This window comes from Ammospiza nelsoni, chromosome 2 (assembly GCF_027579445.1).
Source record: "Ammospiza nelsoni isolate bAmmNel1 chromosome 2, bAmmNel1.pri, whole genome shotgun sequence".
Classification (NCBI taxonomy): Eukaryota; Metazoa; Chordata; class Aves; order Passeriformes; family Passerellidae; genus Ammospiza; species Ammospiza nelsoni.
Genome location: NC_080634.1, coordinates 31,175,906 through 31,300,873, shown reverse-complemented (window position 1 = coordinate 31,300,873; position 124,968 = coordinate 31,175,906). Strand labels below are relative to the sequence as shown.

The window sequence follows — 124,968 nt, the reverse complement described above, 5'->3', positions numbered from 1 at the left end:
CAGCGGGCGGGCGGGCTGGACGGGACGGGACAGGTGCGGGCGGCGCGGGATGCGCACGGAGCGGGGGGCGGCGCGGGGCCCCTCCCGTCCGCCGGGGGAGCGGGGCGGGCACAGGTGAGCGGCGGGCGGTGCCGCAGGCCGGGAGCGGAGGGGGGAGCGGGCAGCAGGCTTGTCCCTGTAAGAGTAAAGCAAGTGGGGACGGGGGGAGGTGGGTGAGCAGCTGCTGCGTCCCCTTAAGAAGAAGCAGCAGCAGCGAGGGGCTGGGGATGGATGGTTGCATGGATGGATGGATGGAGGCGGGGCGGGCGCGGTTTCCCGGTAACTACACTTGCGGACCCGACTCAGTTACCGGCAGCCCCCCAGCGGCCGCGCCGCGCCTCCCCCGGGGCGCTCCCGCGCGGCTGAGCCGGCCCGGCGCGGTGCCGGTGTGGTGTCGGTGCCGCCGCAGCCCGGCCCGCAGGCACTGCGGGAGCTGCCGAGGGGCAGGCGGCCCGCGGAGCCGCCCCAGCCGCCATCCGGCGGGAGAACGGCCGTTCCCCGCGGTCCGATCTGCCCCCGGAGCCGGCCGCGGGGCTCGGGCGTGCGGCGCCGCCCGGCCTCTGCCCCTGGCCCCGCACGACCGCGAAGGAAGCGAGCCCAGCCGTGAGGATGCTCGCTGAGGCCTTTCCCAGGTCCTCCCCGCTAACACGGCAGTGAGGAGGGATCTCTGCAGATGGAGAAGGTGTGGTTAGGTCAGTTCCCTTCACACCCTAAATTCTTCTCACCTGATGGCACCATCAACAGGCAGTGTCCTCCTGGCCCGCTTCCCCAGCACCAGGGACTCTCTCCAGTCTGGTCCGTCCACCTTCACACTCTGAAATGCTCACTATTTCTCCCTGATCCTTTGTGTCTCCTTCGCCCAAAAAGCCTCTCTGATCTCACCAGCATCCTTCCACTCATCTCTAGTAATGGCAAATTTTGAATTTTGCTGATCCCATATGATCCATTTTGATCTCATCCTCGTGCTTGGAGAATTCAGTTTTTGTCAGCATTGCTGAGAAGTCACTCAAGACAGCTGATCATTCTTCGTTAACAGCAGTTCCAAAGAATAGGTAAGTTCATTCATTTTTCCATTCACACCTTACAGTCAGCCTAAGGAAGGAAAAAAATAAGGAAAAAAAGGGCTTCAGACAGAACACATTTTGCCTGACCCTCTGAAACAATAAGCAGGAAGTATACTCAGATAAAGTCAATTTACAAAATAAAATCTATGCAGGAAAGATAAAGGCAGAGAAAAAACCCCAAACCACGGTCTGAATATAGGCAGCTCTTTTATCTTTTTCCTTCTTCATGATATTGAAGTTATTACTATGTATGGTGAACATGACGCTGCTGAAGTGTAAGAGATCAGAGTCCCCTCCTCTCTGGTGCCCGAGGCCAGTCTGCTCTGCTGCTACAATGCTTATCACTGGGTACAATTCATTAGATCCCTGATGAGGCTGAAGTTTTTCCACAGTTAGAGTTCTTTCCCTATTTCACTCCTTCCACCTCCCCCATATATTTCCAAACCTATCAGTTTTCATCTCGTTTTTCTGAATGACTTACTAAAGATACTTTTCCTGACATGTCTACACTCTTCTAGCCTGGGTTGTAAAAGCACTGGGAAACAATGGGCTTGGCAGTATGTTAACTAGAGGTGTTTCACCATCTCTAAAAAGCAGATCTAAAAATGTGAAGAAAAGGGAAGCAAAAGCAGATTGCAATGGGAAGAGTGGTATATTAAGACAAAAGTCCTGTTTTGGGTAAATGTTTTTTAAGCTGGTGGCTGCCCAGCCAGCTGCTGTCACCCACAGTCTCCTGTGGACTGATCGATCAGGACAGCTGTCCTCAGCAGTTTCACCAAACCCCACCAAACAGCATTTGCACCTCACCCTGGCCTAAGAAGATGTATTACTGACACAGCTGTGGGCAATTTCTTTTCCTCTGTTCAGAGAGTCTAGTTTCATTTTAATCCCCTTCTCCCTCTCACCCACCCACCAAATCTAAATCTGTTCCTCTGTGAACCCTTTATGTGCACTGAGTGAACTCTGCTGTGGTTTCCTTTTCAGTGAAGATTTCAGACAAGTCACATTGACTCTTCTTTCTTTATTCCCCCTGAGCTTGTCTATTGCTTTATCTCAAGCTCAAAGTCATATCCCAAGTCCTAGAAAATGCACATTTGGCTTTCCTTTCATTAAGCTACAATATCATCTACATCAACCTGCTCTGACTTCTGCCCCAGGGTGTGATTCCACAGGCAGGTGAGCAAGTCCTAGCACTTACCCTGCCTGAAAAGCTGCTTTCCAGTTCTTCATGGGTTTGTCTGCTGCTGCTTTAGTGAGGTGGTAGTTTACACAGGATTTGGCAAGCACCCATGCTGCTGCCAGACATGCACAGCAGAAAAAAAAAGAACTGGAAAGAAGGATTATACTCAAGTGTCCATTCATTCACTCCACAGAATTATTGGTCTGTCTTGTGGCTGTCTCACATGTCCTGATGCCACCAGCTCCCTCATTTTTTAAATTTGAAATCAATATCACTTAGCTGCTGGAAGCAATACCTGTCTTGGCACCTAGAGCCATGCTTCATCTCTCATTTTTAATATAGTCAGCTTAATGAAAGGGTAAACTCTTCACCATCTTTTGGTTCTTAATCACACCTTTATTTATCATGTTTACATAACATTATGTGTTATTTATATTTACATAAATCTCCATATTAAAAGTCAATTTCATTCTCATTAGAAGTTGAGAAGATTTCGTTAAGACTCAGCTTTCACTCAGTTGCTCAGCTCTTCTGTGCAGTGGGTTCTATGCAATAGGGAATTCATCATCAGTGAACAGTTTCTAGTTTTTATCAAGACAATAACAAACTTTTTAAAATCAGTAAAGATGTTTATCATATAGCACCAAAAGAAAAGTAGGCATTTTACATTTTGAAGAAATACATGGTTTAATAAGAATGTGATTTCATAAGAATTATCTCGTAGGAGGGAAGTGACAAGACTGAATCTCTGAACAAGGGACTGAAACAGAACATAAATCTAACTGTGCCCCACAGTTTTTGTCCTTGCACTTTCATGAGCAACAGCATTCCCACTGCTGCTTAAAGGAACTGGAGGTAAATGACAGAACATAAACAGTTTTGTTTTCTTTGAAATACACTTTCTGACAGGCTGTGGATATTTTCTCTGAGCATTGTGGGTTGGTTCTTAAACAACGAGGCTGCAATTTTGTGTAGGAAATTGTGTACAACATTTTTTCGATAAGTGCTGATTTAAATGCTGGTCTGAAAGATCTTCACAAATCTAAGTTTTTGTACAGGTTTGGGAGAAAGAGGTATTTAAATATCTAGAGAGAAACATGGATAGATCTTTTTACAGAGCTGGGTACCTCAGAAGAAAGGAGGAGTAGGAAACAGCCCCTTGCAACTTCCTAATTTATTTTTATGATGGATGAAATTATGTGCCCCTCTGTTTATTGCAGATCTGAAAATCTCCCCTTCCACAGCCCCTGTTGTGAAGGGCTGTGCTGGCAAAAGGGAAAGAATGTTTGACCTGTTGTGTTCTGTAGGTCACTGCCATTAGCAACTTCTGTTTGCAAAACAGAGCTTCAGTGCTGCCCAAACTAGGTCAAGGATGCTGCTGGAGGAAGTGCCACATAAAGATCCCTTGACTTCCTTCTTCCTCTGTTCCTGCAGTTTTGCAACGAATTCAACAGAGAAATTGAGAAACCATAAGCATTAAGCATGTGCTCCTAGGGGAGGACCACCTATTTCTGGGGTTGTATGCCAAGGTGAATTGGGAACAGACAAGGATCCATGCCTCTCTTCCCCCATGCCCTGCACACAGAGTGGTCACTGTAAGTCTGGGCAGGGATGGGTGGGGAGGAAAACACAATTCCAGCAAATCTAAAAATAGTCACCTTGTGACTGATGGTCACTAGCCTGATAGAGGGGCTGATAACAGCACAGAGCAAAGCGGTTTTAGAACTAGTCTGGTTCTTAGCAACTTGTTCTAAACTACCCTGAGGCTTCCATCATATCCCTGAAGAACAGCTTATGCTGTAAATTAACTGTTTGTTTGTGTTTTAAGAGACAGCTGTTCATATTTTCTATAAGCCGTTGATGAATCTATTAAACCTGTTCTACCAGATGTTCCCTATATCTCTATATAAATATAAAGATCTTATAAATACTGGAACAGCATCTTCCAAAGAAACACTGCTTATAAAATACAAAGCTATTGTCACTGTCTTACCTGCTGAGTAAATATATTCTTTTCATCAATTAATTATCACGGATGCAGATTATATCACAGTAGGTAATGTGTCCCTGTTATCTTCCTTAGCTACCACTAAAACCAGCTAAAATGAAAAGAAAAAACAATATATGTCTTGTCAACTAATGTCCCTCTTTCAAGTAAACATCACCAAGCACCAAATAATGCAAAATGTCTTCCTTTTGCCTATTCCCCAGAGGTATCACTGGCAACCATATCTGTCGTCCCATGAAAAGACTCTGGAAAATGAATGTCCACCTTCTCCTTCTTTGATCCTTTTAAAATCCTTATGTAATACCTTGTGACCAGCTACTATCACAGAAGACATGGAAAAACTTCCTACATGCTTCTTGCACGATCTGTCTTCAGCTGTGGAAAATATGCAGAGGCCTGTGAAGTTCATGAGTAGGAGATGTTTACAAAAATAGAATCTGTATCAGATCCATAGAGGCAGGAATCGTCCTGCAGGGGCTGTTGCTCCAGTGTGCTTCAGCGCTGGCCTCCTGCCACTGGCAGTTTGGATTCCCCAGTAAAAGCTACTTCTGGCAGAGATCTCAGTAATTGCTTCATGGAGGTAATGTAGTAGATGCCATAAGAGTTAATTCTACATCAAGCTGTATTAGCTACTGATAGGATTTTCGTGTGGACCGAAAAGGAAATGAGATAGCAAAATGACTCATGCAGTTCTTCTTTCTTCAGAGCTCCTTTGCTGCAGAAGACAAACAGAAAGGTTTTTTATGAGGTTTTAAAGAAGGAAAAAAAGCAGTGCCAATGTAGTTCAGATCCTGAAAGTGGTGCAACTTATCTCACGTAAGTGAAAGGCTGGGTCCTTTCAAGCTGGGAAAATATTTGAGGCTGTGTGAATCAACTGAAGGGATAACAGGTGGAGAGAGGTAGGTTGTGTTTGCATTACATATTGTGATATAAGCTCATGCTTACCTACACTCACACCCCAGCAAGTTTGATCTTGTTCTTCCTGCACCCAGAGACCATAAAAAACTTTAGGGGAGCATATTAGTTTAGTGCTGAGATAGAACTAATCAGTCCATACCCTCAATAGTGCATTTATCAAAAACTCCTCCTGGGTATTTTATCCCATATGGCTGAAGAGATGTAATGGTGAGCACCATTATTTTCTCCTCTTTCACCATAAAATATTTTCTCCTCTGCTCTTCATGGTGAATTCTTAAATTAGCCTATGCTGCCACAGTAGAGACACATGCCTGGGACATCCTGGCATCCTCTATTGGAAACTGAACATTTGGCAGAGCATCCCAAATTAAGGACAATCTTACCCAGAGGAATGAAATACTTTGATGTTTGTAAGATACCTTAAAAACACACTTATTTCAACACAAGGTGAAATTTAAAAAAAATTTCTGAAAAAAATTAGAATTTCTGCAGTAGGGAGATCTTCCCAACACATAAAGCCCTGGCAAGGAGTGGGCCACCTGTAACTTAACAACAGACAGGACTCACATGCGTGCTTTGCTGCAAAGATCCTGCTGTGTGACCTTGCTTAGTTTGGCAGTATTTCATTAAAATGCAATCAGCTTTCTGTATAACACCTGGATTTGAAGTATTGATACAGAAATGAAATTTCAATACTCAAGTGTTTACAATTCTTTTCTCACCTTACATTGATATTTGCCTTCCATTTGTTTTTCTTAAGAATTTGTAGCTTGTTTTTTCAGAACAACAGTCCTGGCTTGCAGGTTTTTAGGAAGTATGATATTCTCTCAGCATCTTCATCCCTTTTTGGTCTTTATGCAGAGTCATGCAGAAGTGTCATGCTGAGTTCTAGATATATTAAGAACTCATTTTTGTACAGTTCCCATTTCAAGGCTTTATGGAAGACATGGGACAGGAACTTACCATCTGGAGCTGTGGTGGTGCAGCTTGCTCTGGTAGCATCTCCCCCACGCCTTCGTAGCACAGTGACCTAGTGCATGTGACCATGCATCACCTGCCACTCCAGCAGGAGACCCAACACTCTCTGGAACTGCAGCTCAGCACCAAAGAACTAGCAAGTCTAGGCTGCCTCATCTGTCACAAACTTCACCCACTCAGCAGCCCCCTCCTGGCAAGTGCCTTTCATAAATCCATTCTGCATCCTCGTGTGTCCTTACCTTGTGTCTGAGCCAGCTAAATGCCTGCTCATACAGAGTGAGACTGGAGGTAGGCTGGGCTAGGCTCTGAAATTCCAGTTTCTTCTGCCATGGCCTGGGGCTTCTCCAGCAGCAAGGGAAATGGGAAGATAGTGAGTTCGGATAAGGGACTCTCCCACTCCCTGCCTGCCAGGAAGGGCTCAGCAAATGCCAGTGAGTGAGGAGGAGAAAAGAAAGAAACTTCCAGGAGTGTGAAAAAGGAATTTGTTGAACCTCTGGCAGTGACACTGAGACTGTGAAGGCTCCTCATCATCAGGTAGGTAGTGACAAGAGGGGAGATCTGAGGAGGTTTCTTTGGAAGGTCAAAAAGGCTTCTTGATATGCATTCAGAAAAGAGACACCCCCAATGACATAAATGTGAGATGTATATTAGGGTGAGAATATCTTTGGTACAGTCTGAGTCTTATTTTGCCTATTTTAAACATTTACTTCATCCTCTACTGAATGTCTCATTTCCCAGCAGTGAAGCTCCTTCTCCTAAATGTCAGTTGAATCTATACTAGTGGTGTTGCTCAAACTGCATTTTTAAAAATAATCTGCAAGCGGTTAATGTGCTTTTTAAATTCCCAGTGTTATGTAAAAAGGCACAATATTTTTAGCCTTACAAAATATCAGTTGTCATCTCCTCACTCTCTCCCTTTGATATATTGGAGATGGGGGCCTAGAAGCTCAGCAAAACTCTGGATACTAGCTGCTTTAAAAATCAGGTGGGGAGTTTCTTTCTGCAATGTGGTTTTGTAATTTTACAGATCTTAATAAAAACATACAAAAATACCCCAAACCGTAAAAGCAAGCCTGAACAAAGAAACGTACTTCTTATTTTAAAAGCTACTGATTCTGTCTTCTCTGCCAAATTTTCATGTCTGGAATAATGACAGTATTATGTATCCTGAAGCAAAATATCGACTTAAAACTGTTCACTCATGCACTGGCAGAATGGCCCTCCTATTTTAAAAAAATCTCCAGAAATTACTCTCTAGCATGGAGCACACAGCTGTTGTGAGTAGGCTCTGGCAAATCAACATTGACTCAAACTATTTTTGGAATCAAGTCAGGCCTGCTGCTGTTTCTGGAAGATGTGAATACATCTACCTGCTCTGCTCTGCTCTGCTGTGCTGCAGTCCATAAGGAATATGGTGGGATCCAGGATGCTTCCCTCTGTGCTTATTTGGAGGTGACCTTTCCATTCCCATCTGTTTACAAGTCTTCTGAGGTCTGATGTTTTTACCTGCTGGCAAGCACCTTGATAAGCACATTGGGACCTTGCTGCTCTCTGTGTTCTCCACTGAAATTGAGGAACAGGCTCTCAGAAGGGGCTGCTTCACTGCTTTTTCTTCTTGCTGTCTTGTAACACTTGACATCCTGATGGCACTGCTGGCAAGGAGGCATCACCTATCAGAAGCAGCTCAGGAAAGAGCACCCCATCCTCAGACTTGCTGGGATCATAGCTGATTCTTGAAAGAAATTCACCAGTGCAATTCAAGAGATGGCTACTAGAAAATCTTGGAATGATAATGTTTGTTGTTACACCACATGGTCTGTGCAGGTGCTATGTCTCACTACAGGGCTAAGGCAAAGCCTCTTAGCTTTTATCTGCTCTCACTGAAGGCTGCTTTTCCTTTCTGTCTCCCCAAAATTCATCTTAATCTGCAATAAGTAAGATAACATTTATAACTTTTTATATTTACCACTTCTTCCTCAGTTTACTGTCAGCTGGGAGAAAGAGTTGAAATTATTGTAGATGAGGAGAGTTCTGTTCTCATGGTCCCTGGAGTCACATAAATAATTGCTATGTTTAGGAGAGTGGAATTCTTCAGGCACCAACTATGTAACTTGAAATTCCATTCCTTGCTTGGAGGTGCAGGGGATTTGGAGAACAACAATTTCTGAGTCAAAAGCAAACACAAGTGGAGACTCTTGGACTCTGGTATAATGTGCTAAGACAGCAAAGCAGGATGCAGCATACTGTAGGCTTCTCATCAGTGTAGACTGAAAGACAAAATGAATTCTGAGTCTAATGAGGGAGTCATTCCAGCCTCAAAACCAAGCCAGGGACCTGAGAATATGCAACATTAAAGAGTAAAAAAGTCTACAATTTAGTGTCCCTCTAATCTTGACTGCAAGCTAAGGTCATTAAGTTGAATTTAGGCTTTTGGCACCAAAGGGCTGATATCTGTCTGCAGTGATATCATCTAAGAAGTTAGAGGCAATAAACAGTATCAACCAGATCATCATATTCTTCACAGATGAACTGTACCCTCTACCTTTCCCAGTCTCCTTCCTCAAGAAGACTGGCAGTGTGTAGTCTAGCCCCTGTGGAATGCCTCTTTCTGAAACTTCAGAGGGAGACAGCATCCCATATGTGCGTTTAAATTTGGACCTCTCTGCAGATTTCCTCTTTCTTGGATCAGGAGAAAATAGGAGCTGTTTTACTGCATTGGAGAAATGCAGGCTGTCCAATGTGTCCAGAGCGAGTGACAAGTGGAACTAAGGCAGCTCCTTCTCTTTCAGGGTGTCATATCTGAGGTTGCAGTGCCTGTCTGTACATTGACTGGATGTAATATGTGGCTCTTGCACTGCTTCAGATTTGACACACCCTTACACAAATACACAATATTTTCTCATTTACTTCCAAACAAAATATAGCCCTCCTTTTACCAGATCTCTCTTTTTTAAATATTCTTAAAGATAGAGGCTTGATGACCACCTTGGGAGGACAGAGTTTTTGGTAAGCCTGGCCACAAAGGCTAAATAAACAGGAAGCAAAAGGATTAGTGCTGGTGGGACTCAGTAATTCTTCTCATGGCATTGAACACTATGTACCAAGGTGTTGGAAAGAAAGCTGTTGGTGAGAATCCCAGGAAAAGCAACACTGAAATAGCTTTGTAAACATCCCGTTCATTTCCTCTGGCAGCAGCAAGTGTACCACTGTCTCTGAGACCATCAGTCACTGCAGAAAATGTTTGATAGGGCTCTCCTCATAACCTGACCCTATTTTCATTAGCACCTTGGTGAGATTCTGCTGGCTTAGTTTCCAGGCATCTTTCACTGCTTGCTGCTCCCAAGTTTTAGCCAGCACTGTCACAAACATTACCTGGGACTCAAGAATCCCAAGGAAAAAGTATATTTGTAGATGAAGCCTAAATGCAATGACCTTCATGTAAATTACATCTAAATGCAATATCTAAAGTGGCTTGTAGGGAAACGGAAGTCTTTTGGGTAAGGCTGAAGGTTCCAAATGACTTTTTTTAATGAGCTATGAAAGCAAAGGGTCAGGTTTGCCCAGTAATATTATCATATCATATAATGTAATATTATTATATCATCATGTTGTAATATTATTATATCATATTATATCAATATTGTAATGTTATTATATTATCATGTTGACCTTCATCAAGGCAGCTGAAGAATGCCTTCATTGAAGGAAATGCACCCCCAGCAGAGTACAGAGTGCAGATGGTCAATGACTCAGTAATTCAAGATGAAATGTATTTTGGTCCTCCTTTTTGTGGACTTCTCCTGCCTTTTGAGCAATAGCTGTGGCTGCTGATTTCTCAATATCACTTGGATTAGCTACTGTCCACTGGCACTGCTACTACCCTCTCCTCAATGGATTTCATACCATGAAAGTGGCTTTCATACCATGCTCGATCACTTTGCTGCAAAGACTTTCAGAAGGAACTTAGCACAGATCTTTAGAAAGGCCTCTTACGGTTTATATTTTCAACCTACTGAAAATCATACTCTGCTTGAAAAAAACAGCTCTCTCTCATAAGCTGTCACTTGTCACAGATTCCTAGCTGCCATGGGAAGGACTATAACTCTACTGCAAGGCTCTGCTGATTTTCCTGAAAACCCCATGAAACAGTCAAAGATTTTTGTCTGGTCATCCTTCTATTCATACTGTCAGTAAATTATCTAGCAAAGGCACTAGTAGCCACGTGCACTAAACCTGGGAACTGCAAGAAATTTCATATAGACCCACACTGTTTTCTTTTGAATAACTGTAAGGCAAGGGCTTGAGGCGCTACACCTCTTAAAGCTGTACTCAAATGGTATTTTACTGTACAGCTCGTGGATAACATTTGGCTTTTTTAATTTTTTCCTTTTTTTTGCAAGCAGACTGTTGGACCATATGCCTGTATTGTCTGTTTGGTTGGTCTGTTGTTGCTTTGCTCCAGGGCCTTGGTTCCATGATCATCTACACTGTGTACATACTAGATTTTGCCAGGACTGCAGTCTGGAGTTAAATAATTACTTGGTTTTATGAGAGGCTGGTTTGCTGCAGGATCCACACCCTGTAGATACACACCCCATGCAGGCAGGGACTATATCAAGCTTCATTCTTCTTCACCAGAGCAATCTGCTTGTGTCTTCCTAATGTGCTCTCAAGTCCAACTTGCCCTGGCAAATGCAAGGCACATCTTTGTGGGCACACTTCAAAGTCTCCAGAGCCTGTCCCTGCTTATTTGGCTAGCTCAGTTCTTATGCAGGAAAATAGTAGCACTGGGACAGACTGGAGGGACCAGGATCTTGTCCCAGGTTAATGTTACTGGGACTGTAGCTTGGCATCTCTCTCCCTCCAGTACCAGGTGCTGCCCTGGGAAGCCACAACAAGATTTCTACTGCACCACATGCAAGGAGGCTCAGTTTGAGACCAAGAGAGCTGAGCACCTGCTTTTGTGTCTCAGCTATGTCCAGGGAGGACGGGGTGAAGAACCCTTTTCCCAGGAAACAGCACCCTTCCCCTGACACAGACACACTCTGGCATTACTCCTGGGAATTTCTGTCTAAATTCACCAGGTTACAACATCCAGGAGTACCTACATCTAATGAAACTCCTTTGTAGGACAGAGCATGGGTTGTTTGTGCCATGCTTACAGCTCTACATAAGTGAAGAAAGGAGACTTCTACCATGGGAGCGTGGTACTTGGGTGGAAAGAGGCTTGCAGCACACACAGGAGCTCTTTAATTAGCAGGCTGACAGATGTGTTTCTTTGACAGTTCTGACAAGCAGCAATATTTGCCACAGAACAGCCAAATACATCACTGCTTGTCTTGCTGGTGGCAAGGGCTGGGGAATACAGCTGAGGAAATGGCAAGGGTGCCTTGGAATGTGGATATGGCATCTTTCGGAGCAGAATGGGCTCTGGCGGCCATCCACCCTCAGCCACACAAATGGGCATGCCCCGGGAGCCATCTCACAGCTCCCCAGAGTTGCAGAACAGGTCATGCAGCACCTGAGGGAAGAGATATCCACTGGGACAACCTGCTTGCATCTCTTTCTTTGGGCACAGAGCCCAGCAGCAGAGAGCAGGAGGTGTGGGAGGGCTGTGTGAGGGGAAGGAAGCCTGCCAGTGAGCCAGCCCCAGGAGCCACAGAATTGCAGGCCACTGCCTGCTGAGAAGCAGCAGGAAATTTTGGTGGAAGGAGATAAGGAAACAGCGGTGGTAACTCATCTGGGAGCTGCCCCAGAGCCCCTGTCATGGCTCTGTCTAGGAGAGCCCTGCCAGCTTTGCTGGAAATTGAGCTTGTTCCCTGGATAGACATCACCCCAGTCCCCTGTTCTCCTGGCTGCTCTGATGGCCAGTCATATCCTGGCATGACCAAGGTCATACCACAGGGATACTTTGCTTCCTTTTATGTGTATATGACTGATTTGCCCCACTAAAGAAGTGTTTCATGACACAGCAATGGTTTGAGGGTTTTTTTTCTGTTTACAGTTTTTGGCCTATTCTGGTGTTTCAGTCAGGACAATCTAACTGTATGTGTGGGTGGGATGCCTTTTGAAGTGTGTACATATGTGCATGTGCACCATGCAGCACCTTCACAGTGGGATTTGAGCACCTGCAGTGGCCCTTCTGAGAGATCACAGAGGCTCTTTGTGGCTGCTGAGCAGCTCCCCTTCTTGGGGACCCACACTTCTGATGTGTGCTTTGCACAGCAGACCTGGTTCTGAAGAGAACCAGCAGAGAGACACTCCAGCTGTATATCCTGGCTCGCTGGTCAGCCAGGGACGTCTCCAGAACTCATGACCTTTGCAAACAGTGTTCCTGAGTGTGTGCCAGTTGCACAGAGCAGGGAGATGATGAGGTTTATGAGGACTGCTGTCTCACAAGGCTCTGGTGTCCCCAGCACAGCTCTCTGTGTGTGCCACTCAGCTGTCAACACGCGGCCCACAATGGCACTGGGGCATTCCAACTTGAAGCTGCTGTTTGGTCAGAAAAAAGACAGCTCTGCACGTGTCATGGCCTCCACAAGGGGTGTGAGCAGCAGCCTGGCAGGGGACAATCGGGGCCAGAAGTTGTCTTTCACACAGAGAACACCCTGCTCAAGCGAGGGAGCGAGGAGCACACCAGGAGAGGCTGTGCCGTGGGAGCACAGCCGATCCCAGGAGACCTCCTGCCAGGGTGAATTACAGAGAATCACAGAATTGTTCAGCTCAGAAAAGAGCTCTAAGATGACCCTTAGATGACTCTTGGCTGTAACATCTGTTGTCACATGTGGATGCAGGCAGTTTGCTGCAGGTGGCCCTGCCCTGGACAGTGCAGGCCCAACTACTTGGCCTGGAGACAAAAGCAGATCCATTATATATTCCCAACCCTTCCAATTGGCCCAGACGTAGCATTTAATACAGCATGGGGAAAGCTGATTAAGTAGCAATTTAACATTAATCAATAAAACGTGGTTAGACTAAACAGAAGTTATGTGATTAAAGAAGCATCAGAGATTCAACACAGACATGAGTCAGAACTTTTTGTTGCTTAGGAAGAGCATGGGCTCCTGCGTGGCGTCACTAACTGCTAACTAACTCATGCTGAGATAAAATGGCACTAATTGATCTGTTGATATAGATGGAAATTATACAGATGCAGACATTTTGCATTTTTAACAGAAGTAAAGCACTCTGTCCAGATTCCAGATTGCTTTCCTCTGACCTTGAACACGTATTTAACACAAAGATTCCCATCTGCAGCTACCTAAGCCATACCTGGCTATCAAAAAAATATTTTCTGCCCAATAAGTTTAATTCCCCAGTAGTGTTCTTGCAAATAATTCTTCATTTTCTAGTCAAGGACTTTTTTTTTTTCTTGCATCAATTTTTATTTTCATTTTATAGGCACCTAACCAGTGCTAGCACATACCTCATCCCAGTGCAGTACATGAATTTGCCACACCACTCCTGTGTGGTCTTATTCTTTATTTACTCATTGTGTTACAGGACTGAATTGCCAGCAAAGATTCTCTGTAACTGTCTCCATTAAAACTTGGTCTTCCTGAGATGGCTGCCTTGAACTCTCAGCATTTCTAAGCTTTGATTTCATGGCCAGTAGCAGGGCTTGCTTGCTGTCACTTGCCTCAAAAGAAGCACTCAGCCAGAACTGTGTGTTCTAAATCCCTCCAACACCTCCTTTGTAGTGGGCTGTCACTTCACCCACGGTGACAGTAGCATTCACACCACAATAAACTCCAAAGACCAGATCACTTTTATTCATGGCATGGAAGAGCCAAAGTGACTTATGCAGAGGACAGCTGCTAATTCCAGAAATAACAAGGTCTGGCGCAAGCCAAGTATACCTGCTGATCCATCTCTGTACCCAGGTAGCTAAATGCCTCTAAGACTAAGATTTTGCTTCAGCTAATGAATGTCAGTACAACTGTGTGTCTCTCAAGGCTCTAATTTTCATTTGCAGCAGAAAAATGCCTACTTTTTCAAGCCAATAATTGCATGAAGGAAGACTGCTAGCATAAGGAGATTGTTATTTTCTTTCTGGAGGGATCAGAACTAACAGGGAAGTCAGTTAATTTTAATTTCCAATTACAAAAGCACAAACTTTAAATTCACTATGTGGCAAGCACAAAATCAGATTAGTTTCCCCATGTATTCTATGTATTCTGATTTGAGAATTCTAGCTTTCACACATGCAACCTGGACAACATGTGTTTTGCATTTGTTTCCTGTAGTGAGGAATTCATACAAAATGTCTAAGAGGGCAGCTTTTCTTTTTCTTATTCCCACTTTCCTTGATCTGCCTTCATGAGCTTTTAACATCAACAGACTGGTAAGAAAATGCAAGCATCTGGATTTATGGGGACGTGACCAGAAAGTATGAAAGCATAGATTTATTTTTTTTCATATTCACTCAGCACTTTTTTAATCTCAGTCTGAGACACTCTTTGTTTTCTCTGAAGTCAGAGCTAGCCCAGGGAACAGTGGCAGAGTTCTCTGACGTCAGGCTCATTGTGTAGGGTGTGTTGTGATGTTCCAGAATTTGGTTCGCAATTACGCAGTGAATTCTTTTTAGCTCTGCACTGACATCTTTACCTGAACAAGAGGGAAGGTTGTCTGCAGTAGAAAAGTGAGTGCTGGAAGACCCCTCACAGAGATACATTCTTTATCCTACATAATTACTTTGTGCATTAATCATGGGAGATAACACAACTGATGCCATGCCTACAAAAGCAGCAGTAAACAGGATTATTTAGCAGCCACAGAAGACCTATATTTCTCTAAGAAATTCAGAGCTATAGATCAGTGGTTCAGTGGTTGCAGCTGTGTAAGGACTGAGATGCTCAGTGCTGGGCGCTGCTATGGGTGGCATTTTCAAATGGTATGTAACACTGAAAAACCTAGAGAGACTTTTCCCAATTGTATCACCTGGTTAAATAAAAGATACGACCTCTTTGTACAAACTTTACGTGTGAAATTAAAGATTTGTTTACACTGGATTTAAACCTTGGACGAATCTCTTTGCATAGCTCTCTAATGTGAGAATTCTGCAGCAGTGCAGACTGGGAGTGTCGCTGGTGTGGTTTGTGGCTTACTCCCTCAACCTGCAAGTAAATTAGCAGTACTGAAAGGTACCTGTGTTGATAGATAAGTCTTGGGAGCAGACAAGCCCCAAATCCCCTGAGCATTACCAAATACAGTAATTCTCCAGGGAACTTGCAACAGTAGGTGTATTAACCCTGAAATTAACGCCAGATTCCAAAGTCAATTGCAATGATTGCACAAAGCACAGGAAATATCTTTATTGGTGTTCCTCCTTCGTGAGAGGCTCTGAAGCAGGGAGAAGCAGCAAAGGCTGGGGTTGAAAGTCACGTTTTGTTGGGCTGGGTCAGGTTGTCCCTGTTCTACAGCGGGCTGAGCCCCCAGCGAGCACTGGGATAAAAATAAAAGCGATGTGCAGCGCTGGCAATCCAACAAAGCAATTCATGTGCATAGTGTTTGATATAAACCAGCTAATAGTGTTTGCCTTGCAGCCAGTACGAGGAGAACAAGTCGCTTTTCTGCACGGTGGAGTCATCTGATGTTTGCTTTAATTTCTGGCAGATCGGGGTAGCGTGAGTCAGATGCTCTCACAGCTGGCTCGGGCGGGGAGGAGGCCAGCAGGGACCCTGACTCACCAGAGCCGCCGCATTCCTTCCCAAAATCCAGCTCAGCGACTGGAAGTGAAATCGCGGCCCGGGGGCAGCTCCAAGGTTAGGCGAGGCGGGAGGAGCGGGGCTCTCCGTGCGGGGGCCAGGCAGCGGGCCCCAGCTCCGGGTGGGCGCCGGGGCAAACCCCGACAGACGCGTCTGGCTGGCGGCTGCCGGCGGGCACAGCGCTCGCCCCCTCCCCGCCGGCGGCAGGGCCCAGGGCCGCTGCCCCGGCAAGCCCCGGCCCCCGTTACCTCATTGCCACATTCCCCAGCGAGTGAGCTCAGCTGTGCCGCGGCCTCGCGCCTTTTATGGTCAAACAACTTTGCCTGGGCGAGGCTTTTTTCGCGAGTTGGGAGGAAGCGCCGGGGCTCGGCAGCTCCTCCGCCTCTCGCTGCTGCTGCTCCCGGCGGGCGGGCCGGGGCAGCCGAGCAGCCCGGCCCCGACAGCCGCAGCTACTGCCACTGCCGGGGCGGCACTTCCCGCTGCCCCTCAGGTGAGTCCCTTCGTTCGCTTGACGACAAAGCCCTTGCCTTCTCCCCGGGGGTGGTGCGGAGGGTGCGGGTTTCCTGCCGCTCCCTCCCGCACGGCTCTGCGCCTCGGACACAGCCCTTCGCTCCTGGTGCTGGCTCGGGGTGGGGCGGTGGTGCTTGGCCCTCCACAAAAACAATCAGGTTCGTGTGTATGTGTGCGTGTGTGTATGTATGTGTGTGTGGTGACTTTTCTTCCCTGCCGGTGGAATGGAGGTGGACTCGGCGCTCCCGCACAGCCCCAGCAGCGGGGGAGAAGGAGGGGGTGCTGCTGCCGGGCTCTGCTCGGGACAAGCTCTCTTTTGTGTGAGCTTGGATGACCGAGACACCTCGCTAGCCTTTTTCCAGATGTGCTCGAGAGAGGAATCTGGGGCCCTTTGTGCATGAAATTTGCCTAATTTATGAGTTTCTGGCTCCCTGGGAGTGCCCTGAGAAAGTGTTTGCAAAGTCGTGGAACTTTCTAACGTTTTAAATATGCTTGCATAGCTTTTTGGAGTTTTTCTTCCCTCCCTTGCGTAGGGAGGAGGCAAGCCCAGCATCTGTGAGAGAAGTTATTAGCTCCGAATAACCCCCTCCCCCAGCCCGGTTGCTCCGAGGCTTTACCTTGCAGCTTGCATAGCTGATAGACTTTGCTCTCTTTGAAGCTTTGTAACTTTGGGGCAGGCTGGGAGAACTCTCTGGATGAAAAGCAGTATAACTCCTGAATCCGTTTAATCTGTTCTTAATATTCTTGCTTGTTTGTGGGGATTTTTTGTTTTGGTGGGGGCTTTTTGTTTTGTTTTCTTTTCCCCCCCTCTGACTCCCCTCAGTTGGGAGGAAGTTGGCCGATGGAGAAGTGCAGATGTGGTGTGCAGCTGTAGGGGCTTCCAGTGTGGCTGCCGCCAAACTGCTCTTACCAACAGAAGTGAAAAATGTCACTTGACTGTCTGCTTCTTCAGGTTCCTCCTGCTTTTGCTACCCCAGGAATGGAGCAGAGCTGTTGAGAGTGGTGTCATGGCATCAAAGTGAAAGCTGTCTAGACGTATAACAGGTGGCAGACCCACCATGAGTCCTGGGAATTGACCCTCTTGCTAAAGGAGGTGTCCCTTGGTTCTGTCCTCCTACTTCTTCCTGCTGTCAGAAAGAAAAGGTGTATGAGTCAACTTAGGTATCCTGCCTTTGGGGGCATCTTTCTTCATAGCTCCACTTGAGTCATCCTAAATGCTGTTAGAGCAAGTAGAAAAATCTCTCCCCTCGGGGTAAATGTGAGGATGAGAAAGATTTGAGATTACTTCTGTTGGCGTGACACTCCCTCTCCCACAGCTCTCCCAGACTGCGCCACAGGACCTGTGTGAGCTGTGTGTTTCTGGTAAGGCTTAGATGGCATTGGCAGCACCCCAGGGCTGGAGGGGGTGACTCTCTGCAAGGCCAAGCTTTCTCAGCCAGGTTGGTCTGTGTGGGTGGACTGATAGCCAGCAGTGAGGATGAGCAGGGGCAGCTGCAGGGTGGAGACAGCCCTGAGCAGCAGGTGCCCTAAGTGCGACACAGCGTACCGGGAAATGGGCTGCTTTGGGTTCAGGGACATGGCAGGTGCTGGTTGCAAAGCCAGTGGGTTGTTTTGTGAAGCAGCCAATGTCCTCACACTGTGTTGACTAACCCTGTGATTAGAAGTGACATTGTCACTGTAGTGTTCTGCTCATAATCCTGTCAAATCTGGTAGAGCTACTGCCAAGTGGTTCATTACACCCTAGTGAAATAATGGAGTAGGAGGCAAAAGTCTCTAAAGAAAGGCTGGAGGTGTTTTTAACAGCTTCTGAAGCTTGGTGAGAACTGCAGAATGGAAGGGAGTTGGTCAATCCCTTCTGACTGGCAAGTCTGATGACCCCTAGAAGTTTGGAGGAATGAGGACAGACCTTGCTAATTACTCTTCTGCCTTGGCCCTTTCCAATTCTGAATCCAGGGGGAATGCTCAGCACAGCTTTTTGCCTCCTGCTTATTGTTGCGGCCTCATTCTCCTTCCGAAACTCCCAGAAGAGTTGTCCAAGTATGCATCTTATCAGCACCGCACAAAGGGAAGGAAAGGTTCAGCAGCATGGACTTTGTTTGTCTGTGTTGCCACACGCTTGTGACCTGGGGAGGCTGGGACAGGTTGCTGCTGTATTGTGCCACACTGCACCGAGCCGTGGGAGCGCTTAGGACGGGGCAGGCAGTTCTTAGCAGCAGCCAGGGGTTATCGGGGCCGGGCGGATGTTTGTGGCACCAGGGCTGTCTGTGGCAGCAGCTGTTATTGTCCGTGGCAGAGGCCGGCAGCGCGGAGGGGCGCTGATTCGGACATGCCAACGCGGAAAGCTGGCACGGAGCCCCTGTGCTGACGGCAGCCCTATTGTGCTGGGGTGTTAGGAGGGCTGTGGGCATGCCAGGCTTTACAACAAAGCGTCTGGCTCCGTGGGGGCTTCTAGCACGGGTGAGCTTGCTGGCCTGGATCGCGGGACCGGGGCAGCCGTAGGGATGCGCCTCTCCTCGGGACAGCCCCGTTCCCCTCACAGCCGGCCCGGCCGGGCACCCTGCGCTCGCTGGGCCCGGGGCTCGGCCCCGCGGGCGGGGGGCGGCGGCATCCGGGGAGCGCTTCCTGGCGGGGGCGGGGCGAGCGGGCGGCGGAGCCCGGCCGGGGCGGGAGGAGACGCAGGCTGGCATCGCCCAGCTCCAGAGAGCCTCTCCCGCCCGGCCGTGCGGCTCCGGCGGCATGGAGGGGCCTGGAGGTAAAGGTGCGGGGTGCCGGGGGAGAGGGGCATGCCACAGGCTGAGCTCGAGAGGAGCCGGCTGGCGTTATCGGGTAAAGGGGGACAGGAAAGGCTGATTCCTCTTCTGGGGGCATCCTTTGGGGTGCGGGGGATCACCCTCCTTCGGGTCACCACAGGTGCAGGGCTGCAGTGCAGTGGAAATCTGGGTTTTCTCTGTTGCAAGAACCCATTTGTGGTTAATGCCATCCTGAGTTGAAATGGTGAAGTGTGATGGCTCATTCGAGCTGTCTGCAGTTTCTGTTCTTCCTTTTTCCTGTGCTGGTCTTGTAAGTGCACTGCTCAGGCACCTCAGCCTCTGGCCTGAGTTAAATTCCTCTATCCCTTTGTTTCACATACTCTTCTCCATTAATTTCCACTCTGGCCCAAGGATGATTTTATGTGGGTTTCCTCCCTCTTCTCCCCTGCCAGGTGCTGAGAAGATGGCCTCCCCAGGTGCCCCAGGGACCCGCATGACGTCCACAGTCAGCATCAACATTTCTACGCCTTCCTTCTACAACCCACAGAAGAAGTTTGCACCTGTGGTTGCCCCTAAGCCCAAGGTGAACCCCTTCAAGGCTGGGGGTGCGTCAGAGTCGTCGCTGCCTCCACCTCCTGGTCCTGGTGCCCAGCGTGCTCAGATGGGGAAGGTGGGGGAGATTCCATTGCCACCCGTGTCTATGCTGGCAGAAGGTAGGTCAAGGCTGGCGTGGCAGATGTGAATATGCATTTCTGACTTCTCAGGGTGGGAGGTTTGTAGCTGGACTGAATATGAGAACAGGAGTGTAACTGCTGCAAGTGATGGATATTCTTGCTGTAGAGACTAGCAGGTTCCATAACGAGACAAATGGATTGGAAAGAGGTCTCAAAGTACATAGTGTCTCCATTAGGAAAGGAGGGAGGAGACTGTCCTGCACTGCACTGGTGCTGGAGGAGGGATGCAGTGGATTTTTCACAGTATTCCCTGGGTGCACAGTTGTGTAATTGCAGTCAGTTTTTGGCCAGCGTGTCTGAGAGCAAGTATGTTGCAGAGAAGTTGACCCTGATAGTGATGAATCACTCTGTTCTCCTTGTTGTTGATTGGTCCCAGCTCTTAACTTAACCAATAAGTTGGTTATCTCTGACTGTCCTTCTTGTGGGCTCTGCAATTGCTACCTTTGATGCTGGAAAAGAGAGGGAGAAATAATTGCGTGAAAAAATAGTGGCAGGGATGATAAACAGGAAGTGAGACTCAGAGTTTAGTTTGTATGGCTTGTACAGTTGGTACTTTTTCCTAGTGGTTTGGGTTGGGTTTTCCTGTGTAGAGGGACTTCTTGTTTCACTGTGGTTTTCTTACTTCTTTCTTTCTTTCTTTCTTTTTTTCTGTGGCCTTTTTTTGTTTCCTGCAGTGGTACAGTGGGGTTTTTTGTTCCTTGTTTTGTTGCCTGGTTGGTTTTGTGTCCTTTTAGATGCAGTTTAGAGGCTGGCTATGTTACTCTGTAGTTTGAGCATTTGGTCAACATGGGGCCACCAGAAATTTCTGTAGGGACTGTTTGCTAATGCTTGATACTGCCTATTTCCCCAAGGCTCTGTCGAGTAAAGGGTGTGCCTCAGTCAGGATACACATGTTCAGAGAATGCTAGCTGCTGGTTTAAATTTCTTTTCTTTCACTGTTTAGCAGGGACTTGCAACACTGATATTTTCCAGGTTAGTGTGCTAAGTTGGTGGGCAGCTGACCTGATGGTAGGAAGACTGGTCCTGTGCTTGCAGGAGAAGAGTGATTAAGCCATTTTTCCCATTTCTGAAGTCACAAGGACATGCTGGTGCTTCTGCCTCCTAAAATTGTACCAGCAAGGTGTATTTCTTGTATGTTCTTGGCTGGAGTCTTGTGTCTGTGGAAACCAAGGTCCCATCTTAGGACTTATCCTTTTCTGCTGTAGTTGTCTGGATTAGGGATGTGACTGTCAGAAGGTCTCAAACTGACACAAATACTGCCTGAAGTAGATGGATGGATGTTAAAATTTACTTTTCAATATAGAGTATGAGTGGAGTGTTAGGTGTTACTTGCTCTGCTTCTCCTGTTGTTAAAGTGGGCATTATGGAGTAACTAGACAGAAAATCTAGCAGAAGAACCATTTGTCATAAGCTGCTGTGTCATCATTGGGTAAGGACTGCCAGCAAGACAGCTGATGCACAGACGAGCCACCAAAACTCAGTCATGAGAGAAATGCATCTGATTTGATCCTCCTCTGGTGCATATCTTCAGTCCTTCTGTGCCTTTCTTACACACTCCCCAAACAAATGTAGTATGATACAGAGCTGTAGCAGTTGGACTGTCTTAAATGATAGGATGGCTGAGTTAGTATTGCTGTAGGAATGTTATATTTAGTATTGATTACTCTGTAAATCTGGTGTAACAACTTCGTGGGGAACTTTCTTGTCCTGTGAATAATTCATAAAACAGGCTTTTAGTGCATCTGGAGCAATGTGACAGCAAATCAGAGTTTTGTTTCTTAGGGTTTCGATAAACCAAAAGGCAAGCACGTACAAGCTTGATCCCAAACTGTAATTTCAAAGAAAAAAAACCAACATACTATTACTCCCTCCCCCAGCAGAATTTCTGCAGCACAAGAAGGCTTGCTTGGAGGAGGTGTTGCATACCAGGGCAGTTTATGCATTCCTCAGGCTAATAAGATTTTGCCTTTCGTTTTCTAAAAGGGCAGTATCGTCTCCCTTAGGTTACAGATGAGAAGTCCTTGTAAAGCCTGTTGACAACAGCTGGATATAAAGATGAGACTATTTGGTTACTGCTGGTAAAAGCTGCGCTTGGAGTAGCTGCAGTGAAAAGTTTGGTCTTTCACTCTACTGCTTATTGGGGCTAGCTGGGAAGAGAGGTGGGTGTCTGGAAGAAGGCATGTGGAAGTTACACCTCCTCATCTTCAATGTTCTTTGCTGTGTGGTTGATAAGAGGATGCTTTCTTCCCTACGTGGTGAAGGGAAGAGGATTCACATTTATTTGTCCGTGTTGTAGTAGAAAATGGTTGGTTTTGCCTGTTATGCATCTTTGGCAAATAGGAATAGGTAGAAGCAGTGGGCTTTTTTAGAACACGGAGGTGCTCTGGTGCCTTGCAGCCTGCTTAAAAGGATTTTGGAACATTTCTCATGTCATAATGTCTGTTGAGTGTGAAAACATACTAGCCTCAAAAATCAAAGCTGGTTTTGCCCCCCAGAAAAACAGGCATTTCAAAGATTGTTCATACACATAAGGGGTAGTTGGTCCAGCTTGCTTTTTTCCCCCCACTTGTTTCTTGTAGTGCTTACTATGCTGCTGTGAGATGCCAGCTTATTTTTGTGTGAAAACACAGTCTCTCCAGGGTGTCTTGGGTTGTCCACTGGCATTCCATGTTTGCTACCCTGTGTTCAGTAACCTGAGCCAGTTATTGGCAAGAGAAGGGTGTGCTGGGGACCAGGGAGTGAGACAAGGAGCAAATGAGACAAATGAGGAAGGAATGAGACAAAGAGCATAGCGAGATATATTTCCCAAATGTACAACAACTCTGCCCAGTGACTAGTAACAGCAGCTACTGAGGACAGATTACATCATTATGAAAAGCTTTGGACAAGGTGAAAAACAGCTTGTGGAGTTCAGTTGTCCTTGATGGGTGCTGAGATCCCATTGGTACAGGGGAACCAATGTGCACTCCCTGCCCAGAAGGCTGATGGAGTCCTGAGCTGCGTCGAAAAGGGTGTGACCAGCAGATGGGAGAGGGATTCTGCCTCTCTGCTCCACTCCTGTGAGACCCCACCTGGAATGCTGCTTCTGGCCCTGGGGTCCTCAGCACAAGAAAAATGTGGACTTGTTGGAGAGAATCCAGAGGAGACCACAAAGCTGATCCAAGGGTGGGAGCGCCTCTTTTAGGAAGACAGCCTGAGAGAGCTGAGGTTTGTCAGCCTAGAGAAGAGAATGCTCTGGGGAGAACTTATTGTGTCCTTCTACTATCTTAAGGGGATTATAAAAAAGAGGGAGATGGAGATTTTATGTGTACAGATAGTAAAAGGACAAGGGTTTTATACTGAAAGAGGGCTGGTTTAGATTAGATGTCGGGAAGAAATTCTTTACTCAGAGGGTGGTGAGGCAATGGAGCAGATTGCCCAAATAGGTGGATGCCCCATTTCTGGAAGTGTTCAAGCTCACACTGGATGGGGCCCTGAGCATCCTGATTGAGGAGTGGTGTCCTTGCCCATAGCAGTGAGGGCAGAACTAGGTATTCTTTGAGGTCTCTTCCATCCTAAACCACTCTGTGATTCTATGATCCTGCTTGCTGCAATACCTTCAAGAACCCTCCTGGCTAGTAGTAAGAAATGATCTGAAGTCGCTTTTATTCTCATTCTTCCCCACAGACCTGCCACTGCCACCTCCTCCTCCACCTGGGGAGGATGCAAGCTTCTCCTCAAACTGTGCATTTCCACCACCCCCACCACCCTTTGAAGAGCCTTTTCCACCAGCCCCAGATGAAGCTTTTCCTTCTCCTCCTTCTCCACCTCCTCCTCCTCCACCAATGTTTGATGAAGGACCTGTGAGCAAGGTTCCTGCCCCACAGGTGAGTGAGGTCCAAGGAAGTGTGGTGTGTGTGTGATGCTCTGTGAGGTGGGACAGCTTCTCGCTACTGTCTGAGCTCAGCAGCAGGAAGCCCTGAGAACCTGGGAAAGCAGGAAATGCTACCAGCCACCCGACCAGCACAGTTTAGGGTCAGCTGGCTGGGCCACAGCTCTGAGGGGAAGGACCTGGGGTTCCCTGTTGACAGAGAGTTGAATGCAAGCCAGCAGTGCTCCCCTGTGGCAGTGAAGGCCAGCCACACGCTGGGCTCTACCTGGGAGAGAAGGACAAGGACAGTGAATACTCCTCCCTTCTGTGCTGGTGGGGCTGCATCTTGGAGGACTGCATCCGGTTGGGCTCTTCATTATAACCACCCCTCTGGAATGCTGAATGAGAAGCAATCCAGTCAAAGGTCACAGCAGCCTTTGGGGTTGGAGCAGAAGAGGCTGCCAAGGCAGAGGTCTGACTGGAGTCTGCAATACCTAAAGGAGGGCTGGAGAGAAGACAGATTGTTCTTACTCGAGCACAACAAGGGACAATGGACAGAAGTGGCAAGGGAAGTTCCCTTTGGACAGAAGAAAACCCTGTTCCACTCCAAGGGTGGCTCATTGCTGGCATGTGTGCCTAGAAAGACTGGGGAACCTGCATCCTTGGCAATGCTGTGAAATCATCTGTGTGAGGCCTTGAGCAGCCTGGTGTTGCTTGGGAATTAGCCTTGCTGTGAGCAGAGTGTTGGACTACAGATGTCCAGATGTCTTTTCCCACCTAAATCTGAGAGCTTCCTTGGGCTGTGCATTTTCCCACTGTTTGTAGACCTTTGAGACTGTATCCTCTTCGTCCTCGCCAACTTTTCATCCAGTCAAAGCAAGGAGCAGATCTGTACCAAAGTCCAAAGTATCAAAATGTGCTATTGGAAAGAAATAATACACCCATTTCTGTGGCTGGTCCATAACATGCTCTGCTCCCTTTTTCCTCACGGATGGCTGTGTAGGTACGTGGCAAGATGAGCAGCGTTGATCTTGAGATTGAATCACTGTCTGTAATGTTGGATGACATGGAGAAGAATGACCCCTTCAAATCCCGGGTGAGCTGTCCAGAGTGTTGCAGGTGGAAGAGGAGGTGCCTGGTTTGTTGAACAGAGGTAGTGAGAAAGGTGCTACTGAAGATTAAAATATGTGGATAAACCATAGCACACAGGTGTTGGTGAAGGACTGGAAAACATGGATCTTGCAACTTGTCAGTATTGCTAAACATGTCAGTGTGGAAACCCCTCGTGTTCTGGGTCTGGGATAGCTGCTGGCTGATTCACTGCTATAGATGGCATATTTTCTCTTCCACCTTGCTGATACCTGCCTGTTTTCTCTCTGCTGCTTCTCTTTACAGATAACTCCGGGATCCACAGGTTCTCTGGAGAAACCATTGGCCCCAAAAGCCCCTGTGGAAATACCATCTGCACCCAAAGATGCTCCTCCTTCCTTTCCTTCCAAATTCACGCCAAAGCCAAGTGGAAGCTCACCTTTCAAGCCCCCTGGGGTGGATTTGAACCCCACCCCAACCCCATGGGCAGCCCCACAGCAACGCAAGGAGCCCCAAGCACCAGTCCCCCCACCCCCTTCTCTCCCTTCTGCTCAGCCTACCCCTAAATTCACCCCGTCTCCTGTTGCTGGCTCTCATAAGTCTGTGTCCAGATCAGGTGACAATGTTCCAATGGCTCCCTCAAATTCTACGAGATACCCTACCTCCCTTCAGACTCAGTTCACAGCCCCTTCACCTTCAGGCCCATCCTCTCGGCCACAGCCCCCCAGTTTCACCTATGCCCAGCAGAGGGAAAAACCCCAAGTGCAGGAGAAGCCATGCCCAACAGAACAGCCTGCTGCTGCAAGAGACACGGTGAGGGAAAGAGCCCTGGGACTGGTGTCTTTGGGCAGGCACACTGGGAGTGAAACTGGGAGGATGAGGGTGGATCTGCCCAGGCTGTAGAGAGGCTGTTACCTCCTCTGAAGGAGAGATGTAACTATGGAGGTTGTAGTGCAGAGGGGTAGGGCACTTCATGTGAAGGTGGGAAGAATCAAGCACAGTGGATGGCAGATTGTTCCTAGAGATGAACAGAGAGGACCTATAAAGGCTAGGGAAATAGGTTAATTAGGGACAAGGTGGGAGGGAGTCTGTCTTTCGGGATTTAATGTTCCCTCTTCCTGCAGCATAGACCCACAGGTTCCAATGCAGACCCACCTAGGGGGAATTCCTGTCTGACAATGAAGGAGGTAGAAGAGCTGGAGAAGTTGACCCAGAGACTAATGAAGGATATGGAGCATCCACCCCCAGCAGAGGCTGCAACTTCTGGTGCGTGCTTTCAATGGACAGCAGTAGGATCGAGACTGTGATGGGTTTTCATCTCTCCTGATCCCTTTCCTCTTCCATTGACAGAGCTCTGTGGCTTCTGCCGGAAGCCCCTGTCACGAACCCAGCCAGCTGTGAGGGCCCTGGACCGCCTCTTCCACATGGAATGCTTCACCTGCTTCAAGTGTGAGAAGCAGCTGCAGGGGCAGCAGTTCTACAATGTGGATGAGAAGCCCTTCTGCGAGGACTGCTATGCTGTGAGTCACTGGGGTGAAAGCTGCTGGAGGGAACTGAGCTCGCTGTGGTTGTTCTCTCTTGCTTTCCCTTCCTCCTTCCATCTTTGCCTTCTGTGGTGTAGCCTCACAGGGGTGGCAGGTTGGATTCATGTGTCTTACTTGTTTTCCTTGGGCTCAGAGCACCTTGGAGAAGTGCAGTGTCTGCAAGCAGACCATCACAGACCGGATGCTGAAGGCCACTGGTAACTCATACCATCCCCAGTGCTTCACCTGCGTGATGTGCCATACCCCCCTGGAAGGGACCTCTTTCATTGTGGACCAGGCTAACCAGCCTCACTGTGTGGATGACTACCACAGGTATGGAGAGAGCACGTGCATGTGGTGTATGAGAGAGGGCAGATTCCCTCACACCTGCTTCTCTTTGCTGCAGCGTGGGGGTTGGTTGCCCATGTCATCTGTCAGACATGAGGTTAAAAATGAGTCAGCAAAGTGTGAAGATGTCTTTCCACCTAAACATTTATTATTCCTCTGCTGCTAATGCCACTGAACAGCACTGAGAATCTTCCCTTGAATGTCACCATGGTGGTCATGGTCTCCTCCATGGTTCTGTGTTGCAGGAAGTATGCTCCACGCTGCTCAGTGTGTAGTGAACCTATCATGCCAGAGCCTGGAAAGGATGAGACAGTGCGTGTTGTTGCACTGGAGAAAAATTTCCACATGAAATGTTACAAGTGTGAGGTAAGCCTGGTGGCCCCATTCCTCCCATGTTTCCTGTGCCCATCACCAGCAACTGGACACCTTTGCTGTCTAGGCTGACCCAACACTGAAGTTGTTTTGAAGGAATCTGGAATGTTTTTGAAGCATGTTCAGAAAAAGATTAGACATTCACAGGAATGAATACAGGGACTGTGCAGGGTTGTTGCATTCCATAACACTCCAGTACATCAGCTGTTTTATAGGAGGGGAACTTGATGGAATTGCTCTCCCCTCAAAACAGCATCTTCCATTAGCACCACCAGGGACAGAGCAGTGGGCTGTGAGCGATCCTGACCCTGTGGGGGCATTTCTTATGTCCTTGAATGCCTTCATCTGTTCTTGGTCATCACTGAGCTTCCTCTTCTTTTCCTGTTTAGGACTGTGGGAAGCCCTTGTCCATTGAGGCAGATGAGAATGGGTGCTTTCCTCTGGATGGGCACGTGCTGTGTATCAAGTGTCACACCGTTCGCGCAAAAACCGCGCGCTGAGGAGCTCGGAGGGGGCATTCCCTCAAGATCCCCGCACTCAGTACTCCTCCCCTCTCTGCAATCGTCCTACCCCTCTGCCTGACAAGGCAGACTGCTACCAATGGAGACTATGCCAGCACAGTTTTTCACTCATGTAGGATTCACTGCTCCTAGACTTCACTCTGCACACCCACCAAGAAAGGACCTCTTCTGCGCCGCTTCCTGGCCACAGCGTATCCCAGGCTGGGGGCTGTCATCAAGGTGAGTGCACAATCGCTGTTCCCTCAAGACTCTGGAGGAGAAAGATCAGCCCTCCACCACCGCCTGGTGGAAGAAGCAAGAAGGGCCTGGTGTCAGGTGCTGGGAAGGGCTGAGAGCATTCTTCAGTTCCATGGAGCCAAGAACGATGATTTGACTTGAGAAGGTGGAAGCCTGCATCTGGGCACCACTTCTGTCTTTTATTTTATATCTTGTGACACCTCATTATCAGGATGTCTTCCTCTGCCTGCTCCCTCACCTGGGTTTGAGTGTGGAGGCATAAAGTAGTCGGAATCTGTTACTGTCGCTGGAAAAAGCTAACTTGCTATAGCTTTTCTGTCTCTAATGGATTTTACTGGTTAACTGTCTTGTCTTCTTTTCCCTTAGCCAGATTAAACTGGCAGTGTTTGAAATATTACTCTGTTTCTGAGTTTGGAAGCTTTTTTTAAAAAAAAATCTTCTTCCCCTTCCCAAAATTAATTGTTTCCCAGTGTGGTTTCTGGACAGCCAGGCTGGGAACCAGAGTAGCAAAGCAGTCCAAAGAATGCATGTTTACAAATAGAAACCGTCAGAAGGACGGGCAGCACATGGTGAGGAGGCGTCTCAGTGCGTGGATGAGGATTCAGCAGACTGAGGAATGTCTCCTGTTCCAGTAGGGTTTCTTTCACTGCTGTCAGTGAGAGCCGCAGTGTAATTTGTAATTGCAATGTACTGTCTAGCTCTGAGCGTTACTGCACCGAGCCCCATTTCCTGAACTAGAAACTGTCTCAAACTGAACAAACATTTTGAATAACAGCACTGTCCAACCACTGTTTGCATTCAATAAAATGTGTGGGTTTTTTCCATTAACCTGTGTCTGCTGTGTTTGTTCAGCCACCCATGGGAGTTGCTGTCTTTGGCAGTAGAGCTGCCATTGCACAGCTTTTTTATACATTGCCAAGTGTATATAAGGCTATTCCACCCCGCCTCCAGAGAGCAGGAGTCTGAACATGGCCTTTCTCTCTCCACCTCTTGGTCTCCTTTCCAGACTTCTATTTTCTGTACCTGAAGAGTAACTCTTGTTTAAAACAGTGCAAGACTGCAGTTCAGTACAGCAATATTGTAGTCTGCTTTACATATCACTCAGAGATGGGTATTCCAGTGAGATGGAAGTGGATTGTAATAAAAGTGCACTTTGTTTGCTTTGTCCCTAACTATTGCCCCTCAGAAAGTGTTTGTGGTTTATGGTTCTAAGCATGGTATTGTGATGGTCCCTGCAGATGAAACTTCTCTTTGTGGTAAGCACCAATGTTTCTACATTTCAGAGACCTGAAACCTACTCTTGATCTCTTGCCAGTTTGGGGAAGATCTTTAATGACTCCTTGTAAATTGATCCAGTAAATGTCTTGATGTTTTCTGTAGAATGAGTAGAGAATAAATCATCCATTTATTTTTCTTACTGTAGTTGTTGCTAGTTTGTAGGCATTGTTGTGAGAGGCTGTTTCTAGACCATGTTATCAAAAGTTTGTGCCCACAAACACCAAGAAGTGCAGGGAAGAACAATGCTGGGATAGAGAAGCAGTAATTCTGCTCCTCCCAGAACTATCAGAGCACCATAGCCTTGGTGTCTGGGTAGGAGACCTATCCAGTGGAGTTAATAGGATGGGATTACCTTGTGGGTTAAAGGGAAGTTTCCCCTCTGAGGGGCATGGGATGTGTAGGGGGAAGATCAAAGGCAGGAAACAGGAGTGATCAAGGATGGGAAGTGCCATGGGGAAAAACTGACAAGAAGAAGGCACAGGAGGAGGTGGCTGCATGTACACAGTACACTTGTCTGGCCATGCCCTGTGTGTCATCAGTGCAATCTGTCCTGCCTTCATAGTAGCATTTTTGTTGTACTCTGTATGGGATCTATTCAGTGCAAGTGGATCTGAAGGCCAGCAACTAGACAGACCTGAGTGCATGTATCCTGTGTGGGTGTGTATGTCCTTGTGTTACTGCCACAAAATCAAGTCAGAGTAGCTAGTGTGTAAGGTAAGAGATTTGAGAGCCAGGACGTGGTATGGCTGTGGGTCTGGCTAAATGCTGTGAAGACGTGTGGGAGTGAGCTGCTCAAGCTCTTAGGAGCCACTCGTGGGTCTGGAGACCAGCTGAAAGAGAATTTGCATCTGAGTGTGAGGACACTGGGAGACCAGGGAGTCCTGGAGCCAGCTGCTGGCTAGAGCCAATGCCTAAGGCTAACTCCTGGAGGGCCCCAGGGTGTGTGTGTGTGCATGTCTGCATGGGCTGCAGGCCTTGAGGATTTGCTTATCCTGGTGCCAGCAACTGAGGAGAGCAGCTCAGGCTCCAGGGCTTGGAGCCAGCTGCAGGATGGCTGGTCTTGGGCACTAGAGGGATCCATTGTGTGCTTGTATGTGTTTCCCTCTAACAGGTTCATCCTGATCAGCCAGAGCTGGGAAGAGGATTAGGCTGTTTATGCTGTGCTTGCATGTCTGCTGTGCTCTCTGCCTCCGGCCAGTCATGCACAGTGTGTGCGTTTATAGACATGCACCCATTATAGACTTGGGGATTTTCTGTGCATGAGTGCCTATTGGGAATACGTGCTCAGGCTTGCTACCGGCTGTACCCTGAGGACATGGAACTGAACAGCCTTTTCACTACCAGGCCAACTGATTCAGCAGCTTCTAACACTTGAAGCTGGAAGGGACCTCCCTGCCTAGAGCAGGGTCAACCACAGCAGGTTGCTTTTTAATACCTTAAAGGATGAGATCTGGATAATCTGTTCCAGTGTTAACAACTCTCACTGTAAGTTTTTCTCACCTTCAAACAGAATGTACTGCATTTTGGTGTGGTCTCACAGCTGCTTCTTTCGCTAGATACCACCCAGGAGTATCTGGCTCCTTTTTTACTCCCATCAGGCATTTATACACAATGATAAAAGCCACCCAAACATTCTTCTCTTCAGGCTGAACAGCTTCCAGCTCTGTCAGTCTCTCCCTGTTTGTCAGATGCTCTAATCCCTTCAAAACCACAGTAGCTTTTCACTGGACTAGTTCCATTAAGTTTATATCTTTTTGTACTGGGAACTCCAAAATTGGACACATCACTTCAGGTGTCTGACCAATGCTTAAATAAAGAGGAATAATTGCCTCCTTCCAGTTACTGGTGATGCATTAGTTGAAATGCAGCCCAGGTACTGTTGTCTTGTTTTGCTAAAGGGCTCAGGTGCAACTTGCTGTTCACAATGACCAGCAAGTCCTTTCTTCCAAAATTGCCTTCCAGTCCCCAACTTGTACTGGCACCTGTGACTGTTTTTCCCCAGTCATGAGGCTCTGCCTTTCCCTTGGTTCAACTTACTGAATCTCCTCTCTTCTCATTTCTCCCCTGTGTTAAGGTGCCTATGTGTGGCAGCACAGTTACCTGATGGATCAACCACTCCCACTTCCCTATCACCTGCAGTGACAAGCCAAAGTTTACATGTGCGTGACACAAGCTCATAATCTTGTGTCAGCCTCATCAGGGCTTATCTGCTAACCCTGGGTATCTGCCAGGTAGCAACTTTACTGGCTACCTGTACTTCATGTTAAAGACATCTATTGCTAAGACTGATATTAAAAACTAGAGCTGAATAAAGACTGATACTAAAAACTACTAAAAACTCAGAGCTTTGCTTTTCAGCTCTCTCTCTTGCTATAGTTACAGTGACTTGAGTAGCCATGGTCTGTATTGAATGGAAACCAGGTTGCAGTTCTTTGGATCTCTGCTTCCTAGCCCTCCTGTCATCTATGGTTAAGCAAGGCCTTCCCAGAAGCAGCACTGTTAATTTATAGCCTTAAGAATTTAGAGCATTATACAGTTATGGAAACACTGTTATCTCTAGCAAGTCACATTGCTGAATGTGTAGCACTCACCATCACCAACCTAGACTTGAAAAATAAATCTTGAGGTAGCTACTCTTCCCGAGTGGGAGAAAGAAAAATTCTCACTGATGTTCCTGAGACTTTCTCCTGGACAGTCTAGTCTGCAGGAGAAAGAAGTACTACTCACATGTATTTCATCAAGCACAGCAGTAGTTGCTAATATTTATGATTTAGGAATAATCACAGGATCTGTAAAACAATGGACTCAGAAAGATATGCCTGCAAATGGGTTGAAAAACAAATCTGAAGTGATCAGCTGCAAAGGTATCCTTTAATCCTAATGCAATTGCACTTCCATGTTACATCTGCAGTTAAATGGACAAAGACCATTGGCTCAAACAACTAAACATGTATGTAAGGACCCTTCTGGGACTCATGATATGTATGCTAAAGGTCTCAATCACATTTGAAATAAGTCAAAGAATTCCAACACACCCTGCTCTGCCACAGGTTTATTTACAAAATATTATTTACAGACTATAACTGTCTTGAGATCTGATAAATAATAACATTTCCTCCACAGAGAAGGAGTAAGACAGACCACCTACACATTTTTCTGTTACAAATACCCTATTCCAGCCAAACAAGACTAGTGTCTCTCAAAAAGGGGCAGAGAAAAATGGATATGTATAGGGTTTTCTGTCCACGGCATAAGAAAAGGTATTAAGCAGATTGGAGAGATGTAAATGTCCCCACTGAAGTGTGCATGTGCAAAACAGCAACATGCTGAGGTGATGTGATCACACAAGTTACAGCGGGGTGTGCTTCTACTCCCAGTTTCTCCTCCAAAGAAAAAAGTACACCACAGGATGTTGTTCAGGCAAGAACAGCTGCATTAAAAAATATATGCCTTACCAGCAGCCTTGTGAAGACTGAATAGTTTGTTCCTGATGCAAAATAAGAAAGACAGAAGGGTGCTGAAGTGAGAAGGAATGTATGCCAAGGAGTGCATGAGCCCTGTTTCTACCTGTCTGTATTCTTGTGCCTGCTCCCTGAATGTCCCAGTCTATCTTGAGCCCTCATCTCCAATTTAAAACATTATCCACCACCCTCCACCCACTTTGTATTGCATGTGATGTACTGAGGGTCTGAAACTCCAGTATGAGGACTACAGAGCCTAACTTAGTCCTGCACAAAGTGGACTGCAGAAAACAATATTTTCTAAGACCAGTGCTCTGAAACGTACTGATGGCTGCTGTAGAGCTAAAGCAAGGAGGAACAGAAATGAGAGCAGGTGGTGTTGCCTCACGAGCTTTATCAGTTCTGGTTGTTTTGCTTTGCTTGTCCAGTCACTCATTTGGAAGCAATTGCCATAGGAATGATTCCAAGTGATATCTGGTAAGGATGGGCATTTTTCAAGCTTAAGAATGCAACAACTGATCACTCCTTAAAGCCTTGGATGCTGCACAAGATCCTCTTCTGGTGGCCTGGAAGTGAGACTCCCATCTGTTTCAAGTCCCTGAAGGAAATAGGAAAAGAAAGGAAAAAAATTAATTGCTATTCTTGTTCCTTAGGGACAAGAGTGTGGTAAGGGCAGAAACAGTTACCAAGCATTAGTTCAGACAGCTTCCTTTTCCTCAGTGCCTCCTAGTGCACCTACCTTTTCTCTAGAGGGAAGAAACTTCTAGACATTCCTGCCCTCCCCTGACTATCTCTGCCCACCCAGTCAACTGACCTCTTCTACCTCGTGGCTAGGCCTGTGCTCCCAGTAAATCAGGACTTGTGATAGGGGCCATGTCTCAACCATTCAGCAGGTCTGCGCCTGCTCATTTGTTTCATGCAACTGCCCTGGTTGGAGTTGGCTGAACATCCCTGACAAAATAACACAGCTGTGTTCTGAGTCCTTCTGAGGAGCCCAGAAAAGACTTGCTGTATGACACAACAGTGCCTGGCTGATGGAGTGAGGGGGATATCACTAGTCTATATGGAGTTTGTGGCAAGGAAGTTAACCTACAAAGTCCTGTGAGAGTGGGGAGACGATCAAGTTAGAGATCTGTTTGTGTCTCACATGAGTTCAGAGCAGCTGAAGACCCCTGAAGAGCCTCAAGCATGGACATGGATAATTGGGGAATTTGTCTCATAGTTTGTGCTGCTCCCAGTTCTGGGTTGATTCTTCCCTTTTAGGTCAAGAAGCCAGTCCACTTCCATTTAACTGCATGGAGAAGGAAGGAGAGAAGCCTTCCAAGTAAATATGAGTGCCTGTTGAGATCACACAGGGATGAGCACAGCACCTTGTACGCAGCCTGAGGTGCTCTGTGGGAGCCTGGCGTGCACTTACTCAGCAGTGAGCTCCAGAATGGACTCCATGGTGTCCAGGCCGGCAGTGCGGAAGTTGGAGATGTAGCGCTTCATGCGGATGGATTCCAGCCACTCGGGGATGGACCGGTAGGGGATCCCATCAGATCCACTGCAGCTGGGGAGACGGAGCGTTACCCTAGGGACACAGAAACCCTTTGTTAGCCAGACAACCACCTGAAATGGACAGCACTAGGAGACAGTAACCAAAGGGGCAGCAAGTACCCCCCACCAGGGCTGAGCCAGCTAATCTGCTCTCTGCACAGTGAGGCTCTGCCCTCTGTCACCAGGAGACAAAGATGACCACTATCTGCTGCACACAGAGCACTCAAGGTGCATCTTTCCAGTCTGCATGGCCCTCACTGCCACTCCTCCTGCTGAGGACAGGGAGGTGAAGTGTCCCAGTTAACCCCTCCTCCTCTGGTGACAGCCTCCTTACCTGGGATCAAAGTCTGCAACAGGCCGGAGGAGCTGGGGACTTGAGATGAAATGTTGCAGCTGTGCCCGGATTTCCTGAAAATGAGGCCGCCTCATCCGATCGTGTGACCAGCAACTCTTCATGAGTTCGTAGAGGATAGATGGGCAATCCACAGGCGGGGGGAGCCGGTACCCATCCTCTAAGCTTTTCATCACCTGCACAGAGGTCACAGAGAAATCTGGCCAAGAGCAGAGAGTGCAGAAGAGGAGCCAGAGGCCTCTGGGAGCAGCCATTCCCCACTTCACAATGTGCAGCCAGGGAGGGGTTGGTGTAGATTACACACATATGACACAGGGTTTGGGCAGCACAGCACAGGATCAAAACACTTAAGGGATGCCAAAAATTTAAGTGGCATATGCATGTTTTCAGTCCTTTACTAGTTTAGCTCCCATTTGCTTCTCAGGACATGTTCATGAGAAGTGAGGAAAAGTGAGGACCAAATGATCCTGGCACAGTGAGAGAAGGGGAACCAGGCTCTGAGGAATAATTTAAGCAGCATGTGCTGAGCCTAGAATAAGACCAGATATAATGCACCAGAGCCAGAAGAAGGAGAAAACAAAAGCAATAGAAAGTATCCCCAGATCCAAATGCCAAGGCCGATTTAAACTCTCTTTAATCTAGATTCTTGCTGCTGTTGACACCTCAATACTTATTGCCCTTGACTTGGTTGCACTGATTTTAAGCAGGGAGGGAAACATAGTAGTTATGTGTTCAAAAGAAAGTCAAGACTGCAGGCTGAGGTAGATCTACAAGAGTTTTTCCCACATGCCTCATTTATCTTTTAAATCAGCTCTTGAACTCAATGTCTGTTACCTCTTGATTGGTCATGTGCCCATATGGCTTGTCACCAAATGACAGCACCTCCCACATGACGATTCCAAAGCTCCAGACATCACTAGCTGAGGTGAAAATGCGATGAGCAATGGCCTCTGGGGCTGTCCATCGGATAGGAATCTTACCACCCTGTGAAACAGCAGAAACATAGTGTATCCAGCATATATCATTGTGTTGTATTTCTCCAGTGTTTTCATGCAAGGACCTTACAAAGTGGTTCAGAGATTGAGCCCACTTCATTTGAAGTGACATGTAACCACCCCAGGGAAATTTCTCAAAAGGAGAGAAATATTCTTGGAAAGTATATGAGTTTAAGCCCTCTGTTCAGTTGAACGCTACACAAAACCTCTGTGGGAGTAAGAGCCTGACACCAGTCACAGCCCTGCTTTGAAGGACACCATGCATTAGAATTACTGGAACTTTCATTGAAAGAGACATGGAGATGACTCTAGTCCAAAACTCTGATCACAGTGAGGCTATCTTCAAAGCTAGATTTAGTAACTGAGTCAAAGAGATTATACCTCTTATTTTGCTTCTCATTTTAACACCACAATCCCTCCGAATTTCTTAGCAAACAAAATCAACCTGGACTCCAGAGACAAAAGCACCACCTTCTGAACCATCCACACCATAACTTGCAATTTTATGACAGATTTTCCTCAGAGCCTACAGTTAATTTACAATACATGAAAGATTGGGTTTGCATTACCTTGGTTTCATAGGTTCCCTCTGCATCATTCTCCAAAATTCGGGAGAGACCAAAGTCAGACACCTTGCACTGGAGACTGCGTGTTACCAGGATGTTGCGAGCAGCCAGATCCCGGTGCACGTAATTGTGTTCTGAAAGGTAGGTCATGCCAGAGGCTATTCCCTGCAGCATGCTCACAAGCTGCACAGGGCTAAATTTTTCCTCATTCTCCTGCATGGAAGAAGAAGAAGTGAGAGAACTGACATTGATCCGCTTGGTTTCTAGTCTCTGACCTTATCAACATACAAAAGTGGGCAGTGGTGAACAAGCAAAAAGGCAATGCTGCAGCCCAAAGGCCCCAACAGGTTCTCACTAAGAGACTGGTGATGGTCTCCAGTCATCATTAAGCAGTTGGATTTCAATTACCAAGGATGCCACTCTTGTCACTGAACAAACTGGATGGCATTAAGCTTCTGCTGCTGACAGTGGAATTCTCAGTAAGCAGAAAGGAAGTGGATGTCTGGATCTTCTAGTTTTATTTTAGGGCCCTAAATCCAGGTCAAATGCAAGTTCTGGCAGTACACAAGCCTATTAGAGATTGGACTTTCTCACCCGGAGGAAGGTATCCAGTGCTCCATTTTCCATATATTCAGTGATGATCATCATCGGCCTCCCTTGAGGAAGACAAGAAGGTTTCAGCCTTTTTCTAATTCTCCTACTCATGCCTTTCAATGCTATCCATATTCCCCTACACAGGGAACAATGTCCAACCCCAGCTAACACCCCCACTCCATTGCCACAGCTGGCTGCCCTTCTCCTTACACATCTCCCAATGATCTTGTACTCCTCCTTGTATTGCACATATGACCCTGCAGCATCCCTCGCTATCCATCTACTCACTGGCCCTGAAAGACCTCTCCTAACACTGCTGCAGGACTCAGTTGGAAATCCATACCTCTCCTCCTTTCCTCGTTCTCTGACATGACAATGCCCTGTCTTCTCCCAGAACAGCCTCTTTGACAGCAAATTCTCTAAGGCCTGAGAAATGTGCCAGTTTCTGCTCTCATCCCAGGACTCTCTCCCACACACTCTTACTTACTTTTGGTGACAACTCCCTCCAGGCGCACAATGTTTGGGTGATTGAACTGCCCCATAATCGTCGCCTCACGCAGAAAGTTCCACCACTGTGAGTCTGAGTATGTTGACTTCAGAGTCTTGATGGCAACCACAATACGTTCTTTCCCTGGGAGTCGCAGGGACCCACGATAGACCTCCCCAAACTCCCCTGAAGACAACCAGAGATAAAATGTCACAGATGAATTCAAAGATAGGCAGCAAAACAACAGTGTGGGGAAACTGAAAGACAGGGAGAGCAGTAACTCACCCTCTCCAATCACATTCTCCATAGTGACGCAAGAGACATCCAGTTCCTTTGTGAATTCCAGCACGCCTCTGCTGGGGTCATCATATGGTTGCAGGTCTACATAGGGTTTCAACCAGACCTTCTCTGTGGTAAAGGAAAACAAACAAGCAAATTAATCAGTCACCTCTTTGGACAACCTTTTTAAAGCACAACTACAAAGGCAGAAGTGAATCCATGGACTTCTGACAATGGCAGTAAAAAAATTTACCAAACCAAGGCTGAAGATTAGAACTGTTGGAGGAAGAGGCACATTACATCAGAAAAGCCATGCCAGTGTCTGCTTTCAAACTAATGTTTCTTTTCATTCCTTCCAAAACATTCTAGGCTTCCCCCTGGTTTTATTACCCCTTTGAACCTCACCTCTCTCAAAGCCCGAAGTACTGTATTCCGGCCGTGCGTGTCTCCGACGAGCCCTCCTGGAACATCAAAAACAGTCGTGAAAATAAAATGGTCAGCAGATAGCAAAGGGAAAAGCAAGACTTCCAAGGTGTCTGCCCTAGCTGATTAGGAACAGAGTTCAGGGTAGCACAGACCAAAGTGGGACCAGACACTGCACCTACTTGGAACAGTACAGCTGGCAATAAAACGGGATGCTTCATTAAGAAATAGAGCTTTGTTTTCATGGAGGGAGTTTTATGCTGAGTTACAGATAAATTTCTGATTATTTCATGTTTTCTGTACACTTTTAGTAGTATATCTGATCTTCTTAAAACCAAGCAACAGCAGCCTTATGGACATTGAGGAGGAAAGTAGAATTCTGTATATGGGTAAAGGACCCCAACAGTAATGATACATGGAAAATGGTTTGAAATTAGTGGATACATGGATTATCACTCAACTGGTCAGCAGCTATAGAAATGATTGTACCATAACAATGTTTTTATTCCTCTGTCATGATAACAATATGATACTGCTGGATTATAACAAAACTGAGAAATCACAACACACTCCTCTGTTCCCAACAGCAAACATTATCTTACAATATCAATCCCTCCAATCCTACTAATCTAAATTATTTACTGAGACCCTTTCCATCTTGCTGCAGCATGCTGGTGTTTTTCTTCTCTAACCAACCTCTACCTATACAATATCCTGTGAGAAATCCAGGCCTCCCTTTCTCAAGCTCCCATAGCTCAGCTATTCCTACATCTGTACCTTTTTCAATACCAAAATTCAATACTTACTTTTGCCGAAACATGAGAAATCCCGCAATTAGACCAATAAATAGGAGAACTCCAAAGATAATAGAGACTATGACTCCACCAGACAGAGCTCCAGTGTCTGCAGAAAAGAAAGAGAGAGGCCATATCACTTAAAAGACCACTATGTATTAGTCTGGAACATACCACCCAGCTTCTACCAGCTAATGGCATTAGGCAAGTTACAGCCCCTTGTCTTCCAGGCAGCAGAGCCACCAGATGGGAGTCCTATCACACTGTTATTCATGTGCATGGAGCACCTTCTGGTGGTTATCTGGTTGACTCTTATCTACAATCTTGGTCTTCCAGTTGAGTGATTTATCCGTATATCTGATTTCTTACTTAAATTCCTTGACACTTTCAAAAGTGAAGAACAGATGTTCCTTCCCCATCCCCACTCCTCTCCAACAATCCTTTCAGATCAGGCCCTTCTTCCAGCTCAGTAGCTGATTTAAACTATGGCAAAGCAAAGACATGATTTTCCCCAACAGTCTAAAGTGACTCTCTTCTTGTTTATGAAATTAATTATACCCTCCCCTCCCATCAATATCTGGGGCTGGTTCCTTGCCTAACTACCCTAACAAAAGCCCCTCACTGCTTAGGACTCCTGAAACAAGTACTGACTTACAAACTTGCAGTCTATCATATTCCTATGTTCTCAAAACTGAGCATCAGGTGGTTTCATTCTGTGATTGGATAGCTTTGGGAGAGTTCACATAACACAGGTTGTCTCCTTCCATTTAGGTTCTCAAGCTAAAGCTAGGCATTTCCACAAAGTGCATTTGAATTCATCAGAGAAAATGCTATATTACCTCTGCTGGTCTTTTTAAAACTTATTTCTCATAAATAAAAAGAAAAACCAAACCAAAATAAGGAACTTAAAATGCATTAATGGAGAAGTAATGACAATCTACATATTTTTAATATTTTCCCAAAAGAGATTTAGGAAAACATCCAGAAGAAAGAAAATCCTCAAATAATTTTTAAATAAATTAGAAAATTTTAAAGCAAGGAACAAATGATACACAGACCTGTGTGGGGAAGCGTTTCCTAATATCTAGTCAAATGGCCAGCATCCATAAAGCCTAATTAACACTTGTTATTCTTCCTCTGACTCATCCCACTAAAATTACTAAAAATCATCAGCTTACTTAATCAGAAATCAAGAGACAGAGCTAATGTCCTTGTTTTGTCAAAATCAAAAAGCTAAAATTTGGAAGGTGAAATAGTATCCTTCTTAATAAAATGGAGAAGCATTTAGATGCACAGAACTTCTGCAGGAATTTAAGGCATCTAAATCATCAAATTCAGATTTAAATACAAAATTGCCATTTCTTGCAAATCCTGCTACACTAATATTCCTAGACTATAATAGCTAAAAAATGCTCCTAGTATCATTAAACAAGAACTCTCATCAAATGAAACCTTGCTGGCACTTCTTTTTAATCCCTTTCATATTCGAAATACCTTTGTCTTGACATGATAAGGTGATCAATTTTCATTTGAAATAAAACATAATATTGATGAAAGTATTTTCTAACTTATTCTGTCTTAATCAAAACAATTTTGCATGATAGTTTACATCTTTTTCACAGGGCCTGTGTAGTATATTATTTAATTGGTTAAACATCATTTTTGTTATCATCATTTGTCACTGTGACTTCATGAAGATTTTACCAAAAGCCCCTGGTGCCAAAAAGGGTCCAACATTTACATTCCAGTAGTGATATCCCAACTCCTTATCAGCTTTTACACTGTTAATTTAACTATTTAGTTACATTAAGGTATGCCTTAGCTTTCTTCCTTGTGTCCTTATTTCATTACAATAAAATTAGTCTTTCAAATGCAGCGCTTCAATACATGTATTTCTAAAGCTATCCATAGGGTCAGTAGGAGTCTGTGGAATGAAGAGAGAGCAAATTCCATTACAGAAAACTTTAGATTAAGGGGAAGCTTCTGGGTGACCCAGGGAAAGAGAAGATTGGGTGTCAGGCCTATATAAGATGTTCTTTGACACAGGAGAGAGGTCTTCTTGTGGCCCTGACAGCTTGGCCTTCTACACATTGTACTTTGGTGAAGAACTTTTTTCAGTGGTACATGCCATCTCTTTGAGCAGAGCTATATTCAGGAGCTGGACTACATACAGTGGAACTGAAAGCTGGAAAAAATAGTGCTGAGGTCCTCTGAGTTCTCATTCTCACTAGTAACTGGCACACAAAAGGAGGCATATGGTAATTATTTGACCAGCACTCAAACTTAAAAACATTAGCCAAAATTAAAATGTCTCAAAAACTAAATGAAGGTCTGGTTAAATATTGTGCCAGTATAACACAATAAACTGAGACTGATCAGGTCTAAAGGGGAAAGTACAAGCAAATTTTGTAAGATGGCAAGGAAGCAACAAAAATATCTTTTGTCTTCACAAAGCAACAGGCAAGGAACTCAGGAGAGTGGCATCTTGCCTTACAGCCTGCAGAACACAAAAAGAGATCCATGTACCATGAGAATACACCATCTGATGGGGAAGTGAGTTTCTCCCAGATGAGATACCAGTGCTTGCCCTTTACCTGGTGGAAGGGTGCGAAATTCCTGCTCTGGGGAGTAGGGCCCAGGCCCCAGGGGTGTGATGGATCTCACACGGAGCAGGTAGGCTGTGTCTGGCTGCAGGTCTCGCAGAGTGACATTTGGCTCAAGAAGGTGCTTCACTGTGTAACGTGCCTCCTCCCCCTGCAGGAACCAAACAGGATCAAGTAACAAATGCATGCTGAACAAGAGGACACTTCCAGCCCTTTGGGTGAAAGGGGGATGAGCAAATCAGGCAGGCCTTACCTTCTCAAAGAACATGACCTCATACTCCACTGAGGTCCGGCTGCGTTGCCGTGGGGCAAGCCAAGAAACAGAAAGACTGCTGTCATCTCTCTGTGTCAGAATAAACTGGGATACTGTCACTGGAGCTGCAGTGGGAGAGAACAGAGAACATGAGGGGGAAATACAAACAAAATGCAAACTATGTCCTCTCTCTACCAGAAGCTCTGGTCATACCATTCAACTGGAACTGAGTCTCATTGCCACTGTCATTTTTCTCTTGTGTAGTGGAAGGGAAAGGAGGTCTCTGGTTGTAATTAATTGCGTTCTGTGAATAGTGTGCTTCTGCCCAAACAGTGGAAGCATAACTGTGTTTGGCCCCCAAAATAAAATCCACCTTCCAAGAAATTACATTTATTCCAGGACTGCACTGAAAGTGTCCAATTTGAAATTAAAAATGTTAGGATTTTATGCTCCTACAGCAGCAGTAGCACAGCTCTCCTATGTAATGATTTATGAATGCAGCTGCATTGCATAAGGGTACAGTGAAACTCAATGCTCAAAATCTCTCAGCTGACTGCAAATGCATGCTGCTCATGAATAAAAAGATAATTCTCAAGAGCCTGCAAGGACTGAGGAGTTAAGCCTGGTTGTCTCCTTGTCCTTCATCATCATCAGGAAGTGATGAGGCAAGCCAAAAGTAGCTCTGCTTTTCTAGCTCAGAGTTGTGCTGCCCCCGCATAGCATCAGGAAGAAAAGTCATATTTTGTTACTAAATTACAATCCAGGGAATGCACCAAGGGCTGTTGAGGGCTGTGATGTCACCTTTCTATAATCACATTTCATGGTGCTCTGGAAAGTATTTACAGGACAGCCAAACTAGCCAGATTGAAGCTAACCTACAGAAATGTGTCAAGATTTAACATCCTCACCCCTCCATGCTTTCAAAACCTTTTATTTTCCAGTTAAACCAGGGTTTCTGTTGTGTTTGGTGTTTTGCAATATCTGAGTCATGGGAAATATTTCATGACACAGCCCTCATTCTTCCTGTCACACATACTTAGGCTGTGTAATAGGGAGGGCTTCATCCTCCTCATCTCTGTTAAGTTCTGGTGGATTCATAGCTCTTGATGGATAACCATTACTGCTACATTGATTTGTGAGGAATATGACTAAAGGACTTTACATGTCAGAGGCAGAGGTACTTTAGAACCCTTATCATACCATACCAACACGTGTCAGGCAGAAGGAAAAGATGGAGAAAGCTTAAGTATTCACAGAGATTCCTCTTCCTTTTCATGATGAGCAGGAAGAAATTCTCTCTGCTTCTGCTAACCTGCATGTCCAACTGAGACCCAGACAGCTGGAGCAGTTCTCTGTAGAGCAGGTCCCATTCCTGAGACACCATTATGGGCTTCCACAGTGAATGTGTAATTGGTGTAAGCTTCTAGGCCATCCACGTCCACTGCAGGTTTCGTGAGACCAGAGGCACTGGGGGAGAACACCACGGCAGCCTCACAGGGCTCACAGGACAGGAAATGGCAACGCTGGCAGAAGACTGTGTAAGTCAGGTCCTTCCTCCCGCCGTGGTCACTGGGTGGCTGCCACCACAGGCTCAGCTGGGTGCCAAGCAGGGAGAAGCTGACATTGCGGGGAGCCGAGGGTGGGCCTACAGGGAGCACAGAAGGAAGTGTTAGATCCAGCTGCTGGTGCCCAAAGTTCTGTGACAGCTTCCCATCTGCAGATGCATTTCAAATGGAGCCCTCTCTCCGGCCCAGCCTCTCCCTCTCTGATCTCTCATCCCCATTTTCCAACCTTTTATTTTCTCCCCCGTATCATTGTCCATGGAGCCACAGAATGGTTTGGGTTGGATGAGGCCTTAAAGACCTTCTAGTTCCAACCCTCCCACCTTGGGCAGGACACCTTTCACTAGAGCAGGCTCCTCCAAGCCCCATCCAACTTGGCCTTGAACACTTCCAGGGATAGGGCACCCACAACCTGTTCCAGGGTCTCATCACCCTCTTCATAAAAAATTTCTTTCATGTGTCTCATCTAAATCCACCCTCTTTCAGTTTAAAACCATTGTCCTTAGTGCTGTCTACAGGCCTTAGTATAAAAACCCTTTCTTCATCTTTCTTGCAGGTCCCACTAAGTATTGAAAGGCCACAAGAGTATCTCCCCAAAGCTTTCTCTTCTCAGGCTGAATAACCCAAACTCTCTCAACTTTTCCTCATTAGAGAGGTGTTCCATCCCTACAATCATTTTTAGGGCCCTTCTCTGGACATGATCCAATAGGTCCCAGTCTCTCTTGGCTTTCTGGGCTGCAAGTTCATGCTACCAGCTCATGCCCAATTTTTCACCCAGCAGTACCCCCAAGTTCCTCTCTGTGGTGATGCTCTCAGTAAGTTTACCCCTCACACTGTTTGGATATTGTTCTTCCTTTCTGTGTGCAACTCACGGGTACAAGCAATGTTCTGGCCCTCTGAAGGTGCTCGGTAGAAGCCCGCATTGCAGGGGCAAGATGTAGCCCCTGACTCGTTGGACAAGCTGTTGGGGGGACACTTCAGGCAGTGTTTAGCATCCAGGGAGTGGCGGTAGAACCCTCGCTGGCAGGCTGTGGAAGGACAAACATAAGCCAGCATAACATAACCAATAAACCCAGATCAACAAAAAAGCTTCTTGAACACTCCTTTATATGCCTCCATTTTTTTAGTTCAAAGAAATATTTAGGTTGGAAGGAACACCTGGACACCTGGCAGTCACCTAGATCAATCATCTCAGAGCAGACAGAGAGAAGACGCAATTCAAGGTAGCATCAGTATTATGACAGGACTTGCAGACTGAAGAAGGAGGATCTAATCCTCAAAGAGGCTGCATGAATACAGAATCCAGTCAACCTCAGAATCTTCCTCCAATGTAAACCCAGACTGGTCCTCACCTTGTCCTTCAAGCTTTCCACACCACAAATAAGAACCATAAAGAGTAGCTACAAATCCTTGCACTTCTCACAGTCTTCTGCTTGCTGACTCCATAGAGGGAGCCAGTAGGCTTTTTGGCAGAAGCATCTTTGCTGATTTCAAGTATTGTACCAGAGCATCATCTGGCAGGGCCCTGGGGAATATCTAGGAAGCTATCAGTTCACCTCACAGCATTGAGTGGAACTGGCTATGGAGCCAACACAGACTGCAAGAGAAGAGGTGTCACTGTTTTCTACTTCCAGTCCTACAAAAAGGAGCAGCCACACTCTCTCAGTGTAACATCTGACCACCTGTTTTTGCTGTGTTACTATTAGTTCAATGCACAGAAGCACTGGTCAGCTTACCAGCTGTCTCAAGGTCAATGCTTCACTCCTACAGTTGTGTAGCAGGGAGGACAAAATCAGTGACAGAGCTCAAGGCAACCTGTGAATTTAATTGTTTGCCAGCCTGTGCTAAATTAATCAAAAGTTCTAGCAGCTAAAGAAACAACCAACCTATTTCTAATCAGATGGTAGAGAAATGCATACACTAATTTTCTGCCAGAGCTACCACTTTGCATTTAACGTGCGCATTAAGGGAATGACCCTTTTTATATTGCACTATAAAAGCAACAATATCCTGTGTAATCCTCAGGAGATCCCAATGGAGAAAACCATCTGTTCAGCAGCTTCACACAAATGGTTTGCTGTGGTGGAGCATAGTATAGGAAAGGATTCTTCATCCAGAAGACAAACCCAGCCATTCCTACTATGTGACAAAGAGGAACATCTGACGGACCTTGAAAACTTTCCGCTAACACAGGCCAAACAAGACAACTCATCATTAGTCTGCAGAAGGGATGCTTGAAGAGCCCAGAAAAAAAATAAATAATCACAAGTAGGAGAAACCAGCACCTTCTGATTCCATGAAATGACAGAACCACTCAGGAAAATCTATCATTCTGAGATACAATCATGCAACTATGTGTTTAATGATAGCAAAGGCCATTGAAAATAATTACAAGGCTCAAGTATTGATTGTCACAGCCCAAAGAGATTCCATTTATACTCCAGATCAAATCATCCCTTTGAGAAACAGGCAGTAAAAGTTACTTTGATCTTCAGGCTGCTCACAACTGAGAGTACTTCTACATGCAGGACTGAAGATGAAAGTTTTGAGGCCTCCTGCCACTTTGCTCCAGCATAAGATTTGAGAGTTCCTGACATTGGATCAGTTTGGGCCAGGAGAGCTTTGACATGAAAAGCAAAGGAAGCACATGGCCACATTCTTGTATAACACAGAGGTTCTGATGTCGCCTGTATAATACTACCTGCCACAGATATGACACAACATACATACACTCTTATCAGGCTGAGACCATCTGCAAGTAAATGATAGAAATTTGGGGTTGGGAACCTTTGCAAGAATCACGGAATCAATTAGGCTTGAAAAGATTCCTGACATCACCGAGCCCAAGCTGTGACTGAACACTACCATGTCAACTAGACCATAGCACCAAGTGGCATGCTCAGTCTTTTCTTAACTACAGGGATGGTGACTCCACCACCTCCATGGGCAGCCCATTCCAATGTCTAATCACCCCTCCTGTGAAGTTATTCCTCCTGATGTCCAACCTAAACCAGCTAAAGACTATGTCCTCTTGTCCTGTCACTACTTGCCTGGGAGGAGACTGATCCCCGCCTGGCTACACCCTCCTTTCAGGTGTTTGTAGAGAGGGATAAGGTGTCCCCTGAGCCTCCATGCTCAACGCCCCCATCTCCTCCAGCCGCTCCTCATAAGACTTGTGCTCCAGAACAAGTAACTCTGACCCCAGGAGCGCCTCTGTTCCTCCAGCTCTGAGCGCCACTCCAGCCCACCGGCCACACCTGCTGTGCCGAGCCCCTCCAAGCAGGAGATGCCTTGCAGGGAGCCCACAGCCCGGCAGAGAGGCCGCAGGGCGGCAGCGGCACGGGGTGCTCGGCTCGAAGGGACACACTCAGGAGGCGAGGGCAGCAGCGGGGACACTGGGGTGCTCGGCTCGAAGGGACACACTCAGGAGGCGAGGGCAGCAGCGGGGACACTGGGGTGCTCGGCTCGAAGGGACACACTCAGGAGGCGAGGGCAGCAGCGGGGACACCGGGGTGCTCGGCTCGAAGGGACACACTCAGGAGGCGAGGGCAGCAGCGGCGACACGAGCTGGCGGCGGCGGCCGGCAGGGGGCGGGAGCGGCCCGCGGAGCCCGGCCCGGCCCCGCCCCGGGGCGGTGCGGAGGGGCCCCGGCCCGGCCCGGCCAGGCGCTGGGGCCGGCGGTGCGGAGGGGCCTGCCGGTGTTCCCGGCTCCCCCCGCTGGCCCCGGGGGTGCGGAGGTGGAGGGGCGGCTGCCCGCGGCCAGCCCGGGGGCGCGGGAGGCGGGCGCGCAGCCAGCAGCCTCGGCATCTGCCCAGCCCCGCTGGCCCCCGGTTTGCCCGGGCCTTGGGCACCCGCTCCGGGCGGCACGATGGGAAAAACGAGTCTGGGAAAGGGCCTGCTCCAAGCACCAGAGGGCAGAGAGGATGGCTGGGGCCCTTCCTTCATTCCTTATTCCTTCATTCCTTATTCCTGCAGGTGCCCCCCGTGAGCTGCCAGCTAGGCCGGGAAGGCTGCGGGCACCAGAGTGGGGCTGGCGGGGAGCTCGGCTCACCTGCCGCCCTGCAGAGCACTGCAAGGAGCCAGAGCACAGGCCGGGGCACAGCAAATTACACAGTTGAGGAAGTTAATCATGAGCTCTGCGTTTATGGGCAGCAAAGTCTGAATGCTCTGGAGCAGGCACAGCTTTTCTGGGACTCTGAGGTGGCTGAGCCATTCTGCACCCAGCAGAGCACTATACAGCAGGGAATTCACTGAGAGATTGAGGGAACTAGGTAAGGACCTGATCCTCTGGCTGTCTGTTGTCTCCTGTCCTGTAACAGAGGTCAGGTTCTTTTCCCTGTTAAAAGGCAAAGGTGCAGCCTTCCCTTTTTTTTTGGCTCCCTACTCCAGGCAAAACTCAGAATCAAAATGACACTGCCAGGTCTTCCATCCTGTCACACTTTACATGTCTGAAGAAGTCCTTCTCTGTTCTGAGGACAAAGTAAAATCTGTGATTTCAGTATTTATCCTGAGCTGGATTACTCCCAGTCCATTGCACAGTCTGGTCTTTTCTGCTGAGGGAGCAGATCCTAAGATATCCTCCTCCTGCATTCACCTTCTCCCCTGATGCTCCAATAAGACACTATTCTGGTTGTGAAGTACCTCTCCCTACTCCTGCTAGGTTCTCCCCTCTTCCCTTCCTCTCCTGGGAGCCCTCCCCAGTCCCTACTAATCCTGCAAAACATACTTCTGGCTGCAGCTGTACTTGGGCGGAGTGGGATGAAAGCACAGATGTAGAATGAACCTGTGCTGCGATAGCAGTCGAGGCTTGTCCAGACATGACAGCTTCCCTGCCCCTTCCCAGAGGAGTGCTCTCAGGAGGGCGGGGAGAGCTCTGTAGCACCTAAGTGGAAAAACTGGCTGGGCTGTGAGAGGAGAGGGGATTGCTGGAGGAGGCAAGGATCTTGTGCTTCAACCTTCTCCAGCTCCCCAAGCAAAATGAGCAGCAAGCAGTAGGGGTTCATAGACGCCAGCTCCCTGTAGCAGAGCAAAGCAGAGACATGGGGCACCTGCTGAATCTGAGAGCACTGCATGGATCCCTATGGCCTTAGCCTTGTGCCACACAGCTTTGGCAACGAGAGCAGAGATCTGCTGTCTTTAACCTGTCTCCCTGCAGTAATACATATCCCCCAAAACAACACGCGTGTCAAACTAAGTTGCCTTAAGAAGCTGAATCTTGTCCCCTCTGCAGCCAAGGGAGAGCCCTGCACTTCTTACTCCAACAACCCTTGCTTGCTGTGACTCCAGCATCCTGGTGACTCTTTTGCTTGCTAATTGCTCTTCTTCAGAAGAGCAGGCACCACACTATTGTGCAATATGCTTTACATGGTTTCCCATGGCAGAAAAGCCATCCCAGTCCAAGAAGAATGAGGGACAGAGGAGAAACCTGTCCCCTCTGCCTCTCAGCTTTCTAGTCACGGGACAAATACCCTGCTCTGTGTGTCTGACCCATCTGCCCTGAGAGAACAAGGCTGCTGTTCAAGGGTTGAGAACCAGTTGTTGAGTGAGTCAGTGTCAATCACACAGTTACAGCTCGCAGAAACTAGCTCCAGAACTGAAAGGTCCTGGATGAAGCCCAAGAGGGAGTGGAGAGGTGTGTGCAGGTCTTACACCTGACACATGAGGAGAAAAATCCCAACTGAAAAAGAGAAGCCAAGGAGAAGGAGAAGGAAAGATATAAGATACAGAGGGTAGGCAAGAGAGAGGTAGACCACACTAACTCTCCTGATCCCACTTTCTGCTTACAGATACTCTGATCTCTAGCTCTCTGGAACCTCTCCCATGGCCTACAGCTAGTGTCTGCATACTCACCTACGCAGCTCCCATCGACTTCCTCAAACCCCACAGCACAAAGGCATCGGCCCACAGGCACCAGCCACTCCCCGTCGGTGCTGCAGTGCATCCTGGGGGGAGAGCCCACTTCTTCAGCCGCGTCCTCCACGCAGACCCCAGGCACTTCTGTCAGCCCCTCTGACCCTGCCAGCGTCTCTGGGAAGCGGGCCAGGCCCCGCACCGCTTCCGGGCAAATCTTGTAATACACTCGGACAGACACCATGGCTACACAAGCCCCAGAGTTCTGGAAAGCCAGGTAGAAGCCCCGGCGAGAGAGCTTCCCAATGGGGCACACTTCTGTGTTCAGCTGCATGGCCCCCGACTCGATGTCTCTGCTTGTGAAACTCCGATCTGCTGCCACAGTGTTGAGCTACATGAAAAAAAAGAGAAAGACAACAGCTTTACCATCTGAACAGGCCACAGCAGCTGAGATACCCATTCCTCTCAGGCCTTTTTTATACTAAGGCCTTCTAGGGACTGTCTAGTCAACTACTTCTAATGCCACTGCACTGCATGCTTTCTTTGCACTTGAAAGATGTGTTAAAAATGGGGTGGGCATATTTTCCTCCCTCTGTACTTTCCATCCATCATCTCCTTCAACTGCTTTGTAGTCATTCACTGGTCTTCTACAGTACCCTGAGTTCCGAGTCTCTGACTTCAGAGGTGTTCAAGAGATGCCCCTTTTCTGTCATAATATTCTTTGTTTGCAAATTGCATGCAGTAAATCCACAACACCACTTAAGAGCTGTGCTTTGAAACCACCCGGGGAATTACAGCCACTTGTTTTTAGGCTGTAGTTGCTGCAGTTCAGATGATCTACTGTAAGGTGCTCCTTGTGCAGCACTCAACATATTTCAGCACTGTAGGTACTTGGGTGAAAAATGCTCCCATGCTTTTGCATTCCCACTGCCTCTGCAAACAAAGGTTAAGAGTGAATGAGTGAGTGAGAGTATTTTCCATGCTTGAGCAAGTGGGAAGGCCTCTGTGACACCCTGTGACATGGAAGAGCTGGACTGCAGGTGGGGTGGCCTTTCTTCTTGGTGGGAGAGCCTGATAACTGATCCTCTCCTCCGCAGGCCCCTTCCCATTGTACAACACCACCCACTCCTTGTAGTTGGATTGGAGATGAAAGGCTCTGTAGAGCAGCTGCATTTGGCAGGGATCATAAGGCATGTTTAGGAGTTGTGGAGGTATCGCACAAATTCATGTTGTAGGCTGCAGGGGAGATGGAGGAGCACTGGGGAGGGAGGGGAATCAGTTACCAGAGTTCTGCTCTGCCTGTGGTAGCCTTTACTACTCTTTGTTTCCGTCACATCCCATTTAAACTGCAAAGGAAAGGGCAGTCAAATAATTCAGGTCTTTGGCTTCTATTAGAACAGAATTGGCTTAGAGAATTTCCTCTGAAAAAAAAAACAAAAACCAGAGGTTCTCTATTCTGCAATTCTAATGTTTCCATGGCAAGAGAGCACAACATTGAGGAAAACAGCAGGTAAAATACAGCAGTGCTAAATAGTTTCACACATGGGAGAACTTCACTGTAGCAAGCCATCACCTCCAGTGATGAAACAAGACCCTATACCTCATGGCAATCAGAATAAATAATCAGGACCACTGAGACCTGAACTGGGTTCTGTTTTTTGCTTGGTCTAATCTTGTTTTATTCCCTAAAGCAAGAAAAATACCTTTGGTCTCTGCTTTACTATTTCTAAAAATTGGTGTAACCATCCAGCCCTGTCACAACCCTTTAGAATCCTTACCTACATGGTGTCTTGTTAAATAAGAGGTTACGCAGAACAGCAGGTCTGATCTCATTTGAAACCTCCTATGCCTCCTGTGGCAAAGACTGCTCTGAGCATCACAGAGGGCACCAGGGGTAAAGTTTACTCTAAGGACAACACTTACTATCCATGCCCTTCCCCACATGCTGGTTCTCCTGGCCTGTTCCAGCCAGCAAGACACACCTAGCTTAAGCTGAAAGATATGACAAGTTTAAGCTGAAAGATATGACTCAGTTTTCACCCCCAGCAATACAGACCTTGGTGAACAGTGGGCGGCGAAACTGGATCCCAACATCTTGTTCAGACTCCATGTAATAGAGATTGAAGGTCTCTTTGCAGGTCACCACTTCACCTTTGAAGCTCTTGCAGTCCCTCACAGTAAACTTTAGCTCCACATAAACGCGGGAGGCTGCCTCACCCCGGTAAATCCAGTTGGTGCGAAGCCAGTGATCGGTGTCACCCTCGGAAAGCACACTGCAGTCCTGGTACATGTAGATTGGGGTACCATTTATCATCTGCTGCACTTCACTCCACTGCTCCCAGGGGAGAAGAAAACACATATTGTTAGATAGGTGAGGGAAATAAGTTTCACTTCAAATATGACAAAATCTTGCCTAAAAATCAGTTCTTACGCAGGGTTCGGCGCTCAAGGCCTCACCAGCTAAAAAGTTTCTTACACTCAGCAAGAGCTGCATCTGGTGTAGAGCCCCTTGGCTGCCTAAACCCTGTACATAGGGAGGAAAAGAGGATCCTGCAATTAGGATCTGACTTACATAGAACTTTTTACATCCCTTTCATCCTATCTTGGTTCCAGTTTATTCTTTCATGCACTGCGTATCCTAGAGATTGAGAAAAAGACCCACTACTTCTGTATGTTGGCCACTTCTCTCTGCCACAGTTTACATCCAGGGTGTACAGTAGGACCTACCACACCAGGACTATTATCTGTCCCTGGAAATAATGCACAGCATTTGGGAATAAGAGAAAAGAAGGTCTGGCATAATGGAAAAGTAAATTGCAGAAAGACTGTTCTAGAGCAAGCACTCATTAACTTGGAGTTCACGCTTCTTTAAGTGGGATATTTTGCAAAACCTAATTTAACTATTAAAACTCAGTTGATTTTCCTTACTTCATATTGCATTAAGGTTCTGCATCTTCCCCAGGCAAATAATGGCCAAGAGGAGGACATGGGCCCAGCTGGTTATATGGCCTTACTAATACTATTTACATGAATCTAATAAAGTTTGATACTGATTTTAACATATGCTTTTGTCAAATTTTAGGTGGCTCTAGTTTTTCTTTCCTTACCACAGGTCAGATACAAAATGCAAAGAACATTCTCTTTTGAGTAATTCATATATGAGAACTGAAAATTTGGAAAGCAAGGTCTTGTCCACAGGGAAAATAACTTACATCCTTTTTCCTCCAATGCTAAGACTGCCTTTCTCATTATGCTTTAAATGTTTAATCAAATTAAATTGAAACAAGTGCCCACATAAGTACTGGCACAAGTTTAAGCATCTGGGTTTTAAATCACACCCCAGGTTAAGATGCAATTTAAACAAGGCCTCAGTCTCTGTGTTACTCCAGACTTGTCAAATCTCATGGGCTGAGCATGAGATTCACACATTTCTTCAGCACCACCACCTCCTGTGCTCACAGCACAACAGCTTTTCTCCCCACAGACCAGGTCACTCTGTTAGCGGAATACAGAGATGGACCCACAGAGTGCCAAAGAGGCTCTGCTTTTACGCCATGATTTAGAGTATACCTCTTACCCAGTCCCAGTCTGAAAAGTATTGGAGAGCCTTCTCCAAACTAGCAAGTCGTGCTGATAGCACAAGCTCCTCTCTGCATAATTTCAGCCTTTTACCTAAGTGCATACTAGCAGTCTCCTCCCAAGAAGTTCTGGGGATGATATCTATGTGTCCCTTCTTGTTCCCTTTTTTTTCCACATAATTAATCCCCAGTGTTACCCCACCCTCTTAATCTGATCCAGCTGGCATAGACCTGCAGCACACAGGATTTACACTTATTTCACTCACTGGAGGTGAAAAGATTTATGATAGCAAAACAAAGAAAGAGACTGATGGATCAATCACAATTGATCAAGCAGAAGGGATAATCACTTAATGACCTCTTGCAGTCTTTAACTGAAAACCTTCCAGAAAATGTTACAAACTGAATTTACAATGCATCCTGAAATAGACTGAAGTAGAAGAAAAGAAGTTAGGAAGGAGAATAAGAGCAAACTGGCTTTCATACACTGCCAAAGTTAGGACTGGCTTTTAGAAGCATTTTTCAATGCGCGTCTGCCTGGGGAAAGCATAATTGCATTTGGAGGCTGAGAGTTAGACTACTTTCCATTAGCAGTTTATCCTAAGGCAGTACCACAGACAAGTGACACCAGAAAGTGGTTTTTGCATGTCTCACCGAACATGAGCTGTTGTGGTGCCTGTCAAGAAAATACATTTTCAAAACTTACATGATAGAGGACCAAAGTTTTATTTTCAGTGGTGGCAACTGTAGCAACAACAACAACAAAAATTCCTTTAAACTATACTGCTGGGAAAAAAATCCAATTGCTAATTCCTGTATTTCTTAGCTCATCTCAGCCCAGCTTCTCCCAGACTCAGTTCTTCAGGGCAAAGATGCTTGGCACTGACAATTGCACAGTTTCATATGCAGTGTGGTGCAAAGAAATAACAAGGGAGTCAGACATGTTTTTTCTAGACTCTACTGCTGATGGGTAAAGGAAGTAAAATGAGGATATTATTTATGCTAACAATACAGAACTATTGTTAAATATGCTTCTGACTTCATTATTCAGTGAAGCTTTTAAATTCAAAGTAGTAGAGGAAAACTGTTACATACAACATTTAATGAAAGGGTGATGAGACCAGAAGTTGCCAGGCAACTGTCTCCCATCCTCAAAGAATCTGCTGCAAAATCAAAATGTGTGCCTCTGACTTTTAATGTAATGTTCTTAATAAACATGTGTGGTAAACTCTGGCTCAATCAATATTAATTACTTGCCTCTGCAGTTTGTCTGCCAATGACATTGAATCAACCTCCTTTGATAATGTAACTTTTTACCCACTTCATTCCAGACTCTGTTTCCTTACTCCAGTTGGCCACAGAATAGGTAACATTCTTCTAGAAGTGGAGAACAGAGTTAGTCAGACTTTCTTATTTTAGCAGTGAGTGAATTTGTGGGTTTTTGATGCGAGAGAAAACTTTCTCATGAGATTCAGAATCATAGAAAGATTTAGGCTGGAAAGGACCCTTGAAAATCATCTAGCCCAATTCCCTGCTCCAAGCAAGCTAAAGAGTTCTTGAAGTCTTTGCATGTTATTCTTTAAAATGTCTTTTAAACTCTCTTATTTTTTAAGTTAGAGTGTAAACTGTCCTTAAACTAGTCTTCAAACTCTTAAAATCTTTCAGAATTCTTTAAAAGTCACTAAGAAAACAAATGCTAATGCATTCAGGAGAGTGCCATAGGTTAGTAGCTTGGCTTCCTAAGAAGTCTAAGTACATAGCCATTGAATTTGAGAGCAAACGGGTTTCCTGTGCTTCTCAGAAATCCATATACTAACACAGGCACCTTGTTCCAGAGGTTTGTTCTTGAAAATCTTAGTGTGGTGGTGCAATACAAAGCAAAATTATTCCAGCACAGCAATTAGAGTCAAGTGAAAAACAACCTCAAAGCAAAGGTATATGTCAGTAACCTCAAAACACTGCAAGTTCAGAAAAAAGCGAAGAAGGAAAGCAACTTTCCTTGTATTGGTTTGATTCCATATAAAGAAAGTTGTCTTTATAAAGGCCATTCAGAATGACTTCAATGACAACCTGAAAGGGCACCAATAGATATTTGTAGTAAACAGTATTGGTTTGGTCTCCCATGCGAGTAAAAATCCAAAGATAAGGTGTGCCTTTTAATATCTGCCTTTATTGACTCTGAAATGATTATACAGTTTGAAGATCTGGAGCCTATGGAATACTTACTCTGCTTTTTCTGTATAATAAGCCTTCTCTAGATTAAGTTTGTGTCAAGGATCTTATCTAGGACAAGCTATGATTCCTTCATCACAGGAAGAGTACCTGTGGGTTACTCTTCCTAGGATTTACCATCAGGTATAAGAAACAGTTTGCACACCTTGGAGCCATTGTCTCAGGCTTTGCAGGCATCAATGGTCTCTTTTGGTTTTAGCCTTTTTTAGTAGGGAAAAAAAGGAAGGAAACAAGCTTTTAACATTGACAAATACAAATTTCATCCCTGCTAATGGAGAGGTAGGCTAGTGGCAGAGGCAGCAGACTGTGACAGTATTGCAAATTGTGGGCTGAGACTGGAGTCATAAGAGCTTGTGACTCGCAGTAAGAATACTGTCTCCATCTCCAGCTTGCCAGGGACTTGCCCTGTGTCCTTTCAAAAAAGAGCCTGCCTGCCTGCTGTGACCTCTATCTCATTTGCTTTCACATTACCTCAGCACAGTGACTTCCAATCTGTGGTCTGCAGCCCCCCAAGGAAAGGCACAGTGATACTTTTAAGAGACTTACAGAAGCAAAAGCTAGGCAAGGCTAGCCAGTAGGTTAAAGTTACTAAACTAAGATGCATGTTTCCACTGGAAAAGTTAATAAGAATTCCTACTGGAAAAGTCTAAGTGTTCATATGCTGAAATCTAATGACTTGTTTAACTTTGGGTTAGAAAATTTCACTAAGACGAAAAGAGCACCTATGTTAATAAAGCCAGCTACAGTGTACCCGTGCATAGTAAGTGTGTCTCAATCTCATTTAATTTTCAACAGAATTGAGAGGTCATTAAATCTCTTTATGAAGAAAAATTGCAAGGCCCCAAAACAGCAACCTTTTTCAGCAACAATACATCACTGGTGTGGCAAGCCTAAAACTGCCTAGGAAAACATGTGCCACTGAACACTCTTTATCCCTTTTCTCTGGCTGCAATCTTGCCTGTGGAGTGTCTTGACTTTTGTATAGTATAGCATTTGCATGCTACCATGACCAAAAAATCTTCCTGGAACAGATTCAGCATTGAAGGTAATTACAGCTGTGCTACAATCATAGTGTAGTTTCCTCAGAGCAAAGCCGGTGACAAGAGAGGCACCTTGCTGGCACCTGTTTTAATACATGAAGATCTTCTCTTCAGTTGAAATACATCTGACAAAAATTTGTCAGGAGGCAAGCCGGACCAGCCAACCAAAAATAGCATCACCACAGTGGTGTATTCTAGAATTGAAGCTTCTATGACCCTTTACTGAATGTTTCTCAATACTCTTTGAAGTTCTTTTGCTGGTGTGGAAGACAATTTAGATGACGATGATGAAAGAAGCGTGGTGACATCTAGACACTTCATGAGTCCTGTAACTTTAAATCTGAGAACAGCTGAGGCTGCTCTTATTTCTTTGATCATTTGGCTATGGTCAGGCAATTTTAATTTCATCACATCATCATGGAGCCTTTGAAACAACTGAACACAGAAGAGATGTTTGCTTATCTACAGTATCTTTATGGGTGGGATGATATGTTTTTTCCCCACAATGATCCATTGGTTATTTTCAGGGAGGAGCAACTCCATTATGTAATTACTCATTCTTTAGGGCACTAGCACACAGGTCTCCATCCCACCCATGTCATTTCTATTTAACTGGTACTCATACTCTTAAGGGAAGATAAGGTATTCATGTGGGACACCGAGCGCCAGTGCATCGATTACAGAACCTGTTTATCAAACCCAGGTTCTGCTGTCTGCTCATTCTCTGAACTGCCTGACCACATTAAGGTCTTGCATGAAAACAGTTCTGGTCATAACAGATGGTGCTAGATGAGTGATAATGATACTCTGGTCCAACATTTCACCTAGCTGGTCTGGAACACTTCTTTCTGTACCACTCACTAACAGTACCAATAACTACAAAAAGGACAGGAGTGAAAAATCAGATTGTGCATCTTAAGAGTTCAGAATTTATGGCTAAATGCACATTACCAATAAAGCAAATGTTAGCTCTTATGTTATTTCTGCATTACATTGCATAGGATCCATTGTAAATGGAAGAGATTTTTTTTTTTCATTTTTTCAAGGTAAAGGGCTTTGTATTGTGAGCTGTGGTTTTGTATGGTGTGTCAAGTCTACTTCTAGTGTTTACAGAGAAGCTGGAAATTAGTCTGATGGTGATGGGCAATACTTGCTCTGTTTGTATAAGTTTCTTTAAAGATGGATCAGGTGGAATCCCACACAGGGATGGGGTAATTATGCCTTGATGATGATGATCAAACCTGCCTGGAGAAAAGAAGCTGCAGGAGATGGCAGTCTGAAAGTCATGTGAGGAGCTGGCAATATTCAGATCAAACAAAGAGAAGCCAGAAACTAGGCCTTGGAAACAATGGAAATAGCCTTTTGAGAAATAAATAATGGGAATGTTTTTGTGCAGATCTGCCTCTGAGATAGTGAGAATCACAGTTCAAAGCATAGGTTCATCCTTCGAGGACACAACAGGCAACAAAAGATGTAAAGCCTTTTCTTTCTAATTGCTTGCCTGCAAACTCACCAGTATTTTAGTTAGAATTATAATAGAAGTTGTTTTGTTTGGGTTTTCTGTTTGTTTGGTTGGTTGGGTTTTAATACTATTATTATTTTAAATAGCCTGTTAGTCTTCTTGGAGGACCATGCAATAGGCAGGTTAATCTCCAAGCTCCAGCTGACTTGTGCTGCTTTTGTGTTGACATGAGGAAGTTCAGTGAACCTTGTCCACTCATTCAACAGCTATAAAAGAGTGAAGCAGCTTTCTGAAGCTGCCAGGCAACGGGGCTGTCACCACCCCAGTGCCCGAGCAGCTGTGGTGATGAATGTCATGGCTGTACAGCATCTTCAGCTCACAATGTGCTCTTTTCTGCCCTTCAGGTCACAACACTGAGTGCACTGGCCAAGACTGTTACTTGGGTCTCTGGCAGTGACTCCTTCCTAGGCTGCCTAGTTGGTGGCTCATGCAATCTAGCCTTCCCTACAGCTATTAATTTACACTTCACTCGTTCTCATCTCACTGGTTTGTATTCCCTCTTCTCACACTTCTGAGTAAAGCATATCTGGATATGCATAACAATTTTTTTCCTCCTCTCCCAAATTGACACAAAAAATTAATTTTCAATTACCAGGATATCATTAACAAATATCTCTCCACCAGTCCACAGATCAACAACAGCAGGTCATGTCAGGATACAACCCTGAAGCCAGAGTTGTTCCCATTTCCAGGTAGTTGTTGACTTTACTAAGCATGTTTCCCTTATTTCTGTACAGATCCTGTTCACTCAGGGGAGCTAATCCCCTATGCCTGATACTTAACTGAGAGCAGTGAGGTGTGCACTGCTGCTCTACTCCAGCTTCAGAAATGATGGCACTCCTCTGAGTTAGCTCCTAAAGGACATGCATGAACAACGGTTGCGGGAAGACGTGCACAGAACAGCTTTTCTGATGGCTGTTTTTCACACCACCTTTGGATGCTACAAAAAGCTGACTGGCTGAGACTCTTCCAAGTAAGACTATCTGAGTAAGAGATCATCAAGTCTGACTAAGTGATCATTGAGTCTGACTCAGTGAACTGCCCAGGTTTAACGAGATAGGAGTGCTGTGCTGGAATTGCTTGCAGGTTGAAGGCTGTGTGCCCCATAGCACCATTTCCTTCATGACCAGGACTATCTGTCTGACCAAGAAGTGGTGGAACAGAAAGCAGCCATCAGCTGATACTGAAATCTGGGACCGCTGAGTCTGGTGGAACACAACCTCACCTTGCTAGAACCTGAAGGCATGCAAATGTTGTGGTGTGGTCAGTGATATAGAAGTTGCTGACAGGTCACAGGTACTTGATCTAGTCTATTGCTTAAAAATTTATCAGTGTAGAATTTGAACTATGCCTGGACTTTAATAGGACAACAACAGCATTAAAAAAAAAAAAAAAAAAACACAAAAAAACCCCAAAAAACAAACAAACAAAAAACCAACAACACAACAACAACAAAAAAAAAAAAAAAAAAAAAAAAAACAGATTTTTTTTTGCTTAATCAAATTGTATTCACATAACTTTGGCAGTTGCTGTGGTCATAATTAAACTTTCCATGGAACATGAGGTGCAGAACTCAGAACTCTTTTTCCTGAACAAGAATCACCAAAGTAATTTCCAAAGTTTTCAAGTGGTTTTGGAGCCCCAATAGTTGTAGTTAGTGGCTATTCACTGATAGCCTTTGGTATACTAATGCCAGTTAGGCCACTGGTGTTACTGTCCTTAATCTTGTTTGAAAGTAGACTTTGGGAAAGCTGAGCAGATCAAGGGCCATGCACACTGGGAAACTGGTAGAAAGCTTGAAACTGATAGCAATGCTTTGAAGTATGTGTGGAAGCAAGCAAGAGTATGGAATAGGCAGGAAAATAATTATGTCCTCCTCCTCCTCACTGTGAATAAAAGGCTGAGAACAATAGCAGCCTGGAAAGGAGACTAAGAAAGTCATTGGGAAGCTTTAATAATGCTATGATCCAAGCAGGAATATAAGTTGGGAAAAATAGGCTCCACAAAGCAGCTACCAGCTGAGAACTGAGCCTTGCCAAACATTTTAATATGTAATAAATATGGCACAATTTGGCAGCAGTGGAGTAAATGTGATTCCTGAAATAACATACATCCAAGTTAAAAATGAAGTCACCATGAAAAAGGACCCTTTTACAAGTAAAGACTGGTGAAAGCACATATCCTAAGAAAATGTAGCAGCTAAAAAAAATGAAGTGTGTTTAATTTACAATTCATTCAACAATATATAGAGAGAAAGTCATATTGAGAAGCCCAGTGTGCAGCATTCTCCAGCACAAATGGCTTGGAACTTAAGTAGTCACACACACTCATGGGAGTGTGACTGGATTATGCAAATACTATTCACATAAACAAAAACTGGAAATTGTGGATAAAAGGAAAATTTCAAGATAGGCCCACAAGCTGGGAGTGAGATAATCACAGCATTAAAGACAAATATTGGATCGCTCAATATGTTGTATTGTAGGTGCATATAAACTGATACAGAAAATCTATAGGAATAGATAGTACATAAAATCATGAAAAATAATCAAAACATAAAATCATGAGGACCTTTTGTGCCTCAGCTAAAAATTCAAACTCAGAATTCTAATGAACAAACAGTTCTAAATTATCACATGAACACAAAGATTTAGGTGGGAAAGGACCTTTGGTTCTCTACTCCAATCCCCTGCTCAGAACAAGGCTGACTTCAAAGCCAGGCTGGGGTGACTTAGGGCCTCGTCCATTAAAAGCAAAATGCAAGAGGAAAGCATAATTCCTTATCACAATCTGTTCACAGCTGATGCAACTATCTTTGAAAGCAAATTAGTGATTAATAAGTTTTTATAATGTCTTTTTGCAAACTGCCAAGAAGCAGTGCCACTATGCCTGATAAGTGAATTTGTTCATGATTGGATTTGAGAGGTCCTTTTTGAAGTTTCAGTGGTATCTGAAACCAGTTCAGGTAGCTAGGCTGTTTGTGCAGCATGAGGAGTCTTTAAGAAATGTGAGAGCAAGCAATTTCTGTACTTCTGACACCTTCAAAGTGGCCATCATTGGCTCTCTAATGTATGTTAAAAGGTGGAAATCTTCCACTAGTACTGCAACACACCTCTCTGTGCCCACCTGGTGTTGCTGTGGCAGAACTTCAAAGCCAAAAAAGAATTATCAAGGAATATGTCAGAGGAGGGGAGTGGTGGGTGGTAAGGTAGATAAAAGGGGGTTGTAGGAGCTACGGTGTGCCTCTTTAAAAGCCTCGTTTCCAATAGTAGCCTAAAGTAATGAAACCCTTTCTAAATAACTACTACAAAGCACGCTAGCACAAACCTTTTAGCAAACAAAACTCTACAGACACTTTACTTAAAGTAGAGAGACTTTCACTCAAAGACTACCCTTAAGCTTAGGCGAGATGCCGGCTAATGTGGTGCAGAAGTCCTGAACTACGGAAGTGCAGCCCAAAACTGAGCGGTGTTCTCAGGCTGAGCCCGTGTGTTAATGGGAGCATTGTCTGCCTTGGATACAGCCATGGTCTGACCATGGAACAACCACACCTGGCAAGCCACTTCATCCTCTGTCATTGGCTACAAGTGAGGAGAAAACAAAGGTGTAGTTCTGCCTCCACAGACTTAGCCAGCCTCTTCTGGGCTATGCCTCGGGGGCCTTGTCCATATAAAGCACGTAAATTCCCCACAGCAAATTCCTCCTCTCTGCGATAAGTATATTGACACAAATCCAGCTCACTGATGGGAGATCTCCGGCATCTGAGGTTAGCTACAAGTAGCAGTGTTACATGAAGTACACCCTTCAGCTCTGTGTGCAACACAGCTCAGACGTTTCCAGCCTGTTACTAATCAACCTAGTCAGATTATTCAGTACTAATCTTGGCCCTTTTTTGTCATAAAATGTTCTGAATTCATTTCCGTTCTTTTTTGAACATACTTAATCCTTCATTTTGAAGGAATGGTTTCAGAAACACCTGTTCAAAGCTCTCACTACAAGAGAATCAGCCATTGTTCCCTTTTTGCTTGTGGCAATTTGTTGGACTTCCACCTAACAGTTATTGGGAAATTATGTAATTAGACAAATCTCCTCAAAAGACTTGCTCATGAGAAGTCAATGGATCTATTCTTCATCCTCTGTTGTTTTATCGGTCATCCATATCCTGATCTGTTATTTTGATTTCTCTGAGGCCATGTTCCCCTTAATTTCCAACAATTCTCAGTTACAATTACATTGTGAATATATATATTTTGAAAAGCAAATGTAGCACAAGCAGAAGGATTTGCCAACTCTGAACTTCCTGTGCAACACTCAGATGTTTTGTAATAAAGGTTTTATTTTCTATCAGATTTTGGTACTTTATCCTGAACATGCCTGGAGCCTAGAATTGGGGTAAAATTACCACACAGAGAGTTGATTAGACAACAAAGGGAACAATGAGCAAAACATGATCTACATGTATGTCTCACTAGGGCACCTGTTTTGAGCAGGATTTAATAATACTACTAATAATAACCAAAACAGCTTTACTAATGAAAGAAATGCAGCTTTGCCAGTACAGGAGAACCTCACTGTCTGCCTCTACTCACCCAGCAATGCTGCTGGGAAAGAGGAGGAGGCTGGGGTGGATATAAATCAGCCACAGCACATTACAGAGGAAAGTCATGGAAATTAGTTAGAAACAGGCTCTACTCCATCAGGTCTGCTTTAGAGCAGGAAGGGTGAAGACTCTCCATTGGAAAGCTTGGGACTTGCTGCAAACACAAGAGCATGGATGAGGAACTGAAACTGCATATTAACATACGTGCTAACTACCACAGCATAGTCCCTAAATTCCCTTTTCTTTGTGCCTTCCTACACCACTCCCACAGCACTGCTGCTACAGAGGGAACACCTTCACTGATGTAGGTTGTGACACCAGAGGGACTGCCCAACTATGCTTCATACAAAATAGCTGTACTTGCACAAAAACAGCTGAGCTCAGCTCTCTTTTGGGGTACACCATTGTTGCAGTGGTTTCAGGAGTACGTTTTGAAGCACTTCCATCAACTCATTTTTACAGTCACAAAACAAAGGGAAATTCCTCTCTCATTGTCAGCTGTGTGGACCAAACACCACAGCTTGGTGTAAAGTCTTGCAGCCCACCCACGCAGGCAGATTGCTGCCCTATGAGTTATTTCTTCAGTCAGCTGCTGAATTAAAAAACCTATAATGTGTTTCTAATTTCTTGAGAGACTGAGACAGAAATACTTTTGTTCTGCCTATTTTACTGGGGAAAAAAGAGACATTGGATTTATATGCAGCATGACAGAATGAAAAACTGGGGGGTGATTTGATTTTTTTCATTTTTCTTCATTGCTTTATTACTTCACGAAAACAGTATATTTCAAGGTTACGTTTAATCATACTGGGAGTCAATAGGCATCAGTCCTTAAAAAGCTGGCTAGGGGTGAGTTTTCACAGGTGAAGGGAGAGAGACTTATAAAGCCTAAAATGTCCAGGAGGAGGTGGGGCCTCAGAAGTTCAGTTTCCAGAGGTAGGTTGAAATTTCAGCATGGATTATATTTTCCCATCATTTAGTACTGCCAGTGGCTCCCCTTCCTTGAATGTGGGTACTCACCCCTACTTCCGGAGGGTCGGGAAGCCAGCCCAGTTCACCCTGTGCAGTGCTTGTGTCAAGTAGATCCACTGAAAACCAGAAGAGAGGGAAAAGATAAATCGGTGTCCCAACTCATGCAGCCCACGGAATGGTTTCATCCTTGTTTTGTCAAAGAAGGTAAAGCCTGCATTTCCTCTCTCAACCCCCCCATCCTTTGAAACCCTTCACGTTCAAAAAGCATGACTAGAGGAGGGACGAGACAGGGCAGTTAGTCAGGAGTTAAAAGTTTTTACTAATATATGAGGCCCCTTCCTATACACATCCAAAAAACTCAACCCTGACAAATTTTATCACTTCCTAAAACTGTCCCAAAAAGGAAGAAGGAGGCTGAAGCCTATTCAAATGGGTACCCGGCATTAGCAGCTGAACACATATCTTTCCTTGAAATAGGAAGGCAGCAAACTAAACGGCTGAAGAGGAAGGCAATCAAATAAATTACCAACACAAAAGATCAATCAGTGTCGCCTGGAGGGACTATTCAGTACTTGAAACGCAGTGGGAAAGTACAGAGGCAGTGTGAAGTTGTAGAAGGGACTTTCCATTGTCACGGTACCCAAAAGCCCGGAGATGCACCACTTGTGCAAATTGATGAGCCCCCTACTTCTAACTCAGACTGTCCACCAGCTGACGATGGCCTACAAATCGCTTAACCCTCTCCCAGGCTTCCGACTTTTTTGGCCGGGACATCAAGAGAGAGTAGTGGCTCCGGCGAAAGCATCGCCACGTCCCGCGGAATTGCACGGCTGCTTTAAGCCTCGCTCCTGGAGTCGTGTGACAAAGGAGAAAATCATTGGTATGTTCATTTTTAGCCCTCAAAGGAATCTGAAAACGCGATCACAGTTTGGCCTAAAGTCTTGATCTGAAGACACGTTTAAAAATGTGTCACTTTGTAGGCAAACATTGGGAAAGCAGAGGAGTTGACATAAAACACACTGTGGGATGTGCAGCTTCGTGCCTGCTTTTGGGTCTGCCGGTGCTGCCAGAACAGACTACTGGTTTCTGTGCACCTATCGAAGTCCCAGCTTGGGAACATAGGAAACAGGAACAATTCTTTGGATTCCCTTTCAGATTCCTGTGGGTGTATTCAGAGGGGTCGTTTCTGAACAATCTCAGAGAAGAATCTGGGGGTGAAAGGTAGGAGTGGGGAGATTTTTAAATGGCATTTAAATAACCAGGTTTCCTCCCCCTCATCTGACTGTTTTACAAATACTCCCTGCCAACTATAAGTAATAGTGTAAAGTGCAGATCAGCAAGAGTCCCGTGGAATGAGGAAGCAGGCTGCGGGCCCAGAATGAGAGATAAGAGGGATTGCGCTGCTGTTCTCACCTCTGAAACACCCTTTCAGGATTGGGAGAAGGGAAAAGCAGGAATCCAGGTTTTGCAAGTTCCAAGGGCTCACAGGATGGTCATATGGCAAAATCTTCCTAGCCACAGACTCCCTGTCCAGACAAGGCTCCTCATTCACTTCCCCTCTACTCTCAATCTCTCTATTTGAGATAATATTCTTTTGTGGTTAGTTCCAGAAGCTCAGAGGGTGAGGTAGCCTGTCTTGCCAGAACCATCACCCAGATAACATCTATGCCATCCCATCCTCTTCAGGACTGAAGCAGCAATGTGGAAGTGAGAGGGGCTGCATGGCATGCTCTAGCAGAGCAAGGGGAAAGGAACTTGGAAGTGGCCAGGACAGGAACCTGGCAGAGCCCTTGTGCCATGCTCTGCACTGCCAGCAATGGCAGCTCCTTCAACTGCTGAGTGCCCACTGGAGGGACAAAGCCCATTGCCAAGAAGTACTTCTCAAAGTGATCCCACAACAGGGATTCTCCACGGAAAGGATGATTGAGTCAGTGAGACTACAGAAGCAGAAGAATAAAGTCCTCGGGGACTACTCTGGTCCACAGCTTTGCTGCTAGGAGCCTCACGTGGCTGTCCAGCCACAGGGGAGGGGTAGGTGTCCCCAAAAAGAAGAAAGACTTCAGATAAGAGAGGACGCCTGGAAAATGAGCTGTTTCCCTGACAGACAAGTTAAGGAAGAGTGGATCACAGACACAGCCCAAATGAGATGGCTGAGATAGGGGAGAAGCGGGCAGACAGGTCCCTGACTGTTACTGCCAACTACTGGTCACACGCTTCTGGAAGCCGAAGCCTGCCCGGTGCCACCCGGTGCTGCCTCTCACCCAGGCTGGCCCTCTCCACTGCATCTGCCAGCTGCATCCATCCCGCAGCTGGATCCTTAGTGGAAACTTGCTTGTCAAGGACCCTTTAAAAGATCACTGAGCACTCGCAGAATCAGAGCCGAGCCCATGGCTGAACTTCCAGTCATGACAAAGTCCCCTCAATCCAGAGCCTTGAGAAGCGAAGGAGGACTGTCCTTGGGATGGAAAAGCCCCAACACCTCTTGCTGTACAAAACAGAAGTCCCTAGCAGGAGTTGACTGCAGGAGGAGGTAGGAAACAGAGCCGAGATTTACACCTCCCTCACCTCTCTATTAAAAGTTACCATTCTCCCACGTTTCATAACCACTGTGCAACTACCAAGATGGAAGGGAAAAAAAAATCACTGCATTTAATAAAAGGGAGTAAGTGGTACAGGGAGGGGAAACATGGAAGCCTTAAGAGGTGGAAGAGGAAATTTTAAAGCCCAGCTCCGTCTTCCAGCAGTAGGGTAGATAAAAGACTCTGATAAAATTACTGTCCGCTTGCTCATAAGGGTTAACTCCTAGGAGGGCTTCCTGAGGAAACTGCGGGGGTGTTGCCAGAGGAGGGGAGAAACTTTCTGAGTTTGTGTTTAAACTTGTTATCTGCAAGGCCCTTGTTTGAGGGGAACAGGGGCAGAATTCTCTTGGATCACTGGATATGCCGAGACATTTGTGTTTCAACTAGGAGGAGGTGAAGGAGGACGAGAACACACTGAGCCACCGAGATTTGGATGGCATTTGCCAGGCCGTGGTCCCCACACCCGACTGCCCTTCCCCGACCCCCCGGTCCCTCGGAGGTGTCCCAGAAGCCCCAGACGCGTGGACCAGGTCCCGTTCCCTGCCCCTTAGCGCGGTCGCTGTCGCTGCGTGCCCCAGCCCAGCCCTGCAGGCAGAGGGACCGGCGGCGGGTCCCACGCTTACCTTCCTTGCCGTGCGCCTCGGGAGGAAGGAGAGCCCAGAGGAGAAGGAGCCCGAGGGAGGGCTCCATGCCGCCGCTGCAGGTGCTCAGCCCCAGGCTGGCCGGGGAGGGGGCCCGGCTCGCAGCCCCCGCCGGCTCCGGCCTCCGTGCCCGGGCAGCTGCGGGCAGCGCATGGGCCTCTCCCGCAGCCTCCGAGCGCGGCGCGCACGTTGCACAAGCGCCCGCCTGGCCCACGGTGGTGATGAAAGATCAAGGCGAGTGGGTGGAGAAGCCTTACTGCCTTTACCTGTTCTAAGGGGCTGGTCACAGACTTCCCATCTGGCAGGCAAATAAACCCACCTTAAAGGCAGCCACCTCTTTCCTGGGAGCCTCCCTCCACCTTTGCTCCACTCCCGTAAGAGGCTCCCGATTGCCACCTCCTGGGCGGCCCTCGCCATCCTTCCCGGTCCCGCCGGCCCTGGCAATGGCTTTAAACTGAAATTTTAGGAAGAAATTCTTCAGGGTGGTGGAGTACTGGAGCAGGTTGCCCAGGGAGGTTGTTGCTATTCCATCCCTGGAAGTGTTCAAGGCCAGGTTGGATGGGACCCTGGAGCAAGCTGGTCTAGTGGAAGGTCTCGTTCCAACCCCCATGGCAGGGCAGTTGGAAATGGATGATCTTCCAGATCTCAGCCAAGCCATTCTGTGATCTATGATAATGGGGCTAAAACCACTCAGCCATCCTCACTGAATATGTTTAGGAAATCCATCTGTACACGGGGACAGCAGCCCGTTTCATTCCCAAGTATGTCACAGAGCGACAGCGATACCACTTTGTCTGGCAGAATTACTGTTTTTCATTTAGTATGCTCCTCTGCATTGATTGACAGTGCCTGCTTTTCAGCAAAAAAAAAAAATCATGGGAGAGGAAGCAAACTAGAAGGATTCTTTCTCTGTGTAAGAAGACCTCATGGGACTTTTAGTTTTCTTCCTGAGGGACACAAATATGAAAGAACTTGCCTTTGTTCTGTCTCTTCTGGCATTCATCAAGGATGTAACTCCCACCTATACACAGCTATTACGCCCCTCCCTGTAAAAAACAGATGGTATTATTGCACTTACATTTGCTGTACGGCTGCATTCCTCCTGCTCTCTTCCTCCTCCTCCCCAAGGAAGGCTAAAGAAAGGACCTTGTCAGGTTGCTTAGAGGCTGGGGGATCTCCACCCTTGGAGGTGTTCCAGATTTGCCAGGACACAGCCATGAACAACATAACCACCTCTGGAGTCAGCCCTGCTCTGGGCACCATTTGGGAGTGTGGACTCTCTGAGGGCCCTTGCATTTAATCTTTCAGTGAATCCTGTGGTTCTCATACATCTTGAGAAAGCAAGATCTATCCCAAGATGTCTGAACATAGGCAAGAGAAATTTCAGAACAAATGGTTACAATACTAAGCTTTAAATTTTATGTAGCACATGAAGTAAAATATAGCTGCAAATAATTCAAATGTAAATGGCATTCAGAGTAGTTGTACCTTCAATTTGTTACAGTTTAATCCTGTCTGAAGTTCTCTTTATCAGTCTACAGTGCTAAGTCCCAAACTTTTATGCCTGTGTTTCCCCCACAATTGAAAGACTCCCATTTCAGGAGTCATGTAAGATTTTTTGGTCTGCAACCCATACCTTGAGTTTGTGGTGGGAGAATGTGTCCATTTAGGGCTTCGTTTGGACAGTTCTGTGCCTTCTTCAGTCTGTGATGTAGCAGGGGGGCAGACAGACCCACAGCTAACTTCTCTGTGATGGGATGACATAGGCAAGGCCTAAATAGATGTGAAATGGGGAAGAACTATTTGCAACTGGAGGATAAGGCTCTAGGGCAGGCCAGGAGCTCATGTCCTTCTTCAGAAAAAAAAAAAAATCAATGTTGAGGCCTGACATTGGTCTCCTCAGGGCTAACAGAGTTTGCATCTGTAAAATCCCAGAAGTAACAAGTTCTGGAGTGAAGATCCTTGGGAGGCTCTATCTCCATTTCATTGGTGTGCAGATACTCAGAACATTTGATCTAAGGAGTGGGCAGGAAGCAATTTACTAGGACTTACTGGAGAACGTGGCCTAAAAAAAAATCCTTTCTTTTTCTCCCCCTCAGAGTGTGACCAGATGGGGATCAGCAATTGGGGTTTTCCAGATAATGGTGGTCAGAAATCGGATTTATTGCTTTGTGTTTTTTCAGATTGGAGATCTCCTAGTGTAGCTCACAGTCAGAATGTGTATTATGATAGTGAAACAAAATACAGTGTAATGTTTCAGCAGGATCAGGACATGAAGAAAATTTATAAACAAGTGGGAGCAGACAGAAGTAAAAACACAAAATGCATAGAACTTTGCTGATACCTGTAAAAGCTCTGCAAGATTGCTTTCCCTTGTGTCCTCTGCCCCAAAATGCAGATCCAAAGGGAAAAAGAGGGAATATACACAGAGGCTGTAGCCAGAAGAGTGAGTACCACATGTGCATTTTCATACTCAGTATTTCATTGACATTGTTATTCTGTTTGTGCATCACAAGCTTGGATTTTGTCTTTGGAAATCGTTGGGCAAAATTAATTCTCTGACTGTAAAAAAAACACAAACAAAACCACCACCACCAAACAACTAAAACAAACAAATCCCAAACAAACAACAAATAAGCAAAACTGAAAGAGCTTAATTTAAAAAGTCTTTTTATGTCTTGTTTACAATCATATTCTATGATTCTATAATTTACATCTCCACAGCCTCTCACTCTCATGGCTTCCCAGTGAGCATCCCATCTCTGGCATGCATCTTGTGTTAAGAAGGTAACTGTGTCTTTTCAGCTCACTCTCGGCATGTCTTTGGGCTGATTCTCATAGTCTCTTTCTTGGCCCTCTGAGTATTTCTGAATTGCAGGGCACATTTTTTCCTTCCATTCCCCAGAATCTTGTTTTGAGTATCTCTGTGATTAGGTATCCAGCTGGAAAATATCACCACACAACACACCTGGGCTTTCCTCCTACAGCTATGTGGGCTTGTGGTGAGGGAAGTGAGGAGGAAGGCTGTACACCAGGTCTTGTTTTGATGTGCTGTTGGAAAGTCAAAGGGCACTCCCAAGGCTGAGTTGGGACGTGCTTCTTTTGAACTGCAGTTCAGACAGAACTGTCTCATATGATTCTTACAAATTGTTTACTGTGTTTGCTGCTCCTCATGTTTTAGAATGAGTTTCACCATTGTGCTGTTAAATGTCCTTACAGATGATGAATGAAACAGAACCTAAGATTATTAGAAATAATCTTTGGAGTTTCTCACTTGATATGACTTCCCTAATTATCAAAGCATCCCTTTGGTACTGATAACTTGAATCTCTGCATTCTGAATGGGCTTTCAGTAAGGTATCATAGTAACATAGATGTATAGGTCCCCCAGAGGCCTCAAATCCATTTTGCAACAAGCCCCGTTTCATTCTGAAGGGGGAACTTGCTCTTGTTCTGTGGTCTCTGATTCACTCCTTTTATCCACTATTTCTACAACTCTAGAAATAATCTATGATGACAGCTCTGTAGAGCCTAAGATATGCTCTGTATGAATGTCTAATTCCCTATATGAAAAATTGTGCTTTCTGTCCCTTATTCTCACCTGCATGACCACAGTTAAATATTCTAGTGTTTTCATGTTTATCTTAGAAGGTTTTCTGGCTCTACTCCACCAGCAATTATCTTGGAATATTTCAAACAGCTGACTTCAGACTGTTTTTCTGCAGAAAACAGACTCCTACCATTTAGTGGTTTAAGCTGTTAAATTAGTTTTGTATACAGACATTTTGCATTCAGAAACTCAGATTTTGTTTTAAGTAGATATTTTAAACTCCTATGAGGAAGCACAAGTAGCTCCTCTGGATCACAGAGCAGCCACCCCTGTGTTACAGACCTGAGGATCTGACTGCACAAGTAGCCAAGCTGGTTATCTTTCTCCCTTGCGAAGAAGAACAAGGGCAAGGGTATGAATGAAGCTGATAGAGACAAGGCGTAGGTCTGAGTTTTCATACACAGAAGAAGCAGGGGACACTCCCTTGTTCTTCCTCACATATGTGAGATAAACACCCTTGGAGATGTACAAGCTTTGCCTGAAAGGCCCTGAACAACATGACATAGTTTTGGTGTTAACCCTGCAGTGAGCCGGTATTTGGGCTAAAGACCTCCAGTCATCCCTCCCTACATCAATCTTTTGCTCGTTCAGTTCATCATTGGTGGATGAGCAATCACATCTTCTTCCACCAGGAATGTAGACAGTTCCTTACTTGGGCTGCAGTCAAAACAGGAGGGTAGCTTCCCAAATATATATTCCACCTGACTGAAATGTTATACAGTAGATGAACTAGAAGAAGCCCAGTATTCCTGAATAAAATTCCACTTACTTGATCATCAGCCACGCACTAATAGGTGTTTCTCTACCTGCTGATGCCCTGGCTGAACACCTGATCAGGCAGGGAAGCGTGTTTGCACTGCTGCCTGAACTGCAAGCTTGCTGGCTTTTGTCTCTGGATAAGCTTATCCTGCCATGGTCTGCCATGCTCTTATTTGGCTTGCAAAACAGGGCTCAGTTAAATTATTACACCATCCTGCAAATGAGGGGGAGGACCTTGCTTCTCCGCAGCAATCACCTGAGATAACTCTCTTGCCGTGTTAACCCAGCTCTGCTCCCCCTCGTGGTCCAGCGGCTGTGGAGCCCCAGATGTGTCCGGGAGAGCGGCCAAACGGGGCTTCGCCTGGGCTGAGGTGTGACTTTTGGTATAGACAGGAGGAAACCAAGGAAAACCAAGTCATAATAGAATCTGATTCATTCTCCTAATCATAAAACTTCCCTAAGTGGTACAAATCTGGGTCACAAGAGTTAGTTACTTTCTATTATACTATTGCAGCACGTTATATAATTAGAAATCCAAAAAGTGCAGTTCTACATTTAACACTTCTCTTTGAGAGCACATTCTTCTTGGGCACCTTTAAAGATATTTATTCATCTTGGTGGCATTAAGATTTCATGAGACGATTCAGTTTCTCTTTGAGCATTACTAACACAACTGTTTTGACACTGAATATGTGTCAAAAACGTAAAATCTGACCCAGATAAATTTGATTTCTGGTAGAGAAATGACTGATTACTTATTTCTAGTAGAGAAATGCTGATGACTTATTCCACTACATTATAGAAAAGTATAGATTATAATATTTTTAGTAGCTGAATCAAAGCTCAAAATATAGCAATGGTAACCTTTGCATGGCAAACACATACCTCTCTGTAATTTGTAATTTCTTCATATTTTCCAGCTGTTCTTCCCCACTCTTGGATTAATTATGTTCAAGCATGGAAATATCTCACTGACACTGAAAAGGCTTTACTAATATACAATAAAAACCAAACCACTAGTCACTTAGATAGTGTGATTTAAAATTTATTTTTTCTGCTCTTACAGGTGAATGTGTGAGTTAATAAATCTTTTCTTTTTCTGGGAGTTTACAACAAATATTTTAAAGCTTTTATGTCTATTTCTAATATGTTTTTTCAAGATATTTTTATAGTCCTCTTCTTAACAAATTACAGTTGCCTCCACAATCTAAACACAAGAAGCTTGCCCGTATTTGTTGCTGTTGTAGCTCGATCCTGATGTTGAAGAGTTGCTGTCCAGTGCAGAAATGAAATAGTTTCCACTGTTTACTGTGTTAGCAAGCAGCATTCTCCCTGAGAGGTCTCAAGGTGGACACCAGAAGAAGGTATTTGAAGCAGACACCTTGCAGGTGGAAAGAGGGCAGTGAACGTGTTAACATCTTCCCGACTCACTGCCAACTCTATTCTCAGTTCAGCCTCCCACTTGATTTTTTGAAACTTGAACTCATTAATTAAATCAAAACATGAAAACTGAAATGAATGCTGAGAGCAACTGTACAGCAAAACCACAATGAAACACTACAGAGATTTTAGGAGACCTGATTTTCAGCAGTGACTAGGCTAGAGGCCATATGCTGCTGAGCCATCAGGTCTTCCCTCAAGTTTACATGCCAATTTGTAGAACCAGACAGTCTTACATCTTTACATACCGATTTGTAAAACCTTGCACTTATGCAGGTAAAGCCAAAGGTACACACTGGGTGGGTATCGATCTTCCCATTCTCTTTTCTCTGGACTTGCTTGGAAGACAACTGAGCTCAATAGGATCTTTAGAGCCAAGAGCTTTAGGTTAGGGATACACTGCTGGAATTGTTAATAACACCTTCAGCCAGCTTTTTGATGTGGAGGTACTTGTAGGGCAAGGTGAAACTAATTCTGAAACCAACCAGCTGGCAGGAGCTTCACCTCATTCTTCAGCTCCACTTTGGTCTCCTGATTAGTTTTGTCCTATGTTCCTCGTTGCTTCCTGAAACAATCCATTAAAGGAAACTGAAGGCTTGTGCAACAGCCAAGTTGATAAATAAAAAGCTTGTAGAAATGTTTAATTCTGTGGAGAAATGGCAGATTATTGAAGTATATTTAATTGCCATTAACTTGTTTATGGGGGTGTGGACTATATTTGTTTTATATCATATTGAACCTATCAGATTTTATATGCTGAATACATAATTTCATATAATAGTAAAAAACAATCTCAGAAAGACTCATCTCTCTTCTTTTGTAAATCTTCTATCTATAAATATCTGCAAGAGAAATTCCTATAGCATTCTAGCCTTTATAATAGTAAAATATGTTAATAGTAAAGTAATAACACTAAATATTGCTCCTTTGGCATGTTCATAATAAACTTCAAAAACAGAAGCTTTTTCTTAATAAAGAAAATCTTTGACAACTTTTCACCCTCATGATATTAACATCTATTTTCTAGGTTTGCTACTAAGCCCATACCCATTTCATTTTACAACTCCATTATCGTAAATAGCTGTATTAATTTCACCTTCCGGCTTCAGATCAAAGGATAAAAAACATATATTTGGGTAAATATAGGATTATTTGCAGGTTTTCTAAGCTTTTAAGGAATGGGAAAGGAAGAAAGGAAGAAAGGAAGAAAAAAAGAAAGAGAGGAAGAGAGGAAGAGAGGAAGAAAGAAAGAAAGAAAGAGAAAGAAAAGAAAGAAGAAAGAAAGAAAGAAAGAAAGAAAGAAAGAAAGAAAGAAAGAAAGAAAGAAAGAAAGAAAGAAAGAAAGAAAGAAAGAAAGAAAGAAAGAAAGAAAGAAAGAAAGAAAGAAAGAAAGAAAGAAAGAAAGAAAGAAAGAAAGAAAGAAAGAAAGAAAGAAAGAAAGAAAGAAAGAAAGAAAGAAAGAAAGAAAGAAAGAAAGAAAGAAAGAAAGAAAGAAAGAAAGAAAGAAAGAAAGAAAGAAAGAAAGAAAGAAAGAAAGAAAGAAAGAAAGAAAGAAAGAAAGAAAGAAAGAAAGAAAGAAAGAAAGAAAGAAAGAAAGAAAGAAAGAAAGAAAGAAAGAAAGAAAGAAAGAAAGAAAGAAAGAAAGAAAGAAAGAAAGAAAGAAAGAAAGAAAGAAAGAAAGAAAGAAAGAAAGAAAGAAAGAAAGAAAGAAAGAAAGAAAGAAAGAAAGAAAGAAAAAGAAAGAAAGAAAGGAAGGTTGGTGGACTCACTTTCCATGTAAGCCAAAACAGACAGAATGTTATAACATGTCTTTGTCAAGGGAAAATAAATACACTGAAATGTCTTCCTAGCTCTTAAAACTGGACTTTTGCGAAGTTTTCAACTTTCCTTACCCATAACAGAAACAAATCCCCTAGATAAACTTTCTGTATTTATACTTCTATGAAAATAAGGATATTCTTTTAATGCAAGTACATTTATTTCTTTTAGGAGATTGATTATTTATAGGAACAACTTTTAGGAAATGTCTTACCTGGCTTGCCAGCAAAGCATAATGTGTGCAAAAAAACCCCCATAATGAAACAAAAAAACCCCAACCAAACAAAAACAAACAAACAAAAAACACCAAAGCATTTTTGTCTGGTTTCTCTCTATACTGAAAGGGAGGTTTCACTTGTATCCTCCCAGAATATCTGGTACTGGCAGTAGCTCTCAAGGAAGAACCTTGAAGTATCCCCTTAAGTGGAGGAACCTTTCAGTGGCATGTACCATTCAAGGTGCTGGACTTAGAGCATCCTGAATGCCCAAATCTGGGCCATTATCCTCCAAACTCTCTTCATTTTTGAGAACGTGGACAGCTGATCACTGATGTGATCTTACAGGTTGAACTCTTACAGGCTGGGCTCTGGTGCTGCACCACTGATAAGATCTGTGTTCTTACACAGTGCTTGCTCAGGGCCGCCTTTATGAAATTAATTGCAAGGGTGAATACTCTGTTTGTATGGCTGTGTAAACCATAAAGTGATTCTTAGTGATGTCCTAATTGGTTTCACTGGAAAACTTCATGACATCTATGTTCGCCAGATCTCAGGTCTCGGCAAATTTGGGAATGCAAGCATTCCTCTTCCAAGAATGGACAAGACCATTTGTGAAATGCAGGTACCCAGCTGTACTCATTCACTGGGGACTCTTGAATCTCTACCCAACCCAAAAAACTACAGCACCCATGGAAAAATCTTTTCCATACCCATCTTTGTTTGGAGGTGGAATGTGCATTTGTCATAATCTGCTCTGCCTAGCTGAATCCTGCTGTTCCCTATGAAGGTCTGAAAATAGCTTAGAAATGACCTTTTAAAAATTATTATTCTGTGCTCATGCCTACATCAGGGATGGTGCTGCCTTACTTCACTTGAGCACTCTCCAGCTCTCAGCACACAGTGTGCTGAGTCAACAGGACTGAAACAGCCAGTTGTTGAGTGGAAAGGGACCTCAGACAGGTCCGGTCAATTAAAAGATAACATTTTAGAAAGGAAATGGTTGTGATATCTCGGATACATTGCTGCTGCTCTTACCTCATACTCTCTACATATCTGTACAGTGCACAACACAGCTGGCAAGGGTTGAGGAGAAAGGGTGCTGTGAATGAGTGTGGCAATACTGATGGGGCTAGTCTTGGACTTGTGGGTGTGGGAACACTGGTGAAGATGGTCTTGGGCTCTGGGATTTCTCCTCACTCTGTTCATCTGCAAGAACATTGGGTAGAGAAAGCGTCTTCTCAGAAAGCCTCCACTGCTTGTCGTACTTCCACATGTATCTCAGGCTGGGAGTCTAGCCTGACTGCTGTTTAGGTCATTTCATCCCTTCCAAAGGCATCATCTGTATCCTTGGGGTGAGGAGAGGTCTGTCCAGGTGCCTCTGTTCTGCAGTGGTTGGTGAGGAACTTCCTGCTTCAGGGGACAGCCCTGCTATCTTCCCACAGCAGGTCACAGTTATCTCTCTGCTATCCCACACCCACAGCTGCCAGAAATATGTGAGGGCCTCTACCAAGGCTTTGAACCGTGTCATAAACCTCAGTGTCTGTCTGTCCTTCAGTTTTATTGCCAGGCATTTGGACAGAAGGCAGGTTAGAAACCTCTGATGCAAAGTTGTGCTAATCTCAGGAAGGACCTCTGGCCGCCTCAAGTCCAGCCAACTGCTTGCAGCAGGATTGACTTCAAAGCTTGATTTGACTTGACAGGATTTAGAATTGATGCCTCCTATTCTGCTTGTGCTCATTACAGTTACTTAATAGTATTTGATTCAAAGTACTTCTCTAATGTAATTCTGAAGTACTTCTCTATTAGTACATAGTGTTCTCTCATTGAGACCCTCTCCTTCTCACTTTTTGGAAGAGCTGGCAGGTGATTAAAATGTTCACTGCAACTTTGATAATTTTAAATAATGCAGCTAAGTGTTTGCCCACAGAGTAATTAGGTATTCATTGACTTGAGAGCCAATATTCTGTGTTAATGTTTTAGGCAGGCTAGACTCTGATCTTGAAGACAGCTTTTAATGTCAGTTTTAAATTCCACATTTCTCTTTTGTCAGAAGGCTCCAAGTTAACTTCCTTAGTTACAGTGCCAATTTCTTACATTTGTCAAATCCACTTACCATAATTTTTAATGATTGTAGCCCAGAGAAAGCAAATACCACTCTGCTTTCTCAATCTGCCCAGCGAGAGAGTTGAGGGCAGCTGGGGTGCTGAAATTCCTTTGGATGAGACAGAGGAACAGAAGCAAACATTTTAATTTTTTTCTCAACTATTTTCTGTGTAAGAGGTGGGTTCTGAATCATGGTGTCTCTACAGCCTTTAAAGAGACATGGGGGAGGGAAGTATTAAATAAAATAATTAAGTTGGTTCTTTCCCCCCCTCTTCCTGGCCAAAATTGATCTTCTCTAATTTGTCTGAATCATCCTGTTCCTCCTACACATAGGAAACTCATAAAATAGCACTGCTTTGCAACTTTGAGATTCTTATGTCTGCTGCAGTCTGCTGTAACTCTCACTGGTTTTGCTGAAGAAATTGCAGTAACTGTGGCAGCAGTATTATTACTTTTACAATTACAGATCTCAACGGTCCCCAGGCATTCATATTTATATGATGCAGTCTTTGGTGGTGAAAGTCACATGATAAAACAAGTATCTTAGCCTTTGTGTTGCCATAGGAACAATCCAAACCTAAAGCATCTCCCAATACAAGGAAATATGTTTTGCTTCCTGCAAAACTGGCATAGCAAAGTCATACTCTTGTTAGACTGTTGGCATTTTAACTTTCCATTTGTCATGGGATGCCAGAGTGCAGCCTTCTATTAAATTTGGAGACAACCACAGCTATTTTACCCTTTTTTCTAGCCATGGTCTTTCTTCTTCTAACCTTCCTTTAAGCCCTACAGATTTATTGTGCTGGTAAACTTACCAGGCTAAAATTTGTACTGACTACCCAATTTCTGCTGTCATCTTGATAGAAAAATAACAAAACCAATACTTTAATATTGGTTTATTAACTTTAAAAACTTTTGTGTTGATCTTCTAATTGTGCTGGCATGACTATGAATGTAAGCCTGAATATGTATGTGATCAGAGAAGCGAGACCAGTGATTGATCAAAGCTCTTCATCCTCAAAACTCACTAAAATATTTTCCTTTAGATCAACTGTTGGGGATTTTTTTGAGCAGAGATATCTTTTTGTCATAAATGTAGTGATGCATGTAGAATTCTGCCTGGATATTTGCCTTAGTGAAGTCTATGGTGATCTGGTTATGGGGCTTTTTCCCAACAAGAATGTGTTTGCTCTACTAAAATTTACCACACACACACATCACAACTCTGATAGTATCCCAGTTCACCTATTTTCTTTCTCCTCAGCATTTTCCTGAGGATCCCTCTGATTTCCTTGTTCCTCAGGCTATAAATGAGGGGATACATTAAAGGAGTAACGTTGGTGTAGACCAGAGACACCACCTTGTCCCGAGACGGTGAGTAACTGGACTTGGGACGAATATAGATGAAGGTGGCACAGCCATAGTGCAGTAAGGTGATGGCCAGGTGCGAAATGCAGGTGGAAAAGGCCTTGCCCCTTCCCACCGGGGAGGTGACACCTAACAGGGCCACAGCAATGCAGAGGTACGAGGCCAGGATCAGCAGGAAGGGGAGCAGCAGGAGGAGCACGCAGGCCGCCAGCAGGGCCAGCTCTGCAGCGTAGCCCTGCGCGCAGGCCAGGCGCAGCACGGCGGGCACGTCGCAGAAGAAGTGGTCGATGCGGCGGGGCTGACAGAAGGGCAGGTGGAACACGGCCATCGTCAGGCCCAGGGCCACAGGGAAGGCTCCCAGGGCGCAGGCCAGAGCCAGGCGCAGGCACAGCCCCTCGCCCATGAGGGCCGCGTAGCGCAGTGGCTGGCAGACGGCCATGTAGCGGTCGTAGGCCATGGCTGCCAGCAGGAAGCACTCGGCGCCGCCAAGGGCCACGAAGAAGTGCATCTGTGCGGCGCAGCCCAGCATGGAGATGGGGCTGCCACCCACTGCCAGGCTGAGCAGCGCCTTGGGCACGATGACTAAAGTGTAGCACAGCTCCACAGCAGAGAGTTGGCCGAGGAAGAAAAGCATGGGGGGACGTGAGGGCTCCATCACCACCGCTATGAAGATCATCATATTCCCTGCCAGTGTGACCAAATGAACAATGAGGAAGGTAAAGAAGAGCAGGACCCGCAGATGGAGCAGCTCAGAGAAGCCGAGCAGGATGAACTCCATGGTTGCACCACTGCTCACATTGTCCCTCTCCATGCAGCCTTCGCATGGCATCTGCAGGAGGGAAACAGAAGGGAAACAGCTGAATTCGATGCCTGGCAATCAATTCCAGATAGGAAATAATGCTGCATTACTGTAGAACCAGCGTAGTGTGAAAAATGCATATTTTATGATTGGCTTTTCACAAATATTAAAATGTGTTGTGTTAGAAAGTTATGCTGTATTAATTCTCTTAAGTAGTGTGCTAAATATAGTTTTAGGTTATAGCAAAATGTAAAATAGAAACTATGCAATGTAAGATACTTTTTTAAAGAAAGGACTCACAGCAAGATAGCAGTCACAGGACACCTAAATCTTTCAGAGAAAAAGAATTTATTGCTATCTTATCAGAAGAAATGAACTTCTTCCCACCTTGCTCAGGCTTGAAAGTACCATTAGGATTATGAGGAACAAGTTGAGGATGACCAGACAGAATCCCGTGTTTGAATGGAATTTATGCATCATGTATGAGGTGTATGAATATGCAACAGGCTGTTGTTTTTAAGGGTTAATCCTCTGTTAACGAGTGTCCTTTTTCGGGCCCATAACTCTTTGTCTCTGTTGTCTCATATTATCCTAATTTAAATTGTCCAAATTATTATTACTCTAATTGTATTACTATTTTTATAATAATTTTATTACTTATTAAACTTTTAAAATTTTAAAAACAAGTGATTGGCATTTTTCACAGTAGTAAAGCTCATTGGGTAGGGGGGGCAATTTCATTTAAAAACAAAAACCCAAACTTCAAACCTGATTTCACTCAGCCACATTCAGCACAATCTCAGACCCATATTCTCATAACTACCAAGGTTCTTGTGCCCAAACAATCAGCCTAGGATTCTTTGTCATGACATTGGTGACAAAGACTGTCAGTTGTTGGGTCTTCATCACTTCTGAATTATTCTGAGATTTGTGACCAAGTGCAGGTTTTGAACATGCATTAGGTATCCTTTAGAAGTTGGCACTGATTAGTCTGACTGAGCTGTCCTGCTTTTGAGAGTCTTCATTGGACTCTCCCTCCTGATCTGCGTGTCCTAAGAAGCTGCAGACAGAGGTGTTTGGGTCTTAACAACCATCAGCTCCTAGGCCTCACAGAAGCTGCTGCTGTTCCTTGTGCTTCTACTCCTAGGCAGACCTGTTAATTCTCTATTCACAGCACTTCTGCAGTCCCCTACACCTGTGTCAGAGATGTGCAAGGACAACCAGACAGTGAGCTGCAGCTTCTGTGCTACAGCCTGACTCCCATTAGTGTGAATTTGAGGTGTTCTCTGACTGGCTTTTCCCTTCTCTATAGTGGATCTGCCATAAGGTTCATACAGAAGGAGGGTTTCATGATTAGACATGAGAATTCCAAAGTTAGGGCTGACATTTTGGCTGCTCACATCTTTATGTCTGGCTCAGCCCTGTGGCATCAGAGTTAAAGTAAACAAACTTCGACTCTCCAAACCAAAGATGTCCATGGCAACATACATACTCTGTAACAGTTTTTTAAGGAAAACACAATGCTAATATCCTGGACTTGGAGACTGAGATCTTGTTTTTCAAAGGTAGAACAGAAATTTCCTAGGAAAGTGGAGTGATACAAAGCTATTAAAGCTGGAAAATTTAGGAAAGATAAGAAGGTAGAGAGACAAACAAAAATAAATTATATATACTGGTCATGGTTGAACAGAGTTCATTGCTCTTATGTTCATCAATACAGTATTAACTACAAGCAATAATTTCAACTCTTTCTACACTTTGCCATAAAACATAAATAAAATCGGAGATTCCTTGAAGACTTCTGCTCATATAAAAATCCCAGCAATATTTAAGTGTAAAACAAACTGGAAAACTACATGAAATATCATCAAAGACTAATAGAAGGAATGTGAAATTGGTGGAAAAGCTATTAGTGGGGATGAGATTTTCCTGGAAATAGATGTTTCAAAAAACTCCAGAAAAAATAATCAGTACAATTGAGGAGGTGAATCTGCTTAAAGCCTACAGGCCTTTGCCTTTTTATTTTTTTTTTGCCCCAAGGTTTCCTTGTGATTCAGTATCTCAGCAGCATTCAAAACATCTGGGGACTCAGGTAAACATACCCACAAAATACCCACAATTATATTACCTCAGGTGTAAAACTAGGAATTTAATCAGTCTGCCTCAGAGCACAAGTCAGCAAAATTAACAAGCTAGGAAGAAACTACCATAAACTCCAAGACCAAAAAATAGTGGATAGTCGGTGAAGACCAAGGAGCTCTTTAGAGAACACAGAGAGAGCAGCAATCCTGCAAAAGCAAGCAAATATACTCCTGCTGGACACAGTTTCCAGCAGTTATAAACCCATAGCTATCTCTTACATCTACGTTTTGCTGCTGCAAGACCTCTCAAAAACCGGTTCTAAGCAGTCTGGCTGTAAATCTTTCACACTCTATGCAAGTAGAAGGTATTCACTGAAAACAGGAGTAATGGGTTGGTACATGGCTGTGGACTGAGTCACTGAGGACAAGCTGGGGCTCCCCTCACTCCAAGTGCTGAGACTTTAAGAGGATTCTACTAAACACAACAGGGCTAAGAAGTAGGGAATAAACACGGGACTCCCCTCCTTTAGTTTGGAGCTGTTTGCTTCTGTGGCAACATACCTTCTCTGGGTTAAAAGGTAAGAAAATAGAGACTTCTTCCTCTTGATGATGCGTGCTGTTCAGTCTGGGCTGAGATTCATTTTCTTTTTCAGTCTGGGCTCCCTCTGGCTGTGGGTGCCCCTAGAGCCAACGTTTCCTTTCAGCATCTCGTGGCCATCGTCTCTTCTCTGCAGGACCCAGCTCCTTATATGCCATATGACACAGAATTCTGTCCTGTTCCTGCTGCCTCCTCCCTGCGCCAAGGGCAGGCAGTTCCATTCCTCCCAAGAAAGGGGGGTTTCAGTTTTTCTGTAAATGAGCAGTAGGATGTAATTGCATCTTCAGAGGATGGCAGAGCTGCGGCACCCTCCTCCCTTGTTCTCTTCACTGAAGCAATTAAAAGTAGCTGATTATTGATGGGGCTGTTTTGTACGTGGCATGGCAATGTTTAAGTAACAAAATGCATCGCTGCTCTTCTTAAATAAAGCTATGGGTCTTTAACTAAGTTTAAACCAAACTAACACTTAGAGGCAAAGCTAAACAGATATAAACACTTTAAACACATTTGTGTGTGGAGTTTTCACCAGTTCTGGTGACCCACTATTTCTTACTGGCTCAGATGAAATCACCATTCAGCAGTTGGTTGGACTGAGATTATTTGAGCCCAATTTATTTTTATTGCCATGGTTACATTCATTCCTGGCCACTTACACTGACATAATGAAAGAGATCTGTAGCCTTATGTGAGTAGAAAAGAGAAGAAAAGTCAAGATTTTTGACTGCTAAAATGGATCTGCTTGGTAGAAACATGTAAATATGGTACCTCAAGATTTTTCACAGGACCTGGTTTAGAAGGAATCCTTTCAAAATATTCTTGTCTCATATTTTATCTATGTGGCATAGTCATTTTGGAACAAAACTGCCTCATACATCAATCCAGTCTGAGAGTAATTGTGCTGGGAAAAGAACTGGGGCTTCCAGTGGACAGCAAGAAACAGGAGCCAGGAAAAGGCAACAAAGTACAACCACTTATTGGGCTGCAATAGTAAGAATGTGTTCAACAGGTGAAGGAAAGTGATTATGCCTCTTTATCTGTCACACATGTAGCCACATCTGGAACTGGCAAAGTTGTACTTAAGTTTTTTTCTCTATTTTAAACCCGTCATTTAACTTATTGGAATTACAGCTATGACAGTGAAGTCTTTAGGTTCTCGAGTCACTTCCTTAACTTCCAAATTATTTTTTTTTTCATTTCAACTCTTTTCCTTACCCTTCTTATTGTTTAAGGTTCTGCAAATAATTCAGGGCACAGAATGTTTTTAGAGCATTTACAAAACTGAATTCTGAATCTGTCTTGAATTCTAGGTACTGTTGTACAATACTGAACAAAACAGCCACCCTGAAGCGTCTCTCGGTGACACGTTGTCTGTGCAGCTGTAACAGGAGCAAAATCGAGGTGCTGGTTATTTTCTAATTACACCTAGCAAGTTGGGTGGATTCTAAATGGAAGGAAATCTTTATAGTGAAGTCTATTTTAGTCAAATGCTTTGCAGAGTAAGACTGCTCCCTCTAGTAAACTCTGTCAGAATTTCAGGACACCAGTTGATGAACTCATGTAGAGTTTATCTTTGTGTTACAAAATAAAATTCAGGGGCTCTGGTGCTATTTCTTACTTTGTCCTCTTCTCTGACCCAAACTGCAGGAGAAAGTCTGCTGCCTCACTAACAATGCAAAATAATTATCAGGAACTACTTTGACAAGTCTATTCCAGCTTTCTCATCTTCAGGTGGCCCTTTCCTCCTGCTGGACTGGAGGTGAACTGAGGTGAGTCAGCACGTACCCAGTAACCAATACCACACAGTCAGCAGTTATATGCCCTAATTTTTTTTTTACCATAGTGCCCAGCCTTACACTGAAATAAATCAGGCAAATTACTGTTTCAGTCTGTGTGTGTGCAGATAAGCCGTCATTTATTAACATGCAACTTACACCTCCCTGCAACGTTTCGACACACTCCCACACCTTACCTCCAAAACACGGCTCCCCAAGAGGGGAGTGCTAGCTGGAGTGAGCAGTGCAGCCCAGTGCCAGAACACACAGCAACCAGACAAACAACAAGCAGCAGAGGATGAGAATATGCATGTCAAAGCGACTCTGTACTTCCTCCTCTAGCCCACACCTTTCAGGTTCCCAGCACTTCCATTGCATCAGCTTACAGCCAAATTCATAACAGATTATTAAAAGCTGCACGTTGGCATTAGTGTTTGCATGTCTTGAGTCTGCAGCATGTTACAGAGCTGTACTTTCTGCCTTGCTGCAGAGTTCAGCCCTGCTCTCCTCCCCCGCACTCTTGACTGTGTGATTTTTTTTCAGTACATGCCTGCAAGGCTTTGGGACTGGCCTGCCTTAGCCCGAATTTGTATAAAGGGTTTCTTGGAATCCAGCTACGGTTAGTGAATCACATGGTATCAGCTTCTATCAGCAATTGCAACATACTTCAGAGGATATTCCCCTTGGTCTTCAGAAAAAGGGCCAGTACTGGGCTTGCCTCCCCACACCCCTGAATTGCTGGCCTTCTCCAAAGAGAGCAAGAGAAACTGGGAAGCTCAGTGTCACGTGGAGCAATCTGGGAAAAATGGAAACAACTGAGAGAGGTACCAGGAAACCTGGAGGAGAGGGACAGCCAGTCCCAGCAATGGCCAGGGAAATGGTGCTCTGCAGCAGGCTGCAAGCAATGTTCAAGCAACACGAACTACCTAGCCAGTGGTAAAAGAGAATAACGAGGATAAGAAAGATTGCAGATCTTTGCATGCAAAAGCGCACTGATACTAATCCTCTGGGGGTATCTAAGCGCTGTAGAAAGCAAAGATTTTGGCTGTCATAGCTGCACTGATTTTTCACAACTGATGTTCTGCTGCAGGAATGTTCAGTTGCAGAAGCTTATTCAGAAACGTCATGGTGACTTATTTGATTGAGAACTTAAGGCATTTTTAAGGTGGATTGCTTGAATTGGTTTTGGTGGTTGATGAAATATAAGATTCCCTCAAATGAAAATGTTAAGAGTAGCAATATAAAAATAAATGACAATATCTTTTGAGAAAGTGCATTTTTGGATCCAGTATGGCTGATTATGATGATAACATAGCAGGGCCAAGGGCTGAAAATTACAGCATCTTGACAGAGACTTTTAACCGGTATGGGATCCCTATTCTTGAGTAAACAGGAGTCAAGAAATGTTGTCTCCCAGAGGCAAGACATTGAAACAATTTGGCATAGCCTTTAGGAGGAGCAGTGTATCCTTATTCCCACAATGTTCAGAGCTTTCTGGAAACCGGGAACTGAAACTGGCTGGGGTGGTAACAGCAGGATGGCTGGCATCAGTTTGCCTTGGTGAGAAAATCACCACACTGCCCTCCTCGAGTTTCTGTTGTTTGGCTTGATAAACTGTGCCTGGGAACTCAGTCTGGGAAAGATGCTGAACCATAAACCAACCAAAACAGAGTTTTGCAAAAAAAGGGCAGGCAACCTGGCAGCTAACTACTCCTCATGATTTGTTAAGGGTGGGGCATTTCTTTCACCTGGTTGTACTTACTCATAGTCTAACCCAGCCAAAGGCATTGTCCTGTGTCTCTGCTAAATAAAAAAAAGTTTGTATGGATCAGTTAATAGTATCATAAACATGCAAGCTTTTCTCATTTGGAATAAAATGGAGTTACTAGAAGAAAGCTCATTTAGAACTAGAGAGGGAAAGGACAAATCTAAAATAGGAATTCATGAATAAAAGGATGAAAATATTTTACCTGAGAACAGCAAGTGAAAATGAAAAAGACAGACTGAAAATGAGGGCTACAGGCCCTGGAAAAGATTAACTAGAACTCCAGTAGTTAAGACAAGAAGGAAGGTGAGGTAGTAGGAAAGACTGATATTCTGAAGACAGGTCTAAGTTTTCTTCTTATATCTGAAGTTATTTTCAGATTCATTTGGACAACTTTGTGGATGTCTCTGTGGATCCAATTAAAAGTTTGGGGTTTAACTACCTTCAGCCTGAAGGGCTCATCTGGAAAGAAACAAAGTAGCTGCATCTCCCATGGTCTCTGAAGGAGATCAGCAGTGTTCAGTCCTTCTTGGGGCAGGGATGATAGCACTCTGGGGCCTTGCTGAGAATCACTGGTGTTGTCTTCCAAAAATCATGTATTTATTGTTCCCTGTGCAGTGGTAAATGAGGCATTGTCTCACCTGAGCTCTTCCTTGGGGTGGCAGTGACTGAGACACTCCACCTGGGGACATCATTTGTTTTTGCTTAATTTGTTCTGATGCACCTACAGCCATTGGGAGAAAAGCCAGAAAAACTCATTGTCTTATGAAGTTCTCCACAGGAGACACCATCCCAAGCTGATGCTGCACACACTTCATCCCCAGTGTACTCAGCTACTACTCATTTCATCCTCCTCCTCCCATCACATGTTTGGTCATCTAGAATAACATTTTTCATCTGTGTCACTTAGAAACCCAAAGCTCATTTTCAGAGTAGTGAGGTAAATAACTATTAGGCCAACATGCTTTTCTGAAGAAGCTTATTTCAGAAAATAAACTCTGGAAACCAGCATCCCAGACTGAATATACAAACTCCAGGTGAACTGGAGCTTGTTTAGACAGAAGAACCATGGTATACAGTCAATATGTGTGGTCAGAGACTGCAGATGGGATGTAGGATCCATTCTAGCACTGAACTCTCAAGTTTGTTTCAAGCTGTGTTTCAAAAAAGTCAGTGGAGGTGAAAGAAAAGAGCAATCTGTCCCTAACTGTGGAAAGAATCTATGTTTTAGAAAACATGTATACAGCGGCTTGCTGGACTGGATGGCAGGGGAGCAGGTGCTCAGTCAAAGAGCCATCCAGCTGTTGCCTTCAGCATTCTTTAGCGTCATTTCCACTTATTGTCTCACACAATGATGTACATATTATCTACTTCTATTATTTTTTTCTTGTGTTCACAACATCTCTAAATTCTTACATAACATTAAAGCAAATGCTGAAGCAACTCAGTGAGAATTCAGCAAACTATTCTTGGTACAAAGCCCAGCATTGCATCACCACTGCAGAATACAGGATGAGATGCAGTAAAATGTTACGAGTCCAGATGTCCAGGAACACAGATTTATAGGAAATAGTTTCAAGACAAGTGAATGCAAGAGAGAAAAACTTTAAACAGCTTTTCTGCATGAGGACCTGCTAGAGATAGGGGAGAGACTTATCAGCCTGCAGGGATCCCTGTCCATAGATATGTCATATATTTAATTTTTTCATTGTGCTTCTTGGGTGACTACAGCCCTTATCTGAAAGGACACATCACATGGCACACCAGAATCATGAGCTGCTTGGAGGAACAGGAGAAAGAGGAGGACAGCAGGTCACAAAGAACAAAAAGCTTAGGCCCTTATCTACTTCTATGAGTCTCAGTGAAGATGTGGCAGAGAGGACTCATACTTGGCTGAGGTCTTTGGAAATCCCAGAAGTTGCACTTGATCTTTGTGGGGTCCCTTCCAACTCAGGATGTTCTATTCTATTCTATTCTATTCTATTCTATTCTATTCTATTCTATTCTATTCTATTCTATTCTATTCTATTCTATTCTATTCTATTCTATTCTGTTCCGTTCCATTCTTGTGTGGCAACCTGTATTTTACTGCTGGCAAATGCCCTTCAGTTGTCAGAGTCCTGAACCCTGTCCTGGGCTGGGGAACTGTGGGCACACCTGGAGTTATCAAGAGATCACACTCATATTTACATGTTGGTTGACCAGTGCAACAAATCTGGGTCTTGGATGGCTGATCTAAAGCCTGATACCTCTGATGCCCCTTTTGATTTCCAGTCTCATGGATCTATTTGGTGCAAAGGCTTTTATTCTGAAATAAGCTGCTTGTTAGAGCACATGCTAGCTGATCTGCATATTTATGCCTTTTCCTTTATATTCAGACACTGAGAAGAGCTTCCTCCATATTCATTTTAGCAACTTTCTTTTATTAGCAAAACCTAATTTTCCCTGATTAGGGAACACAGGCTGAAGACCCTGTGACAGCCTGAGCAACAAACCAAGCTAAGTACTGTGCAGTTCTTTCGGGCTGATGAATGGGAAATGTAATGGAACTGCATCAAGTAGATGTGATTCCATAACATTCTCCAGTGCTACAAAAGGCCTTCACTGAGTCACAGAAACATAAGAAACCAGCCTGGAACACCCAGTATCCTGCTCAGAGCCAGAGTGTCACTAACACCACGTCCTGTTATGATGGATTTTTCTTACTGGGAGCCTCCAAGGCTGGACACTCCTTCACCCCTCTACATGTCATTTCCACTGCTGGGCTGCCTGTTGGTGAAAAATTTTTTGAATTTCCAACCAGAATCCCCTGAGATGTGATTTACAGCTACTGACCATTACTGTTGGTTTAATGGAGCTGCAATAAACCCCTGGTATTTGGGACTGGAAGTAGGGTGGCAAAGGGAAACAGGACTGGAAGGAGGAAAAACAAGATTGGTGCATCAAGAGAATGTTGGAAAAAGCCTCTTAGCACAGCATAAAGGAAGAGTAGCTTCACAGAGGTTACTAGATGTAACTTCACAGAGGTTACATCTTCAGAGTACCAGAGCAGACAGTTCAAATGGGCTGCAGATATGAAAATTCATCAATGTTTTAAATGCCAGCTGGAAATATTAGATTAAACTCTTCAATATTTGCATGTTCTTAAAAACTTATTTTATTTGTTCTAGACATTGATGAGAAGAGGAGCCTTTTGCTGCCCAAAATTTGGAACAATATTAATGTTGCATAAGGTAGCTTACTGAGATAGGAATCTTGACATGTGTTTCTCAACACTACCAATGGACACTAAAACCAGAAGAACAACTTAATTGGAATTAAGTAGTGCATATTGTTTTGTCTAAGAATTTAGCTTTTTTTTAAGATACTACAAATTAAGGTTTTACTCAGCTTTTACACAAGACAGAGAAAAAAATATCCATCTTTTCTGAAATCAGTACTGTGGCTTGGAGAACCACAAATCTCATTTTGGAAGCTCTATGACTATTCCCAGAAGCACAGTTGATTTCCCAGGCAACAACCATCTTACAGATTTTACCTTTAAGGAGTTCATATTAGACTTCGTAATATCCACTTTTTGCACAAAAATTGAGGACTGTAGAGCAATGGAAATGCCTATATGGCAGGTGGAATGCAAGATGGAAAATATAGCTCTGCTTGTCATTTAGTTGCACATGCCAGGAAAGTAAAAAGGGCACAAGGCCATCCTGAAAAGAATGAAGTCACTGGTAATAGAGATTTTTCATCGTCCCAGAACATTAGGCTCTAGTCAAAAGTGGGAGCAGACCAAGCCTGCTACATGACTCTTGGAGTACTTCTTTAGAGGAGAAAGATTGTGGAAAAACATTCATTTTGACAACCCTGTTGTGGTGGAAGGTCAATAGTCTCAACAGTGTGCTGACATCCAGGCAGATAAATGGGATAAAAGCACTTTCCACTACACTGAGGAAGAAAACATAAGTCTGAAAATTCAGATAATAAAACAAAACCAGGATTACTTCCTTGTAGTCAACTGTGTCTGTGATGTTTGATGTACTGACAACATTAGGCCAGCATTTACATCTCTACCCAGTAACAGTCTCCTCTGTTGTGCTGAAGTTTTGTGAGATTCACTTCAGTCCAGGAATGGCTTTGAAAGAATATCTTACTTAAAACTCCAAACACCAGCATTTTCTCCCCAGTAAAACTCAAAACCAAACTGAGGATGGCAATAGAACTGGTAAGTATCTCAGCCACCACTACACAATACGCATGCACTGTCCTTGATGTCCCTGCAGTGCTGTAATTACATTGCATTCAGATGAGGACCTTGGCTGTCTCTCCTTGTTTTGTGGGAGTGCTGGTGGTATCAGCTGTGGGTGGCTGAGGGCAGCCCCTGGTGTGTGCCAGCCGGTGCCGTGGCCGTGGCCGTGTCCTTTCCGTGCCCAGGTGCCCGTCCCTGGGTCACACAGCCAAGCCCAGCACGGGCTGTCCCTGCAGCCTGGCCAGTGGCACTGGGAAGAGCAGCCCTGGACAGAGAGCCTGCAGCCTGGGCTGCAGCAGCTGAGCTGAGGAGCTCCTGGGGCTGAACCCTGCTCATCCTGAGCTCTCCCTATGCACTTGAAAAGTGACTTGACCAAAATAGAGCTCTGGAACTGAAGCTTTCCCCACAGAAAAAAGAGCTTGTGTAATTTTACTGTTCTTTCCTTTTACTTTCTGTCCTTCTTCTATGATACATTTTTACCCTTTGTTTTGGGTTGGAAGGGAGGTTTAAAGACCATCTAGTTCCAACCCTCTGCCATAGGCAGGGACATCTTCCACTAGAACAGGTTGCTCAAAGCTCCATCCAACATGGGCTTGAGCACTTCCAGGGATGGGGCATCCACAGCTTCTCTGGGCAACATGATCCCATGCTTCACCACCTCCTTTGTAAAAGATATGTCTTCTGTATATCCCATCTAAATGTATTCTCTGTCTGTGTAAAACCACTGCCCCTTGTCCTGACACTACAGGTCATGATAAACCCTTTCCATATATTGAAAGGTCCCAGTAAGATTTCTCCAGAGTCTTCGCTCCTCCAGGCAGAACCACCACAAGCCCGTCAGATTTTCTTCATAGCAGAAGTGTTCCAGACCTCTAACCATTTTTGCGGCCCTCCTCTGGACTCGTTGCAACAGGTACATATTTTTCCTGTGCTGGACTCCAGAGCTGGACACAGAACTCCATGTGGAGTCTCTCTCAAGCCAAGCACAGGGGCAGAGTCACCCCCATGACCTGCTGGCCTCGCTGCTTTGGATGCAGCCCAGGACACAGTTGGCTTCTGGGCTGCAAGTGCTCATTGTCAACTCATGACCAGCCTTTCATCCACCAGTACTCCCAATTCCTTCTCAGCCATGCCACTTTCAGGTTCCTCAGTTGGTTTTTACCCTGATTTTTTCTGATGATGGGAGCGGCTTCATTCCCCCAGTACTGTCTTGAGGCACACTGTCCTGAGTTTCAGGGGCTTTGGAGATGTGGGAAGAGGGAACTGAGGCAAAAAAAATTGCTGTGTACCTCAGCCTTCTCCCTATCAGTTGTCACGATTTCTCCTGTCTTATTTATTGGGGTGGGGGGGTGGGGGGAGGGGGGAGGGGAGCACGACATTTTGTTTAATCTTCCTTTTCTGGTCAATGTACTTATGAAAGTCCTTATTATTATTCTTTCTAAATTAAGTTCCAGCTGTGCCTTGACTTTCCTGATCACATCCCCTTCTATTTAGAGCACAGTTACATCGGTTAGGAACATGAAAAAACTCAGGGGACTTCTGTCTCCCTGAGCTGCTGAAGTAGATATCTTTTTTACACTTTGTACCTCTCTTAGGAGGAGCCAAAAAGCTACATCAACTTAGTCATTAGTACTGTAGAAAATCCTTAACTAAAATAATGCATTACAGTCATGTGGACAACCCACTGACACAAAGTCAGTGTTTACTCACAGGCTTCCACCAACGTGCTCACCATAACCTCAGTAAATACTCAGTCTCTCAGCAATCTCACGCTTTTGGTGTTTGCACTTCTTCATCCATCTTCATAAGTGTCTGGACACAAACCGTGATTTGGGAGATTTGGATATGGCATTGAGAGGAACTTTTCCACTAGGAGTCAGTGCAGCATCAAACCATGTGTGAGATGGTGACTTCTACATCAGTATTTTCAGCACTTGGCCAGATAAAGTCACAGTGACCTGATGTGGTGTTGAGGATAGTCCCACGTGAAGCAGAATTTCTGGACAACGCATCACCCGCTTGATGACATGAATATCCATGAACAACTGATAAATAATAAATGAACTTGTGCTTACAGCTCTGGCTTCTCACACAGACGGTATCTTAACGTGCTTCCCGTCCCAGTTTGACTGGGAGCTATTTCCATCATCAATCCTTTCTATTCCTGTCATATTCATTCACTGTCAGGTGAGAGCCCTGTCCAATGGTAGATTGAAGTTCAAACCATGTCATCTTTGCTTAGTCTCAGTCCTTGACAACTTGTTAATTGTAATGACAGTGCAATAGAGTGTTCTGATTAAATTCCAGGCAAGTATAGCAGTTTTCTTCAAATACTGCAAGGATGGATTAAAAAAAATCCAACTGATAAGACACTACCATTCCCTCTCCTTCCTATTCTTTTTAGGCTACCCAGGAGCACAGTGAAAAAAACAAAAAACAAAAACAAAAACAAATAACCCAAACAAACAAAAAAAAAACCACATCAAAACCATTATGTTAGTGATTGCTATAATTTATTTTTCTAGGAAGCAGATATTCAGGCTATAGTGACCACAATCTCATAATGGCCACTGTATTCTGCAAGTAATAGTCCAGCTAAGGATTAATTACATCGGCCATGCATATAACTATATTCTTGATGTGTTTGGTTAGCATTTTAACTTCTCTTGCAAGGACTCTGAGTAAAAGGAGTTTCTAGTTTTAAAGTCTTTCTCTAAAACCCTCCTGCTGCTGGCATGGCTGCCCCAGGGCCAAAGGCTCAAGGCTGTTGCACAATGGCAAACAGCGCCTCAGGCACACTGGTCCCAGCTTTGTTGCCCGCATCTTTCCAGTCACAGCCACCATACTACAGTGTTCCTTTCCCTCCTCATGGCACAAATTAAGGCCAAGTTTTGTTACTAGCAGCAAACCCACCCAGCCATAGAGAGGAAGCCCGTTTAGGGTCAGCTCACTAGCGCTGCACCCTGTCCCTCTCCAGAGGATGGCAGCAGAGCTCAAGCAACCCTGAAGGACCTTTTTTCCCACCCCAGCTTAGAGAACCACAGAATGGTTTGAGTTGAAAGGGATCTTAAAAATCATCTAGTTCCAAGCCCCAAGTGTTCAGACTCTGCTGAGCTCCCTGCTATTTTCAGGCTTGACCTAAGCAAGTTTTCCGAGGGATCCAGACATGACCAGATGAAGTAGTACTGACAAGTACAAAAAATCTGGATGGGAGTTCCAGGTAACATCAGCAGACATTAAAGCAAGCACCACTAGAGAAGCAGAACCTCCTCCAGCCAAATGGCTGTGCCAGTGGGTGCCCAGGGTAGGGGAGGTCCTACCTGGTTCCCATCTGGTGTGCCCCACCCTGCAACTCCCCAGGCTCTGCAAGGAGAGCTGCTTTCACACTTTTCTCATTTAAAAAAAAGTGATTTCAAGGGTTTGGAAAGGCTCACCTGCCACACCACAAAACTGCCTGCTGAAAATGCAATGTATTTATTTCAACAAGCTATGGAAAGTGTATTATGGATGATTAGGCCAGCATGAAACAGGGGCTGGGAAAATTTGTGAGGTAAGGAATTTTCAGTATTAAATAAAGGTGCCTTGTAGTAGCTGTAGATTGTTTGCCCTAAAGTTATCCCTTTTATGGTAAGCTATTTCCAGAGTAAAATGGAAATGCTATGTTTATAAATAAATATGTCTATATCAACAAAAAATATGTCTGCATCAACAAAAAAAATGTCTACAACAGGGTTGCAGCATTGGTGGATGGGGAAGACTGTTTGACATTATCTACTTTGCTTATGGAAAGCATTTGAAGCTTGACAGCATGACATCCTTATCTCTAAACTGGGGAGACTTGAATTTGGTGGATGGACTGCTCCAATGGATAAGGATCTGGCTGGATGGTCACACTCAAAGAGTTGGGGTCAATGACTCAATGTCCAAATAGAGACCAGTGATGAGCAGTGTTTTTCAGGGGCTGGTATTGGGACTGGCCTGTTTAACATCTTTGTTGGCAACGTGGACAGTGGGATTGGGTGCACCCTCAGTCAGTTTGCTGATGACACCAGATCTGCAGTGCTGTCAAGGTGATGGAGGGAAGGGATGCTACCCAGAGGAGTCTTGCCAGGCTGGAGTGGTGAGCCAAGTTCAACAAGGCCAAGTGCAGCAACAGCCTGTGAACTGGGACAATCCCAAGCACAAATATAGGCTGGGCAAAGAATGGACTGAGAGCAGCCATGCAGGGAAAGACTTGGGGGCTTTGGCTGACAAGAAGCTGTGACAGTGGTCACAAGGGTTCTTGGATGAGGGAAGAGATGAGAATGTTGGCTCCATGTTCAGAAGGCTTGATTTATTATTTTAAGATATATATATATATTACATTATAACTATACTAGAAAGAAATAGAAGGAAAGGTTTCTTCAGAAGGCTAGCTAAGCTAAGAATAGAATGGAATGAAAAAGAAAGATCTGTGGTTTGGACAGAGAGTCTAAGCTATCTGGTCTGTGGTTGGCCATTAATTGTAAACACTCAAGATGGCCCAATCACAGACAAACCTGATGCATTCCACAGCAGCAGATAACCATTGTTTACATTTTGTTTTTGAGGCCTCAGCTTCTCAGAAGAGAAAAAAATATTAAGAAGATATTTTGACAAAAAGATATCTGCGACAAGAAGCTGAATGTGGGTTGGCAGTGAGCACTCACATCCCAGAAAGCCAAATGTGTCCTGGCTGTATCACAAGCAGCATGGCCAGCAGGGCAAGGGAGATTCTGCCCCTCTATTCGACTCTGGTGAAACCCCACCTGGAGTGGAGTGCTGCATCCAGCTTTGGAACCCCCAACCTGTTGGAGAGGGTCCAGAGGAGGCCATGAAGATGGTCAGAGAGTTGAAGCACGTCCACCATGAAAATAAGCCAAGACAGCTGGGGCTGTTCAGCCTGGAGAAGAGGCAGCTTTGGGGAGACCTTACAGCAATTTCCAGTACCTAGAGGGACTACAAGAAAGCTGAAGAAGGAATTTTTAAAAGGATATGCAATGATGACACAAGGTGTAATGGCTTTAAACTGAAAGAGGGTAGGTTTAGATATTAGTAAGAAATTCTTTACTGTGAGGAGGTGACACACTGGAATATGTTGCCCAGAGAAGCTGTGGATGCCCTTACCTTGGAAGTATTCAAGCCAATGTTAGATGGGACACTGAACAACATGATTTAGCGAAAGATATTCCTGTCCATGGACTACAGGATCCTTAAAGGTGTCTTGCAACCCAAACCATTCTGTGAGTATGATTCTGTTGGTTACTTGCTTATTTAGCCAAGGTACCCTCTCCTTTGTCTTCCTCAGTCATCTTGATCTCCTAAGGCAGCAGTTTTACTTCCCGTATTCAACAATCAGCACTTCTCCCCAGGCAACAGTGATTTTCCAGTGTGTTCCTGTCACTCACACCTCCTGAAAGATGATATTGGAGATGTTTGCAAGGCTCTGAGTTCATCTGAAGTGTCATGGGCACTTCCAAGGAAAGACGTGCCGAGTACAGGATTCCCAGCAGGATTCTCATCACCTGCTGTGTACACTTGGTGATCACTGATTCTATTAATATCTCCTGCCTGGGTTCCTGAGTGACCACAGGAAGAGGGGGAACTTAAAGTGACAAGTAGACACCTGCCTTGCTGTCACTGGTCATCTCTTAAACATGCTGAAGATTTTTCTGTGGTATATAAGTTTGCTGTGGTTTCTGTGGGGAAAAGCCTGGCTGGTAGGCTCTGGCTTGACTGATACCAATAGACAGTTTGTTCCCAGCCTTTTCAAAAACATTTGACTGGGTTTTGCTGCCTTGTTTGTCACTCTGTCAGATTTGTGAGGTCAGGAAGTGCACATGAGCAGCAGCTCATTCCATCTTGTGCTGCTGCTAAGGACACCTCAAGCTGCATTCTCCTTGAGCCTGGGTGTCACTGCACTGGGAACTGCCCTAGATCAACAAGCTGCTGTATTCCCCTGTGTTTGGTTTTGCAAGGCCTGGTTTTTGGTAGTGAGAGGGCCATGTTCTGTGAGAAGCTGCTGGAAGTTTCCACCATATCTGGCAGAGCCAATCCCTGATGGCTCTGAACATGGACATGCTGCTGGTCACAGCTGAGCCAATGAGAGATGGTGGTAACACCTCTGTGATAATGTACTTAAGAAGAAACCAAAACAAAGGTGGGGGCACAGTTTTCATCCCAGATGGAGAAGAGGAGCAGGTGAGAACATGTGAGGGAAACAACATGGGGACACCAAGTCAGTGGAGAAGGAGAGGAGGAGCTGCTCCAGGCACTGGAGCCAAAATTCCTCTGCAGCCAAAATTCCAAGGCAGCATGGTGAGGCAGCTGTGCCCCTGCTGCCTGTGGGGATCCATGGGGAATGCAGAGATCCTCCTGCAGCCTGTGGGGGAAGTGCCCATGCCAGAGCAGGCACTCAGGAAGTGTGGAAGAGGCTGTGATCCAGTGGGTGGCTTGGTGGAGGGAAAGGGCCCCTACATCCAGGCTGGAGCAGCCTGTCCTTGGAGGACTGCACCCCAAGGAAGAGTGACCCACGCTGCAGCAGTTTTGGGAGGGCTGCTGCTCGTGAGATTGGAACCACACTGGAGAAGTTCACCGAGAATTTTCTCCTGTGAGAAGGACCCCACAGTCTCACAGGGAAACAACCTGTCTCCCTGCACAGGGGAAGAAAACCTTGGGTGACAAACCGACCAAAACCCCCAACCCCATCTCCCTGTGCTGTCAATGGGATGGAGGGGCTGGGGGGGAAAAGGTGTTTTTAAGGGCTTATTTTACTTCCTATTATCCTGCTGTGATGCTGATAGCAATAAACTCACTTTGTACCTCCAAGTTGAGCCTGTTTTGCCCTTGGAGTGTTTCCTCCTGGTCCTTATCTTAGCTAGTGAGCCCTCTGTTAAATTTTTCTCTCCTCTGTCCAGCTGTAGCAGGGGAGGTTGAGTGAGTGGCTTTCGTGTGCGCCTGGTGTTTGGCCAGTGTCAAGCCATGACATCCCCACAGGTGACATTGCCCTGGGAAGGTGTCTCACAGCACCAGGTCCAGTTTGAGTGCACTTGCCTCTGGGGCACAGAGAGCATAAACAGGCCAGGGGCCTGGGGGAGCCGCGCTGAGTCTGTGCTCAGCTCTGGGGCTGATGGTGTTTACCTAAGGTAAACTGCACTCTGCCAATCCGTGGGACTGTGTGAACAGGGCTTTGGGACCTCACAAATGACAAAGGCAAGTTTACTCCAAGGAGGAGAATTCCTTATAGGGACAATCTGCTGCAGCTGTGCACATTTGACCGTGTCACATTTATTTTCCTGATGACCTCTACAGATCTCTGAAAGAAGGTCTCTCATTACTGCTTTTGTCAGCAATATGCTTCACAGTTTTTGAGATTTGATTTACCAGGATAGAGAATCTCATTTACTCATAGTAGTGCTCTGTTGAATTCAAAGGTCAAATAAGGCACTGCCAAGAAAACACAGCAGCATAAGGGAGAGGAATACTATGACAAAGAAAACCAAGAAAAAATTAAATTCTTAATCAATAACTTAATTGAAAGTGAGGCAGCTGTTTAAAAAAATCATACAAGTTTTACCATTGGGACCAAGCATTCAGTCAATTCAAATTTGTGAGAACAGTCTGTTTGATTATGTAATTTGGGCAGTAAAAGGCTATATCATCAGTGTGATCAATGTCTTAAAACACAATCAAATATGTGATACTTAGGTACAGGCTGCAGGTGAGAGTTTGGCCAGGATCACAGCAATTATCACTATGCTCACCAAGACTTTAGCACTAGTTGAGTTAAGCCTGAACCCACTGTTACTGAACAGTGAAACTAGAAGGAGATAAAATCTTGCAGGAGATATCCATGAAAAGGGCTCAAAATGACTGCACAAAGCATTCTCTGGATACACAGAGACATCATGAAAGGGGAATATTTATTGACACTAAACAGTACATAAAACAGACTCACTGTTGCTTGCAAGAGTTTCTTTAATGGCATCAACACAAAATGGATTAGAGACAATAGCAGAAGCCATGGTATCACAGGGGCATTTTAAAACAAATCACAAAGAATGTGATAAAAGCAGAGGCAGAGGTCTAGGTGTTAAATTTCTTGCTGGTGCTGCATCTTTCCTCAGCTTTGGAGGATTTGCATTCTAATAAGAACGGCCAGCACGAAGGGGATGCAGGAAGGAAAGCTTGTCATTGAAATTGATTGCCTTGTAATTTGGAAGGTTTTCACATTCTCGAGCAAGGTATTGAATTCCACTTCCATCACTGTTTTCACACAGCAGCCAGGCACCTCTCTGGACTTTGTGGGAAGACATGATGTCATTGTCGTGTCCTGCAGCCAGGTTGGTTGCTTCTCGTACTACCCTGCTTTTCCCTTGGTAGTTGGCATCCTCATAGAGAGTGATCTCTGGATTGCTCAGATCTTCAGTGATCATCTGCAGAGAACTGACCTTATTATTCATCTTTGAATTAAAAAGGCTATGGTCTCCCTCCTCAAGTACCAGAAATTTGCCTCCATAGTTTGAATGCTCATAAAGCACCCAAGGCTGGCCAATTACTTTTGCCGAGGAGGCAAGATCATTCCAATCTACATCTCTTAAATTGGCGATATCAGAGGTGAATTCTTTGGACATGCCCTGGAAATTGGCATGCTCATAAAGGATGATTCTTCCCATCTCTGTAGGAATTCTAGAGTTTGAATTTCTTCCTCTAAAAGCTGGATGACAGCCTGCACAAAAGAAGACAGAAAACAAGCAATGCTTGTAAGAAGCATTTTGGACCTTGAAACAAAATGTTGGGCACCCAGAAAGGAAAAGAGTGAACAGGAAAAATAAAACATTTTGAACAAAGAATAGACATAAAAGTAACTGGAAAAGAGTGGGCTCATGACATATGTGTGTTGGTTTAGGTGCATACCCAAGATTAAGCTGTAAATACTCTCCCAGTCACCCCCCACAACTGTGTATCAGTGGCCCCCTCCAGGCTGTCCCTGGGTGAGGTTTGTCTCTCCTGCAGCAGCCATCCATCTCCTCATGCCCTGAGAGATGGCTTCAGTCTCTGCACACGCACACAGCAGAGCCTCACGGCTGTGCTGCAGCTCTCAGCCCAGCACTAAAGCCTCCTTCCCTGGCCCTGCACTTCACAGCAGCTGCCCAAGAAGCCCTTCCAGCTCTCCTGTGCCAAGGGTGCCGCTTACCTTGCTGTCAGCTGCAGGGCTGGGGGAGCTGAGGGCAATTCCTCCAGTGCAGGGCTGTGGTTTGAGCAGGGTCTCTCACCTGTCTGCATTTATACTTGAACAGAAGCTTCGCAAAGCATGCCAGTCAACGGAACTGAAAATGTCCAATATTACACCCTGGGATCAAAACTCATTATCCATTATATTTTGCTTTCTATTGTCCTACAATCAGACATCTTCTTCCTCTTGTACAAAAGTCCATTGAAGCATGAGTGACTTGATAAAATGGGGGAAGTTCAGTTCTTGTTTGTCCTTCTCCTCCAGAAGAAACTGGAATCTCAGTAATAAAAATGTATCAAAAGCATTTTGTGGCACATGTGCTGTAGAATGTTTCTGCCTGTTGGAGTTTGCATTTTTGCTTTTCTGGGATGAATACTGAATACACAGCCTTAGTCTTACTAAAAGGTTTTTTGGGGAAATATCCAGGTAGCAGAGAGGACATTTACGTATTTTTTTTCTTTTTTCAGTTGTGTTTTGTCATTAGTATCACAGTATTATTACATGTTGGAAAAGGCCTCCAAGATCCAGCCTTTGACTGGATGCCACCATGCCCACTAAACCATGTTGCTTCTACTTGTGTTTTGAACACTTCCAATGATGATGACTCCACCACTTCCCTGGGCAGCCCATTCCCAATTTTAACAATCTTTCAATGAAAAAATGTTTCCTAACATCCAGCCCAAACTTCTCCATGCACAACTGAAGGCCATTTCCCCTTGTTCCTGCCTTGTCTGGGACAAGGGCCAAACCCCCACCTTGCCACAAGCTCCTCTCAGGTACTGTCAAAAGTAAACATATCTGCCCTGAGCCTCCTTTTCCCCAGGATAAAAACTCCCAGTGGCTCCTCATCAGACCTGGCTCCAGACTCTTCACCAGCCTTGCTGCCCTGGACTCCCTCCAGCAGCTCAATGTCTGTCTGCCAGTGAGGGGCCCAAAATGAACACAGGATTCCAGGAGTGGCCTCAGCAGTGCTGAGTACAGGAGGACAATCCCTGCCCTGCTCCTGCTGGCCACACCATTGCTGATCCAGGCCAGGTGCCATGGGCCTTCTTGGCCACCTGGGAACACTGATGGCCCATGTTCAGCCCTCTCAAGGTGTGGATGCGCCATCTCTTGAAGGGTTCTTTAGGGTCCCTTGCAGCCCAAATCATTCTCTGATTCTGTGATATATGTATTAATGCATATATTCATGTATAGTAATAGATGGACATGGTACTCTCATCAATAAAACTCAAAATTATCATAATTGTTGTCTCAAAAGCAGAAAGAAGGTCACAGTGTAGAACCCAGAAACAGGATATAAATAGAGACTTTCTGGCATGGTGTAAAACCAGCTTCAGAATTTTAAGGCAGAATCGTGGCAAAAGAAACATAGATATTTGCAGACATTTATTTTCCATTCAACACCATTTTATTTTAAATAGTGCTTTATACTTTCAGTTTTGAAATTAAACATTTGAATCTGGTTAGACATGTTGTTTTTTCACAAACATGTCAAGTAGCAGTCTTACTATGCTAAATATGACCCTAAGCATTTTTCCAATCAGGCTGAAGTAAATGCTTCAGATAATACTTCTTTGTAATGTTTTTCCTCTATCAAGTTTTTCCATTCCTGTCCATGGACCAGCAATATTGTTTCTCCTCATTTCCCCATCCTCCTTTATTTTCTTCTCCAGATGGGTACAAATTATCTCCTACATCAAGTTATTGGTTCTCCCAGATATCACACTATGCCTTCAATGACTCCTACTGGAACTCTGCTTTGCAGAAAACAGCATCCCATAAATTCCTGTGCTGGGAATTCTGCAGTGTGTGTCCCCAGGACTCAGCCCATCCTGTCTCTGGTCACTGGTCTTTCAAGGTGCTCTGATCTGACTTGTTCTCCTCTGGGGCTCCTGACCAACTTCTAAGCAACAGCAACACCATCTAATGAGTTACTGAATTGAATTCAACTAACAATAGATTGTAAAATCAGCTCTATTTCTGCATTTTTAAATAACTACCTTTGGTCACTTATCAGTAGGAACTTACTTTACAGGATCAGCCTGTTGGAGGTTGTGCTTCCTCCTTGCTGGTTTTGGAATTAACTCACAAGCACTCTGGACAACGTTAAAAAGTCATTGCTAGAACACTTCCCAGAATCAACTCTGAACCCCTGTTGCTTTGTTAGTTGTTTAAAATATTTCTGGTTTATATTTTCACAAAATGTTATATGTCGTCACTTTAAATTCTCATAAAAATCTACATTAGCATAAAATTAATTTTAGTGCAAAAGTAACAGGACGTGAAGATAGATTCTCTGTTTCTTTCATTGGTTCTTAATTTCTGCTTGCATTTGTGCTGAAAGAAACTATGATGTCCGCTCAAAGGAAACTGTCTGCAGCAGTCCAACCACTATCACAAACAGAAGGTAGGGAAAAGTTAGAGAGTATTCTGAGACCTGGGTCACTGGGTGGTCATGTTGGGTCTAAGAGTGTCTTCCCCAAGCTTTGAGCACTGTGTGGCACAGAGCAGGATGTGGTGCTTTGCCAGGGAAGCCATGGCTGGACGTGCCTTAACACCTCAGCTACAACAGAGGCAGTGACATGGGACAGAGAGGCTGCTGCAGGGCATGGGGTCTGCAAGACCAGACTGAAGACGCAATCTGCACTGGCCTAAACCTCAATGGATTGCTCTGTTCAGCCTTGGTGTCTCTCCTCCTTCAATTACCAGCTCTAAAGTAGTCTCCTTCTGTTCTGCTTACTCCATAGTCTTCCACCACTAGTGATATTTAAAGTGTGGGAAGACAAGCTTGTAAGGGTATGTGGAACATGACAGCCTCTGTTTCATGAACTTTATCAAATTAAGACATTTTCGGTTCAAGAGAAGTTATAATGGTGTGATTTGCTAGCAAAGTTTGAGCTGGAGCAGCCAGCAAGCAGGGCATGGATATAGACAGGGATTTCAGTCCAGCAGGAGACTCGTGCTGGGATTCAAGGCACCCACGACTGCCAGAACACCAATGAGAACAGTGTGTGCTGTGTGTGGGCTGGCTCAAGCAGCAAGCTGCACTAGCCAGGGACTAGGAGACACCAAAGGGTGTCCTGGTCAGAGAGCCCAGAGCCAGGTGTGAGTCTGGACAGGCTGGGGGCTCTCAGTCCCGTTGGGAGCAGCTGGGCAGTGCTTGTGGCTGTGGAGAGTGAGGGTGGGCAGGCCTTCACTAGAGGGCTTCCATGTGTGTTGGCTGCAGAGGAGGAAGGAGACGGGGCTGTCTGTCTTCCATTGCATTCAGTGGGAGTGCTGGTGGTGTCAGCTGTGGGTGGCTGAGGGCAGCCCCTGGTGTGTGCCAGCCGGTGCCGTGGCCGTGGCCGTGTCCTTTCCGTGCCCAGGTGCCCGTCCCTGGGTCACACAGCCGAGCCCAGCACGGGCTGTCCCTGCAGCCTGGCCAGTGGCACTGGGAAGAGCAGCCCTGGACAGAGAGCCTGCAGCCTGGGCTGCAGCAGCTGAGCTGAGGAGCTCCTGGGGCTGAACCCTGCTCATCCTGAGCTCTCCCTACACACAGCACTCGAAAAGTGACTTGGCCAAAACACAGCTCTGAAACTGGGGCTTTTCCACAAAAAACCCAAACATCCTGGTGTAACTTTAGTCTTCTTTCCTTTTACTTTCAATCTTGGTCATCTGTTTGTAGGAACTATCATGGGCTTTCTCAGACGAGTATATTGTGTGTTGAAATCCTACAGATCTGCAGATGCTCTCTCAGTTCTCTTTCTCTTGCACTTGTAGTTGGATGTGATTGTACTTGTACTCCCTTGAAAGCAGGAGAGCCACATCTTGAAAAATTCCCTTCTACAAAACTAAATTCACCAAGAAAGCCCCAAACACTAAATTGAGGAGAGACAAATTGCAGGGACACGTTAATTGCTGAGTGCAAGGACAATGCAAAGGAGCTCATTAGACCCACTGGGTCAATGTCAGTGCTCAGAAATCCCCAGTGCTCAGAAATCCCCAAGGACAGCCTTGGTCTGACAAGGCTGAATGGTTGGACAAGGGACACTGATCATCTTTATTTACAGCAGGATTCCTCAGGAGCAGTATGGCTCAGGAAATACTGGGATTTGCCTGTCTTGGTCCTTATGGGATGAGCTTGAATGATCCAGGGAGCCAGGAGGATTGTAGGATTGGTGGGTAATTCAAGTTGGAAGCGACCTTTGGTTGTCATTGGATCCAGTCAGCTGCTTAACACAGGGACATCTGTGAGGTGAATTACGGCTGCTGGTGGCTTCATCCAGTCAGGTCTGGAAAACCTCAGAGTATGCAGACTACACAACATTGCCCTATGAGGGACACAAGCCCTGTGAGGAATAACTGAGGGAGCTGCGGTTGTTTAGCTTGGAGAAAAGAAGACTCAGAGGTGACCTTATCACTCTACAGCTTCCTGAAAGGTGGCTGTAGTCAGGTGGGGGTTGTTTTTTTCTTCCAGACAGCAACTGGCAGAACAAGAGAACACAGCTGCATGAAGGGAAATTTAGGTTGGGTGTTAGGAAAAAGTTTTTTATGGAAAGAGTGATAAAGCACTAGAATGGTCTGCCCAGGGAGGTGGTAGACTCACCATCCCTGGATGTGTTTAAAAACAGACTGGATGTGGCACTTGGTGCCATGGTTTAGCTGAGGTGCTTGGGCACGGGTTGGACTCAATGATCTTAAAGTTCTCTTCCAACCTAGTGATCGTGTGATTGTGTGATTCTGTGATCTCTAGTGGCGCAATTTAAAATTGGCTGACCTCACTGAGAAAATGTTTCTCAGCCATGGAAGAGAAAAGGCTAAGGGAGGTGCACACAAAAGGACACCTGGGAAAGAGTCCTTTCTGGGAGCAAGGAAGCTCTGATGGAAAGTAAGGAAAAAAATATGACCCTAAGGGGTTTTCAGGATTGACAGGAGAGCCAGAGACCCTGGGGAATCTCCATCCTTGCAGCTGTTCAGAAATCACTTGAAGACGGCCATGAGCAACTTGATCATGTTTGAAGGTAGGTCTGCTGTAAACAAGGCCTTGGACTAGGGAGATCCCTTCTACACTAAATCTTTCTGTCAGTAATTCTAAGGAAGATTTAAAAGCCATGGTCATTCTCTTCCTGATTTCATCTGTTATTCAATTTAAATGAAAAAATGTCATCATCAAGTCATGCATTCTTGTACCTTTATAAATACCATTTCCCAACATCAGACTTTCCTCCCAATTCCTCTACAGGCTCTCAATCATTACAAATGTTTCTACTACCAAGAAAAGACAAAAGATAACCTGAGTGCACATACATTACACCTTAAAGTGAGACATTGGAAGAACCTGCAGGTCATAGTGTCAGAAACAAGGAAAGAACACCAACAAGGATGTTCTTACATCTTTTTTTTTTTTCCATTGTATGAATCCACTCCAGAATCTCAATTTTGTTCCCTATATGTGTTGTTTGATATCGTGCTTCACAACATTCAGGCATCATCCACTGCATGCCTGAGAAGCAGCTAGAACGGCACTGTTCTTCTACCTTTCCATGCCACAACCATAAATCATCCAGCCTGTAAACATGCTAAAGCTTTAGCAGAGAATAGCCCTGCACAGTAGGATAGGGTAGATTTCCCCCTCAGCCAGCCTAGCAAAGCACAGCATTTTGCTGGGACTTGGAGCCATACAGACTCATTGTGCTGATATTCAAAATTTATAAGTGCTGCTGGAAAAAGAGGTACTGTAGATGTAAAAAGAGGAACATGAAACTGAGAGACTGGGACCTGAAACCACAGCAAGGTTGACTGTATTGCTGAATTTGCACATCCTAGAATCACAAAATGACAGAATGATTTTGGCTGGGAGAGCCCTTAAACACCATCTAGTTGGAATCTCCTGCCATGAGCAGGGAGATTTTCCACTAGACCAGGCTGGTCAAAGGTGCATCCAGCCAGGCCTTTGGTGGAGCGTCCACAGCTTCTCTGGGCAATCTGCGCTAGTTTCTCACACCCCCCACAACACTCTTCCAAATGTCCAATTGAAATCTCCCCTCTCTAGGTTTCAAAGGCCCCAGTAAAAACCTGCAGAGCTGCACACAGTACTCTAGGTGGGATCTCACCATAGGGGATTACAGGGTAGGTGTGGGATCTCAGCACCTCAGGATGGAGGTATCACTTGTAAAAGAAATGTTAGAGCATGCAGATTTGCAGCAGCTGCTAGAAAATGCCAAGGCCCAAGCTAAAAAGATCCTAATAACGGTTCACCATGATGGTAAAGTTATAAAACAGGTCATGGAACGAATTAAGAGGGAGGGAGAACACCACTGGTGGGAAGTTTTTTTTGGCTGGTCCCCCACGGCCACTGGCATTTTCAACACGCTGCTGCACCCCATTGTAGTCATCCTGCTGATGCAAATCTGTGTGTGCTTTGCCATGGTAGCCACTTGTTACTGGATGAGGCAGGTGAAGCTCTGCTTTGATAACCAGGTGAAAGGAGCAGGGCTGGCCAAGAGCCTCCTGAAATAGTCAAGGGCAAGATGGGTTGGCCTCTGTGTTTGCCACCAAGAAGATCTGTTGGCTCCGCTGTTGGCTGCAACCCAGTAGGCGTTGAGCGGTGGGGACACACGCCATGCCAGACCTTGATGACAGGGATGGCCTTCTCTGTTACCAGAGGGCCACCTAAGAGGGGAGGACAGGCCAAGCAGCCTGCAGATGGCATGAGTCACAGAATGGCTGAGGTTGGAAGAGACCTCTAGAGAGATTTCATTTAGTCTGAACCCACCTGCTCAAGCATATTGCCCAGGACTGTGTTCAGCTGGGTTTTGACCACCTCCATGGATGGAGACTCCACAACTTCTCTGGGCAAACCTGTTTCATTGTTTGATCACCCTCATAGCAAAGAAGCAAAAGTTAGCATAAGTAGCTTGTTTTTCAACTTCCCATCCCCAAATAGTAATGTTAAGATGCTGCTCTTGTGTGATTTAAGAGTCCTTAAACCAGGGAGATAGGGGTAAGGAAAGCCATGGACACTCTTGGAAGGTTGTGGTCTATTGCAGCCCGAGACATATGAAAAGTCTCTGTTTTGGCCCGCACGTTCAAAGAATGAGTTGGAGTTCTTCATTTCTTGTCTCAAGGTTTATTGCATCTTATCTATAAAATTTTTCTCCTGCCTTGCTGAGGCCCGTCCAGCAGGACAGTTCCAGGCACTCTGCCTGCCCCCGGGGCAGTGCTGTCGATTTGACTCCCATTCATGAATTCTATAAGAATGCATCAGCATGGTGTAAATATACAGAGAAAACTACCAAAGGATCGGTCCAAGTCCCAGTGCAATTGCCACGGGGTTTGTTCTTAATTTGCGGGGACAGAATTTGGCACGGCATTCCTGCTAATGCCACGGGAGGTCCATGCAGCATTGGGGAAATTTCAATACTATCGCCTGATTTGAACATGTTAAGGGAAAGAGAACTCAGAGAAAAAAGATCAATAGAACAATATGCGGCAGATTGCAATGATAAAATATTTTCTTGGGACAAGAAAGCGAGTATTGCTACAGCAATCTTCTCACCTCAAACAGCATCAGGGGTAGCCTTGACTCAAGTTGACTGCATGGGTTGTTGGTTGAGCAAACATGCACGGTCTGTGTCTGTCGCATTGGATGACATGTTAAAAGATATCAGTGGTGTAAGACAGGCGACTCTTCAGAACAGAGCGGCGATCGATTATCTATTGCTCGCTCATGGACATGGGTGTGAAGAGTTTGAAGGGATGTGCTGCATGAATCTCTCAGATCATTCAAGGTCAATTCATGAAAGTATCAAAAATATAAAGGACAGCATAAATAAGCTTGGCAAGATCACAGGATCATGGATCGATCAGCTGGTAGACTTCTTTGACATCTCTCCCATTTGGAGAGGAATTTTAAGAGTAGGGTTCTATGTTTTAATAGTTCTCCTAGTCCTCATACTTGTCGTCCCATGCATATTTGCATGTTTAAAACACGCTATGAATCAGATAGCAAAAGAGGTCTTCCTGGTGCAAAGAGAAGGGGGAGATGTGGGATCTCAGCACCTCAGGATGGAGGTGCAGAGTGGCCGAGATCACCCTTGGGGGGCTCGGGAGTCCTGGAATGTTGCCAGAAGTGTCTGGTGGCTGGACTTTGATCCTACACAGGAGACGACAACTGTATAAGGATAGGAGGAATTCACTGGGTGAATAGTGAAGGGATAAGTTAATTAGAGTGTAAAACACAGGGTTTAGGATTTCTGTACAGGGGGGTCTAAAGAAGTAAGATGGAGGAATTGGGGCGTGTCCTGTTCTTCTTCTTCTTCTTCTTGGCCTCCATCTTCTGTGGTGATGGTGGCACTTTGGGATTGGTTATTACTAGAAGTGCACCGGTTAATAAGGGTAGAAGGTATTGGGGAAAAATTATAAATATTGTATACGTAACTTCAGGTATAAAGATAAGTGACCGCCCCGGGGGCTCGCAGTGTGCTCATGGCTGGCTTGCTGTGCAGACCTCTGTTGGGCTGAAAGAAAATCTTTTAGATAAACAATTAATAAACACCAAGACCGAGAAAAGATCAGAAGTCTCTTCTCGTCCTTTGAAGCGTCGGCTCTTCAAGGCCATCCCTGGGCCTCTCCAGGCCACCTAAACAGCCGAGAAACTGACAGGTAGGAACCCCCTGCCTTGACCTGCTGAGCACACCTTTGGCAGCCCAGAATAGGCTTGGCGTTGCAAACTGCCAGCTCAGCGTGCTGGGTCATGTCCAGTTTGTCATCCAGCACTGTCCCCAGTTCCTGGGCTGCTCCCAGTGCACTCAGCCCCAGACTGAACTGATCCCACAGATCAGGAGGTAAAGGCTTTGCTGAAGCTGTGCTGGCTGTCTCCAATCACGCCCTGTCCTCCATGTGCCTGCAAATCCCAGCACAGAAGTGGAAATGCAGGAAGCAGTTGGAGCTATGGAATTGTTAGGCACACACACGTGAAGGGCCTTGTCAGGGTCAATGGAAACCAGTCCCAAATGGGGTCTCTGAGGGTCCCTGCTGGCACCAGGAGTGCTCCCTGTGTTCATCCATGGCACAGGCAGTGGGATGGAGGCACCCTGAGCAGGTTTGCAGACGGCTCTGAGCTGAGGGAGCGTTTGATAGAGCTGAGGGGGAAGGGACCATGCCCAGGGACCTTGGCAAGCTTCAGCACTGCCTTAAAGTCGGATCTTGTATGCCCAGTAAAAGGTGATGTTACACATTAACCACTTCTGTCATTTCTCAATGATGCTGTGTTTGTTTCTGTGTTTCAGGGCTCTGGTGCAGCTCCTTTGGGTCAGCTTTGTGAATGAGCCACTGTGACCCTGCACCTGCAGGGCAGCTCCATTGCCCAGGCAGCCTCCATCAGAGGAGTGCAGGACACCAGCAGACAGGATGTTCTGCTGCACATGCCTTGACCCATGGGTTTTTGGCTAGATGATTTAACACTCCCTTGGGGAAACTCAAGCTCTTCTCCAAGTCCAAAACTCTCAAAATTGCTGTTTGCAAGCTAGAAAGTTTTTACTGTGGCTTTCTTCCCTACTCACTTCATCTGCTACTGGAAGTCCCACAGTAAGGATTTGCAGCATCTTTTAATGTATCCAACACTGAAAAGCCATTGTGGCAAGCAAGGCTGAGGCAACTTATTTTTTTCCCCACATGCATCTTCAAAGACATCTTCCCTTTACCCAACAACAGAGCTGCCCCACATTCAATTCATTTCCTGATGCTTCCTTTAAGTTTTTCTTGGTTTCCTTGTCGGAGTATTCCTCCCCCTTATGCTGCTGTGTTTTCCTGGCAGTGCCTTATAGACTCTGTGTTAATCAGAGCAATCGTACAGAAAAGCTCAAATGAGATACTCCATCCCTGTAAATCAAATCTCAAAAAATGTAAAGCCTGTTGCTGACAAAAGCAGTAATGAGAGACTTTCCTTCAGGGATCTATAGAGGTCATCATGAAAATAAATGTGACAGAGTGAAATGTGTGCAGCTGGTTGTTCCTATAAGGAACTCCCTTCCCTGGAGGTAATTTGGTTTTGTCATTTACACGGCCCCAAAGCTCAGTCACAGAACAGTCTCCCTATAAAATCACTGTGCTTCCAATTTAGAAAGAAGGAAGTTTTGGGGACCATGTCAAAGGCCTTGCAGAAATCCAGCTAGATGACATCTGTAGCCCTTCCCTTTTCCACTGAAGTAGTCATTCCATTGTAAAAAGCCAGTCGGTTATTTGAATTGGACTTTCCTTTGCTGAAGCTGTGCAAATCACAAATCACATCCATGTCTTTCATATGCCTACAAATCCAGAAAATGAGAAGCAGGAAGCAGTTTGAGTTACTTAATTGTTAACACATCTCCTTGCTAAATCACTCTAACTGAGCAAGTTAAGTGAGCAGGTGAATACTCTGATAAAAGAGAAGAAATCTTCCTAGATCTCTTCTCCCTTGAGGAAGTACCATCTCTAGGAGCAGAAGTGCTGTGCTGCTGGCACCTAAATGCCTGTGCTGTCATTCACACAGTGAGTTCCTGAGAAACCTGATCAGGATCAATGGAAGCCATGGACAAATGGTGACCCCCAAGGGTCTGTTCTGCCCCCAGTGCTCTCCAATGCCTTCCTTGATGCCACAGCCATGGGGTCAAGTGCACCCTCAGCGAGTTTGCAGATGACACCAAGCTGAGTGGTGTGTTGCCATGCTGGAAGGAAGGGATTGTTAAGCAGGACCTCGAGAAGCCTGAGCAATGGCCCGATGTGCATCCCATAAATTTCAGCAAGGCTGAGTGCAAGGCCCTGCAACTGGATGTCAGAGCAATCACCAGGGGCAGCGTAGGCTGAGGGATGAATGGGCTGAGGGCAGCCCTGTGGAGAAGGAACTGAGAACACCGGTGGATGAAAGACTGGACGTGACCTGACACTTGCCACCTAGAAAGCCAAATGTGCCCTGGCCTGCAGAAAGTGTAGTTGGCAGGATGAGGGAGATGATCCTTCCCTTCTGATCTGCTGAGGTGAGACTCTACCTGGAGCTCTGCATGCAACCCTGGGGTTTCCTCAACAAGAGAGACACAGACCTGTTACAGCAGATGTAGAGATGGGCAATGACAATGGTCAGAGGGCTGGAGAACCTCCAACAAAGAAAGCCAGAGATACTTGGAGTTGTTCAGCCTAGGGAAGACAAGGCTTCTGGGAGACCTTATTGCAGCATTTTAAAATATAAAGGGGCTTAAAAGAAAAGAGGGTCTTTTTACGATGGCTTTTCAAGCTGAAAAAGCATAGGTTAGGCTAGACATTTCGAAGGAATTCTTCACTGTGAGGGTGCTGAGGCACTGGAAGAGGTTCTCTAGAGAAGATGTGGGCGCCCCATCCTTGGATCTCCCCCCTTAGGCAGTCTGCAGGCAACACCAGCTTGGGTGAGTGTTGTGTGCTGGAGGGTGAGGAGGCTCTGCAGAGGGGTCAGTGGGCTGAGGCCGATGGAATGAAGCTCAGCCAGGCCGAGGGCTGAGTCCTGCCTTGTGATCACAAAAGGCCCACACATGACAGACAGCAGCTGCACATGAGCCAGCTGTGCCCAGGTGGCCAGGCAGGCCCGTGGCACCTGGCCTGGATCAGCAATGGTGTGGCCAGCAGGATCAGGGCAGGGATTGTCCCCCTGTGCTCAGCACTGCTGAGGCCACTCCTCTGGGGCTGGGCCCAGTTCTGGGCCCCTCACTGCAAGGAAGACATGGAGGGGCTGGAGTGAGTCCAGAGAAGGGAATTGAGCTGTTGAGGGATTGAAGGAGCTGGGGTTGCTCCAAACAATGTGTTCCAGTTCCTGTAGTTCAGACGGCTTCTCAGCGGGGACAGACATGAAGCCACGTTCTAAGGTTATCAGGTCACTCACACTTCAGTGAACTTTTGAACCAGAGCAATGAGATGTCTGGTTGTAGGACATCAAAACCAAGATAGAATATGAATACTTTTTGAACCCTGAGCATGATATCAAGCACTCCCAGTTCGTTGCAATGGGTGATCCACACTTTCACTTCTGTGCAAGTATAAATGGAGGCATGTGAGACACTCTGCACACACCACAGCCCTGCACTGGAGGAATTGCCCTCAGCTCCCCCAGCCCTGCAGCTGACAGCAAGGTAAGAGGCACCCTTGGCACAGGAGAGCTGGAAGGGCTTCTTGGGCAGCTGCTATGAAGTGCAGGGCCAGGGAAGGAGGCTTTAGTGCTGGGCTGAGAGCTGCAGCACAGCCGTGAGGCTCTGCTGTGTGCGTGTGCAGAGACTGAAGCCATCTCTCAGGGTGTGGGATCTCAGCACCTCAGGATGAAGGTGCAGAGAGGCCGAGACCACCCTTGGGGGGCTCGGGAATCCTGGAATGTTGCCAGAAGCGTCTGGTGGCAGGATTTTGATCCTACACAGGAGATGAGACCTGTATGAAGACTGGGAGGAATTCACTGGGTGAATGGTGAAGGGATAAGTTAGTTAAAGTGTAAAACACAGGGTTTAGGATTTTGGTACAGGGGGGTCTAAAGAAGTAAGATGGAGGAATTGGGGCGTGTCCTGTCCTTCTTCTTCTTCTTCTTGGCCTCCATCTTCTGTGGTGGTGGTGGCACTTTGGGATTGGTTATTACTAGAAGTGCACCGGTTAATAAGGGTAGAAGGTATTGGAGAAAAATGATAAATATTGTACACGTAACTTAGGGTATAAAGATAAGTGACCGCCCAGGGGCTTCGGGAGTGTGCCCATGGCTGACTTGCTGTGCAGACCTCTGTCGGGCTGAAAGAAAATCTTTTAGATAAACAATTAATAAACACCAAGACCGAGACAAGATCAGAAGTCTCTCCTCGTCCTTTGAAGCGTCGGCTCTCCAAGGCCATCCCTGGGCCTTTCCAGGCCACCAGAACAGCAACACAGAAAACCTGACATCAGGGCATGAGGAGATGGATGGCTGCTGCAGGAGAGACAAACCTCACCCAGGGATAGCCTGGAGGGGGCCACCGATACACAGTTGTGGGGGGTGACTGGGAGAGTATTTACAGCTTAATCTTGGGTATGCACCTAAACAAACAGACACAGCTAATTAGAACTGAGTAGTTGTGGGCACGTCTTGTTTTATGTTTTCCCTCAAAACTGAAATTTCTGTCATGCTCTCACTGCTTTCCAGCTGCTGCTATGTTTCTATTCTGCTAAAAACTTTCTACTTTTCTTTTTCTGCAACACACTTCCCATCATTTTCTGTCTGAAGTAGAAAGTCTTCTCACAAGCTCTGCTTGTTTTCTCTCTCCCTTTTGTGCAGGCTGCCATCCAGCTCCTATAGCAAGAAATCTGCACCCCAGAAGTTCTGCAGAGATGGGCAAAATCATCATTTATGAGCATGCCAACTTCCAGGGTCTGTCCAGAGAATTCACCACTAACATTTCCAATCTAAAAGATGTCGATTGGAATGATATTGTCTCCTCAGTGAAAGTAATTGGCCAGCCTTGGGTAGCTTATGAGCATGTTGATTACCAGGGTTGGTTTCTGGTGTTTGAGGAGGGAGAATATACTTTGTAGGTAAAGCGATGAATGACAGGATCAGCTCTCTGCAGGTGATCACTGAAAATCTGCAGAATCCTCAGATCACTCTCTATGAACACATTGATTATCAAGGGAAGAGCAGAATAATAAGAGAAGCAACCAACCTGGCTGCAGGACACGACAATGACATCGTGTCTTCCCACAAAGTCCAGAGAGGTGTCTGGCTGCTGTGTGAGCAGAGCGATGGAAGTGGATTTCAATACATTGCAGGAGAACATGAGCACCTTCCAAATTACAAGGCAATCGATTTCAACGACAAGCTTTCCTTCCTGCGCCCCCTGCGCCCTGGCTGTGGCTGTTAGAATGTAAATGCTGCAGCGCTGAGAAAAGATGCAGAAATTTGACACCCGGATCTCCGCCTCTGCTGGTGCTGCCTTTTCCCCCAGTGTCACAGGCCCACCGAATGTCAGCGCTCTCTGCTCTGCTGCACTGCAGAGCTGCACTTCTCCATCCTGCCTTGCACGCTGCTCCCACCCCACCAATGCAAGAATCATCAGGATTGATCATATGAGAGTGTCCAAGCTAGAGGAGGCAATGCCACATGTGTGAAACCTGTTGTACCCTCAGCTGGCATTCCAGAGTCCTGGCCTATGGAATGTAGAAGCATTGCAGGTTGTGTGTGTGGCTAAGTGAGAGCGTCAGTGCAGAACCAGCATCACTTCTTTTGTAATTTGCATTGCAATGCCCTTGTGCTACTGTAGCCTCTGCCATTGTCTCTAATCCATTTTGTGTTGCTGCCATTAAAGAATCCTTTTCAATCAGCAGTGGGTCTGTTTTGTGCATCTTTGGAATAGATAAATATTGCTCTTCCAGGCTGAGATGTCTCTGTGTATCCAGAGAATGGTCCCCACAGTCACTTGCCAGCATTTTTCCTTGATGTTTCCTGCAGAATTCTGTTTCCTTCTGGTTTACCTGCTCATTAACAGTGGGGTCAGGCTTGACTCAAAATGTCTTGGTGAGCATGTAGATCATTGCTGATCCTGGCCAAACACTCACCTCCAGATTGTACCTGGCTATCACACGCTTGGTTGTATCTGAAGGCAGTGATTGTAGCAATGATGCAGTCTTCTACTGCCCTAAATCACATCATAAACAGAACGTTTTCACTAATTCCAGTTCTTTAATCCTAATGGTAAAACGTGCCTTGTTTTTCACACCTGTAATATCCTGATAAGGAATGAGGAATGACAAGGTAGATCAGGACCTGGTGAGTCCTGTGCAAGTTCAGCTGGACGAGCAGAGTCTCAGCCCTCCTGCAGCAGTGCCTGATGAGAGCTGCAGCCCTGAGCTGGGCACTGTGGCAGCTGTTCCATGGCAGCTCTGCCCTGCAAGGTTCCTCTCTCTCTGTGCTGGTTTGCTGTGTGTCCTGATTTCCCTGCCCTGGTCTCAGACAGGAGCTGCACTTGGCCTCTTTGAACCACATGAGATGTTTTATTGCATTAAATAGTTAGTTGGTTTTGCACTGGGTGTTCGATAATCTGCACTGATCACATGGTCTTCCCCACTCCTGATCCCTGCTGGTAGTAGTTTGTCCCAGGTTTACTCATCCCCTGGACCGTTCCTCAATTGTGTCGCATTGGCTGTGGCCCTATTCCTCCATCCCCCATTCCCCCAGGTGTAAAATTCTCCCCTCGTTAGGCATTCCGCCTCTTTTTCTCCTGGGACACCAACTACTCCCCATAAAGGATCCCCTGCAGTAATTCCGCAGTAAAGTTGTGGGATTATTTGCCCTGAGCAGAGAAGAGCACTTCCAGTCTTTTGCTTTTATCCTTGTAAAGGCTGCCAGGGGCCTGGGTCCAGCGCAGGATGGCTTGGGCCTGAATGGCTCTGGGAGAGAGCAGCCAATTTACAATGAGGTGCACATGGTGCCAGTGCTGGAGCTTGCCAAGGGCCCTTTGGATGGTCCCTGAGGACAGTTCTGTCTGTCTGTCCGTGTGTCTGTGTGTCTGTGGCTGCCATGCCCAGGTGGAGCTGTGTTCCCTGTGCTGACACTCAGTGCCCCTCTCAGCTCCCTGTGCCTTCCTGCAGCCTCTCTCCTCCTGTTCTCACCCACTGACACAGCCCTGGCCACTTTCCCAACACTTCCTGTTCCCTCAGCCCCCTGCTGGAAATATTTTCACAGCAGTGCAGTAACAAACCTTGCTGTCCCACATTGCTGTCTCTGCCCTGGCTTCATCACCAGCATGGGACAATATCTGCCCATTCTCTGTCCTGCCTTCAGCAGCAGCTGGAAGTAGAAAAATCCTGGACGTTCCTTCCAGCCTCAATTGTTCCAGGAGTCCATACACTGTGCCTGGGATGTGATAGGCACAGCTACCCCTGCCGCAGGGAGGAGTGCAATCCTACAGAACAGCCAAGGAAAGGTTCAAGGAGACAAATATGGATGGGGTGGTTTCAGAAACCATCTGCTGTTACAAATGACATTTATTTGTTTGTTTGGTTTATCTTTTTTGTTCTGTTTTTTATACCAAAGGATTCTTGTAACTTTTTCAGTAATAGGAGGATGAAGTAAAAATGGAGAAGGGTTCTGACCCTTCAGTGGAGGGGATTACATTTGACAAGAAAGCAGGTAACAGCTGCTGCTGAACTGGGAGGGAAGTCTGATGTTGGGGAAATGGAATTGATAAATACAAAACAAGTAATCCTCAAGTTCTTGTACACATGACTTGATGATGACATTTTTTTCAAGGAAATTGAACAAAGAATGCAATTAGCCAGAAAGTGACAAAGGTTTTTAAAACTTCCTGAGAATTACTGACAGAAAGATTTATTCAGGAAGGGACTTCCCTATTTCACAGCCTTCCTCACAGCAGAAACAAGGAAAGAAGATTACTAACGGCCATGCTCTAGTGATTTTTGAAAAACTGCAAGGGTGGAGACTCCCCAGGGTCTCTTGCCTTTCTGCCACAGCTGAGCAATCGTTAGTATGAGTTTTTTATTCCTTTATTTATGTCTGAGTTTCCCTGCTGCCATCTAAGACTCTTTCCAGCTGTCCTTTGCTGAGCCCCTTGGATAACAGGAGCCTTGTCTTCTGCAGGCTGAACAGGACCAGGCCCCTCAGACTCTCCTGGCTCATGGGATGCTCCTGTGCCATCCACTGGCCTGTATGGGGCTCCACCATTTTGTTCACATTGTGCTTTTTATAGGGCATCTGAAACAGATGCAGTATTCCAGGTGTGCCCTCTGTTCAGAGGAGATGGAATAAACTCTTCCCTTCCCCTGCTCCTCCAGTCCTCATGCTGTGCAGGATGCAAGTGCCCTTCAACTTCTTATCCACCACAGAAAGGAGACAGAGAGAAGCCATTCTGACAGGACCAGAATTAATCTCTCAGGGGTTGCATGTACTCAGTAGTGGCATGCCTGAGGCAGGGTAAAACCTGTACAGAAGTACTGACTAGAACAGCTCCTCTTCAAAAGGAGTCTAAATAAGGAGTTTGTGGGATTGAAAAGAACAAAACAGAAAAATCCTTTGCTGACAGACTACAGGAAAGTTGGAGTTAGGTGACCAGGATGCTTTTCTCTTCCTCTGCCCATGCTCCAAAGAGTTGAGATGTGTGAGTCAAGTGAGCCAACTCTGTGAATGTGAGAGGGCATCTGGCTGAAATCATCAGGAAAGCAACGATGGCAGAGCAACCTCAGTGTTGAGAGAGGCACAGAACATCAATGAAACAGCAGATCACTCCTGCAAATGCACCTCCTGAAAGCATCACTTTGCAATCTTCTTGTGCTTCTCTTGGCTTGGCAGCAAACTGCTCTCCTAACTGGCAAACCTACAGTGAAAGTTTGCTTAGAGTCAATCACTGATGAGACAAAGAAAGTCAAGAAATGGGGCAGACCTGTTGCATCTCAAGTGCTTCAAACCAGTATTTTCTGCAGTTAAATGAGTAATAAAGCTACTGTATGCACACAGAAGTAGGGTAACTTTTCTGTTTGGGGAAAGCAGGGAAGTTCATTGTGAGAGGATGCAGCTGCTCTTTTCTCTGATCCTCTCACAATACTCTGAGTTTCTTTTCCAGAAAGATTTTCTTTCCTGATAGACAATTTTTCAGTAATTCTGAAAGAAGGCCTGGACCAGGGATGAAAATACGGGTAGCACCTTTGATGTGTTCTAGATGTTCTAGATTCTTGCTCTGAATGAGTCAGAAATCCAGAAGACATTGTGAGCAGCATGAAAGTGTGTTTTGGGAGGGAGGTGCTTGTGTGTTTTCCTGAGAATTACTGAAGGAAGGGGAAGGGAAAGCGCGAGGTATTTCCAGAACAGACTAGCCAATAAATGTGCTGTGAGCAAGCACATCTGTAATGTGAGATTATCAGCTGAGACCCTTTCTTTAGAGCAAGAATCCTCAGGAGCAATACAGCTCAGGTGATACTCGGATTTGCCCATCCTGATCCAGAAATCATGAGCTTGAGTGACGATGCAAGGCAGGAGAATTGTGGGATCACAAGAGAATTCAGGTTGAAAGTGACCTTATGGTGTCCTCACGTCCAGTCTGCTGCTTGGTAAGGCCAGAGACCCTGGGGAATCTCCAGCCCTGTGGCTGTTCAGAAATCACTTGAGTATGGCCATGAGTAACCTGTTTCCCTTTGGTTACATTTTTACTATGAAGAAGGCTTGGTCGAGGGAGGTTCTTTCCAGAATAAATCTTGCGGTCAGTAATTCTAAGGAAGATTTTAAAATCTTTGTCACTTCCCGGTTAATTGCATTTATTGTTCAATTTCCTTGAAATAATGTCATCATCAACTCATGTATAAAATACCTTGGGGATTACTTGTGCTGTATTTATCAATTCCATTTCCCCAACATCAGACTTCCCTCCCAGTTCAGCAGCAGCTCTTACTTGCTCTCTTGTCAAATGTAATCCCCTCCACTGAAGGCTAAAGTCATTCTCCATCTTTACTTCATCCTCCTATTACTGAAAAACTCAAAATAATTTTTTGCTATTAAAAAATAAACAAAACAAAACAAAAACAAACAAAAACCCAAACAAAACTCAACCCTTTGTATTAGCAGATTGAAAAGTTCCTGAAACCATCCATATTTGTCTCCTTGAACCTTTCCTTGGCTGTTCTGTAGGATTGCACTCCTCCCTGGGGCAGGGGTAGCTGTGCCTATCACATCCCAGGCACAGTGTATGGACTCCTGGAACAATTGAGACTGGAAGGAACGTCCAGGATTTTTCTACTTCCAGCTGCTGCTGAAGGCAGGACAGAGAATGGGCAGATATTGTCCCATGCTGGTGATGAAGCCAGGGCAGAGACAGCAATGTGGGACAGCAAGGTTTGTTACTGCACTGCTGTGAAAATATTTCCAGCAGGGGCTGAGGGAACAGGAAGTGTTGGGAAAGTGGCCAGGGCTGTGTCAGTGGGTGAGAACAGGAGGAGAGAGGCTGCAGGAAGGCACAGGGAGCTGAGAGGGGCACTGAGTGTCAGCACAGGGAACACAGCTCCACCTGGGCATGGCAGCCACAGACACACAGACACACAGACACACAGACAGACAGACAGAACTGTCCTCAGGGACCATCCAAAGGGCCCTTGGCAAGCTCCAGCACTGGCACCATGTGGTTCATGGCAACTCATGAGGTTCAAAGAGGCCAAGTGCAGCTCCTGTCTGTGACCAGGGCAAGGAAATCAGGGCACAGAGCAGGCCAGCACAGAGGGAGAGGAACCCTGCAGGGCAGAGCTGCCATGGGACAGCTGCCACAGTGCCCAGCTCAGGGCTGCAGCTCTCATCAGGCACTGCTGCAGGAGGGCTGAGACTCTGCTCGTCCAGCTGAACTTGTACATGGCAAAACAGATCATGGAATACCTTGTCATCCCTCCTGCCATATCAAGATACTACAGGTTTGAAAACACAATCAGTTGTTTCCACTGGGATCAAACAACCAATCAATTAAAAGTTATGAGAACTTACTCTTTGATTATGTGATTTGGGCAGTGGAAGACTTTATCACCAGTGTGATTCATTTGTATGATTGATTGTACATAATACCATCAAAAATGTGCTATCTATCTACACTTCATGGGAGAGTTTGGCCAGGATCACAGCAATAATCAACATACTCACCAAGATTTTAGCACTGGTTGAGTCAAACCCAAACCCACTGTTACAGACCAGTGAAACTGGAAGGAGACAGTGCTTCAGGAGACGTCCAGGAAAAATATGATATGACTTTATCAACCATTCTCCGGATACACAGAGACAGTCCACCATGAAAGACCAATATTTATTTATTGTAAAGATGCTAAACAGACTCACTGCTAATTGCAAAAGATTCTTTAATGGCACCAAAGCAAAATGGATTACAGACAATGGCAGAAGCCATGGTACCTTTGTAAAGCAAATTCTAAAGAAGGCAATGCTGGCCCTACATTTACATTTTTTGTTTCACTTAGCAACAGAGACAACATGCAATGTTTCAGCATTCCACAGCCCAGGACTCTGGAATGCCAGGTGGGGGTGTATTAGGTTACACGTCTCTGGCACATTTCTTAGCTTGGACATTCTTTCATATGATCAAGCGTGATAATACTTTCATTTATGGGGCTGGAGAAGCATGCAAGGCAGGATAGAGAAGTACAGATCTGCAGTGCAGCACAGCAGAGAGTTCCCAGGGAAAAAAGGCTACACAAGCAGAAGGAGAAATCTAGATCTCAAATTTCTTGCTGGTGCTGCATATTTTCTCAGCTTTGGAGGATTTGCATTCTAATAAGAGCGGCCAGGGCGAAGAGGACGCAGGAAGGAAAGCCTATCATTGAGGTAGATTGCTGAGTAATGTGGAAGGTTATCTTTTTCTCGTGCAATATATTGAATCCCACTTCCATCACTGTGCTCACACAGCAGCCAGGCACCTCTCTGGACTTTGTGGGAAGACATGATGTCATTGTCGAATCCCGCAGCCAGGTTGGTTGCTTGCCTTATTACTCTGCTCCTCCCATGATAGTTGGGATGCTCATAGAGAGTGATCTGGGGATCATGCAGATCTTCAGTGATCATCTGCAGAGAACTGATTGTGTCATTCATGCTTCTACCAACATAGTCATGTTCCCCCTCCTCTAGTACCATTAGCCTGCCTGTATAATTTATGTGCTCATAAGCCACCCAAGGCTGGCCAACTACTTTCACTGAGGAGATAATATCATTAAAGTCCAAATGTCCCAGATTGGAAATGTCAGAAGTTATTTCTCTAGACACCCCCCTGAAGTTGGCATGCTCATAAATGATGATTTTGCCCATCTCAAGAGTCCTGAGGATGAAAGTGCTTGCTGTTGGCCTTGGATGACAGCCTGCACGAAAGGAAGATGAAAACAAGAATGCTTGTAAGAAGACTTTATACAAAATGATAGAGAGCATGGGGAAATAAAGAAAATGTAAAACATTTTGAACAATGAATAAATGTATCAACAGCTGGAAAAGAGTGAAGGCTTTACATAGTAGTTTGTATTTGGAGGGAAAAAGTAAAATGAAATATGTGCCCACAACTGCCCACTTTTAAATAGTTATGTGTTGGGTTAGATATACATCCAAGATGAAGTTTTAAATTATCTCACACTCACTCCCCACAACTGTGTCTCCCTGGCCCCCTCCAGGCTGTCCCTGGGTGAGGTTTGTCTCTCCTGCAGCAGCCATCCATCTCCTCATGCCCTGAGAGATGGCTTCAGTCTCTGCACACGCACACAGCAGAGCCTCACGGCTGTGCTGCAGCTCTCAGCCCAGCACTAAAGCCTCCTTCCCTGGCCCTGCACTTCACAGCAGCTTCCCAAGAAGCCCTTCCAGCTCTCCTGTGCCAAGGGTGCCTCTTACCTTGCTGTCAGCTGCAGGGCTGCAAGAGCTGGGGGCAATTCCTCCAGTGCAGGGCTGTGGTTTGGGAAGGGCATCTTACCAGCCTCCCTTTATAGCTGGCTCAGAAGTCTTGTGAAACAGCCAACTGCACAGAACTGGGAAGTGGTACCATGCCCCCAGGCACCAAAAATCATTAACTATCCTGTCCTTGATTACATGTTCCTATGATCTGACATCTTCTTTGTCTCTTTCAAAAGTCCCATGAAATGTGAGGGACTTGATGAAACCTGGGAAGTTCAATTCCTGTTTGTCCTTCTCCTCTAGAAGAAAATGGAATCAGAGTAATAAAAATGTATCAAAGCATTCTCAGACACACAGGCTACAGAATGTTTCTGACTATTGGAGTTTTCATTTGTGCTTTTCTGGGAATAATATTGCATACACAACCTTAGTCTTACTAACAGTTTTGATAGAAGATTTCCGAGTGACAGTGGTGACATTCATGTAATATTTTTCTTTATCTTTTCCCTCTTCTCCTTACAATCACAGTATCATTGATGTTGGAAAAGGCCACTAAGATCATCTAATCCAGCCTTGAACCAAATGCCACCATACCCCCTAAACCATATTGCAAAGGATCATTTCCACTTGTGTTTTGAATATTTTCAGGTATGGTGACCCTACCACTTCCCTGGGCAGCCCATTCCAAACCTTAACAATCTTTCAATGAAGAAATGTTTCCTAATATCCAGCCGGAACCTCCCCATACACAACTGAAAGTCATTTCCCCTTGTCCCACCACTGACTGCCTGGAGAAGAGACAAACCCCCACCTTGCCAAAAGCTCCTCTCAGGTGCTGTCAAAAGTAAACATATCTGCCCTGAGCCTCCTTTTCCCCAGAATAAAAACTCCCAGTTGCACCAGTGGCTCCTCATCAGACCTGTGCTCCAGACTCTTCACCAGCCTTGCTGCCCTGGACTCCCTCCAGCACCTCAATGTCTGTCTGCCAGTGAGGGGCCCAAAATGAACACAGGATTCCAGGAGTGGCCTCAGCAGTGCTGAGTACAGGAGGACAATCCCTGCCCTGCTCCTGCTGTCCACACCATTGCTGATCCAGGCCAGGTGCCATGGGCCTTCTTGGCAACCTGGGAACACTGATGGCCCATGTTCAGCTCTCTGAAGGTGTGGATACCCTATCCCTCAAAGAGTTCTTTAGGGTCCCTTGCAGCCCAAACCATTCTCTGTTTCTGTGATATATGTATTAATGTATATATTTATGTATAGTAATAGATGACCATGGTACTATTGTAGATGATAAACAAAAGCACCAATGTTGTTGTCTCAAAACCAGACCGAAGAACACAGTTTGGAACCCAGAAAAGAAGTGTAAATAGAGAGGTACTGGTATGGTGAAAAAACAGCTTCAAAGTCAGAATTTCAAACAGAGACATGGCAAAAGACCACCAGAGATCTTTGCAGATACTTATTTTGTACAAAATACTGAATATTGTAAATGGTGCTTTATACTGTCAGTTTTGAATTTAAACACTTGAATCTGATTAGACATGGTGTTTCTTTCCATTTTATTGTGCTAAATATGACTCCAAACATTTTCCCAATTCAGTCTGAAGTAAATGCTTCAGATAATTCTTCTGCAGCCTGGGCTCCAGCAGCTGAGCTGAGGAGCTCCTGGGGCTGAACCCTGCTCATCCTGAGCTCTCCCTACACACGACACTTGAAAAGTGACTTGGCCAGACAGAAACCCTGGAACTGGGGCTTTCCCAAAAAAAAATAAACACTCTTTAAATTAACTTTAGTGTTCTTTCCTTTTACTTTCAATCTTGATCAGCTGTTTGCAGGAACTATCATGGGCTTTCTCAGAAGAGCATCTTGTGTTACAAAATCCTACAGATCTACAGATGCTCTCTCAGATCTCTTTTTCTTGCACTTGTGCTTGGATGTGATTCTACTTCTACTCCCTTGAAAGCAGGAGAGCCACATCTTGAAAAATTTCCCTTCCAAAAAACCAAATTCACCAAGGAAGCCCCAAACATTAAACTGTGGAGAGACAAATTGCAGGGACACGTTAATTGCTGAGTGCAAGGACAATGCAAAGGAGCTCATTAGATCCACTGAGGCAATGTCAGTGCACAGAAATCCCCATCAGGACAGCCTTGGTCTGACAAGGCTGAATGAGATGGACAAGGGACATTGATCATCTTTATTTACAGCAGGATTCCTCAGGAGCAATATAGCTCAGGAAATACTGGGATTTGCCTGTCTTGGTCCTTATGTGATGAGCTTGAATGATCCAGGGAGCCAGGAAGATTGTAGGATTGGTGAGTAATTGAATTTCAAGGTGACTTTTGATTGTCAATGGATCCAGTCAGCTGCTTAATACAGGGACAGCTGTGAGGTGATTTATGGCTGCTGGTGGCTTTATCCAGTCAGGTCTGGAAAACCTCAGAGTATGCAGACTATCCAACTTCTTTGCGTGGTGTGATTTAACATTTTCTGACATCATCATGAAAATTTTTCTCATTGTGGCCAGTTGAATACTCTCTTGATTTAGTTGTTTCTCACATTTTCATCCTCCTACAATATGCACTCTGAAAAGGTTAGCTTCATCTTCTCCATAACTTGCTCATAAGTATTGGGAAGCTGCTATTATGTCTCACCGAAACATTTTCTCCCATCTGAACAATTCCAGTTCCCCAGCTTCTCCTCCCAGGGCTAGTGCTACAGCCCCCTGTCCTTCTCCATGGCCCCCCATTGAACTCACCCAGTTTACCAACACCTTCTTATGCTACATCACCCAGAACTGGATGCAGTGTTCTAAATGCTGCCAAAGAAGCAATGACCCTTAATCTGCTGACTTAGGCTCCTGTAACATCCTAGCCCAGGATGCTGTTGGTCATTTTTGCTGCCAGGGCAGATTTGGTTCATGTTCAGCTTGTGCCTACAAAAACCACAAGGTCTTTTTCAGAAGAGCTGCTCCCCAGAGAGTCAGTGCCCAGCACCTGTCATTGCAGGGGTTCTTCCTTCCCAGGTGCAGGACTTTGTCCACTTCCAGTTTCATAAGAGTCCTTGTCAGTCCGTTCCACCTGCCTTCAAGACCCTTTTGGATGGCAGCTCTTTTGTCAAGGGGTGTCACAGGCAAATTTGTTAAACAAGCACCCCCTCACCTCCTGCAGCATATGTGTCTCAGTCATAAATATATTGGGACTGCAAGTCTCCATCTCAGAGGCACAAGGAGAAGTGTCCTGGTGAAAAAGGAACCAAAAAAGTGATATCTATGGAGCTGGAAAAGAGCAGTCCCAAAAGGTTAATGATCCTGTATGCCAAGAGAGGGAGATAATCTGCAAGAAATAGTGTCAGTGCTCTATTGTTTCAGCCCATGGGTGACCGATCCTTTTTATGTTAAAGACTGAATAACTAAAGTGTCTGAGCTATTTTAGAAGCAGGGGAGATCCTGCTGATTTATGAAGTAACAAACATGAAGATCCAGGTGGGAATGCAGTAGCCTGGTGGGAGAGCATCGCTTTTTATTTTGACAAACCTGACACTCATCCATAGTTATTAGGGTCATTAGGGAGTTTCTCAACTGACAGAATTATCACCAATAAGACCGCAGGAGAATGATATTTCATCCATGAAATTCAGAAAGAGATTTTTTTTCCAGATGTCTTCTCTCAACACCTTCTTTAAGGATAAAGGTTCTTAAAAAACTTCCCTCTCTTACACGGCAGAAGTGAAGAACATTCAAAATTTTGACACTAATGCTAATGAAAAATAAGATTTATTAAGATTAGCATTTGAAAAATCCAATTGTGGAAAAGTGACAACATTGTACAAATAAAACCCTCTGTGACTTGGGTCTACACCCAAATGGGGTTAAGAGGACTGTGACAAGATTTAGGTGGGCTCTATTGCCTCAGTCCAGCCAAGAGTTGACACGTCAGTCACCTTGTTCCCCCACCCACCCAAAGAGTGTCCACACAGCCTCTGTGCACATTCCTGTGTTCATCTGATGTGAAAAATGCGTATTGTATGATTGGCTTTTCGCAAATATTAACATGAATATTATATGCGTTGTGTTAGAAACTTATGCTGTAATAATTTTCTTAAGTAGTGTGTTAAATATAGTTTTGGGTTATAACAAAATGTTAAAATAGAAACTACGCTATGTAAGATTCTTTTTTAAGAAAGGACTCGCAGCAAGATAGCAGCCACAGGACACCTAAATCTTTCAGAGAAAAAGAATTTATTGCCCTCTTATCAGAAGAAGCGAACTTCTTCCCACCTCGAAGGCGCTGTTAGGATTCAGAGGAAGAAGCTGACGATGACCAGACAGAATCCTGTGTTTGAATGGAATTTATGCATCATGTGTGAAGTGTATGAATATGCAACAGGCTATTGTTTTTAAGGGTTAATCCTCTGTTAATGAGTGTCCTTTTTTGAGCTTGTGCTGCCCAGAAAAAGGTACCTGGACGTCTGTAACTCTTTGTTTCTGTTGTCTCATATTGTTCTAATTCAAATTGTCCAAATTTTATTACTCTAATTGTATTACTATTTTTATAACCATTTTATTACTATTAAACTTTTAAAATTTTAAAAACAAGTGATTGGCATTTTTCACATCTGACAAGGGCCAACAGGAGCTGCAGTGTCTGTAGGGCACAGCCCTGCCCCAAGGAGAGGTGTGAGCCTGGGTACCGGAGCGGTGTGTCCGTGTGTCCGTCGGTGTGCTCGGAGCAGCTGATTCACAGCAGGATCCATTCACTCAGGTGCATGTTGCATTGTGATTTCAGGTTTTACCTCAGAACCTCGGGTCCCTCCCCTGATAATTCCCTCCCAGGTGTGTCAATCACCTCTCCTTTCCCTCCCTGACCCCTGCCAAGCACTGTCTGTCAATCCTGGAATTCCAGAAGGGCGTCGAGTGATTGGCAGATTCAAAGGATGCCCTCTGCCCCTGGGGGGGCATTGGGCCATCCAGGTGTCCTCTGTCCCTTAAGACCTCCTCCCATGTACTTGGTTGGTGGGATTCCTACCTCTTCCCTCCTCGTCTCCCCTGGGTAAAAAGGAACAGCATCCATGCAGTTCAGGAGTTCTGTTGGAGCTGTTGATGCATTCAGAGGCCTGTGGGCCAGAATAAAGCTATGGATTGAAACCCTCCATCAGAACCGACTCCTTTTCCTTCACCATCTCCTAAATCTTCTCCGCCAGAGGCAAACCCGAGGGGCAGATCCTGTTGCAGGCAAAAGATCCATCCGCAGCCACCGGAGCTACTGCATGCCTGGACGTGCCTCCAAGCGTCCAGCTGCAGCATCCAGCTAGCCAAAAGTATCTCTGGGGTGAAACCACCACAGTTGCCACTATTTGGTTCAGCACCAAGGGCCAGACAAGCTCAGCCACATCCCGTCCGGCTTTATTGGTAAATATTCCAGTAGGTGTAGCCTCATGCTGGCACCTTGCATCCCTTCAGGCTCCAGAGCAGTGTTCTGTGCCATGCTGCACTGCCGTGAGGAAGCCAGCCCATCGGCACCGCTGAGGCCAGATTCCCAAATTGTCTGGGCTCTCTGGGCTGCAGGGCTGCCTTGGCTGAGTCAGGAGAGTGCCTCCGTTGCTGCCTTAGCAAGATAAGTCTTGAACGTGTCTGCCCTGCAAAGCCTGTAAAGCACCCTGCAGATAACCTGTCCTCAGCAAGGTGACAAGAGGAATTGCTGTTCCACAGGCAGAACCAACCACAGAACAAGACCAGGCTGGTTTAGCTCAC

The 124,968-nt window shown here is 45.4% G+C and overlaps 4 protein-coding genes and 1 pseudogene across 7 annotated transcripts; 2 read left to right on the top strand and 3 right to left on the bottom strand.

The window, feature by feature from the left end:
- The first annotated feature begins 15,930 nt into the window (after nucleotides 1–15,930).
- ZYX (zyxin) lies at nucleotides 15,931–28,656 on the top strand. Of its 4 annotated transcripts, none has more exons than XM_059466309.1 (10): nucleotides 15,931–15,951; nucleotides 19,607–19,867; nucleotides 23,555–23,754; nucleotides 24,742–24,834; nucleotides 25,134–25,640; nucleotides 25,952–26,093; nucleotides 26,178–26,347; nucleotides 26,505–26,683; nucleotides 26,944–27,064; nucleotides 27,460–28,656. In XM_059466309.1, exons 2-10 carry the CDS (start codon nucleotides 19,618–19,620, stop codon nucleotides 27,568–27,570), a joined length of 1,773 nt encoding a protein of 590 aa, XP_059322292.1. In that variant the 5' UTR covers nucleotides 15,931–15,951; nucleotides 19,607–19,617; the 3' UTR covers nucleotides 27,571–28,656. The 4 variants fall into 4 exon arrangements, with proteins under 4 accessions (XP_059322292.1, XP_059322291.1, XP_059322290.1 ...); XM_059466308.1 differs by lacking the exon at nucleotides 15,931–15,951 and adding an exon at nucleotides 16,207–16,384; XM_059466307.1 differs by lacking the exon at nucleotides 15,931–15,951 and adding an exon at nucleotides 19,081–19,156.
- Nucleotides 28,657–31,958: 3,302 nt separating this feature from the next.
- EPHA1 (EPH receptor A1) lies at nucleotides 31,959–66,214 on the bottom strand. The gene is made up of 18 exons (XM_059465823.1): nucleotides 66,011–66,214; nucleotides 62,857–62,924; nucleotides 50,921–51,196; nucleotides 48,865–49,255; nucleotides 43,887–44,042; nucleotides 42,765–43,097; nucleotides 41,453–41,577; nucleotides 41,191–41,350; nucleotides 38,609–38,705; nucleotides 37,785–37,840; nucleotides 37,386–37,508; nucleotides 37,101–37,286; nucleotides 36,614–36,675; nucleotides 36,023–36,232; nucleotides 35,293–35,442; nucleotides 34,441–34,634; nucleotides 33,985–34,140; nucleotides 31,959–33,165 (listed from the first exon to the last, which is right to left on the bottom strand). The coding sequence occupies exons 1-18, from the start codon at nucleotides 66,075–66,077 to the stop codon at nucleotides 33,087–33,089; spliced, it is 2,889 nt and encodes a 962-aa protein (XP_059321806.1). The 5' UTR covers nucleotides 66,078–66,214; the 3' UTR covers nucleotides 31,959–33,086.
- A 10,963-nt stretch (nucleotides 66,215–77,177) lies between these two features.
- Nucleotides 77,178–78,173, bottom strand: LOC132069894 (olfactory receptor 10AC1-like). Its single transcript, XM_059466380.1, has one exon. It carries the CDS (start codon nucleotides 78,171–78,173, stop codon nucleotides 77,178–77,180), a length of 996 nt encoding a protein of 331 aa, XP_059322363.1.
- Nucleotides 78,174–109,924: 31,751 nt separating this feature from the next.
- Nucleotides 109,925–112,170, top strand: LOC132069765 (epidermal differentiation-specific protein-like; annotated as a pseudogene).
- Nucleotides 112,171–118,115: 5,945 nt separating this feature from the next.
- Nucleotides 118,116–118,646, bottom strand: LOC132087572 (epidermal differentiation-specific protein-like). The gene has a single exon (XM_059493929.1). The coding sequence runs from the start codon at nucleotides 118,644–118,646 to the stop codon at nucleotides 118,116–118,118; it is 531 nt and encodes a 176-aa protein (XP_059349912.1).
- Between the last annotated feature and the right edge of the window lie 6,322 nt (nucleotides 118,647–124,968).

Excerpts from the sequence above, each read along its gene's own strand:
- LOC132087572 (XM_059493929.1), bottom strand. The coding sequence starts at position 118,646 with ATGGGCAAAATCATCATTTATGAGCATGCCAACTTCAGGGGGGTGTCT.
- EPHA1 (XM_059465823.1), bottom strand. The coding sequence starts at position 66,077 with ATGGAGCCCTCCCTCGGGCTCCTTCTCCTCTGGGCTCTCCTTCCTCCC. Across the intron at positions 38,706-41,190 it reads ATTTCGCACCCTTCCACCAG|ACACTGGAGCTCTGTCTGGT; the intron begins GTAAAGGGCAAG and ends TCTTTTCTGCAG. Across the intron at positions 37,509-37,784 it reads TACTTCGGGCTTTGAGAGAG|AGAAGGTCTGGTTGAAACCC; the intron begins GTGAGGTTCAAA and ends CCTTTACCACAG.
- LOC132069894 (XM_059466380.1), bottom strand. The coding sequence starts at position 78,173 with ATGCCATGCGAAGGCTGCATGGAGAGGGACAATGTGAGCAGTGGTGCA.
- ZYX (XM_059466307.1), top strand. Across the intron at positions 19,868-23,554 it reads CGTGTCTATGCTGGCAGAAG|ACCTGCCACTGCCACCTCCT; the intron begins GTAGGTCAAGGC and ends TCTTCCCCACAG. Across the intron at positions 24,835-25,133 it reads ATGACCCCTTCAAATCCCGG|ATAACTCCGGGATCCACAGG; the intron begins GTGAGCTGTCCA and ends TTCTCTTTACAG.